Raw genomic sequence first — 144,179 nt, forward strand, 5'->3', positions numbered from 1 at the left:
CTTTAAGATGCCAAAGTAACAAAAATGCAACAATCAGACCGATTGGATCAGTGTTACTTTAATCATCAAGTGTTGTGTGTTTACAGTAATGTTTAGACATAAACAAATAACGGGTAAGGGCTAACATGATTTTGAAAATCGACGAGAATAAAAATGTTTGACTGCAAAGTGCAATGGCGGTTTTATTTATATGAAATATACACCTTACGAATTATATCTGCCAAATTGTAGCTTTCTACAACGTTTATAACATATATTGTTAAGCATTTGAACATAAATGTAACTCAATACTCAAAATGGTTTTTCCGCACAAAATTTTAAAGGAACAGACTGTCACTATTCTTGAAATTTAAGCACAAAGGCATGCTTTATTAAACGCAGTTGCTTTGTAAGTTTCATTTTTGACTTTAATTGCTCCTGTTCGGAGCAATTAAATTCAAAAATGAAACTGTTAGAACTCTAAGATTTAAGCTAACGTCTGTAGAGACAGCGTGGACTTAAAAGATCGACTTCAAAGTTTTAAACCAGCCAGTGTTCAATATGCATCTATTTCACTGCTTTTGCTTGCTTATGAGCATGTTTGTAGCCATAAGGGTTCTTATAAAGTTAACATTTTTTTGTCAATCTTACAACTTTAAGATGCCAAAGTAACAAAAATGCAACAATCAGACCGATTGGATCAGTGTTACTTTAATCATCAAGTGTTGTGTGTTTACAGTAATGTTTAGACATAAACAAATAACGGGTAAGGGCTAACATGATTTTGAAAATCGACGAGAATAAAAATGTTTGACTGCAAAGTGCAATGGCGGTTTTATTTATATGAAATATACACCTTACGAATTATATCTGCCAAATTGTAGCTTTCTACAACGTTTATAACATATATTGTTAAGCATTTGAACATAAATGTAACTCAATACTCAAAATGGTTTTTCCGCACAAAATTTTAAAGGAACAGACTGTCACTATTCTTGAAATTTAAGCACAAAGGCATGCTTTATTAAACGCAGTTGCTTTGTAAGTTTCATTTTTGACTTTAATTGCTCCTGTTCGGAGCAATTAAATTCAAAAATGAAACTGTTAGAACTGTAAGATTTAAGCTAACGTCTGTAGAGACAGCGTGGACTTAAAAGATCGACTTCAAAGTTTTAAACCAGCCAGTGTTCAATATGCATCTATTTCACTGCTTTTGCTTGCTTATGAGCATGTTTGTAGCCATAAGGGTTCTTATAAAGTTAACATTTTTTTGTCAATCTTACAACTTTAAGATGCCAAAGTAACAAAAATGCAACAATCAGACCGATTGGATCAGTGTTACTTTAATCATCAAGTGTTGTGTGTTTACAGTAATGTTTAGACATAAACAAATAACGGGTAAGGGCTAACATGATTTTGAAAATCGACGAGAATAAAAATGTTTGACTGCAAAGTGCAATGGCGGTTTTATTTATATGAAATATACACCTTACGAATTATATCTGCCAAATTGTAGCTTTCTACAACGTTTATAACATATATTGTTAAGCATTTGAACATAAATGTAACTCAATACTCAAAATGGTTTTTCCGCACAAAATTTTAAAGGAACAGACTGTCACTATTCTTGAAATTTAAGCACAAAGGCATGCTTTATTAAACGCAGTTGCTTTGTAAGTTTCATTTTTGACTTTAATTGCTCCTGTTCGGAGCAATTAAATTCAAAAATGAAACTGTTAGAACTCTAAGATTTAAGCTAACGTCTGTAGAGACAGCGTGGACTTAAAAGATCGACTTCAAAGTTTTAAACCAGCCAGTGTTCAATATGCATCTATTTCACTGCTTTTGCTTGCTTATGAGCATGTTTGTAGCCATAAGGGTTCTTATAAAGTTAACATTTTTTTGTCAATCTTACAACTTTAAGATGCCAAAGTAACAAAAATGCAACAATCAGACCGATTGGATCAGTGTTACTTTAATCATCAAGTGTTGTGTGTTTACAGTAATGTTTAGACATAAACAAATAACGGGTAAGGGCTAACATGATTTTGAAAATCGACGAGAATAAAAATGTTTGACTGCAAAGTGCAATGGCGGTTTTATTTATATGAAATATACACCTTACGAATTATATCTGCCAAATTGTAGCTTTCTACAACGTTTATAACATATATTGTTAAGCATTTGAACATAAATGTAACTCAATACTCAAAATGGTTTTTCCGCACAAAATTTTAAAGGAACAGACTGTCACTATTCTTGAAATTTAAGCACAAAGGCATGCTTTATTAAACGCAGTTGCTTTGTAAGTTTCATTTTTGACTTTAATTGCTCCTGTTCGGAGCAATTAAATTCAAAAATGAAACTGTTAGAACTCTAAGATTTAAGCTAACGTCTGTAGAGACAGCGTGGACTTAAAAGATCGACTTCAAAGTTTTAAACCAGCCAGTGTTCAATATGCATCTATTTCACTGCTTTTGCTTGCTTATGAGCATGTTTGTAGCCATAAGGGTTCTTATAAAGTTAACATTTTTTTGTCAATCTTACAACTTTAAGATGCCAAAGTAACAAAAATGCAACAATCAGACCGATTGGATCAGTGTTACTTTAATCATCAAGTGTTGTGTGTTTACAGTAATGTTTAGACATAAACAAATAACGGGTAAGGGCTAACATGATTTTGAAAATCGACGAGAATAAAAATGTTTGACTGCAAAGTGCAATGGCGGTTTTATTTATATGAAATATACACCTTACGAATTATATCTGCCAAATTGTAGCTTTCTACAACGTTTATAACATATATTGTTAAGCATTTGAACATAAATGTAACTCAATACTCAAAATGGTTTTTCCGCACAAAATTTTAAAGGAACAGACTGTCACTATTCTTGAAATTTAAGCACAAAGGCATGCTTTATTAAACGCAGTTGCTTTGTAAGTTTCATTTTTGACTTTAATTGCTCCTGTTCGGAGCAATTAAATTCAAAAATGAAACTGTTAGAACTGTAAGATTTAAGCTAACGTCTGTAGAGACAGCGTGGACTTAAAAGATCGACTTCAAAGTTTTAAACCAGCCAGTGTTCAATATGCATCTATTTCACTGCTTTTGCTTGCTTATGAGCATGTTTGTAGCCATAAGGGTTCTTATAAAGTTAACATTTTTTTGTCAATCTTACAACTTTAAGATGCCAAAGTAACAAAAATGCAACAATCAGACCGATTGGATCAGTGTTACTTTAATCATCAAGTGTTGTGTGTTTACAGTAATGTTTAGACATAAACAAATAACGGGTAAGGGCTAACATGATTTTGAAAATCGACGAGAATAAAAATGTTTGACTGCAAAGTGCAATGGCGGTTTTATTTATATGAAATATACACCTTACGAATTATATCTGCCAAATTGTAGCTTTCTACAACGTTTATAACATATATTGTTAAGCATTTGAACATAAATGTAACTCAATACTCAAAATGGTTTTTCCGCACAAAATTTTAAAGGAACAGACTGTCACTATTCTTGAAATTTAAGCACAAAGGCATGCTTTATTAAACGCAGTTGCTTTGTAAGTTTCATTTTTGACTTTAATTGCTCCTGTTCGGAGCAATTAAATTCAAAAATGAAACTGTTAGAACTCTAAGATTTAAGCTAACGTCTGTAGAGACAGCGTGGACTTAAAAGATCGACTTCAAAGTTTTAAACCAGCCAGTGTTCAATATGCATCTATTTCACTGCTTTTGCTTGCTTATGAGCATGTTTGTAGCCATAAGGGTTCTTATAAAGTTAACATTTTTTTGTCAATCTTACAACTTTAAGATGCCAAAGTAACAAAAATGCAACAATCAGACCGATTGGATCAGTGTTACTTTAATCATCAAGTGTTGTGTGTTTACAGTAATGTTTAGACATAAACAAATAACGGGTAAGGGCTAACATGATTTTGAAAATCGACGAGAATAAAAATGTTTGACTGCAAAGTGCAATGGCGGTTTTATTTATATGAAATATACACCTTACGAATTATATCTGCCAAATTGTAGCTTTCTACAACGTTTATAACATATATTGTTAAGCATTTGAACATAAATGTAACTCAATACTCAAAATGGTTTTTCCGCACAAAATTTTAAAGGAACAGACTGTCACTATTCTTGAAATTTAAGCACAAAGGCATGCTTTATTAAACGCAGTTGCTTTGTAAGTTTCATTTTTGACTTTAATTGCTCCTGTTCGGAGCAATTAAATTCAAAAATGAAACTGTTAGAACTCTAAGATTTAAGCTAACGTCTGTAGAGACAGCGTGGACTTAAAAGATCGACTTCAAAGTTTTAAACCAGCCAGTGTTCAATATGCATCTATTTCACTGCTTTTGCTTGCTTATGAGCATGTTTGTAGCCATAAGGGTTCTTATAAAGTTAACATTTTTTTGTCAATCTTACAACTTTAAGATGCCAAAGTAACAAAAATGCAACAATCAGACCGATTGGATCAGTGTTACTTTAATCATCAAGTGTTGTGTGTTTACAGTAATGTTTAGACATAAACAAATAACGGGTAAGGGCTAACATGATTTTGAAAATCGACGAGAATAAAAATGTTTGACTGCAAAGTGCAATGGCGGTTTTATTTACATGAAATATACACCTTACGAATTATATCTGCCAAATTGTAGCTTTCTACAACGTTTATAACATATATTGTTAAGCATTTGAACATAAATGTAACTCAATACTCAAAATGGTTTTTCCGCACAAAATTTTAAAGGAACAGACTGTCACTATTCTTGAAATTTAAGCACAAAGGCATGCTTTATTAAACGCAGTTGCTTTGTAAGTTTCATTTTTGACTTTAATTGCTCCTGTTCGGAGCAATTAAATTCAAAAATGAAACTGTTAGAACTGTAAGATTTAAGCTAACGTCTGTAGAGACAGCGTGGACTTAAAAGATCGACTTCAAAGTTTTAAACCAGCCAGTGTTCAATATGCATCTATTTCACTGCTTTTGCTTGCTTATGAGCATGTTTGTAGCCATAAGGGTTCTTATAAAGTTAACATTTTTTTGTCAATCTTACAACTTTAAGATGCCAAAGTAACAAAAATGCAACAATCAGACCGATTGGATCAGTGTTACTTTAATCATCAAGTGTTGTGTGTTTACAGTAATGTTTAGACATAAACAAATAACGGGTAAGGGCTAACATGATTTTGAAAATCGACGAGAATAAAAATGTTTGACTGCAAAGTGCAATGGCGGTTTTATTTATATGAAATATACACCTTACGAATTATATCTGCCAAATTGTAGCTTTCTACAACGTTTATAACATATATTGTTAAGCATTTGAACATAAATGTAACTCAATACTCAAAATGGTTTTTCCGCACAAAATTTTAAAGGAACAGACTGTCACTATTCTTGAAATTTAAGCACAAAGGCATGCTTTATTAAACGCAGTTGCTTTGTAAGTTTCATTTTTGACTTTAATTGCTCCTGTTCGGAGCAATTAAATTCAAAAATGAAACTGTTAGAACTCTAAGATTTAAGCTAACGTCTGTAGAGACAGCGTGGACTTAAAAGATCGACTTCAAAGTTTTAAACCAGCCAGTGTTCAATATGCATCTATTTCACTGCTTTTGCTTGCTTATGAGCATGTTTGTAGCCATAAGGGTTCTTATAAAGTTAACATTTTTTTGTCAATCTTACAACTTTAAGATGCCAAAGTAACAAAAATGCAACAATCAGACCGATTGGATCAGTGTTACTTTAATCATCAAGTGTTGTGTGTTTACAGTAATGTTTAGACATAAACAAATAACGGGTAAGGGCTAACATGATTTTGAAAATCGACGAGAATAAAAATGTTTGACTGCAAAGTGCAATGGCGGTTTTATTTATATGAAATATACACCTTACGAATTATATCTGCCAAATTGTAGCTTTCTACAACGTTTATAACATATATTGTTAAGCATTTGAACATAAATGTAACTCAATACTCAAAATGGTTTTTCCGCACAAAATTTTAAAGGAACAGACTGTCACTATTCTTGAAATTTAAGCACAAAGGCATGCTTTATTAAACGCAGTTGCTTTGTAAGTTTCATTTTTGACTTTAATTGCTCCTGTTCGGAGCAATTAAATTCAAAAATGAAACTGTTAGAACTCTAAGATTTAAGCTAACGTCTGTAGAGACAGCGTGGACTTAAAAGATCGACTTCAAAGTTTTAAACCAGCCAGTGTTCAATATGCATCTATTTCACTGCTTTTGCTTGCTTATGAGCATGTTTGTAGCCATAAGGGTTCTTATAAAGTTAACATTTTTTTGTCAATCTTACAACTTTAAGATGCCAAAGTAACAAAAATGCAACAATCAGACCGATTGGATCAGTGTTACTTTAATCATCAAGTGTTGTGTGTTTACAGTAATGTTTAGACATAAACAAATAACGGGTAAGGGCTAACATGATTTTGAAAATCGACGAGAATAAAAATGTTTGACTGCAAAGTGCAATGGCGGTTTTATTTATATGAAATATACACCTTACGAATTATATCTGCCAAATTGTAGCTTTCTACAACGTTTATAACATATATTGTTAAGCATTTGAACATAAATGTAACTCAATACTCAAAATGGTTTTTCCGCACAAAATTTTAAAGGAACAGACTGTCACTATTCTTGAAATTTAAGCACAAAGGCATGCTTTATTAAACGCAGTTGCTTTGTAAGTTTCATTTTTGACTTTAATTGCTCCGAACAGGAGCAATTAAAGTCAAAAATGAAACTGTTGGAACTCTAAGATTTAAGCTAACGTCTGTAGAGACAGCGTGGACTTAAAAGATCGACTTCAAAGTTTTAAACCAGCCAGTGTTCAATATGCATCTATTTCACTGCTTTTGCTTGCTTATAAGCATGTTTGTAGCCATAAGGGTTCTTATAAAGTTAACATTTTTTTGTCAATCTTACAACTTTAAGATGCCAAAGTAACAAAAATGCAACAATCAGACCGACTGGATCAGTGTTACTTTAATCATCAAGTGTTGTGTGTTTACAGTAATGTTTAGACATAAACAAATAACGGGTAAGGGCTAACATGATTTTGAAAATCGACGAGAATAAAAATGTTTGACTGCAAAGTGCAATGGCGGTTTTATTTATATGAAATATACACCTTACGAATTATATCTGCCAAATTGTAGCTTTCTACAACGTTTATAACATATATTGTTAAGCATTTGAACATAAATGTAACTCAATACTCAAAATGGTTTTTCCGCACAAAATTTTAAAGGAACAGACTGTCACTATTCTTGAAATTTAAGCACAAAGGCATGCTTTATTAAACGCAGTTGCTTTGTAAGTTTCATTTTTGACTTTAATTGCTCCTGTTCGGAGCAATTAAATTCAAAAATGAAACTGTTAGAACTCTAAGATTTAAGCTAACGTCTGTAGAGACAGCGTGGACTTAAAAGATCGACTTCAAAGTTTTAAACCAGCCAGTGTTCAATATGCATCTATTTCACTGCTTTTGCTTGCTTATGAGCATGTTTGTAGCCATAAGGGTTCTTATAAAGTTAACATTTTTTTGTCAATCTTACAACTTTAAGATGCCAAAGTAACAAAAATGCAACAATCAGACCGATTGGATCAGTGTTACTTTAATCATCAAGTGTTGTGTGTTTACAGTAATGTTTAGACATAAACAAATAACGGGTAAGGGCTAACATGATTTTGAAAATCGACGAGAATAAAAATGTTTGACTGCAAAGTGCAATGGCGGTTTTATTTATATGAAATATACACCTTACGAATTATATCTGCCAAATTGTAGCTTTCTACAACGTTTATAACATATATTGTTAAGCATTTGAACATAAATGTAACTCAATACTCAAAATGGTTTTTCCGCACAAAATTTTAAAGGAACAGACTGTCACTATTCTTGAAATTTAAGCACAAAAGCATGCTTTATTAAACGCAGTTGCTTTGTAAGTTTCATTTTTGACTTTAATTGCTCCTGTTCGGAGCAATTAAATTCAAAAATGAAACTGTTAGAACTCTAAGATTTAAGCTAACGTCTGTAGAGACAGCGTGGACTTAAAAGATCGACTTCAAAGTTTTAAACCAGCCAGTGTTCAATATGCATCTATTTCACTGCTTTTGCTTGCTTATGAGCATGTTTGTAGCCATAAGGGTTCTTATAAAGTTAACATTTTTTTGTCAATCTTACAACTTAAAGATGCCAAAGTAACAAAAATGCAACAATCAGACCGATTGGATCAGTGTTACTTTAATCATCAAGTGTTGTGTGTTTACAGTAATGTTTAGACATAAACAAATAACGGGTAAGGGCTAACATGATTTTGAAAATCGACGAGAATAAAAATGTTTGACTGCAAAGTGCAATGGCGGTTTTATTTATATGAAATATACACCTTACGAATTATATCTGCCAAATTGTAGCTTTCTACAACGTTTATAACATATATTGTTAAGCATTTGAACATAAATGTAACTCAATACTCAAAATGGTTTTTCCGCACAAAATTTTAAAGGAACAGACTGTCACTATTCTTGAAATTTAAGCACAAAGGCATGCTTTATTAAACGCAGTTGCTTTGTAAGTTTCATTTTTGACTTTAATTGCTCCTGTTCGGAGCAATTAAATTCAAAAATGAAACTGTTAGAACTCTAAGATTTAAGCTAACGTCTGTAGAGACAGCGTGGACTTAAAAGATCGACTTCAAAGTTTTAAACCAGCCAGTGTTCAATATGCATCTATTTCACTGCTTTTGCTTGCTTATGAGCATGTTTGTAGCCATAAGGGTTCTTATAAAGTTAACATTTTTTTGTCAATCTTACAACTTTAAGATGCCAAAGTAACAAAAATGCAACAATCAGACCGATTGGATCAGTGTTACTTTAATCATCAAGTGTTGTGTGTTTACAGTAATGTTTAGACATAAACAAATAACGGGTAAGGGCTAACATGATTTTGAAAATCGACGAGAATAAAAATGTTTGACTGCAAAGTGCAATGGCGGTTTTATTTATATGAAATATACACCTTACGAATTATATCTGCCAAATTGTAGCTTTCTACAACGTTTATAACATATATTGTTAAGCATTTGAACATAAATGTAACTCAATACTCAAAATGGTTTTTCCGCACAAAATTTTAAAGGAACAGACTGTCACTATTCTTGAAATTTAAGCACAAAGGCATGCTTTATTAAACGCAGTTGCTTTGTAAGTTTCATTTTTGACTTTAATTGCTCCTGTTCGGAGCAATTAAATTCAAAAATGAAACTGTTAGAACTCTAAGATTTAAGCTAACGTCTGTAGAGACAGCGTGGACTTAAAAGATCGACTTCAAAGTTTTAAACCAGCCAGTGTTCAATATGCATCTATTTCACTGCTTTTGCTTGCTTATGAGCATGTTTGTAGCCATAAGGGTTCTTATAAAGTTAACATTTTTTTGTCAATCTTACAACTTTAAGATGCCAAAGTAACAAAAATGCAACAATCAGACCGATTGGATCAGTGTTACTTTAATCATCAAGTGTTGTGTGTTTACAGTAATGTTTAGACATAAACAAATAACGGGTAAGGGCTAACATGATTTTGAAAATCGACGAGAATAAAAATGTTTGACTGCAAAGTGCAATGGCGGTTTTATTTATATGAAATATACACCTTACGAATTATATCTGCCAAATTGTAGCTTTCTACAACGTTTATAACATATATTGTTAAGCATTTGAACATAAATGTAACTCAATACTCAAAATGGTTTTTCCGCACAAAATTTTAAAGGAACAGACTGTCACTATTCTTGAAATTTAAGCACAAAGGCATGCTTTATTAAACGCAGTTGCTTTGTAAGTTTCATTTTTGACTTTAATTGCTCCTGTTCGGAGCAATTAAATTCAAAAATGAAACTGTTAGAACTCTAAGATTTAAGCTAACGTCTGTAGAGACAGCGTGGACTTAAAAGATCGACTTCAAAGTTTTAAACCAGCCAGTGTTCAATATGCATCTATTTCACTGCTGCTTTTGCTTGCTTATGAGCATGTTTGTAGCCATAAGGGTTCTTATAAAGTTAACATTTTTTGTCAATCTTACAACTTTAAGATGCCAAAGTAACAAAAATGCAACAATCAGACCGATTGGATCAGTGTTACTTTAATCATCAAGTGTTGCTTTGTAAGTTTCATTTTTGACTTTAATTGCTCCTGTTCGGAGCAATTAAATTCAAAAATGAAACTGTTAGAACTCTAAGATTTAAGCTAACGTCTGTAGAGACAGCGTGGACTTAAAAGATCGACTTCAAAGTTTTAAACCAGCCAGTGTTCAATATGCATCTATTTCACTGCTTTTGCTTGCTTATGAGCATGTTTGTAGCCATAAGGGTTCTTATAAAGTTAACATTTTTTTGTCAATCTTACAACTTTAAGATGCCAAAGTAACAAAAATGCAACAATCAGACCGATTGGATCAGTGTTACTTTAATCATCAAGTGTTGTGTGTTTACAGTAATGTTTAGACATAAACAAATAACGGGTAAGGGCTAACATGATTTTGAAAATCGACGAGAATAAAAATGTTTGACTGCAAAGTGCAATGGCGGTTTTATTTATATGAAATATACACCTTACGAATTATATCTGCCAAATTGTAGCTTTCTACAACGTTTATAACATATATTGTTAAGCATTTGAACATAAATGTAACTCAATACTCAAAATGGTTTTTCCGCACAAAATTTTAAAGGAACAGACTGTCACTATTCTTGAAATTTAAGCACAAAGGCATGCTTTATTAAACGCAGTTGCTTTGTAAGTTTCATTTTTGACTTTAATTGCTCCTGTTCGGAGCAATTAAATTCAAAAATGAAACTGTTAGAACTCTAAGATTTAAGCTAACGTCTGTAGAGACAGCGTGGACTTAAAAGATCGACTTCAAAGTTTTAAACCAGCCAGTGTTCAATATGCATCTATTTCACTGCTTTTGCTTGCTTATGAGCATGTTTGTAGCCATAAGGGTTCTTATAAAGTTAACATTTTTTTGTCAATCTTACAACTTTAAGATGCCAAAGTAACAAAAATGCAACAATCAGACCGATTGGATCAGTGTTACTTTAATCATCAAGTGTTGTGTGTTTACAGTAATGTTTAGACATAAACAAATAACGGGTAAGGGCTAAGATGATTTTGAAAATCGACGAGAATAAAAATGTTTGACTGCAAAGTGCAATGGCGGTTTTATTTATATGAAATATACACCTTACGAATTATATCTGCCAAATTGTAGCTTTCTACAACGTTTATAACATATATTGTTAAGCATTTGAACATAAATGTAACTCAATACTCAAAATGGTTTTTCCGCACAAAATTTTAAAGGAACAGACTGTCACTATTCTTGAAATTTAAGCACAAAGGCATGCTTTATTAAACGCAGTTGCTTTGTAAGTTTCATTTTTGACTTTAATTGCTCCTGTTCGGAGCAATTAAATTCAAAAATGAAACTGTTAGAACTCTAAGATTTAAGCTAACGTCTGTAGAGACAGCGTGGACTTAAAAGATCGACTTCAAAGTTTTAAACCAGCCAGTGTTCAATATGCATCTATTTCACTGCTTTTGCTTGCTTATGAGCATGTTTGTAGCCATAAGGGTTCTTATAAAGTTAACATTTTTTTGTCAATCTTACAACTTTAAGATGCCAAAGTAGCAAAAATGCAACAATCAGACCGATTGGATCAGTGTTACTTTAATCATCAAGTGTTGTGTGTTTACAGTGATGTTTAGACATAAACAAATAACGGGTAAGGGCTAACATGATTTTGAAAATCGACGAGAATAAAAATGTTTGACTGCAAAGTGCAATGGCGGTTTTATTTATATGAAATATACACCTTACGAATTATATCTGCCAAATTGTAGCTTTCTACAACGTTTATAACATATATTGTTAAGCATTTGAACATAAATGTAACTCAATACTCAAAATGGTTTTTCCGCACAAAATTTTAAAGGAACAGACTGTCACTATTCTTGAAATTTAAGCACAAAGGCATGCTTTATTAAACGCAGTTGCTTTGTAAGTTTCATTTTTGACTTTAATTGCTCCTGTTCGGAGCAATTAAATTCAAAAATGAAACTGTTAGAACTCTAAGATTTAAGCTAACGTCTGTAGAGACAGCGTGGACTTAAAAGATCGACTTCAAAGTTTTAAACCAGCCAGTGTTCAATATGCATCTATTTCACTGCTTTTGCTTGCTTATGAGCATGTTTGTAGCCATAAGGGTTCTTATAAAGTTAACATTTTTTTGTCAATCTTACAACTTTAAGATGCCAAAGTAACAAAAATGCAACAATCAGACCGATTGGATCAGTGTTACTTTAATCATCAAGTGTTGTGTGTTTACAGTAATGTTTAGACATAAACAAATAACGGGTAAGGGCTAACATGATTTTGAAAATCGACGAGAATAAAAATGTTTGACTGCAAAGTGCAATGGCGGTTTTATTTATATGAAATATACACCTTACGAATTATATCTGCCAAATTGTAGCTTTCTACAACGTTTATAACATATATTGTTAAGCATTTGAACATAAATGTAACTCAATACTCAAAATGGTTTTTCCGCACAAAATTTTAAAGGAACAGACTGTCACTATTCTTGAAATTTAAGCACAAAGGCATGCTTTATTAAACGCAGTTGCTTTGTAAGTTTCATTTTTGACTTTAATTGCTCCTGTTCGGAGCAATTAAATTCAAAAATGAAACTGTTAGAACTCTAAGATTTAAGCTAACGTCTGTAGAGACAGCGTGGACTTAAAAGATCGACTTCAAAGTTTTAAACCAGCCAGTGTTCAATATGCATCTATTTCACTGCTTTTGCTTGCTTATGAGCATGTTTGTAGCCATAAGGGTTCTTATAAAGTTAACATTTTTTTGTCAATCTTACAACTTTAAGATGCCAAAGTAGCAAAAATGCAACAATCAGACCGATTGGATCAGTGTTACTTTAATCATCAAGTGTTGTGTGTTTACAGTGATGTTTAGACATAAACAAATAACGGGTAAGGGCTAACATGATTTTGAAAATCGACGAGAATAAAAATGTTTGACTGCAAAGTGCAATGGCGGTTTTATTTATATGAAATATACACCTTACGAATTATATCTGCCAAATTGTAGCTTTCTACAACGTTTATAACATATATTGTTAAGCATTTGAACATAAATGTAACTCAATACTCAAAATGGTTTTTCCGCACAAAATTTTAAAGGAACAGACTGTCACTATTCTTGAAATTTAAGCACAAAGGCATGCTTTATTAAACGCAGTTGCTTTGTAAGTTTCATTTTTGACTTTAATTGCTCCTGTTCGGAGCAATTAAATTCAAAAATGAAACTGTTAGAACTCTAAGATTTAAGCTAACGTCTGTAGAGACAGCGTGGACTTAAAAGATCGACTTCAAAGTTTTAAACCAGCCAGTGTTCAATATGCATCTATTTCACTGCTTTTGCTTGCTTATGAGCATGTTTGTAGCCATAAGGGTTCTTATAAAGTTAACATTTTTTTGTCAATCTTACAACTTTAAGATGCCAAAGTAACAAAAATGCAACAATCAGACCGATTGGATCAGTGTTACTTTAATCATCAAGTGTTGTGTGTTTACAGTAATGTTTAGACATAAACAAATAACGGGTAAGGGCTAACATGATTTTGAAAATCGACGAGAATAAAAATGTTTGACTGCAAAGTGCAATGGCGGTTTTATTTATATGAAATATACACCTTACGAATTATATCTGCCAAATTGTAGCTTTCTACAACGTTTATAACATATATTGTTAAGCATTTGAACATAAATGTAACTCAATACTCAAAATGGTTTTTCCGCACAAAATTTTAAAGGAACAGACTGTCACTATTCTTGAAATTTAAGCACAAAGGCATGCTTTATTAAACGCAGTTGCTTTGTAAGTTTCATTTTTGACTTTAATTGCTCCTGTTCGGAGCAATTAAATTCAAAAATGAAACTGTTAGAACTCTAAGATTTAAGCTAACGTCTGTAGAGACAGCGTGGACTTAAAAGATCGACTTCAAAGTTTTAAACCAGCCAGTGTTCAATATGCATCTATTTCACTGCTTTTGCTTGCTTATGAGCATGTTTGTAGCCATAAGGGTTCTTATAAAGTTAACATTTTTTTGTCAATCTTACAACTTTAAGATGCCAAAGTAACAAAAATGCAACAATCAGACCGATTGGATCAGTGTTACTTTAATCATCAAGTGTTGTGTGTTTACAGTAATGTTTAGACATAAACAAATAACGGGTAAGGGCTAACATGATTTTGAAAATCGACGAGAATAAAAATGTTTGACTGCAAAGTGCAATGGCGGTTTTATTTATATGAAATATACACCTTACGAATTATATCTGCCAAATTGTAGCTTTCTACAACGTTTATAACATATATTGTTAAGCATTTGAATATAAATGTAACTCAATACTCAAAATGGTTTTTCCGCACAAAATTTTAAAGGAACAGACTGTCACTATTCTTGAAATTTAAGCACAAAGGCATGCTTTATTAAACGCAGTTGCTTTGTAAGTTTCATTTTTGACTTTAATTGCTCCTGTTCGGAGCAATTAAATTCAAAAATGAAACTGTTAGAACTCTAAGATTTAAGCTAACGTCTGTAGAGACAGCGTGGACTTAAAAGATCGACTTCAAAGTTTTAAACCAGCCAGTGTTCAATATGCATCTATTTCACTGCTTTTGCTTGCTTATGAGCATGTTTGTAGCCATAAGGGTTCTTATAAAGTTAACATTTTTCTGTCAATCTTACAACTTTAAGATGCCAAAGTAACAAAAATGCAACAATCAGACCGATTGGATCAGTGTTACTTTAATCATCAAGTGTTGTGTGTTTACAGTAATGTTTAGACATAAACAAATAACGGGTAAGGGCTAACATGATTTTGAAAATCGACGAGAATAAAAATGTTTGACTGCAAAGTGCAATGGCGGTTTTATTTATATGAAATATACACCTTACGAATTATATCTGCCAAATTGTAGCTTTCTACAACGTTTATAACATATATTGTTAAGCATTTGAACATAAATGTAACTCAATACTCAAAATGGTTTTTCCGCACAAAATTTTAAAGGAACAGACTGTCACTATTCTTGAAATTTAAGCACAAAGGCATGCTTTATTAAACGCAGTTGCTTTGTAAGTTTCATTTTTGACTTTAATTGCTCCTGTTCGGAGCAATTAAATTCAAAAATGAAACTGTTAGAACTCTAAGATTTAAGCTAACGTCTGTAGAGACAGCGTGGACTTAAAAGATCGACTTCAAAGTTTTAAACCAGCCAGTGTTCAATATGCATCTATTTCACTGCTTTTGCTTGCTTATGAGCATGTTTGTAGCCATAAGGGTTCTTATAAAGTTAACATTTTTTTGTCAATCTTACAACTTTAAGATGCCAAAGTAACAAAAATGCAACAATCAGACCGATTGGATCAGTGTTACTTTAATCATCAAGTGTTGTGTGTTTACAGTAATGTTTAGACATAAACAAATAACGGGTAAGGGCTAACATGATTTTGAAAATCGACGAGAATAAAAATGTTTGACTGCAAAGTGCAATGGCGGTTTTATTTATATGAAATATACACCTTACGAATTATATCTGCCAAATTGTAGCTTTCTACAACGTTTATAACATATATTGTTAAGCATTTGAACATAAATGTAACTCAATACTCAAAATGGTTTTTCCGCACAAAATTTTAAAGGAACAGACTGTCACTATTCTTGAAATTTAAGCACAAAGGCATGCTTTATTAAACGCAGTTGCTTTGTAAGTTTCATTTTTGACTTTAATTGCTCCTGTTCGGAGCAATTAAATTCAAAAATGAAACTGTTAGAACTCTAAGATTTAAGCTAACGTCTGTAGAGACAGCGTGGACTTAAAAGATCGACTTCAAAGTTTTAAACCAGCCAGTGTTCAATATGCATCTATTTCACTGCTTTTGCTTGCTTATGAGCATGTTTGTAGCCATAAGGGTTCTTATAAAGTTAACATTTTTTTGTCAATCTTACAACTTTAAGATGCCAAAGTAACAAAAATGCAACAATCAGACCGATTGGATCAGTGTTACTTTAATCATCAAGTGTTGTGTGTTTACAGTAATGTTTAGACATAAACAAATAACGGGTAAGGGCTAACATGATTTTGAAAATCGACGAGAATAAAAATGTTTGACTGCAAAGTGCAATGGCGGTTTTATTTATATGAAATATACACCTTACGAATTATATCTGCCAAATTGTAGCTTTCTACAACGTTTATAACATATATTGTTAAGCATTTGAACATAAATGTAACTCAATACTCAAAATGGTTTTTCCGCACAAAATTTTAAAGGAACAGACTGTCACTATTCTTGAAATTTAAGCACAAAGGCATGCTTTATTAAACGCAGTTGCTTTGTAAGTTTCATTTTTGACTTTAATTGCTCCTGTTCGGAGCAATTAAATTCAAAAATGAAACTGTTAGAACTCTAAGATTTAAGCTAACGTCTGTAGAGACAGCGTGGACTTAAAAGATCGACTTCAAAGTTTTAAACCAGCCAGTGTTCAATATGCATCTATTTCACTGCTTTTGCTTGCTTATGAGCATGTTTGTAGCCATAAGGGTTCTTATAAAGTTAACATTTTTTTGTCAATCTTACAACTTTAAGATGCCAAAGTAACAAAAATGCAACAATCAGACCGATTGGATCAGTGTTACTTTAATCATCAAGTGTTGTGTGTTTACAGTAATGTTTAGACATAAACAAATAACGGGTAAGGGCTAACATGATTTTGAAAATCGACGAGAATAAAAATGTTTGACTGCAAAGTGCAATGGCGGTTTTATTTATATGAAATATACACCTTACGAATTATATCTGCCAAATTGTAGCTTTCTACAACGTTTATAACATATATTGTTAAGCATTTGAACATAAATGTAACTCAATACTCAAAATGGTTTTTCCGCACAAAATTTTAAAGGAACAGACTGTCACTATTCTTGAAATTTAAGCACAAAGGCATGCTTTATTAAACGCAGTTGCTTTGTAAGTTTCATTTTTGACTTTAATTGCTCCTGTTCGGAGCAATTAAATTCAAAAATGAAACTGTTAGAACTCTAAGATTTAAGCTAACGTCTGTAGAGACAGCGTGGACTTAAAAGATCGACTTCAAAGTTTTAAACCAGCCAGTGTTCAATATGCATCTATTTCACTGCTTTTGCTTGCTTATGAGCATGTTTGTAGCCATAAGGGTTCTTATAAAGTTAACATTTTTTGTCAATCTTACAACTTTAAGATGCCAAAGTAACAAAAATGCAACAATCAGACCGATTGGATCAGTGTTACTTTAATCATCAAGTGTTGTGTGTTTACAGTAATGTTTAGACATAAACAAATAACGGGTAAGGGCTAACATGATTTTGAAAATCGACGAGAATAAAAATGTTTGACTGCAAAGTGCAATGGCGGTTTTATTTATATGAAATATACACCTTACGAATTATATCTGCCAAATTGTAGCTTTCTACAACGTTTATAACATATATTGTTAAGCATTTGAACATAAATGTAACTCAATACTCAAAATGGTTTTTCCGCACAAAATTTTAAAGGAACAGACTGTCACTATTCTTGAAATTTAAGCACAAAGGCATGCTTTATTAAACGCAGTTGCTTTGTAAGTTTCATTTTTGACTTTAATTGCTCCTGTTCGGAGCAATTAAATTCAAAAATGAAACTGTTAGAACTCTAAGATTTAAGCTAACGTCTGTAGAGACAGCGTGGACTTAAAAGATCGACTTCAAAGTTTTAAACCAGCCAGTGTTCAATATGCATCTATTTCACTGCTTTTGCTTGCTTATGAGCATGTTTGTAGCCATAAGGGTTCTTATAAAGTTAACATTTTTTTGTCAATCTTACAACTTTAAGATGCCAAAGTAACAAAAATGCAACAATCAGACCGATTGGATCAGTGTTACTTTAATCATCAAGTGTTGTGTGTTTACAGTAATGTTTAGACATAAACAAATAACGGGTAAGGGCTAACATGATTTTGAAAATCGACGAGAATAAAAATGTTTGACTGCAAAGTGCAATGGCGGTTTTATTTATATGAAATATACACCTTACGAATTATATCTGCCAAATTGTAGCTTTCTACAACGTTTATAACATATATTGTTAAGCATTTGAACATAAATGTAACTCAATACTCAAAATGGTTTTTCCGCACAAAATTTTAAAGGAACAGACTGTCACTATTCTTGAAATTTAAGCACAAAGGCATGCTTTATTAAACGCAGTTGCTTTGTAAGTTTCATTTTTGACTTTAATTGCTCCTGTTCGGAGCAATTAAATTCAAAAATGAAACTGTTAGAACTCTAAGATTTAAGCTAACGTCTGTAGAGACAGCGTGGACTTAAAAGATCGACTTCAAAGTTTTAAACCAGCCAGTGTTCAATATGCATCTATTTCACTGCTTTTGCTTGCTTATGAGCATGTTTGTAGCCATAAGGGTTCTTATAAAGTTAACATTTTTTTGTCAATCTTACAACTTTAAGATGCCAAAGTAACAAAAATGCAACAATCAGACCGATTGGATCAGTGTTACTTTAATCATCAAGTGTTGTGTGTTTACAGTAATGTTTAAACATAAACAAATAACGGGTAAGGGCTAACATGATTTTGAAAATCGACGAGAATAAAAATGTTTGACTGCAAAGTGCAATGGCGGTTTTATTTATATGAAATATACACCTTACGAATTATATCTGCCAAATTGTAGCTTTCTACAACGTTTATAACATATATTGTTAAGCATTTGAACATAAATGTAACTCAATACTCAAAATGGTTTTTCCGCACAAAATTTTAAAGGAACAGACTGTCACTATTCTTGAAATTTAAGCACAAAGGCATGCTTTATTAAACGCAGTTGCTTTGTAAGTTTCATTTTTGACTTTAATTGCTCCTGTTCGGAGCAATTAAATTCAAAAATGAAACTGTTAGAACTCTAAGATTTAAGCTAACGTCTGTAGAGACAGCGTGGACTTAAAAGATCGACTTCAAAGTTTTAAACCAGCCAGTGTTCAATATGCATCTATTTCACTGCTTTTGCTTGCTTATGAGCATGTTTGTAGCCATAAGGGTTCTTATAAAGTTAACATTTTTTTGTCAATCTTACAACTTTAAGATGCCAAAGTAACAAAAATGCAACAATCAGACCGATTGGATCAGTGTTACTTTAATCATCAAGTGTTGTGTGTTTACAGTAATGTTTAGACATAAACAAATAACGGGTAAGGGCTAACATGATTTTGAAAATCGACGAGAATAAAAATGTTTGACTGCAAAGTGCAATGGCGGTTTTATTTATATGAAATATACACCTTACGAATTATATCTGCCAAATTGTAGCTTTCTACAACGTTTATAACATATATTGTTAAGCATTTGAACATAAATGTAACTCAATACTCAAAATGGTTTTTCCGCACAAAATTTTAAAGGAACAGACTGTCACTATTCTTGAAATTTAAGCACAAAGGCATGCTTTATTAAACGCAGTTGCTTTGTAAGTTTCATTTTTGACTTTAATTGCTCCTGTTCGGAGCAATTAAATTCAAAAATGAAACTGTTAGAACTCTAAGATTTAAGCTAACGTCTGTAGAGACAGCGTGGACTTAAAAGATCGACTTCAAAGTTTTAAACCAGCCAGTGTTCAATATGCATCTATTTCACTGCTTTTGCTTGCTTATGAGCATGTTTGTAGCCATAAGGGTTCTTATAAAGTTAACATTTTTTTGTCAATCTTACAACTTTAAGATGCCAAAGTAACAAAAATGCAACAATCAGACCGATTGGATCAGTGTTACTTTAATCATCAAGTGTTGTGTGTTTACAGTAATGTTTAGACATAAACAAATAACGGGTAAGGGCTAACATGATTTTGAAAATCGACGAGAATAAAAATGTTTGACTGCAAAGTGCAATGGCGGTTTTATTTATATGAAATATACACCTTACGAATTATATCTGCCAAATTGTAGCTTTCTACAACGTTTATAACATATATTGTTAAGCATTTGAACATAAATGTAACTCAATACTCAAAATGGTTTTTCCGCACAAAATTTTAAAGGAACAGACTGTCACTATTCTTGAAATTTAAGCACAAAGGCATGCTTTATTAAACGCAGTTGCTTTGTAAGTTTCATTTTTGACTTTAATTGCTCCTGTTCGGAGCAATTAAAGTCAAAAATGAAACTGTTAGAACTCTAAGATTTAAGCTAACGTCTGTAGAGACAGCGTGGACTTAAAAGATCGACTTCAAAGTTTTAAACCAGCCAGTGTTCAATATGCATCTATTTCACTGCTTTTGCTTGCTTATGAGCATGTTTGTAGCCATAAGGGTTCTTATAAAGTTAACATTTTTTTGTCAATCTTACAACTTTAAGATGCCAAAGTAACAAAAATGCAACAATCAGACCGATTGGATCAGTGTTACTTTAATCATCAAGTGTTGTGTGTTTACAGTAATGTTTAGACATAAACAAATAACGGGTAAGGGCTAACATGATTTTGAAAATCGACGAGAATAAAAATGTTTGACTGCAAAGTGCAATGGCGGTTTTATTTATATGAAATATACACCTTACGAATTATATCTGCCAAATTGTAGCTTTCTACAACGTTTATAACATATATTGTTAAGCATTTGAACATAAATGTAACTCAATACTCAAAATGGTTTTTCCGCACAAAATTTTAAAGGAACAGACTGTCACTATTCTTGAAATTTAAGCACAAAGGCATGCTTTATTAAACGCAGTTGCTTTGTAAGTTTCATTTTTGACTTTAATTGCTCCTGTTCGGAGCAATTAAATTCAAAAATGAAACTGTTAGAACTCTAAGATTTAAGCTAACGTCTGTAGAGACAGCGTGGACTTAAAAGATCGACTTCAAAGTTTTACACCAGCCAGTGTTCAATATGCATCTATTTCACTGCTTTTGCTTGCTTATGAGCATGTTTGTAGCCATAAGGGTTCTTATAAAGTTAACATTTTTTTGTCAATCTTACAACTTTAAGATGCCAAAGTAACAAAAATGCAACAATCAGACCGATTGGATCAGTGTTACTTTAATCATCAAGTGTTGTGTGTTTACAGTAATGTTTAGACATAAACAAATAACGGGTAAGGGCTAACATGATTTTGAAAATCGACGAGAATAAAAATGTTTGACTGCAAAGTGCAATGGCGGTTTTATTTATATGAAATATACACCTTACGAATTATATCTGCCAAATTGTAGCTTTCTACAACGTTTATAACATATATTGTTAAGCATTTGAACATAAATGTAACTCAATACTCAAAATGGTTTTTCCGCACAAAATTTTAAAGGAACAGACTGTCACTATTCTTGAAATTTAAGCACAAAGGCATGCTTTATTAAACGCAGTTGCTTTGTAAGTTTCATTTTTGACTTTAATTGCTCCTGTTCGGAGCAATTAAATTCAAAAATGAAACTGTTAGAACTCTAAGATTTAAGCTAACGTCTGTAGAGACAGCGTGGACTTAAAAGATCGACTTCAAAGTTTTAAACCAGCCAGTGTTCAATATGCATCTATTTCACTGCTTTTGCTTGCTTATGAGCATGTTTGTAGCCATAAGGGTTCTTATAAAGGTAACATTTTTTTGTCAATCTTACAACTTTAAGATGCCAAAGTAACAAACATGCAACAATCAGACCGATTGGATCAGTGTTACTTTAATCATCAAGTGTTGTGTGTTTACAGTAATGTTTAGACATAAACAAATAACGGGTAAGGGCTAACATGATTTTGAAAATCGACGAGAATAAAAATGTTTGACTGCAAAGTGCAATGGCGGTTTTATTTATATGAAATATACACCTTACGAATTATATCTGCCAAATTGTAGCTTTCTACAACGTTTATAACATATATTGTTAAGCATTTGAACATAAATGTAACTCAAGACTCAAAATGGTTTTTCCGCACAAAATTTTAAAGGAACAGACTGTCACTATTCTTGAAATTTAAGCACAAAGGCATGCTTTATTAAACGCAGTTGCTTTGTAAGTTTCATTTTTGACTTTAATTGCTCCTGTTCGGAGCAATTAAATTCAAAAATGAAACTGTTAGAACTCTAAGATTTAAGCTAACGTCTGTAGAGACAGCGTGGACTTAAAAGATCGACTTCAAAGTTTTAAACCAGCCAGTGTTCAATATGCATCTATTTCACTGCTTTTGCTTGCTTATGAGCATGTTTGTAGCCATAAGGGTTCTTATAAAGTTAACATTTTTTTGTCAATCTTACAACTTTAAGATGCCAAAGTAACAAAAATGCAACAATCAGACCGATTGGATCAGTGTTACTTTAATCATCAAGTGTTGTGTGTTTACAGTAATGTTTAGACATAAACAAATAACGGGTAAGGGCTAACATGATTTTGAAAATCGACGAGAATAAAAATGTTTGACTGCAAAGTGCAATGGCGGTTTTATTTATATGAAATATACACCTTACGAATTATATCTGCCAAATTGTAGCTTTCTACAACGTTTATAACATATATTGTTAAGCATTTGAACATAAATGCAACTCAATACTCAAAATGGTTTTTCCGCACAAAATTTTAAAGGAACAGACTGTCACTATTCTTGAAATTTAAGCACAAAGGCATGCTTTATTAAACGCAGTTGCTTTGTAAGTTTCATTTTTGACTTTAATTGCTCCTGTTCGGAGCAATTAAATTCAAAAATGAAACTGTTAGAACTCTAAGATTTAAGCTAACGTCTGTAGAGACAGCGTGGACTTAAAAGATCGACTTCAAAGTTTTAAACCAGCCAGTGTTCAATATGCATCTATTTCACTGCTTTTGCTTGCTTATGAGCATGTTTGTAGCCATAAGGGTTCTTATAAAGTTAACATTTTTTTGTCAATCTTACAACTTTAAGATGCCAAAGTAACAAAAATGCAACAATCAGACCGATTGGATCAGTGTTACTTTAATCATCAAGTGTTGTGTGTTTACAGTAATGTTTAGACATAAACAAATAACGGGTAAGGGCTAACATGATTTTGAAAATCGACGAGAATAAAAATGTTTGACTGCAAAGTGCAATGGCGGTTTTATTTATATGAAATATACACCTTACGAATTATATCTGCCAAATTGTAGCTTTCTACAACGTTTATAACATATATTGTTAAGCATTTGAACATAAATGTAACTCAATACTCAAAATGGTTTTTCCGCACAAAATTTTAAAGGAACAGACTGTCACTATTCTTGAAATTTAAGCACAAAGGCATGCTTTATTAAACGCAGTTGCTTTGTAAGTTTCATTTTTGACTTTAATTGCTCCTGTTCGGAGCAATTAAATTCAAAAATGAAACTGTTAGAACTCTAAGATTTAAGCTAACGTCTGTAGAGACAGCGTGGACTTAAAAGATCGACTTCAAAGTTTTAAACCAGCCAGTGTTCAATATGCATCTATTTCACTGCTTTTGCTTGCTTATGAGCATGTTTGTAGCCATAAGGGTTCTTATAAAGTTAACATTGTTTTGTCAATCTTACAACTTTAAGATGCCAAAGTAACAAAAATGCAACAATCAGACCGATTGGATCAGTGTTACTTTAATCATCAAGTGTTGTGTGTTTACAGTAATGTTTAGACATAAACAAATAACGGGTAAGGGCTAACATGATTTTGAAAATCGACGAGAATAAAAATGTTTGACTGCAAAGTGCAATGGCGGTTTTATTTATATGAAATATACACCTTACGAATTATATCTGCCAAATTGTAGCTTTCTACAACGTTTATAACATATATTGTTAAGCATTTGAACATAAATGCAACTCAATACTCAAAATGGTTTTTCCGCACAAAATTTTAAAGGAACAGACTGTCACTATTCTTGAAATTTAAGCACAAAGGCATGCTTTATTAAACGCAGTTGCTTTGTAAGTTTCATTTTTGACTTTAATTGCTCCTGTTCGGAGCAATTAAATTCAAAAATGAAACTGTTAGAACTCTAAGATTTAAGCTAACGTCTGTAGAGACAGCGTGGACTTAAAAGATCGACTTCAAAGTTTTAAACCAGCCAGTGTTCAATATGCATCTATTTCACTGCTTTTGCTTGCTTATGAGCATGTTTGTAGCCATAAGGGTTCTTATAAAGTTAACATTTTTTTGTCAATCTTACAACTTTAAGATGCCAAAGTAACAAAAATGCAACAATCAGACCGATTGGATCAGTGTTACTTTAATCATCAAGTGTTGTGTGTTTACAGTAATGTTTAGACATAAACAAATAACGGGTAAGGGCTAACATGATTTTGAAAATCGACGAGAATAAAAATGTTTGACTGCAAAGTGCAATGGCGGTTTTATTTATATGAAATATACACCTTACGAATTATATCTGCCAAATTGTAGCTTTCTACAACGTTTATAACATATATTGTTAAGCATTTGAACATAAATGTAACTCAATACTCAAAATGGTTTTTCCGCACAAAATTTTAAAGGAACAGACTGTCACTATTCTTGAAATTTAAGCACAAAGGCATGCTTTATTAAACGCAGTTGCTTTGTAAGTTTCATTTTTGACTTTAATTGCTCCTGTTCGGAGCAATTAAATTCAAAAATGAAACTGTTAGAACTCTAAGATTTAAGCTAACGTCTGTAGAGACAGCGTGGACTTAAAAGATCGACTTCAAAGTTTTAAACCAGCCAGTGTTCAATATGCATCTATTTCACTGCTTTTGCTTGCTTATGAGCATGTTTGTAGCCATAAGGGTTCTTATAAAGTTAACATTTTTTTGTCAATCTTACAACTTTAAGATGCCAAAGTAACAAAAATGCAACAATCAGACCGATTGGATCAGTGTTACTTTAATCATCAAGTGTTGTGTGTTTACAGTAATGTTTAGACATAAACAAATAACGGGTAAGGGCTAACATGATTTTGAAAATCGACGAGAATAAAAATGTTTGACTGCAAAGTGCAATGGCGGTTTTATTTATATGAAATATACACCTTACGAATTATATCTGCCAAATTGTAGCTTTCTACAACGTTTATAACATATATTGTTAAGCATTTGAACATAAATGTAACTCAATACTCAAAATGGTTTTTCCGCACAAAATTTTAAAGGAACAGACTGTCACTATTCTTGAAATTTAAGCACAAAGGCATGCTTTATTAAACGCAGTTGCTTTGTAAGTTTCATTTTTGACTTTAATTGCTCCTGTTCGGAGCAATTAAATTCAAAAATGAAACTGTTAGAACTCTAAGATTTAAGCTAACGTCTGTAGAGACAGCGTGGACTTAAAAGATCGACTTCAAAGTTTTAAACCAGCCAGTGTTCAATATGCATCTATTTCACTGCTTTTGCTTGCTTATGAGCATGTTTGTAGCCATAAGGGTTCTTATAAAGTTAACATTTTTTTGTCAATCTTACAACTTTAAGATGCCAAAGTAACAAAAATGCAACAATCAGACCGATTGGATCAGTGTTACTTTAATCATCAAGTGTTGTGTGTTTACAGTAATGTTTAGACATAAACAAATAACGGGTAAGGGCTAACATGATTTTGAAAATCGACGAGAATAAAAATGTTTGACTGCAAAGTGCAATGACGGTTTTATTTATATGAAATATACACCTTACGAATTATATCTGCCAAATTGTAGCTTTCTAAAACGTTTATAACATATATTGTTAAGCATTTGAACATAAATGTAACTCAATACTCAAAATGGTTTTTCCGCACAAAATTTTAAAGGAACAGACTGTCACTATTCTTGAAATTTAAGCACAAAGGCATGCTTTATTAAACGCAGTTGCTTTGTAAGTTTCATTTTTGACTTTAATTGCTCCTGTTCGGAGCAATTAAATTCAAAAATGAAACTGTTAGAACTCTAAGATTTAAGCTAACGTCTGTAGAGACAGCGTGGACTTAAAAGATCGACTTCAAAGTTTTAAACCAGCCAGTGTTCAATATGCATCTATTTCACTGCTTTTGCTTGCTTATGAGCATGTTTGTAGCCATAAGGGTTCTTATAAAGTTAACATTTTTTTGTCAATCTTACAACTTTAAGATGCCAAAGTAACAAAAATGCAACAATCAGACCGATTGGATCAGTGTTACTTTAATCATCAAGTGTTGTGTGTTTACAGTAATGTTTAGACATAAACAAATAACGGGTAAGGGCTAACATGATTTTGAAAATCGACGAGAATAAAAATGTTTGACTGCAAAGTGCAATGGCGGTTTTATTTATATGAAATATACACCTTACGAATTATATCTGCCAAATTGTAGCTTTCTACAACGTTTATAACATATATTGTTAAGCATTTGAACATAAATGTAACTCAATACTCAAAATGGTTTTTCCGCACAAAATTTTAAAGGAACAGACTGTCACTATTCTTGAAATTTAAGCACAAAGGCATGCTTTATTAAACGCAGTTGCTTTGTAAGTTTCATTTTTGACTTTAATTGCTCCTGTTCGGAGCAATTAAATTCAAAAATGAAACTGTTAGAACTCTAAGATTTAAGCTAACGTCTGTAGAGACAGCGTGGACTTAAAAGATCGACTTCAAAGTTTTAAACCAGCCAGTGTTCAATATGCATCTATTTCACTGCTTTTGCTTGCTTATGAGCATGTTTGTAGCCATAAGGGTTCTTATAAAGTTAACATTTTTTTGTCAATCTTACAACTTTAAGATGCCAAAGTAACAAAAATGCAACAATCAGACCGATTGGATCAGTGTTACTTTAATCATCAAGTGTTGTGTGTTTACAGTAATGTTTAGACATAAACAAATAACGGGTAAGGGCTAACATGATTTTGAAAATCGACGAGAATAAAAATGTTTGACTGCAAAGTGCAATGGCGGTTTTATTTATATGAAATATACACCTTACGAATTATATCTGCCAAATTGTAGCTTTCTACAACGTTTATAACATATATTGTTAAGCATTTGAACATAAATGTAACTCAATACTCAAAATGGTTTTTCCGCACAAAATTTTAAAGGAACAGACTGTCACTATTCTTGAAATTTAAGCACAAAGGCATGCTTTATTAAACGCAGTTGCTTTGTAAGTTTCATTTTTGACTTTAATTGCTCCTGTTCGGAGCAATTAAATTCAAAAATGAAACTGTTAGAACTCTAAGATTTAAGCTAACGTCTGTAGAGACAGCGTGGACTTAAAAGATCGACTTCAAAGTTTTAAACCAGCCAGTGTTCAATATGCATCTATTTCACTGCTTTTGCTTGCTTATGAGCATGTTTGTAGCCATAAGGGTTCTTATAAAGTTAACATTTTTTTGTCAATCTTACAACTTTAAGATGCCAAAGTAACAAAAATGCAACAATCAGACCGATTGGATCAGTGTTACTTTAATCATCAAGTGTTGTGTGTTTACAGTAATGTTTAGACATAAACAAATAACGGGTAAGGGCTAACATGATTTTGAAAATCGACGAGAATAAAAATGTTTGACTGCAAAGTGCAATGGCGGTTTTATTTATATGAAATATACACCTTACGAATTATATCTGCCAAATTGTAGCTTTCTACAACGTTTATAACATATATTGTTAAGCATTTGAACATAAATGCAACTCAATACTCAAAATGGTTTTTCCGCACAAAATTTTAAAGGAACAGACTGTCACTATTCTTGAAATTTAAGCACAAAGGCATACTTTATTAAACGCAGTTGCTTTGTAAGTTTCATTTTTGACTTTAATTGCTCCTGTTCGGAGCAATTAAATTCAAAAATGAAACTGTTAGAACTCTAAGATTTAAGCTAACGTCTGTAGAGACAGCGTGGACTTAAAAGATCGACTTCAAAGTTTTAAACCAGCCAGTGTTCAATATGCATCTATTTCACTGCTTTTGCTTGCTTATGAGCATGTTTGTAGCCATAAGGGTTCTTATAAAGTTAACATTTTTTTGTCAATCTTACAACTTTAAGATGCCAAAGTAACAAAAATGCAACAATCAGACCGATTGGATCAGTGTTACTTTAATCATCAAGTGTTGTGTGTTTACAGTAATGTTTAGACATAAACAAATAACGGGTAAGGGCTAACATGATTTTGAAAATCGACGAGAATAAAAATGTTTGACTGCAAAGTGCAATGGCGGTTTTATTTATATGAAATATACACCTTACGAATTATATCTGCCAAATTGTAGCTTTCTACAACGTTTATAACATATATTGTTAAGCATTTGAACATAAATGCAACTCAATACTCAAAATGGTTTTTCCGCACAAAATTTTAAAGGAACAGACTGTCACTATTCTTGAAATTTAAGCACAAAGGCATACTTTATTAAACGCAGTTGCTTTGTAAGTTTCATTTTTGACTTTAATTGCTCCTGTTCGGAGCAATTAAATTCAAAAATGAAACTGTTAGAACTCTAAGATTTAAGCTAACGTCTGTAGAGACAGCGTGGACTTAAAAGATCGACTTCAAAGTTTTAAACCAGCCAGTGTTCAATATGCATCTATTTCACTGCTTTTGCTTGCTTATGAGCATGTTTGTAGCCATAAGGGTTCTTATAAAGTTAACATTTTTTTGTCAATCTTACAACTTTAAGATGCCAAAGTAACAAAAATGCAACAATCAGACCGATTGGATCAGTGTTACTTTAATCATCAAGTGTTGTGTGTTTACAGTAATGTTTAGACATAAACAAATAACGGGTAAGGGCTAACATGATTTTGAAAATCGACGAGAATAAAAATGTTTGACTGCAAAGTGCAATGGCGGTTTTATTTATATGAAATATACACCTTACGAATTATATCTGCCAAATTGTAGCTTTCTACAACGTTTATAACATATATTGTTAAGCATTTGAACATAAATGCAACTCAATACTCAAAATGGTTTTTCCGCACAAAATTTTAAAGGAACAGACTGTTACTATTCTTGAAATTTAAGCACAAAGGCATGCTTTATTAAACGCAGTTGCTTTGTAAGTTTCATTTTTGACTTTAATTGCTCCTGTTCGGAGCAATTAAAGTCAAAAATGAAACTGTTAGAACTGTAAGATTTAAGCTAACGTCTGTAGAGACAGCGTGGACTTAAAAGATCGACTTCAAAGTTTTAAACCAGCCAGTGTTCAATATGCATCTATTTCACTGCTTTTGCTTGCTTATGAGCATGTTTGTAGCCATAAGGGTTCTTATAAAGTTAACATTTTTTTGTCAATCTTACAACTTTAAGATGCCAAAGTAACAAAAATGCAACAATCAGACCGATTGGATCAGTGTTACTTTAATCATCAAGTGTTGTGTGTTTACAGTAATGTTTAGACATAAACAAATAACGGGTAAGGGCTAACATGATTTTGAAAATCGACGAGAATAAAAATGTTTGACTGCAAAGTGCAATGGCGGTTTTATTTATATGAAATATACACCTTACGAATTATATCTGCCAAATTGTAGCTTTCTACAACGTTTATAACATATATTGTTAAGCATTTGAACATAAATGTAACTCAATACTCAAAATGGTTTTTCCGCACAAAATTTTAAAGGAACAGACTGTCACTATTCTTGAAATTTAAGCACAAAGGCATGCTTTATTAAACGCAGTTGCTTTGTAAGTTTCATTTTTGACTTTAATTGCTCCTGTTCGGAGCAATTAAATTCAAAAATGAAACTGTTAGAACTGTAAGATTTAAGCTAACGTCTGTAGAGACAGCGTGGACTTAAAAGATCGACTTCAAAGTTTTAAACCAGCCAGTGTTCAATATGCATCTATTTCACTGCTTTTGCTTGCTTATGAGCATGTTTGTAGCCATAAGGGTTCTTATAAAGTTAACATTTTTTTGTCAATCTTACAACTTTAAGATGCCAAAGTAACAAAAATGCAACAATCAGACCGATTGGATCAGTGTTACTTTAATCATCAAGTGTTGTGTGTTTACAGTAATGTTTAGACATAAACAAATAACGGGTAAGGGCTAACATGATTTTGAAAATCGACGAGAATAAAAATGTTTGACTGCAAAGTGCAATGGCGGTTTTATTTATATGAAATATACACCTTACGAATTATATCTGCCAAATTGTAGCTTTCTACAACGTTTATAACATATATTGTTAAGCATTTGAACATAAATGTAACTCAATACTCAAAATGGTTTTTCCGCACAAAATTTTAAAGGAACAGACTGTCACTATTCTTGAAATTTAAGCACAAAGGCATGCTTTATTAAACGCAGTTGCTTTGTAAGTTTCATTTTTGACTTTAATTGCTCCTGTTCGGAGCAATTAAATTCAAAAATGAAACTGTTAGAACTGTAAGATTTAAGCTAACGTCTGTAGAGACAGCGTGGACTTAAAAGATCGACTTCAAAGTTTTAAACCAGCCAGTGTTCAATATGCATCTATTTCACTGCTTTTGCTTGCTTATGAGCATGTTTGTAGCCATAAGGGTTCTTATAAAGTTAACATTTTTTTGTCAATCTTACAACTTTAAGATGCCAAAGTAACAAAAATGCAACAATCAGACCGATTGGATCAGTGTTACTTTAATCATCAAGTGTTGTGTGTTTACAGTAATGTTTAGACATAAACAAATAACGGGTAAGGGCTAACATGATTTTGAAAATCGACGAGAATAAAAATGTTTGACTGCAAAGTGCAATGGCGGTTTTATTTATATGAAATATACACCTTACGAATTATATCTGCCAAATTGTAGCTTTCTACAACGTTTATAACATATATTGTTAAGCATTTGAACATAAATGTAACTCAATACTCAAAATGGTTTTTCCGCACAAAATTTTAAAGGAACAGACTGTCACTATTCTTGAAATTTAAGCACAAAGGCATGCTTTATTAAACGCAGTTGCTTTGTAAGTTTCATTTTTGACTTTAATTGCTCCTGTTCGGAGCAATTAAATTCAAAAATGAAACTGTTAGAACTCTAAGATTTAAGCTAACGTCTGTAGAGACAGCGTGGACTTAAAAGATCGACTTCAAAGTTTTAAACCAGCCAGTGTTCAATATGCATCTATTTCACTGCTTTTGCTTGCTTATGAGCATGTTTGTAGCCATAAGGGTTCTTATAAAGTTAACATTTTTTTGTCAATCTTACAACTTTAAGATGCCAAAGTAACAAAAATGCAACAATCAGACCGATTGGATCAGTGTTACTTTAATCATCAAGTGTTGTGTGTTTACAGTAATGTTTAGACATAAACAAATAACGGGTAAGGGCTAACATGATTTTGAAAATCGACGAGAATAAAAATGTTTGACTGCAAAGTGCAATGGCGGTTTTATTTATATGAAATATACACCTTACGAATTATATCTGCCAAATTGTAGCTTTCTACAACGTTTATAACATATATTGTTAAGCATTTGAACATAAATGTAACTCAATACTCAAAATGGTTTTTCCGCACAAAATTTTAAAGGAACAGACTGTCACTATTCTTGAAATTTAAGCACAAAGGCATGCTTTATTAAACGCAGTTGCTTTGTAAGTTTCATTTTTGACTTTAATTGCTCCTGTTCGGAGCAATTAAATTCAAAAATGAAACTGTTAGAACTCTAAGATTTAAGCTAACGTCTGTAGAGACAGCGTGGACTTAAAAGATCGACTTCAAAGTTTTAAACCAGCCAGTGTTCAATATGCATCTATTTCACTGCTTTTGCTTGCTTATGAGCATGTTTGTAGCCATAAGGGTTCTTATAAAGTTAACATTTTTTTGTCAATCTTACAACTTTAAGATGCCAAAGTAACAAAAATGCAACAATCAGACCGATTGGATCAGTGTTACTTTAATCATCAAGTGTTGTGTGTTTACAGTAATGTTTAGACATAAACAAATAACGGGTAAGGGCTAACATGATTTTGAAAATCGACGAGAATAAAAATGTTTGACTGCAAAGTGCAATGGCGGTTTTATTTATATGAAATATACACCTTACGAATTATATCTGCCAAATTGTAGCTTTCTACAACGTTTATAACATATATTGTTAAGCATTTGAACATAAATGTAACTCAATACTCAAAATGGTTTTTCCGCACAAAATTTTAAAGGAACAGACTGTCACTATTCTTGAAATTTAAGCACAAAGGCATGCTTTATTAAACGCAGTTGCTTTGTAAGTTTCATTTTTGACTTTAATTGCTCCTGTTCGGAGCAATTAAATTCAAAAATGAAACTGTTAGAACTCTAAGATTTAAGCTAACGTCTGTAGAGACAGCGTGGACTTAAAAGATCGACTTCAAAGTTTTAAACCAGCCAGTGTTCAATATGCATCTATTTCACTGCTTTTGCTTGCTTATGAGCATGTTTGTAGCCATAAGGGTTCTTATAAAGTTAACATTTTTTTGTCAATCTTACAACTTTAAGATGCCAAAGTAACAAAAATGCAACAATCAGACCGATTGGATCAGTGTTACTTTAATCATCAAGTGTTGTGTGTTTACAGTAATGTTTAGACATAAACAAATAACGGGTAAGGGCTAACATGATTTTGAAAATCGACGAGAATAAAAATGTTTGACTGCAAAGTGCAATGGCGGTTTTATTTATATGAAATATACACCTTACGAATTATATCTGCCAAATTGTAGCTTTCTACAACGTTTATAACATATATTGTTAAGCATTTGAACATAAATGTAACTCAATACTCAAAATGGTTTTTCCGCACAAAATTTTAAAGGAACAGACTGTCACTATTCTTGAAATTTAAGCACAAAGGCATGCTTTATTAAACGCAGTTGCTTTGTAAGTTTCATTTTTGACTTTAATTGCTCCTGTTCGGAGCAATTAAATTCAAAAATGAAACTGTTAGAACTCTAAGATTTAAGCTAACGTCTGTAGAGACAGCGTGGACTTAAAAGATCGACTTCAAAGTTTTAAACCAGCCAGTGTTCAATATGCATCTATTTCACTGCTTTTGCTTGCTTATGAGCATGTTTGTAGCCATAAGGGTTCTTATAAAGTTAACATTTTTTTGTCAATCTTACAACTTTAAGATGCCAAAGTAACAAAAATGCAACAATCAGACCGATTGGATCAGTGTTACTTTAATCATCAAGTGTTGTGTGTTTACAGTAATGTTTAGACATAAACAAATAACGGGTAAGGGCTAACATGATTTTGAAAATCGACGAGAATAAAAATGTTTGACTGCAAAGTGCAATGGCGGTTTTATTTATATGAAATATACACCTTACGAATTATATCTGCCAAATTGTAGCTTTCTACAACGTTTATAACATATATTGTTAAGCATTTGAACATAAATGTAACTCAATACTCAAAATGGTTTTTCCGCACAAAATTTTAAAGGAACAGACTGTCACTATTCTTGAAATTTAAGCACAAAGGCATGCTTTATTAAACGCAGTTGCTTTGTAAGTTTCATTTTTGACTTTAATTGCTCCTGTTCGGAGCAATTAAAGTCAAAAATGAAACTGTTAGAACTCTAAGATTTAAGCTAACGTCTGTAGAGACAGCGTGGACTTAAAAGATCGACTTCAAAGTTTTAAACCAGCCAGTGTTCAATATGCATCTATTTCACTGCTTTTGCTTGCTTATGAGCATGTTTGTAGCCATAAGGGTTCTTATAAAGTTAACATTTTTTTGTCAATCTTACAACTTTAAGATGCCAAAGTAACAAAAATGCAACAATCAGACCGATTGGATCAGTGTTACTTTAATCATCAAGTGTTGTGTGTTTACAGTAATGTTTAGACATAAACAAATAACGGGTAAGGGCTAACATGATTTTGAAAATCGACGAGAATAAAAATGTTTGACTGCAAAGTGCAATGGCGGTTTTATTTATATGAAATATACACCTTACGAATTATATCTGCCAAATTGTAGCTTTCTACAACGTTTATAACATATATTGTTAAGCATTTGAACATAAATGTAACTCAATACTCAAAATGGTTTTTCCGCACAAAATTTTAAAGGAACAGACTGTCACTATTCTTGAAATTTAAGCACAAAGGCATGCTTTATTAAACGCAGTTGCTTTGTAAGTTTCATTTTTGACTTTAATTGCTCCTGTTCGGAGCAATTAAATTCAAAAATGAAACTGTTAGAACTCTAAGATTTAAGCTAACGTCTGTAGAGACAGCGTGGACTTAAAAGATCGACTTCAAAGTTTTAAACCAGCCAGTGTTCAATATGCATCTATTTCACTGCTTTTGCTTGCTTATGAGCATGTTTGTAGCCATAAGGGTTCTTATAAAGTTAACATTTTTTTGTCAATCTTACAACTTTAAGATGCCAAAGTAACAAAAATGCAACAATCAGACCGATTGGATCAGTGTTACTTTAATCATCAAGTGTTGTGTGTTTACAGTAATGTTTAGACATAAACAAATAACGGGTAAGGGCTAACATGATTTTGAAAATCGACGAGAATAAAAATGTTTGACTGCAAAGTGCAATGGCGGTTTTATTTATATGAAATATACACCTTACGAATTATATCTGCCAAATTGTAGCTTTCTACAACGTTTATAACATATATTGTTAAGCATTTGAACATAAATGTAACTCAATACTCAAAATGGTTTTTCCGCACAAAATTTTAAAGGAACAGACTGTCACTATTCTTGAAATTTAAGCACAAAGGCATGCTTTATTAAACGCAGTTGCTTTGTAAGTTTCATTTTTGACTTTAATTGCTCCTGTTCGGAGCAATTAAATTCAAAAATGAAACTGTTAGAACTCTAAGATTTAAGCTAACGTCTGTAGAGACAGCGTGGACTTAAAAGATCGACTTCAAAGTTTTAAACCAGCCAGTGTTCAATATGCATCTATTTCACTGCTTTTGCTTGCTTATGAGCATGTTTGTAGCCATAAGGGTTCTTATAAAGTTAACATTTTTTTGTCAATCTTACAACTTTAAGATGCCAAAGTAACAAAAATGCAACAATCAGACCGATTGGATCAGTGTTACTTTAATCATCAAGTGTTGTGTGTTTACAGTAATGTTTAGACATAAACAAATAACGGGTAAGGGCTAACATGATTTTGAAAATCGACGAGAATAAAAATGTTTGACTGCAAAGTGCAATGGCGGTTTTATTTATATGAAATATACACCTTACGAATTATATCTGCCAAATTGTAGCTTTCTACAACGTTTATAACATATATTGTTAAGCATTTGAACATAAATGTAACTCAATACTCAAAATGGTTTTTCCGCACAAAATTTTAAAGGAACAGACTGTCACTATTCTTGAAATTTAAGCACAAAGGCATGCTTTATTAAACGCAGTTGCTTTCCTGTTCGGAGCAATTAAATTCAAAAATGAAACTGTTAGAACTCTAAGATTTAAGCTAACGTCTGTAGAGACAGCGTGGACTTAAAAGATCGACTTCAAAGTTTTAAACCAGCCAGTGTTCAATATGCATCTACTTCACTGCTTTTGCTTGCTTATGAGCATGTTTGTAGCCATAAGGGTTCTTATAAAGTTAACATTTTTTTGTCAATCTTACAACTTTAAGATGCCAAAGTAACAAAAATGCAACAATCAGACCGATTGGATCAGTGTTACTTTAATCATCAAGTGTTGTGTGTTTACAGTAATGTTTAGACATAAACAAATAACGGGTAAGGGCTAACATGATTTTGAAAATCGACGAGAATAAAAATGTTTGACTGCAAAGTGCAATGGCGGTTTTATTTATATGAAATATACACCTTACGAATTATATCTGCCAAATTGTAGCTTTCTACAACGTTTATAACATATATTGTTAAGCATTTGAACATAAATGTAACTCAATACTCAAAATGGTTTTTCCGCACAAAATTTTAAAGGAACAGACTGTCACTATTCTTGAAATTTAAGCACAAAGGCATGCTTTATTAAACGCAGTTGCTTTGTAAGTTTCATTTTTGACTTTAATTGCTCCTGTTCGGAGCAATTAAATTCAAAAATGAAACTGTTAGAACTCTAAGATATAAGCTAACGTCTGTAGAGACAGCGTGGACTTAAAAGATCGACTTCAAAGTTTTAAACCAGCCAGTGTTCAATATGCATCTATTTCACTGCTTTTGCTTGCTTATGAGCATGTTTGTAGCCATAAGGGTTCTTATAAAGTTAACATTTTTTTGTCAATCTTACAACTTTAAGATGCCAAAGTAACAAAAATGCAACAATCAGACCGATTGGATCAGTGTTACTTTAATCATCAAGTGTTGTGTGTTTACAGTAATGTTTAGACATAAACAAATAACGGGTAAGGGCTAACATGATTTTGAAAATCGACGAGAATAAAAATGTTTGACTGCAAAGTGCAATGGCGGTTTTATTTATATGAAATATACACCTTACGAATTATATCTGCCAAATTGTAGCTTTCTACAACGTTTATAACATATATTGTTAAGCATTTGAACATAAATGTAACTCAATACTCAAAATGGTTTTTCCGCACAAAATTTTAAAGGAACAGACTGTCACTATTCTTGAAATTTAAGCACAAAGGCATGCTTTATTAAACGCAGTTGCTTTGTAAGTTTCATTTTTGACTTTAATTGCTCCTGTTCGGAGCAATTAAATTCAAAAATGAATCTGTTATAACTATAAGATTTAAGATAACGTATGTAGTGACAGCGTGGAATTAAAAGATCGACTTCAAAGTTTTAAACCAGCCAGTGTTCAATATGCATCTATTTCACTGCTTTTGCTTGCTTATGAGCATGTTTGTAGCCATAAGGGTTCTTATAAAGTTAACATTTTTTTGTCAATCTTACAACTTTAAGATGCCAAAGTAACAAAAATGCAACAATCAGACCGATTGGATCAGTGTTACTTTAATCATCAAGTGTTGTGTGTTTACAGTAATGTTTAGACATAAACAAATAACGGGTAAGGGCTAACATGATTTTGAAAATCGACGAGAATAAAAATGTTTGACTGCAAAGTGCAATGGCGGTTTTATTTATATGAAATATACACCTTACGAATTATATCTGCCAAATTGTAGCTTTCTACAACGTTTATAACATATATTGTTAAGCATTTGAACATAAATGTAACTCAATACTCAAAATGGTTTTTCCGCACAAAATTTTAAAGGAACATACTGTCACTATTCTTGAAATTTAAGCACAAAGGCATGCTTTATTAAACGCAGTTGCTTTGTAAGTTTCATTTTCGACTTTAATTGCTCCTGTTCGGAGCAATTAAATTCAAAAATGAAACTGTTAGAACTCTAAGATTTAAGCTAACGTCTGTAGAGACAGCGTGGACTTAAAAGATCGACTTCAAAGTTTTAAACCAGCCAGTGTTCAATATGCATCTATTTCACTGCTTTTGCTTGCTTATGAGCATGTTTGTAGCCATAAGGGTTCTTATAAAGTTAACATTTTTTTGTCAATCTTACAACTTTAAGATGCCAAAGTAACAAAAATGCAACAATCAGACCGATTGGATCAGTGTTACTTTAATCATCAAGTGTTGTGTGTTTACAGTAATGTTTAGACATAAACAAATAACGGGTAAGGGCTAACATGATTTTGAAAATCGACGAGAATAAAAATGTTTGACTGCAAAGTGCAATGGCGGTTTTATTTATATGAAATATACACCTTACGAATTATATCTGCCAAATTGTAGCTTTCTACAACGTTTATAACATATATTGTTAAGCATTTGAACATAAATGTAACTCAATACTCAAAATGGTTTTTCCGCACAAAATTTTAAAGGAACAGACTGTCACTATTCTTGAAATTTAAGCACAAAGGCATGCTTTATTAAACGCAGTTGCTTTGTAAGTTTCATTTTTGACTTTAATTGCTCCTGTTCGGAGCAATTAAATTCAAAAATGAAACTGTTAGAACTCTAAGATTTAAGCTAACGTCTGTAGAGACAGCGTGGACTTAAAAGATCGACTTCAAAGTTTTAAACCAGCCAGTGTTCAATATGCATCTATTTCACTGCTTTTGCTTGCTTATGAGCATGTTTGTAGCCATAAGGGTTCTTATAAAGTTAACATTTTTTTTGTCAATCTTACAACTTTAAGATGCCAAAGTAACAAAAATGCAACAATCAGACCGATTGGATCAGTGTTACTTTAATCATCAAGTGTTGTGTGTTTACAGTAATGTTTAGACATAAACAAATAACGGGTAAGGGCTAACATGATTTTGAAAATCGACGAGAATAAAAATGTTTGACTGCAAAGTGCAATGGCGGTTTTATTTATATGAAATATACACCTTACGAATTATATCTGCCAAATTGTAGCTTTCTACAACGTTTATAACATATATTGTTAAGCATTTGAACATAAATGTAACTCAATACTCAAAATGGTTTTTCCGCACAAAATTTTAAAGGAACAGACTGTCACTATTCTTGAAATTTAAGCACAAAGGCATGCTTTATTAAACGCAGTTGCTTTGTAAGTTTCATTTTTGACTTTAATTGCTCCTGTTTGGAGCAATTAAATTCAAAAATGAAACTGTTAGAACTCTAAGATTTAAGCTAACGTCTGTAGAGACAGCGTGGACTTAAAAGATCGACTTCAAAGTTTTAAACCAGCCAGTGTTCAATATGCATCTATTTCACTGCTTTTGCTTGCTTATGAGCATGTTTGTAGCCATAAGGGTTCTTATAAAGTTAACATTTTTTTGTCAATCTTACAACTTTAAGATGCCAAAGTAACAAAAATGCAACAATCAGACCGATTGGATCAGTGTTACTTTAATCATCAAGTGTTGTGTGTTTACAGTAATGTTTAGACATAAACAAATAACGGGTAAGGGCTAACATGATTTTGAAAATCGACGAGAATAAAAATGTTTGACTGCAAAGTGCAATGGCGGTTTTATTTATATGAAATATACACCTTACGAATTATATCTGCCAAATTGTAGCTTTCTACAACGTTTATAACATATATTGTTAAGCATTTGAACATAAATGTAACTCAATACTCAAAATGGTTTTTCCGCACAAAATTTTAAAGGAACAGACTGTCACTATTCTTGAAATTTAAGCACAAAGGCATGCTTTATTAAACGCAGTTGCTTTGTAAGTTTCATTTTTGACTTTAATTGCTCCTGTTCGGAGCAATTAAATTCAAAAATGAAACTGTTAGAACTCTAAGATTTAAGCTAACGTCTGTAGAGACAGCGTGGACTTAAAAGATCGACTTCAAAGTTTTAAACCAGCCAGTGTTCAATATGCATCTATTTCACTGCTTTTGCTTGCTTATGAGCATGTTTGTAGCCATAAGGGTTCTTATAAAGTTAACATTTTTTTGTCAATCTTACAACTTTAAGATGCCAAAGTAACAAAAATGCAACAATCAGACCGATTGGATCAGTGTTACTTTAATCATCAAGTGTTGTGTGTTTACAGTAATGTTTAGACATAAACAAATAACGGGTAAGGGCTAACATGATTTTGAAAATCGACGAGAATAAAAATGTTTGACTGCAAAGTGCAATGGCGGTTTTATTTATATGAAATATACACCTTACGAATTATATCTGCCAAATTGTAGCTTTCTACAACGTTTATAACATATATTGTTAAGCATTTGAACATAAATGTAACTCAATACTCAAAATGGTTTTTCCGCACAAAATTTTAAAGGAACAGACTGTCACTATTCTTGAAATTTAAGCACAAAGGCATGCTTTATTCAACGCAGTTGCTTTCTAAGTTTCATTTTTGACTTTAATTGCTCCTGTTCGGAGCAATTAAATTCAAAAATGAAACTGTTAGAACTCTAAGATTTAAGCTAACGTCTGTAGAGACAGCGTGGACTTAAAAGATCGACTTCAAAGTTTTAAACCAGCCAGTGTTCAATATGCATCTATTTCACTGCTTTTGCTTGCTTATGAGCATGTTTGTAGCCATAAGGGTTCTTATAAAGTTAACATTTTTTTGTCAATCTTACAACTTTAAGATGCCAAAGTAACAAAAATGCAACAATCAGACCGATTGGATCAGTGTTACTTTAATCATCAAGTGTTGTGTGTTTACAGTAATGTTTAGACATAAACAAATAACGGGTAAGGGCTAACATGATTTTGAAAATCGACGAGAATAAAAATGTTTGACTGCAAAGTGCAATGGCGGTTTTATTTATATGAAATATACACCTTACGAATTATATCTGCCAAATTGTAGCTTTCTACAACGTTGATAACATATATTGTTAAGCATTTGAACATAAATGTAACTCAATACTCAAAATGGTTTTTCCGCACAAAATTTTAAAGGAACAGACTGTCACTATTCTTGAAATTTAAGCACAAAGGCATGCTTTATTAAACGCAGTTGCTTTGTAAGTTTCATTTTTGACTTTAATTGCTCCTGTTCGGAGCAATTAAATTCAAAAATGAAACTGTTAGAACTCTAAGATTTAAGCTAACGTCTGTAGAGACAGCGTGGACTTAAAAGATCGACTTCAAAGTTTTAAACCAGCCAGTGTTCAATATGCATCTATTTCACTGCTTTTGCTTGCTTATGAGCATGTTTGTAGCCATAAGGGTTCTTATAAAGTTAACATTTTTTTGTCAATCTTACAACTTTAAGATGCCAAAGTAACAAAAATGCAACAATCAGACCGATTGGATCAGTGTTACTTTAATCATCAAGTGTTGTGTGTTTACAGTAATGTTTAGACATAAACAAATAACGGGTAAGGGCTAACATGATTTTGAAAATCGACGAGAATAAAAATGTTTGACTGCAAAGTGCAATGGCGGTTTTATTTATATGAAATATACACCTTACGAATTATATCTGCCAAATTGTAGCTTTCTACAACGTTTATAACATATATTGTTAAGCATTTGAACATAAATGTAACTCAATACTCAAAATGGTTTTTCCGCACAAAATTTTAAAGGAACAGACTGTCACTATTCTTGAAATTTAAGCACAAAGGCATGCTTTATTAAACGCAGTTGCTTTGTAAGTTTCATTTTTGACTTTAATTGCTCCTGTTCGGAGCAATTAAATTCAAAAATGAAACTGTTAGAACTCTAAGATTTAAGCTAACGTCTGTAGAGACAGCGTGGACTTAAAAGATCGACTTCAAAGTTTTAAACCAGCCAGTGTTCAATATGCATCTATTTCACTGCTTTTGCTTGCTTATGAGCATGTTTGTAGCCATAAGGGTTCTTATAAAGTTAACATTTTTTTGTCAATCTTACAACTTTAAGATGCCAAAGTAACAAAAATGCAACAATCAGACCGATTGGATCAGTGTTACTTTAATCATCAAGTGTTGTGTGTTTACAGTAATGTTTAGACATAAACAAATAACGGGTAAGGGCTAACATGATTTTGAAAATCGACGAGAATAAAAATGTTTGACTGCAAAGTGCAATGGCGGTTTTATTTATATGAAATATACACCTTACGAATTATATCTGCCAAATTGTAGCTTTCTACAACGTTTATAACATATATTGTTAAGCATTTGAACATAAATGTAACTCAATACTCAAAATGGTTTTTCCGCACAAAATTTTAAAGGAACAGACTGTCACTATTCTTGAAATTTAAGCACAAAGGCATGCTTTATTAAACGCAGTTGCTTTGTAAGTTTCATTTTTGACTTTAATTGCTCCTGTTCGGAGCAATTAAATTCAAAAATGAAACTGTTAGAACTCTAAGATTTAAGCTAACGTCTGTAGAGACAGCGTGGACTTAAAAGATCGACTTCAAAGTTTTAAACCAGCCAGTGTCAATATGCATCTATTTCACTGCTTTCGCTTGCTTATGAGCATGTTTGTAGCCATAAGGGTTCTTATAAAGTTAACATTTTTTTGTCAATCTTACAACTTTAAGATGCCAAAGTAACAAAAATGCAACAATCAGACCGATTGGATCAGTGTTACTTTAATCATCAAGTGTTGTGTGTTTACAGTAATGTTTAGACATAAACAAATAACGGGTAAGGGCTAACATGATTTTGAAAATCGACGAGAATAAAAATGTTTGACTGCAAAGTGCAATGGCGGTTTTATTTATATGAAATATACACCTTACGAATTATATCTGCCAAATTGTAGCTTTCTACAACGTTTATAACATATATTGTTAAGCATTTGAACATAAATGTAACTCAATACTCAAAATGGTTTTTCCGCACAAAATTTTAAAGGAACAGACTGTCACTATTCTTGAAATTTAAGCACAAAGGCATGCTTAATTACACGCAGTTGCTTTGTAAGTTTCATAATTGACTTTAATTGCTCCTGTTCGGAGCAATAACATTCAAAAATGAAACAGTTAGAACTCTAAGATTTAAGCTAACGTCGGTAGAGACAGCGTGGACTTAAAAGATCGACTTCAAAGTTTTAAACCAGCCAGTGTTCAATATGCATCTATTTCACTGCTTTTGCTTGCTTATGAGCATGTTTGTAGCCATAAGGGTTCTTATAAAGTTAACATTTTTTTGTCAATCTTACAACTTTAAGATGCCAAAGTAACAAAAATGCAACAATCAGACCGATTGGATCAGTGTTACTTTAATCATCAAGTGTTGTGTGTTTACAGTAATGTTTAGACATAAACAAATAACGGGTAAGGGCTAACATGATTTTGAAAATCGACGAGAATAAAAATGTTTGACTGCAAAGTGCAATGGCGGTTTTATTTATATGAAATATACACCTTACGAATTATATCTGCCAAATTGTAGCTTTCTACAACGTTTATAACATATATTGTTAAGCATTTGAACATAAATGTAACTCAATACTCAAAATGGTTTTTCCGCACAAAATTTTAAAGGAACAGACTGTCACTATTCTTGAAATTTAAGCACAAAGGCATGCTTTATTAAACGCAGTTGCTTTGTAAGTTTCATTTTTGACTTTAATTGCTCCTGTTCGGAGCAATTAAATTCAAAAATGAAACTGTTAGAACTCTAAGATTTAAGCTAACGTCTGTAGAGACAGCGTGGACTTAAAAGATCGACTTCAAAGTTTTAAACCAGCCAGTGTTCAATATGCATCTATTTCACTGCTTTTGCTTGCTTATGAGCATGTTTGTAGCCATAAGGGTTCTTATAAAGTTAACATTTTTTTTGTCAATCTTACAACTTTAAGATGCCAAAGTAACAAAAATGCAACAATCAGACCGATTGGATCAGTGTTACTTTAATCATCAAGTGTTGTGTGTTTACAGTAATGTTTAAACATAAACAAATAACGGGTAAGGGCTAACATGATTTTGAAAATCGACGAGAATAAAAATGTTTGACTGCAAAGTGCAATGGCGGTTTTATTTATATGAAATATACACCTTACGAATTATATCTGCCAAATTGTAGCTTTCTACAACGTTTATAACATATATTGTTAAGCATTTGAACATAAATGTAACTCAATACTCAAAATGGTTTTTCCGCACAAAATTTTAAAGGAACAGACTGTCACTATTCTTGAAATTTAAGCACAAAGGCATGCTTTATTAAACGCAGTTGCTTTGTAAGTTTCATTTTTGACTTTAATTGCTCCTGTTTGGAGCAATTAAATTCAAAAATGAAACTGTTAGAACTCTAAGATTTAAGCTAACGTCTGTAGAGACAGCGTGGACTTAAAAGATCGACTTCAAAGTTTTAAACCAGCCAGTGTTCAATATGCATCTATTTCACTGCTTTTGCTTGCTTATGAGCATGTTTGTAGCCATAAGGGTTCTTATAAAGTTAACATTTTTTTGTCAATCTTACAACTTTAAGATGCCAAAGTAACAAAAATGCAACAATCAGACCGATTGGATCAGTGTTACTTTAATCATCAAGTGTTGTGTGTTTACAGTAATGTTTAGACATAAACAAATAACGGGTAAGGGCTAACATGATTTTGAAAATCGACGAGAATAAAAATGTTTGACTGCAAAGTGCAATGGCGGTTTTATTTATATGAAATATACACCTTACGAATTATATCTGCCAAATTGTAGCTTTCTACAACGTTTATAACATATATTGTTAAGCATTTGAACATAAATGTAACTCAATACTCAAAATGGTTTTTCCGCACAAAATTTTAAAGGAACAGACTGTCACTATTCTTGAAATTTAAGCACAAAGGCATGCTTTATTAAACGCAGTTGCTTTGTAAGTTTCATTTTTGACTTTAATTGCTCCTGTTCGGAGCAATTAAATTCAAAAATGAAACTGTTAGAACTCTAAGATTTAAGCTAACGTCTGTAGAGACAGCGTGGACTTAAAAGATCGACTTCAAAGTTTTAAACCAGCCAGTGTTCAATATGCATCTATTTCACTGCTTTTGCTTGCTTATGAGCATGTTTGTAGCCATAAGGGTTCTTATAAAGTTAACATTTTTTTGTCAATCTTACAACTTTAAGATGCCAAAGTAACAAAAATGCAACAATCAGACCGATTGGATCAGTGTTACTTTAATCATCAAGTGTTGTGTGTTTACAGTAATGTTTAGACATAAACAAATAACGGGTAAGGGCTAACATGATTTTGAAAATCGACGAGAATAAAAATGTTTGACTGCAAAGTGCAATGGCGGTTTTATTTATATGAAATATACACCTTACGAATTATATCTGCCAAATTGTAGCTTTCTACAACGTTTATAACATATATTGTTAAGCATTTGAACATAAATGTAACTCAATACTCAAAATGGTTTTTCCGCACAAAATTTTAAAGGAACAGACTGTCACTATTCTTGAAATTTAAGCACAAAGGCATGCTTTATTCAACGCAGTTGCTTTCTAAGTTTCATTTTTGACTTTAATTGCTCCTGTTCGGAGCAATTAAATTCAAAAATGAAACTGTTAGAACTCTAAGATTTAAGCTAACGTCTGTAGAGACAGCGTGGACTTAAAAGATCGACTTCAAAGTTTTAAACCAGCCAGTGTTCAATATGCATCTATTTCACTGCTTTTGCTTGCTTATGAGCATGTTTGTAGCCATAAGGGTTCTTATAAAGTTAACATTTTTTTGTCAATCTTACAACTTTAAGATGCCAAAGTAACAAAAATGCAACAATCAGACCGATTGGATCAGTGTTACTTTAATCATCAAGTGTTGTGTGTTTACAGTAATGTTTAGACATAAACAAATAACGGGTAAGGGCTAACATGATTTTGAAAATCGACGAGAATAAAAATGTTTGACTGCAAAGTGCAATGGCGGTTTTATTTATATGAAATATACACCTTACGAATTATATCTGCCAAATTGTAGCTTTCTACAACGTTGATAACATATATTGTTAAGCATTTGAACATAAATGTAACTCAATACTCAAAATGGTTTTTCCGCACAAAATTTTAAAGGAACAGACTGTCACTATTCTTGAAATTTAAGCACAAAGGCATGCTTTATTAAACGCAGTTGCTTTGTAAGTTTCATTTTTGACTTTAATTGCTCCTGTTCGGAGCAATTAAATTCAAAAATGAAACTGTTAGAACTCTAAGATTTAAGCTAACGTCTGTAGAGACAGCGTGGACTTAAAAGATCGACTTCAAAGTTTTAAACCAGCCAGTGTTCAATATGCATCTATTTCACTGCTTTTGCTTGCTTATGAGCATGTTTGTAGCCATAAGGATTCTTATAAAGTTAACATTTTTTTGTCAATCTTACAACTTTAAGATGCCAAAGTAACAAAAATGCAACAATCAGACCGATTGGATCAGTGTTACTTTAATCATCAAGTGTTGTGTGTTTACAGTAATGTTTAGACATAAACAAATAACGGGTAAGGGCTAACATGATTTTGAAAATCGACGAGAATAAAAATGTTTGACTGCAAAGTGCAATGGCGGTTTTATTTATATGAAATATACACCTTACGAATTATATCTGCCAAATTGTAGCTTTCTACAACGTTTATAACATATATTGTTAAGCATTTGAACATAAATGTAACTCAATACTCAAAATGGTTTTTCCGCACAAAATTTTAAAGGAACAGACTGTCACTATTCTTGAAATTTAAGCACAAAGGCATGCTTTATTAAACGCAGTTGCTTTGTAAGTTTCATTTTTGACTTTAATTGCTCCTGTTCGGAGCAATTAAATTCAAAAATGAAACTGTTAGAACTCTAAGATTTAAGCTAACGTCTGTAGAGACAGCGTGGACTTAAAAGATCGACTTCAAAGTTTTAAACCAGCCAGTGTTCAATATGCATCTATTTCACTGCTTTTGCTTGCTTATGAGCATGTTTGTAGCCATAAGGGTTCTTATAAAGTTAACATTTTTTTGTCAATCTTACAACTTTAAGATGCCAAAGTAACAAAAATGCAACAATCAGACCGATTGGATCAGTGTTACTTTAATCATCAAGTGTTGTGTGTTTACAGTAATGTTTAGACATAAACAAATAACGGGTAAGGGCTAACATGATTTTGAAAATCGACGAGAATAAAAATGTTTGACTGCAAAGTGCAATGGCGGTTTTATTTATATGAAATATACACCTTACGAATTATATCTGCCAAATTGTAGCTTTCTACAACGTTTATAACATATATTGTTAAGCATTTGAACATAAATGTAACTCAATACTCAAAATGGTTTTTCCGCACAAAATTTTAAAGGAACAGACTGTCACTATTCTTGAAATTTAAGCACAAAGGCATGCTTTATTAAACGCAGTTGCTTTGTAAGTTTCATTTTTGACTTTAATTGCTCCTGTTCGGAGCAATTAAATTCAAAAATGAAACTGTTAGAACTCTAAGATTTAAGCTAACGTCTGTAGAGACAGCGTGGACTTAAAAGATCGACTTCAAAGTTTTAAACCAGCCAGTGTTCAATATGCATCTATTTCACTGCTTTTGCTTGCTTATGAGCATGTTTGTAGCCATAAGGGTTCTTATAAAGTTAACATTTTTTTGTCAATCTTACAACTTTAAGATGCCAAAGTAACAAAAATGCAACAATCAGACCGATTGGATCAGTGTTACTTTAATCATCAAGTGTTGTGTGTTTACAGTAATGTTTAGACATAAACAAATAACGGCTAAGGGCTAACATGATTTTGAAAATCGACGAGAATAAAAATGTTTGACTGCAAAGTGCAATGGCGGTTTTATTTATATGAAATATACACCTTACGAATTATATCTGCCAAATTGTAGCTTTCTACAACGTTTATAACATATATTGTTAAGCATTTGAACATAAATGTAACTCAATACTCAAAATGGTTTTTCCGCACAAAATTTTAAAGGAACAGACTGTCACTATTCTTGAAATTTAAGCACAAAGGCATGCTTTATTAAACGCAGTTGCTTTGTAAGTTTCATTTTTGACTTTAATTTGCTCCTGTTCGGAGCAATTAAAGTCAAAAATGAAACTGTTAGAACTCTAAGATTTAAGCTAACGTTTGTAGAGACAGCGTGGACTTAAAAGATCGACTTCAAAGTTTTAAACCAGCCAGTGTTCAATATGCATCTATTTCACTGCTTTTGCTTGCTTATGAGCATGTTTGTAGCCATAAGGGTTCTTATAAAGTTAACATTTTTTTGTCAATCTTACAACTTTAAGATGCCAAAGTAACAAAAATGCAACAATCAGACCGATTGGATCAGTGTTACTTTAATCATCAAGTGTTGTGTGGTTACAGTAATGTTTAGACATAAACAAATAACGGGTAAGGGCTAACATGATTTTGAAAATCGACGAGAATAAAAATGTTTGACTGCAAAGTGCAATGGCGGTTTTATTTATATGAAATATACACCTTACGAATTATATCTGCCAAATTGTAGCTTTCTACAACGTTTATAACATATATTGTTAAGCATTTGAACATAAATGTAACTCAATACTCAAAATGGTTTTTCCGCACAAAATTTTAAAGGAACAGACTGTCACTATTCTTGAAATTTAAGCACAAAGGCATGCTTTATTAAACGCAGTTGCTTTGTAAGTTTCATTTTTGACTTTAATTGCTCCTGTTCGGAGCAATTAAATTCAAAAATGAAACTGTTAGAACTCTAAGATTTAAGCTAACGTCTGTAGAGACAGCGTGGACTTAAAAGATCGACTTCAAAGTTTTAAACCAGCCAGTGTTCAATATGCATCTATTTCACTGCTTTTGCTTGCTTATGAGCATGTTTGTAGCCATAAGGGTTCTTATAAAGTTAACATTTTTTTGTCAATCTTACAACTTTAAGATGCCAAAGTAACAAAAATGCAACAATCAGACCGATTGGATCAGTGTTACTTTAATCATCAAGTGTTGTGTGTTTACAGTAATGTTTAGACATAAACAAATAACGGGTAAGGGCTAACATGATTTTGAAAATCGACGAGAATAAAAATGTTTGACTGCAAAGTGCAATGGCGGTTTTATTTATATGAAATATACACCTTACGAATTATATCTGCCAAATTGTAGCTTTCTACAACGTTTATAACATATATTGTTAAGCATTTGAACATAAATGTAACTCAATACTCAAAATGGTTTTTCCGCACAAAATTTTAAAGGAACAGACTGTCACTATTCTTGAAATTTAAGCACAAAGGCATGCTTTATTAAACGCAGTTGCTTTGTAAGTTTCATTTTTGACTTTAATTGCTCCTGTTCGGAGCAATTAAATTCAAAAATGAAACTGTTAGAACTCTAAGATTTAAGCTAACGTCTGTAGAGACAGCGTGGACTTAAAAGATCGACTTCAAAGTTTTAAACCAGCCAGTGTTCAATATGCATCTATTTCACTGCTTTTGCTTGCTTATGAGCATGTTTGTAGCCATAAGGGTTCTCATAAAGTTAACATTTTTTTGTCAATCTTACAACTTTAAGATGCCAAAGTAACAAAAATGCAACAATCAGACCGATTGGATCAGTGTTACTTTAATCATCAAGTGTTGTGTGTTTACAGTAATGTTTAGACATAAACAAATAACGGGTAAGGGCTAACATGATTTTGAAAATCGACGAGAATAAAAATGTTTGACTGCAAAGTGCAATGGCGGTTTTATTTATATAAAATATACACCTTACGAATTATATCTGCCAAATTATAGCTTTCTACAACGTTTATAACATATATTGTTAAGCATTTGAACATAAATGTAACTCAATACTCAAAATGGTTTTTCCGCACAAAATTTTAAAGGAACAGACTGTCACTATTCTTGAAATTTAAGCACAAAGGCATGCTTTATTAAACGCAGTTGCTTTGTAAGTTTCATTTTTGACTTTAATTGCTCCTGTTCGGAGCAATTAAATTCAAAAATGAAACTGTTAGAACTCTAAGATTTAAGCTAACGTCTGTAGAGACAGCGTGGACTTAAAAGATCGACTTCAAAGTTTTAAACCAGCCAGTGTTCAATATGCATCTATTTCACTGCTTTTGCTTGCTTATGAGCATGTTTGTAGCCATAAGGGTTCTTATAAAGTTAACATTTTTTTGTCAATCTTACAACTTTAAGATGCCAAAGTAACAAAAATGCAACAATCAGACCGATTGGATCAGTGTTACTTTAATCATCAAGTGTTGTGTGTTTACAGTAATGTTTAGACATAAACAAATAACGGGTAAGGGTTAACATGATTTTGAAAATCGACGAGAATAAAAATGTTTGACTGCAAAGTGCAATGGCGGTTTTATTTATATGAAATATACACCTTACGAATTATATCTGCCAAATTGTAGCTTTCTACAACGTTTATAACATATATTGTTAAGCATTTGAACATAAATGTAACTCAATACTCAAAATGGTTTTTCCGCACAAAATTTTAAAGGAACAGACTGTCACTATTCTTGAAATTTAAGCACAAAGGCATGCTTTATTAAACGCAGTTGCTTTGTAAGTTTCATTTTTGACTTTAATTGCTCCTGTTCGGAGCAATTAAAGTCAAAAATGAAACTGTTAGAACTCTAAGATTTAAACTAACGTCTGTAGAGACAGCGTGGACTTAAAAGATCGACTTCAAAGTTTTAAACCAGCCAGTGTTCAATATGCATCTATTTCACTGCTTTTGCTTGCTTATGAGCATGTTTGTAGCCATAAGGGTTCTTATAAAGTTAACATTTTTTTGTCAATCTTACAACTTTAAGATGCCAAAGTAACAAAAATGCAACAATCAGACCGATTGGATCAGTGTTACTTTAATCATCAAGTGTTGTGTGTTTACAGTAATGTTTAGACATAAACAAATAACGGGTAAGGGCTAACATGATTTTGAAAATCGACGAGAATAAAAATGTTTGACTGCAAAGTGCAATGGCGGTTTTATTTATATGAAATATACACCTTACGAATTATATCTGCCAAATTGTAGCTTTCTACAACGTTTATAACATATATTGTTAAGCATTTGAACATAAATGTAACTCAATACTCAAAATGGTTTTTCCGCACAAAATTTTAAAGGAACAGACTGTCACTATTCTTGAAATTTAAGCACAAAGGCATGCTTTATTAAACGCAGTTGCTTTGTAAGTTTCATTTTTGACTTTAATTGCTCCTGTTCGGAGCAATTAAATTCAAAAATGAAACTGTTAGAACTCTAAGATTTAAGCTAACGTCTGTAGAGACAGCGTGGACTTAAAAGATCGACTTCAAAGTTTTAAACCAGCCAGTGTTCAATATGCATCTATTTCACTGCTTTTGCTTGCTTATGAGCATGTTTGTAGCCATAAGGGTTCTTATAAAGTTAACATTTTTTTGTCAATCTTACAACTTTAAGATGCCAAAGTAACAAAAATGCAACAATCAGACCGATTGGATCAGTGTTACTTTAATCATCAAGTGTTGTGTGTTTACAGTAATGTTTAGACATAAACAAATAACGGGTAAGGGCTAACATGATTTTGAAAATCGACGAGAATAAAAATGTTTGACTGCAAAGTGCAATGGCGGTTTTATTTATATGAAATATACACCTTACGAATTATATCTGCCAAATTGTAGCTTTCTACAACGTTTATAACATATATTGTTAAGCATTTGAACATAAATGTAACTCAATACTCAAAATGGTTTTTCCGCACAAAATTTTAAAGGAACAGACTGTCACTATTCTTGAAATTTAAGCACAAAGGCATGCTTTATTAAACGCAGTTGCTTTGTAAAAAATGAAACTGTTAGAACTCTAAGATTTAAGCTAACGTCTGTAGAGACAGCGTGGACTTAAAAGATCGACTTCAAAGTTTTAAACCAGCCAGTGTTCAATATGCATCTATTTCACTGCTTTTGCTTGCTTATGAGCATGTTTGTAGCCATAAGGGTTCTTATAAAGTTAACATTTTTTTGTCAATCTTACAACTTTAAGATGCCAAAGTAACAAAAATGCAACAATCAGACCGATTGGATCAGTGTTACTTTAATCATCAAGTGTTGTGTGTTTACAGTAATGTTTAGACATAAACAAATAACGGGTAAGGGCTAACATGATTTTGAAAATCGACGAGAATAAAAATGTTTGACTGCAAAGTGCAATGGCGGTTTTATTTATATGAAATATACACCTTACGAATTATATCTGCCAAATTGTAGCTTTCTACAACGTTTATAACATATATTGTTAAGCATTTGAACATAAATGTAACTCAATACTCAAAATGGTTTTTCCGCACAAAATTTTAAAGGAACAGACTGTCACTATTCTTGAAATTTAAGCACAAAGGCATGCTTTATTAAACGCAGTTGCTTTGTAAGTTTCATTTTTGACTTTAATTGCTCCTGTTCGGAGCAATTAAATTCAAAAATGAAACTGTTAGAACTCTAAGATTTAAGCTAACGTCTGTAGAGACAGCGTGGACTTAAAAGATCGACTTCAAAGTTTTAAACCAGCCAGTGTTCAATATGCATCTATTTCACTGCTTTTGCTTGCTTATGAGCATGTTTGTAGCCATAAGGGTTCTTATAAAGTTAACATTTTTTTGTCAATCTTACAACTTTAAGATGCCAAAGTAACAAAAATGCAACAATCAGACCGATTGGATCAGTGTTACTTTAATCATCAAGTGTTGTGTGTTTACAGTAATGTTTAGACATAAACAAATAACGGGTAAGGGCTAACATGATTTTGAAAATCGACGAGAATAAAAATGTTTGACTGCAAAGTGCAATGGCGGTTTTATTTATATGAAATATACACCTTACGAATTATATCTGCCAAATTATAGCTTTCTACAACGTTTATAACATATATTGTTAAGCATTTGAACATAAATGTAACTCAATACTCAAAATGGTTTTTCTGCACAAAATTTTAAAGGAACAGACTGTCACTATTCTTGAAATTTAAGCACAAAGGCATGCTTTATTAAACGCAGTTGCTTTGTAAGTTTCATTTTTGACTTTAATTGCTCCTGTTCGGAGCAATTAAATTCAAAAATGAAACTGTTAGAACTCTAAGATTTAAGCTAACGTCTGTAGAGACAGCGTGGACTTAAAAGATCGACTTCAAAGTTTTAAACCAGCCAGTGTTCAATATGCATCTATTTCACTGCTTTTGCTTGCTTATGAGCATGTTTGTAGCCATAAGGGTTCTTATAAAGTTAACATTTTTTTGTCAATCTTACAACTTTAAGATGCCAAAGTAACAAAAATGCAACAATCAGACCGATTGGATCAGTGTTACTTTAATCATCAAGTGTTGTGTGTTTACAGTAATGTTTAGACATAAACAAATAACGGGTAAGGGCTAACATGATTTTGAAAATCGACGAGAATAAAAATGTTTGACTGCAAAGTGCAATGGCGGTTTTATTTATATGAAATATACACCTTACGAATTATATCTGCCAAATTGTAGCTTTCTACAACGTTTATAACATATATTGTTAAGCATTTGAACATAAATGTAACTCAATACTCAAAATGGTTTTTCCGCACAAAATTTTAAAGGAACAGACTGTCACTATTCTTGAAATTTAAGCACAAAGGCATGCTTTATTAAACGCAGTTGCTTTGTAAGTTTCATTTTTGACTTTAATTGCTCCTGTTCGGAGCAATTAAATTCAAAAATGAAACTGTTAGAACTCTAAGATTTAAGCTAACGTCTGTAGAGACAGCGTGGACTTAAAAGATCGACTTCAAAGTTTTAAACCAGCCAGTGTTCAATATGCATCTATTTCACTGCTTTTGCTTGCTTATGAGCATGTTTGTAGCCATAAGGGTTCTTATAAAGTTAACATTTTTTTGTCAATCTTACAACTTTAAGATGCCAAAGTAACAAAAATGCAACAATCAGACCGATTGGATCAGTGTTACTTTAATCATCAAGTGTTGTGTGTTTACAGTAATGTTTAGACATAAACAAATAACGGGTAAGGGCTAACATGATTTTGAAAATCGACGAGAATAAAAATGTTTGACTGCAAAGTGCAATGGCGGTTTTATTTATATGAAATATACACCTTACGAATTATATCTGCCAAATTGTAGCTTTCTACAACGTTTATAACATATATTGTTAAGCATTTGAACATAAATGTAACTCAATACTCAAAATGGTTTTTCCGCACAAAATTTTAAAGGAACAGACTGTCACTATTCTTGAAATTTAAGCACAAAGGCATGCTTTATTAAACGCAGTTGCTTTGTAAAAAATGAAACTGTTAGAACTCTAAGATTTAAGCTAACGTCTGTAGAGACAGCGTGGACTTAAAAGATCGACTTCAAAGTTTTAAACCAGCCAGTGTTCAATATGCATCTATTTCACTGCTTTTGCTTGCTTATGAGCATGTTTGTAGCCATAAGGGTTCTTATAAAGTTAACATTTTTTTGTCAATCTTACAACTTTAAGATGCCAAAGTAACAAAAATGCAACAATCAGACCGATTGGATCAGTGTTACTTTAATCATCAAGTGTTGTGTGTTTACAGTAATGTTTAGACATAAACAAATAACGGGTAAGGGCTAACATGATTTTGAAAATCGACGAGAATAAAAATGTTTGACTGCAAAGTGCAATGGCGGTTTTATTTATATGAAATATACACCTTACGAATTATATCTGCCAAATTGTAGCTTTCTACAACGTTTATAACATATATTGTTAAGCATTTGAACATAAATGTAACTCAATACTCAAAATGGTTTTTCCGCACAAAATTTTAAAGGAACAGACTGTCACTATTCTTGAAATTTAAGCACAAAGGCATGCTTTATTAAACGCAGTTGCTTTGTAAGTTTCATTTTTGACTTTAATTGCTCCTGTTCGGAGCAATTAAATTCAAAAATGAAACTGTTAGAACTCTAAGATTTAAGCTAACGTCTGTAGAGACAGCGTGGACTTAAAAGATCGACTTCAAAGTTTTAAACCAGCCAGTGTTCAATATGCATCTATTTCACTGCTTTTGCTTGCTTATGAGCATGTTTGTAGCCATAAGGGTTCTTATAAAGTTAACATTTTTTTGTCAATCTTACAACTTTAAGATGCCAAAGTAACAAAAATGCAACAATCAGACCGATTGGATCAGTGTTACTTTAATCATCAAGTGTTGTGTGTTTACAGTAATGTTTAGACATAAACAAATAACGGGTAAGGGCTAACATGATTTTGAAAATCGACGAGAATAAAAATGTTTGACTGCAAAGTGCAATGGCGGTTTTATTTATATGAAATATACACCTTACGAATTATATCTGCCAAATTATAGCTTTCTACAACGTTTATAACATATATTGTTAAGCATTTGAACATAAATGTAACTCAATACTCAAAATGGTTTTTCTGCACAAAATTTTAAAGGAACAGACTGTCACTATTCTTGAAATTTAAGCACAAAGGCATGCTTTATTAAACGCAGTTGCTTTGTAAGTTTCATTTTTGACTTTAATTGCTCCTGTTCGGAGCAATTAAATTCAAAAATGAAACTGTTAGAACTCTAAGATTTAAGCTAACGTCTGTAGAGACAGCGTGGACTTAAAAGATCGACTTCAAAGTTTTAAACCAGCCAGTGTTCAATATGCATCTATTTCACTGCTTTTGCTTGCTTATGAGCATGTTTGTAGCCATAAGGGTTCTTATAAAGTTAACATTTTTTTGTCAATCTTACAACTTTAAGATGCCAAAGTAACAAAAATGCAACAATCAGACCGATTGGATCAGTGTTACTTTAATCATCAAGTGTTGTGTGTTTACAGTAATGTTTAGACATAAACAAATAACGGGTAAGGGCTAACATGATTTTGAAAATCGACGAGAATAAAAATGTTTGACTGCAAAGTGCAATGGCGGTTTTATTTATATGAAATATACACCTTACGAATTATATCTGCCAAATTGTAGCTTTCTACAACGTTTATAACATATATTGTTAAGCATTTGAACATAAATGTAACTCAATACTCAAAATGGTTTTTCCGCACAAAATTTTAAAGGAACAGACTGTCACTATTCTTGAAATTTAAGCACAAAGGCATGCTTTATTAAACGCAGTTGCTTTGTAAGTTTCATTTTTGACTTTAATTGCTCCTGTTCGGAGCAATTAAATTCAAAAATGAAACTGTTAGAACTCTAAGATTTAAGCTAACGTCTGTAGAGACAGCGTGGACTTAAAAGATCGACTTCAAAGTTTTAAACCAGCCAGTGTTCAATATGCATCTATTTCACTGCTTTTGCTTGCTTATGAGCATGTTTGTAGCCATAAGGGTTCTCATAAAGTTAACATTTTTTTGTCAATCTTACAACTTTAAGATGCCAAAGTAACAAAAATGCAACAATCAGACCGATTGGATCAGTGTTACTTTAATCATCAAGTGTTGTGTGTTTACAGTAATGTTTAGACATAAACAAATAACGGGTAAGGGCTAACATGATTTTGAAAATCGACGAGAATAAAAATGTTTGACTGCAAAGTGCAATGGCGGTTTTATTTATATAAAATATACACCTTACGAATTATATCTGCCAAATTATAGCTTTCTACAACGTTTATAACATATATTGTTAAGCATTTGAACATAAATGTAACTCAATACTCAAAATGGTTTTTCCGCACAAAATTTTAAAGGAACAGACTGTCACTATTCTTGAAATTTAAGCACAAAGGCATGCTTTATTAAACGCAGTTGCTTTGTAAGTTTCATTTTTGACTTTAATTGCTCCTGTTCGGAGCAATTAAATTCAAAAATGAAACTGTTAGAACTCTAAGATTTAAGCTAACGTCTGTAGAGACAGCGTGGACTTAAAAGATCGACTTCAAAGTTTTAAACCAGCCAGTGTTCAATATGCATCTATTTCACTGCTTTTGCTTGCTTATGAGCATGTTTGTAGCCATAAGGGTTCTTATAAAGTTAACATTTTTTTGTCAATCTTACAACTTTAAGATGCCAAAGTAACAAAAACGCAACAATCAGACCGATTGGATCAGTGTTACTTTAATCATCAAGTGTTGTGTGTTTACAGTAATGTTTAGACATAAACAAATAACGGGTAAGGGCTAACATGATTTTGAAAATCGACGAGAATAAAAATGTTTGACTGCAAAGTGCAATGGCGGTTTTATTTATATGAAATATACACCTTACGAATTATATCTGCCAAATTGTAGCTTTCTACAACGTTTATAACATATATTGTTAAGCATTTGAACATAAATGTAACTCAATACTCAAAATGGTTTTTCCGCACAAAATTTTAAAGGAACAGACTGTCACTATTCTTGAAATTTAAGCACAAAGGCATGCTTTATTAAACGCAGTTGCTTTGTAAGTTTCATTTTTGACTTTAATTGCTCCTGTTCGGAGCAATTAAATTCAAAAATGAAACTGTTAGAACTCTAAGATTTAAGCTAACGTCTGTAGAGACAGCGTGGACTTAAAAGATCGACTTCAAAGTTTTAAACCAGCCAGTGTTCAATATGCATCTATTTCACTGCTTTTGCTTGCTTATGAGCATGTTTGTAGCCATAAGGGTTCTTATAAAGTTAACATTTTTTTGTCAATCTTACAACTTTAAGATGCCAAAGTAACAAAAATGCAACAATCAGACCGATTGGATCAGTGTTACTTTAATCATCAAGTGTTGTGTGTTTACAGTAATGTTTAGACATAAACAAATAACGGGTAAGGGCTAACATGATTTTGAAAATCGACGAGAATAAAAATGTTTGACTGCAAAGTGCAATGGCGGTTTTATTTATATGAAATATACACCTTACGAATTATATCTGCCAAATTGTAGCTTTCTACAACGTTTATAACATATATTGTTAAGCATTTGAACATAAATGTAACTCAATACTCAAAATGGTTTTTCCGCACAAAATTTTAAAGGAACAGACTGTCACTATTCTTGAAATTTAAGCACAAAGGCATGCTTTATTAAACGCAGTTGCTTTGTAAGTTTCATTTTTGACTTTAATTGCTCCTGTTCGGAGCAATTAAATTCAAAAATGAAACTGTTAGAACTCTAAGATTTAAGCTAACGTCTGTAGAGACAGCGTGGACTTAAAAGATCGACTTCAAAGTTTTAAACCAGCCAGTGTTCAATATGCATCTATTTCACTGCTTTTGCTTGCTTATGAGCATGTTTGTAGCCATAAGGGTTCTTATAAAGTTAACATTTTTTTGTCAATCTTACAACTTTAAGATGCCAAAGTAACAAAAATGCAACAATCAGACCGATTGGATCAGTGTTACTTTAATCATCAAGTGTTGTGTGTTTACAGTAATGTTTAGACATAAACAAATAACGGGTAAGGGCTAACATGATTTTGAAAATCGACGAGAATAAAAATGTTTGACTGCAAAGTGCAATGGCGGTTTTATTTATATGAAATATACACCTTACGAATTATATCTGCCAAATTGTAGCTTTCTACAACGTTTATAACATATATTGTTAAGCATTTGAACATAAATGTAACTCAATACTCAAAATGGTTTTTCCGCACAAAATTTTAAAGGAACAGACTGTCACTATTCTTGAAATTTAAGCACAAAGGCATGCTTTATTAAACGCAGTTGCTTTGTAAGTTTCATTTTTGACTTTAATTGCTCCTGTTCGGAGCAATTAAAGTCAAAAATGAAACTGTTAGAACTCTAAGATTTAAGCTAACGTCTGTAGAGACAGCGTGGACTTAAAAGATCGACTTCAAAGTTTTAAACCAGCCAGTGTTCAATATGCATCTATTTCACTGCTTTTGCTTGCTTATGAGCATGTTTGTAGCCATAAGGGTTCTTATAAAGTTAACATTTTTTTGTCAATCTTACAACTTTAAGATGCCAAAGTAACAAAAATGCAACAATCAGACCGATTGGATCAGTGTTACTTTAATCATCAAGTGTTGTGTGTTTACAGTAATGTTTAGACATAAACAAATAACGGGTAAGGGCTAACATGATTTTGAAAATCGACGAGAATAAAAATGTTTGACTGCAAAGTGCAATGGCGGTTTTATTTATATGAAATATACACCTTACGAATTATATCTGCCAAATTGTAGCTTTCTACAACGTTTATAACATATATTGTTAAGCATTTGAACATAAATGTAACTCAATACTCAAAATGGTTTTTCCGCACAAAATTTTAAAGGAACAGACTGTCACTATTCTTGAAATTTAAGCACAAAGGCATGCTTTATTAAACGCAGTTGCTTTGTAAGTTTCATTTTTGACTTTAATTGCTCCTGTTCGGAGCAATTAAATTCAAAAATGAAACTGTTAGAACTCTAAGATTTAAGCTAACGTCTGTAGAGACAGCGTGGACTTAAAAGATCGACTTCAAAGTTTTAAACCTGCCAGTGTTCAATATGCATCTATTTCACTGCTTTTGCTTGCTTATGAGCATGTTTGTAGCCATAAGGGTTCTTATAAAGTTAACATTTTTTTGTCAATCTTACAACTTTAAGATGCCAAAGTAACAAAAATGCAACAATCAGACCGATTGGATCAGTGTTACTTTAATCATCAAGTGTTGTGTGTTTACAGTAATGTTTAGACATAAACAAATAACGGGTAAGGGCTAACATGATTTTGAAAATCGACGAGAATAAAAATGTTTGACTGCAAAGTGCAATGGCGGTTTTATTTATATGAAATATACACCTTACGAATTATATCTGCCAAATTGTAGCTTTCTACAACGTTTATAACATATATTGTTAAGCATTTGAACATAAATGTAACTCAATACTCAAAATGGTTTTTCCGCACAAAATTTTAAAGGAACAGACTGTCACTATTCTTGAAATTTAAGCACAAAGGCATGCTTTGTTAAACGCAGTTGCTTTGTAACTTTCATTTTTGACTTTAATTGCTCCTGTTCGGAGCAATTAAATTCAAAAATGAAACTGTTAGAACTCTAAGATTTAAGCTAACGTCTGTAGAGACAGCGTGGACTTAAAAGATCGACTTCAAAGTTTTAAACCAGCCAGTGTTCAATATGCATCTATTTCACTGCTTTTGCTTGCTTATGAGCATGTTTGTAGCCATAAGGGTTCTTATAAAGTTAACATTTTTTTGTCAATCTTACAACTTTAAGATGCCAAAGTAACAAAAATGCAACAATCAGACCGATTGGATCAGTGTTACTTTAATCATCAAGTGTTGTGTGTTTACAGTAATGTTTAGACATAAACAAATAACGGGTAAGGGCTAACATGATTTTGAAAATCGACGAGAATAAAAATGTTTGACTGCAAAGTGCAATGGCGGTTTTATTTATATGAAATATACACCTTACAAATTATATCTGCCAAATTGTAGCTTTCTACAACGTTTATAACATATATTGTTAAGCATTTGAACATAAATGTAACTCAATACTCAAAATGGTTTTTCCGCACAAAATTTTAAAGGAACAGACTGTCACTATTCTTGAAATTTAAGCACAAAGGCATGCTTTATTAAACGCAGTTGCTTTGTAAGTTTCATTTTTGACTTTAATTGCACCTGTTCGGAGCAATTAAAGTAAAAAATGAAACTGTTAGAACTCTAAGATTTAAGCTAACGTCTGTAGAGACAGCGTGGACTTAAAAGATCGACTTCAAAGTTTTAAACCAGCCAGTGTTCAATATGCATCTATTTCACTGCTTTTGCTTGCTTATGAGCATGTTTGTAGCCATAAGGGTTCTTATAAAGTTAACATTTTTTTGTCAATCTTACAACTTTAAGATGCCAAAGTAACAAAAATGCAACAATCAGACCGATTGGATCAGTGTTACTTTAATCATCAAGTGTTGTGTGTTTACAGTAATGTTTAGACATAAACAAATAACGGGTAAGGGCTAACATGATTTTGAAAATCGACGAGAATAAAAATGTTTGACTGCAAAGTGCAATGGCGGTTTTATTTATATGAAATATACACCTTACGAATTATATCTGCCAAATTGTAGCTTTCTACAACGTTTATAACATATATTGTTAAGCATTTGAACATAAATGTAACTCAATACTCAAAATTGTTTTTCCGCACAAAATTTTAAAGGAACAGACTGTCACTATTCTTGAAATTTAAGCACAAAGGCATGCTTTATTAAACGCAGTTGCTTTGTAAGTTTCATTTTTGACTTTAATTGCTCCTGTTCGGAGCAATTAAATTCAAAAATGAAACTGTTAGAACTCTAAGATTTAAGCTAACGTCTGTAGAGACAGCGTGGACTTAAAAGATCGACTTCAAAGTTTTAAACCAGCCAGTGTTCAATATGCATCTATTTCACTGCTTTTGCTTGCTTATGAGCATGTTTGTAGCCATAAGGGTTCTTATAAAGTTAACATTTTTTTGTCAATCTTACAACTTTAAGATGCCAAAGTAACAAAAATGCAACAATCAGACCGATTGGATCAGTGTTACTTTAATCATCAAGTGTTGTGTGTTTACAGTAATGTTTAGACATAAACAAATAACGGGTAAGGGCTAACATGATTTTGAAAATCGACGAGAATAAAAATGTTTGACTGCAAAGTGCAATGGCGGTTTTATTTATATGAAATATACACCTTACGAATTATATCTGCCAAATTGTAGCTTTCTACAACGTTTATAACATGTATTGTTAAGCATTTGAACATAAATGTAACTCAATACTCAAAATGGTTTTTCCGCACAAAATTTTAAAGGAACAGACTGTCACTATTCTTGAAATTTAAGCACAAAGGCATGCTTTATTAAACGCAGTTGCTTTGTAAGTTTCATTTTTGACTTTAATTGCTCCTGTTCGGAGCAATTAAATTCAAAAATGAAACTGTTAGAACTCTAAGATTTAAGCTAACGTCTGTAGAGACAGCGTGGACTTAAAAGATCGACTTCAAAGTTTTAAACCAGCCAGTGTTCAATATGCATCTATTTCACTGCTTTTGCTTGCTTATGAGCATGTTTGTAGCCATAAGGGTTCTTATAAAGTTAACATTTTTTTGTCAATCTTACAACTTTAAGATGCCAAAGTAACAAAAATGCAACAATCAGACCGATTGGATCAGTGTTACTTTAATCATCAAGTGTTGTGTGTTTACAGTAATGTTTAGACATAAACAAATAACGGGTAAGGGCTAACATGATTTTGAAAATCGACGAGAATAAAAATGTTTGACTGCAAAGTGCAATGGCGGTTTTATTTATATGAAATATACACCTTACGAATTATATCTGCCAAATTGTAGCTTTCTACAACGTTTATAACATATATTGTTAAGCATTTGAACATAAATGTAACTCAATACTCAAAATGGTTTTTCCGCACAAAATTTTAAAGGAACAGACTGTCACTATTCTTGAAATTTAAGCACAAAGGCATGCTTTGTTAAACGCAGTTGCTTTGTAACTTTCATTTTTGACTTTAATTGCTCCTGTTCGGAGCAATTAAATTCAAAAATGAAACTGTTAGAACTCTAAGATTTAAGCTAACGTCTGTAGAGACAGCGTGGACTTAAAAGATCGACTTCAAAGTTTTAAACCAGCCAGTGTTCAATATGCATCTATTTCACTGCTTTTGCTTGCTTATGAGCATGTTTGTAGCCATAAGGGTTCTTATAAAGTTAACATTTTTTTGTCAATCTTACAACTTTAAGATGCCAAAGTAACAAAAATGCAACAATCAGACCGATTGGATCAGTGTTACTTTAATCATCAAGTGTTGTGTGTTTACAGTAATGTTTAGACATAAACAAATAACGGGTAAGGGCTAACATGATTTTGAAAATCGACGAGAATAAAAATGTTTGACTGCAAAGTGCAATGGCGGTTTTATTTATATAAAATATACACCTTACAAATTATATCTGCCAAATTGTAGCTTTCTACAACGTTTATAACATATATTGTTAAGCATTTGAACATAAATGTAACTCAATACTCAAAATGGTTTTTCCGCACAAAATTTTAAAGGAACAGACTGTCACTATTCTTGAAATTTAAGCACAAAGGCATGCTTTATTAAACGCAGTTGCTTTGTAAGTTTCATTTTTGACTTTAATTGCACCTGTTCGGAGCAATTAAAGTAAAAAATGAAACTGTTAGAACTCTAAGATTTAAGCTAACGTCTGTAGAGACAGCGTGGACTTAAAAGATCGACTTCAAAGTTTTAAACCAGCCAGTGTTCAATATGCATCTATTTCACTGCTTTTGCTTGCTTATGAGCATGTTTGTAGCCATAAGGGTTCTTATAAAGTTAACATTTTTTTGTCAATCTTACAACTTTAAGATGCCAAAGTAACAAAAATGCAACAATCAGACCGATTGGATCAGTGTTACTTTAATCATCAAGTGTTGTGTGTTTACAGTAATGTTTAGACATAAACAAATAACGGGTAAGGGCTAACATGATTTTGAAAATCGACGAGAATAAAAATGTTTGACTGCAAAGTGCAATGGCGGTTTTATTTATATGAAATATACACCTTACGAATTATATCTGCCAAATTGTAGCTTTCTACAACGTTTATAACATATATTGTTAAGCATTTGAACATAAATGTAACTCAATACTCAAAATGGTTTTTCCGCACAAAATTTTAAAGGAACAGACTGTCACTATTCTTGAAATTTAAGCACAAAGGCATGCTTTATTAAACGCAGTTGCTTTGTAAGTTTCATTTTTGACTTTAATTGCTCCTGTTCGGAGCAATTAAATTCAAAAATGAAACTGTTAGAACTCTAAGATTTAAGCTAACGTCTGTAGAGACAGCGTGGACTTAAAAGATCGACTTCAAAGTTTTAAACCAGCCAGTGTTCAATATGCATCTATTTCACTGCTTTTGCTTGCTTATGAGCATGTTTGTAGCCATAAGGGTTCTTATAAAGTTAACATTTTTTTGTCAATCTTACAACTTTAAGATGCCAAAGTAACAAAAATGCAACAATCAGACCGATTGGATCAGTGTTACTTTAATCATCAAGTGTTGTGTGTTTACAGTAATGTTTAGACATAAACAAATAACGGGTAAGGGCTAACATGATTTTGAAAATCGACGAGAATAAAAATGTTTGACTGCAAAGTGCAATGGCGGTTTTATTTATATGAAATATACACCTTACGAATTATATCTGCCAAATTGTAGCTTTCTACAACGTTTATAACATATATTGTTAAGCATTTGAACATAAATGTAACTCAATACTCAAAATGGTTTTTCCGCACAAAATTTTAAAGGAACAGACTGTCACTATTCTTGAAATTTAAGCACAAAGGCATGCTTTATTAAACGCAGTTGCTTTGTAAGTTTCATTTTTGACTTTAATTGCTCCTGTTCGGAGCAATTAAATTCAAAAATGAAACTGTTAGAACTCTAAGATTTAAGCTAACGTCTGTAGAGACAGCGTGGACTTAAAAGATCGACTTCAAAGTTTTAAACCAGCCAGTGTTCAATATGCATCTATTTCACTGCTTTTGCTTGCTTATGAGCATGTTTGTAGCCATAAGGGTTCTTATAAAGTTAACATTTTTTTGTCAATCTTACAACTTTAAGATGCCAAAGTAACAAAAATGCAACAATCAGACCGATTGGATCAGTGTTACTTTAATCATCAAGTGTTGTGTGTTTACAGTAATGTTTAGACATAAACAAATAACGGGTAAGGGCTAACATGATTTTGAAAATCGACGAGAATAAAAATGTTTGACTGCAAAGTGCAATGGCGGTTTTATTTATATGAAATATACACCTTACGAATTATATCTGCCAAATTGTAGCTTTCTACAACGTTTATAACATATATTGTTAAGCATTTGAACATAAATGTAACTCAATACTCAAAATGGTTTTTCCGCACAAAATTTTAAAGGAACAGACTGTCACTATTCTTGAAATTTAAGCACAAAGGCATGCTTTATTAAACGCAGTTGCTTTGTAAGTTTCATTTTTGACTTTAATTGCTCCTGTTCGGAGCAATTAAATTCAAAAATGAAACTGTTAGAACTCTAAGATTTAAGCTAACGTCTGTAGAGACAGCGTGGACTTAAAAGATCGACTTCAAAGTTTTAAACCAGCCAGTGTTCAATATGCATCTATTTCACTGCTTTTGCTTGCTTATGAGCATGTTTGTAGCCATAAAGGTTCTTATAAAGTTAACATTTTTTTGTCAATCTTACAACTTTAAGATGCCAAAGTAACAAAAATGCAACAATCAGACCGATTGGATCAGTGTTACTTTAATCATCAAGTGTTGTGTGTTTACAGTAATGTTTAGACATAAACAAATAACGGGTAAGGGCTAACATGATTTTGAAAATCGACGAGAATAAAAATGTTTGACTGCAAAGTGCAATGGCGGTTTTATTTATATGAAATATACACCTTACGAATTATATCTGCCAAATTGTAGCTTTCTACAACGTTTATAACATATATTGTTAAGCATTTGAACATAAATGTAACTCAATACTCAAAATGGTTTTTCCGCACAAAATTTTAAAGGAACAGACTGTCACTATTCTTGAAATTTAAGCACAAAGGCATGCTTTATTAAACGCAGTTGCTTTGTAAGTTTCATTTTTGACTTTAATTGCTCCTGTTCGGAGCAATTAAATTCAAAAATGAAACTGTTAGAACTCTAAGATTTAAGCTAACGTCTGTAGAGACAGCGTGGACTTAAAAGATCAACTTCAAAGTTTTAAACCAACCAGTGTTCAATATGCATCTATTTCACTGCTTTTGCTTGCTTATGAGCATGTTTGTAGCCATAAGGGTTCTTATAAAGTTAACATTTTTTTGTCAATCTTACAACTTTAAGATGCCAAAGTAACAAAAATGCAACAATCAGACCGATTGGATCAGTGTTACTTTAATCATCAAGTGTTGTGTGTTTACAGTAATGTTTAGACATAAACAAATAACGGGTAAGGGCTAACATGATTTTGAAAATCGACGAGAATAAAAATGTTTGACTGCAAAGTGCAATGGCGGTTTTATTTATATGAAATACACACCTTACGAATTATATCTGCCAAATTGTAGCTTTCTACAACGTTTATAACATATATTGTTAAGCATTTGAACATAAATGTAACTCAATACTCAAAATGGTTTTTCCGCACAAAATTTTAAAGGAACAGACTGTCACTATTCTTGAAATTTAAGCACAAAGGCATGCTTTATTAAACGCAGTTGCTTTGTAAGTTTCATTTTTGACTTTAATTGCTCCTGTTCGGAGCAATTAAATTCAAAAATGAAACTGTTAGAACTCTAAGATTTAAGCTAACGTCTGTAGAGACAGCGTGGACTTAAAAGATCGACTTCAAAGTTTTAAACCAGCCAGTGTTCAATATGCATCTATTTCACTGCTTTTGCTTGCTTATGAGCATGTTTGTAGCCATAAGGGTTCTGATAAAGTTAACATTTTTTTGTCAATCTTACAACTTTAAGATGCCAAAGTAACAAAAATGCAACAATCAGACCGATTGGATCAGTGTTACTTTAATCATCAAGTGTTGTGTGTTTACAGTAATGTTTAGACATAAACAAATAACGGGTAAGGGCTAACATGATTTTGAAAATCGACGAGAATAAAAATGTTTGACTGCAAAGTGCAATGGCGGTTTTATTTATATGAAATATACACCTTACGAATTATATCTGCCAAATTGTAGCTTTCTACAACGTTTATAACATATATTGTTAAGCATTTGAACATAAATGTAACTCAATACTCAAAATGGTTTTTCCGCACAAAATTTTAAAGGAACAGACTGTCACTATTCTTGAAATTTAAGCACAAAGGCATGCTTTATTAAACGCAGTTGCTTTGTAAGTTTCATTTTTGACTTTAATTGCTCCTGTTCGGAGCAATTAAATTCAAAAATGAAACTGTTAGAACTCTAAGATTTAAGCTAACGTCTGTAGAGACAGCGTGGACTTAAAAGATCGACTTCAAAGTTTTAAACCAGCCAGTGTTCAATATGCATCTATTTCACTGCTTTTGCTTGCTTATGAGCATGTTTGTAGCCATAAGGGTTCTTATAAAGTTAACATTTTTTTGTCAATCTTACAACTTTAAGATGCCAAAGTAACAAAAATGCAACAATCAGACCGATTGGATCAGTGTTACTTTAATCATCAAGTGTTGTGTGTTTACAGTAATGTTTAGACATAAACAAATAACGGGTAAGGGCTAACATGATTTTGAAAATCGACGAGAATAAAAATGTTTGACTGCAAAGTGCAATGGCGGTTTTATTTATATGAAATATACACCTTACGAATTATATCTGCCAAATTGTAGCTTTCTACAACGTTTATAACATATATTGTTAAGCATTTGAACATAAATGTAACTCAATACTCAAAATGGTTTTTCCGCACAAAATTTTAAAGGAACAGACTGTCACTATTCTTGAAATTTAAGCACAAAGGCATGCTTTATTAAACGCAGTTGCTTTGTAAGTTTCATTTTTGACTTTAATTGCTCCTGTTCGGAGCAATTAAATTCAAAAATGAAACTGTTAGAACTCTAAGATTTAAGCTAACGTCTGTAGAGACAGCGTGGACTTAAAAGATCGACTTCAAAGTTTTAAACCAGCCAGTGTTCAATATGCATCTATTTCACTGCTTTTGCTTGCTTATGAGCATGTTTGTAGCCATAAGGGTTCTGATAAAGTTAACATTTTTTTGTCAATCTTACAACTTTAAGATGCCAAAGTAACAAAAATGCAACAATCAGACCGATTGGATCAGTGTTACTTTAATCATCAAGTGTTGTGTGTTTACAGTAATGTTTAGACATAAACAAATAACGGGTAAGGGCTAACATGATTTTGAAAATCGACGAGAATAAAAATGTTTGACTGCAAAGTGCAATGGCGGTTTTATTTATATGAAATATACACCTTACGAATTATATCTGCCAAATTGTAGCTTTCTACAACGTTTATAACATATATTGTTAAGCATTTGAACATAAATGTAACTCAATACTCAAAATGGTTTTTCCGCACAAAATTTTAAAGGAACAGACTGTCACTATTCTTGAAATTTAAGCACAAAGGCATGCTTTATTAAACGCAGTTGCTTTGTAAGTTTCATTTTTGACTTTAATTGCTCCTGTTCGGAGCAATTAAATTCAAAAATGAAACTGTTAGAACTCTAAGATTTAAGCTAACGTCTGTAGAGACAGCGTGGACTTAAAAGATCGACTTCAAAGTTTTAAACCAGCCAGTGTTCAATATGCATCTATTTCACTGCTTTTGCTTGCTTATGAGCATGTTTGTAGCCATAAGGGTTCTTATAAAGTTAACATTTTTTTGTCAATCTTACAACTTTAAGATGCCAAAGTAACAAAAATGCAACAATCAGACCGATTGGATCAGTGTTACTTTAATCATCAAGTGTTGTGTGTTTACAGTAATGTTTAGACATAAACAAATAACGGGTAAGGGCTAACATGATTTTGAAAATCGACGAGAATAAAAATGTTTGACTGCAAAGTGCAATGGCGGTTTTATTTATATGAAATATACACCTTACGAATTATATCTGCCAAATTGTAGCTTTCTACAACGTTTATAACATATATTGTTAAGCATTTGAACATAAATGTAACTCAATACTCAAAATGGTTTTTCCGCACAAAATTTTAAAGGAACAGACTGTCACTATTCTTGAAATTTAAGCACAAAGGCATGCTTTATTAAACGCAGTTGCTTTGTAAGTTTCATTTTTGACTTTAATTGCTCCTGTTCGGAGCAATTAAATTCAAAAATGAAACTGTTAGAACTCTAAGATTTAAGCTAACGTCTGTAGAGACAGCGTGGACTTAAAAGATCGACTTCAAAGTTTTAAACCAGCCAGTGTTCAATATGCATCTATTTCACTGCTTTTGCTTGCTTATGAGCATGTTTGTAGCCATAAGGGTTCTTATAAAGTTAACATTTTTTTGTCAATCTTACAACTTTAAGATGCCAAAGTAACAAAAATGCAACAATCAGACCGATTGGATCAGTGTTACTTTAATCATCAAGTGTTGAGTGTTTACAGTAATGTTTAGACATAAACAAATAACGGGTAAGGGCTAACATGATTTTGAAAATCGACGAGAATAAAAATGTTTGACTGCAAAGTGCAATGGCGGTTTTATTTATATGAAATATACACCTTACGAATTATATCTGCCAAATTGTAGCTTTCTACAACGTTTATAACATATATTGTTAAGCATTTGAACATAAATGTAACTCAATACTCAAAATGGTTTTTCCGCACAAAATTTTAAAGGAACAGACTGTCACTATTCTTGAAATTTAAGCACAAAGGCATGCTTTATTAAACGCAGTTGCTTTGTAAGTTTCATTTTTGACTTTAATTGCTCCTGTTCGGAGCAATTAAATTCAAAAATGAAACTGTTAGAACTCTAAGATTTAAGCTAACGTCTGTAGAGACAGCGTGGACTTAAAAGATCGACTTCAAAGTTTTAAACCAGCCAGTGTTCAATATGCATCTATTTCACTGCTTTTGCTTGCTTATGAGCATGTTTGTAGCCATAAGGGTTCTTATAAAGTTAACATTTTTTTGTCAATCTTACAACTTTAAGATGCCAAAGTAACAAAAATGCAACAATCAGACCGATTGGATCAGTGTTACTTTAATCATCAAGTGTTGTGTGTTTACAGTAATGTTTAGACATAAACAAATAACGGGTAAGGGCTAACATGATTTTGAAAATCGACGAGAATAAAAATGTTTGACTGCAAAGTGCAATGGCGGTTTTATTTATATGAAATATACACCTTACGAATTATATCTGCCAAATTGTAGCTTTCTACAACGTTTATAACATATATTGTTAAGCATTTGAACATAAATGTAACTCAATACTCAAAATGGTTTTTCCGCACAAAATTTTAAAGGAACAGACTGTCACTATTCTTGAAATTTAAGCACAAAGGCATGCTTTATTAAACGCAGTTGCTTTGTAAGTTTCATTTTTGACTTTAATTGCTCCTGTTCGGAGCAATTAAATTCAAAAATGAAACTGTTAGAACTCTAAGATTTAAGCTAACGTCTGTAGAGACAGCGTGGACTTAAAAGATCGACTTCAAAGTTTTAAACCAGCCAGTGTTCAATATGCATCTATTTCACTGCTTTTGCTTGCTTATGAGCATGTTTGTAGCCATAAGGGTTCTGATAAAGTTAACATTTTTTTGTCAATCTTACAACTTTAAGATGCCAAAGTAACAAAAATGCAACAATCAGACCGATTGGATCAGTGTTACTTTAATCATCAAGTGTTGTGTGTTTACAGTAATGTTTAGACATAAACAAATAACGGGTAAGGGCTAACATGATTTTGAAAATCGACGAGAATAAAAATGTTTGACTGCAAAGTGCAATGGCGGTTTTATTTATATGAAATATACACCTTACGAATTATATCTGCCAAATTGTAGCTTTCTACAACGTTTATAACATATATTGTTAAGCATTTGAACATAAATGTAACTCAATACTCAAAATGGTTTTTCCGCACAAAATTTTAAAGGAACAGACTGTCACTATTCTTGAAATTTAAGCACAAAGGCATGCTTTATTAAACGCAGTTGCTTTGTAAGTTTCATTTTTAGAACTGTTAGAACTCTAAGATTTAAGCTAACGTCTGTAGAGACAGCGTGGACTTAAAAGATCGACTTCAAAGTTTTAAACCAGCCAGTGTTCAATATGCATCTATTTCACTGCTTTTGCTTGCTTATGAGCATGTTTGTAGCCATAAGGGTTCTTATAAAGTTAACATTTTTTTGTCAATCTTACAACTTTAAGATGCCAAAGTAACAAAAATGCAACAATCAGACCGATTGGATCAGTGTTACTTTAATCATCAAGTGTTGTGTGTTTACAGTAATGTTTAGACATAAACAAATAACGGGTAAGGGCTAACATGATTTTGAAAATCGACGAGAATAAAAATGTTTGACTGCAAAGTGCAATGGCGGTTTTATTTATATGAAATATACACCTTACGAATTATATCTGCCAAATTGCAGCTTTCTACAACGTTTATAACATATATTGTTAAGCATTTGAACATAAATGTAACTCAATACTCAAAATGGTTTTTCCGCACAAAATTTTAAAGGAACAGACTGTCACTATTCTTGAAATTTAAGCACAAAGGCATGCTTTATTAAACGCAGTTGCTTTGTAAGTTTCATTTTTGACTTTAATTGCTCCTGTTCGGAGCAATTAAATTCAAAAATGAAACTGTTAGAACTCTAAGATTTAAGCTAACGTCTGTAGAGACAGCGTGGACTTAAAAGATCGACTTCAAAGTTTAAAACCAGCCAGTGTTCAATATGCATCTATTTCACTGCTTTTGCTTGCTTATGAGCATGTTTGTAGCCATAAGGGTTCTTATAAAGTTAACATTTTTTTGTCAATCTTACAACTTTAAGATGCCAAAGTAACAAAAATGCAACAATCAGACCGATTGGATCAGTGTTACTTTAATCATCAAGTGTTGTGTGTTTACAGTAATGTTTAGACATAAACAAATAACGGGTAAGGGCTAACATGATTTTGAAAATCGACGAGAATAAAAATGTTTGACTGCAAAGTGCAATGGCGGTTTTATTTATATGAAATATACACCTTACGAATTATATCTGCCAAATTGTAGCTTTCTACAACGTTTATAACATATATTGTTAAGCATTTGAACATAAATGTAACTCAATACTCAAAATGGTTTTTCCGCACAAAATTTTAAAGGAACAGACTGTCACTATTCTTGAAATTTAAGCACAAAGGCATGCTTTATTAAACGCAGTTGCTTTGTAAGTTTCATTTTTGACTTTAATTGCTCCTGTTCGGAGCAATTAAATTCAAAAATGAAACTGTTAGAACTCTAAGATTTAAGCTAACGTCTGTAGAGACAGCGTGGACTTAAAAGATCGACTTCAAAGTTTTAAACCAGCCAGTGTTCAATATGCATCTATTTCACTGCTTTTGCTTGCTTATGAGCATGTTTGTAGTCATAAGGGTTCTTATAAAGTTAACATTTTTTTGTCAATCTTACAACTTTAAGATGCCAAAGTAACAAAAATGCAACAATCAGACCGATTGGATCAGTGTTACTTTAATCATCAAGTGTTGTGTGTTTACAGTAATGTTTAGACATAAACAAATAACGGGTAAGGGCTAACATGATTTTGAAAATCGACGAGAATAAAAATGTTTGACTGCAAAGTGCAATGGCGGTTTTATTTATATGAAATATACACCTTACGAATTATATCTGCCAAATTGTAGCTTTCTACAACGTTTATAACATATATTGTTAAGCATTTGAACATAAATGTAACTCAATACTCAAAATGGTTTTTCCGCACAAAATTTTAAAGGAACAGACTGTCACTATTCTTGAAATTTAAGCACAAAGGCATGCTTTATTAAACGCAGTTGCTTTGTAAGAACTCTAAGATTTAAGCTAACGTCTGTAGAGACAGCGTGGACTTAAAAGATCGACTTCAAAGTTTTAAACCAGCCAGTGTTCAATATGCATCTATTTCACTGCTTTTGCTTGCTTATGAGCATGTTTGTAGCCATAAGGGTTCTTATAATGTTAACATTTTTTTGTCAATCTTACAACTTTAAGATGCCAAAGTAACAAAAATGCAACAATCAGACCGATTGGATCAGTGTTACTTTAATCATCAAGTGTTGTGTGTTTACAGTAATGTTTAGACATAAACAAATAACGGGTAAGGGCTAACATGATTTTGAAAATCGACGAGAATAAAAATGTTTGACTGCAAAGTGCAATGGCGGTTTTATTTATATGAAATATACACCTTACGAATTATATCTGCCAAATTGTAGCTTTCTACAACGTTTATAACATATATTGTTAAGCATTTGAACATAAATGTAACTCAATACTCAAAATGGTTTTTCCGCACAAAATTTTAAAGGAACAGACTGTCACTATTCTTGAAATTTAAGCACAAAGGCATGCTTTATTAAACGCAGTTGCTTTGTAAGTTTCATTTTTGACTTTAATTGCTCCTGTTCGGAGCAATTAAATTCAAAAATGAAACTGTTAGAACTCTAAGATTTAAGCTAACGTCTGTAGAGACAGCGTGGACTTAAAAGATCGACTTCAAAGTTTTAAACCAGCCAGTGTTCAATATGCATCTATTTCACTGCTTTTGCTTGCTTATGAGCATGTTTGTAGCCATAAGGGTTCTTATAAAGTTAACATTTTTTTGTCAATCTTACAACTTTAAGATGCCAAAGTAACAAAAATGCAACAATCAGACCGATTGGATCAGTGTTACTTTAATCATCAAGTGTTGTGTGTTTACAGTAATGTTTAGACATAAACAAATAACGGGTAAGGGCTAACATGATTTTGAAAATCGACGAGAATAAAAATGTTTGACTGCAAAGTGCAATGGCGGTTTTATTTATATGAAATATACACCTTACGAATTATATCTGCCAAATTGTAGCTTTCTACAACGTTTATAACATATATTGTTAAGCATTTGAACATAAATGTAACTCAATACTCAAAATGGTTTTTCCGCACAAAATTTTAAAGGAACAGACTGTCACTATTCTTGAAATTTAAGCACAAAGGCATGCTTTATTAAACGCAGTTGCTTTGTAAGAACTCTAAGATTTAAGCTAACGTCTGTAGAGACAGCGTGGACTTAAAAGATCGACTTCAAAGTTTTAAACCAGCCAGTGTTCAATATGCATCTATTTCACTGCTTTTGCTTGCTTATGAGCATGTTTGTAGCCATAAGGGTTCTTATAATGTTAACATTTTTTTGTCAATCTTACAACTTTAAGATGCCAAAGTAACAAAAATGCAACAATCAGACCGATTGGATCAGTGTTACTTTAATCATCAAGTGTTGTGTGTTTACAGTAATGTTTAGACATAAACAAATAACGGGTAAGGGCTAACATGATTTTGAAAATCGACGAGAATAAAAATGTTTGACTGCAAAGTGCAATGGCGGTTTTATTTATATGAAATATACACCTTACGAATTATATCTGCCAAATTGTAGCTTTCTACAACGTTTATAACATATATTGTTAAGCATTTGAACATAAATGTAACTCAATACTCAAAATGGTTTTTCCGCACAAAATTTTAAAGGAACAGACTGTCACTATTCTTGAAATTTAAGCACAAAGGCATGCTTTATTAAACGCAGTTGCTTTGTAAGTTTCATTTTTGACTTTAATTGCTCCTGTTCGGAGCAATTAAATTCAAAAATGAAACTGTTAGAACTCTAAGATTTAAGCTAACGTCTGTAGAGACAGCGTGGACTTAAAAGATCGACTTCAAAGTTTTAAACCAGCCAGTGTTCAATATGCATCTATTTCACTGCTTTTGCTTGCTTATGAGCATGTTTGTAGCCATAAGGGTTCTTATAAAGTTAACATTTTTTTGTCAATCTTACAACTTTAAGATGCCAAAGTAACAAAAATGCAACAATCAGACCGATTGGATCAGTGTTACTTTAATCATCAAGTGTTGTGTGTTTACAGTAATGTTTAGACATAAACAAATAACGGGTAAGGGCTAACATGATTTTGAAAATCGACGAGAATAAAAATGTTTGACTGCAAAGTGCAATGGCGGTTTTATTTATATGAAATATACACCTTACGAATTATATCTGCCAAATTGTAGCTTTCTACAACGTTTATAACATATATTGTTAAGCATTTGAACATAAATGTAACTCAATACTCAAAATGGTTTTTCCGCACAAAATTTTAAAGGAACAGACTGTCACTATTCTTGAAATTTAAGCACAAAGGCATGCTTTATTAAACGCAGTTGCTTTGTAAGTTTCATTTTTGACTTTAATTGCTCCTGTTCGGAGCAATTAAATTCAAACATGAAACTGTTAGAACTCTAAGATTTAAGCTAACGTCTGTAGAGGCAGCGTGGACTTAAAAGATCGACTTCAAAGTTTTAAACCAGCCAGTGTTCAATATGCATCTATTTCACTGCTTTTGCTTGCTTATGAGCATGTTTGTAGCCATAAGGGTTCTTATAAAGTTAACATTTTTTTGTCAATCTTACAACTTTAAGATGCCAAAGTAACAAAAATGCAACAATCAGACCGATTGGATCAGTGTTACTTTAATCATCAAGTGTTGTGTGTTTACAGTAATGTTTAGACATAAACAAATAACGGGTAAGGGCTAACATGATTTTGAAAATCGACGAGAATAAAAATGTTTGACAGCAAAGTGCAATGGCGGTTTTATTTATATGAAATATACACCTTACGAATTATATCTGCCAAATTGCAGCTTTCTACAACGTTTATAACATATATTGTTAAGCATTTGAACATAAATGTAACTCAATACTCAAAATGGTTTTTCCGCACAAAATTTTAAAGGAACAGACTGTCACTATTCTTGAAATTTAAGCACAAAGGCATGCTTTATTAAACGCAGTTGCTTTGTAAGAACTCTAAGATTTAAGCTAACGTCTGTAGAGACAGCGTGGACTTAAAAGATCGACTTCAAAGTTTTAAACCAGCCAGTGTTCAATATGCATCTATTTCACTGCTTTTGCTTGCTTATGAGCATGTTTGTAGCCATAAGGGTTCTTATAATGTTAACATTTTTTTGTCAATCTTACAACTTTAAGATGCCAAAGTAACAAAAATGCAACAATCAGACCGATTGGATCAGTGTTACTTTAATCATCAAGTGTTGTGTGTTTACAGTAATGTTTAGACATAAACAAATAACGGGTAAGGGCTAACATGATTTTGAAAATCGACGAGAATAAAAATGTTTGACTGCAAAGTGCAATGGCGGTTTTATTTATATGAAATATACACCTTACGAATTATATCTGCCAAATTGTAGCTTTCTACAACGTTTATAACATATATTGTTAAGCATTTGAACATAAATGTAACTCAATACTCAAAATGGTTTTTCCGCACAAAATTTTAAAGGAACAGACTGTCACTATTCTTGAAATTTAAGCACAAAGGCATGCTTTATTAAACGCAGTTGCTTTGTAAGTTTCATTTTTGACTTTGATTGCTCCTGTTCGGAGCAATTAAATTCAAAAATGAAACTGTTAGAACTCTAAGATTTAAGCTAACGTCTGTAGAGACAGCGTGGACTTAAAAGATCGACTTCAAAGTTTTAAACCAGCCAGTGTTCAATATGCATCTATTTCACTGCTTTTGCTTGCTTATGAGCATGTTTGTAGCCATAAGGGTTCTTATAAAGTTAACATTTTTTTGTCAATCTTACAACTTTAAGATGCCAAAGTAACAAAAATGCAACAATCAGACCGATTGGATCAGTGTTACTTTAATCATCAAGTGTTGTGTGTTTACAGTAATGTTTAGACATAAACAAATAACGGGTAAGGGCTAACATGATTTTGAAAATCGACGAGAATAAAAATGTTTGACTGCAAAGTGCAATGGCGGTTTTATTTATATGAAATATACACCTTACGAATTATATCTGCCAAATTGTAGCTTTCTACAACGTTTATAACATATATTGTTAAGCATTTGAACATAAATGTAACTCAATACTCAAAATGGTTTTTCCGCACAAAATTTTAAAGGAACAGACTGTCACTATTCTTGAAATTTAAGCACAAAGGCATGCTTTATTAAACGCAGTTGCTTTGTAAGTTTCATTTTTGACTTTAATTGCTCCTGTTCGGAGCAATTAAATTCAAAAATGAAACTGTTAGAACTCTAAGATTTAAGCTAACGTCTGTAGAGACAGCGTGGACTTAAAAGATCGACTTCAAAGTTTTAAACCAGCCAGTGTTCAATATGCATCTATTTCACTGCTTTTGCTTGCTTATGAGCATGTTTGTAGCCATAAGGGTTCTTATAAAGTTAACATTTTTTTGTCAATCTTACAACTTTAAGATGCCAAAGTAACAAAAATGCAACAATCAGACCGATTGGATCAGTGTTACTTTAATCATCAAGTGTTGTGTGTTTACAGTAATGTTTAGACATAAACAAATAACGGGTAAGGGCTAACATGATTTTGAAAATCGACGAGAATAAAAATGTTTGACTGCAAAGTGCAATGGCGGTTTTATTTATATGAAATATACACCTTACGAATTATATCTGCCAAATTGTAGCTTTCTACAACGTTTATAACATGTATTGTTAAGCATTTGAACATAAATGTAACTCAATACTCAAAATGGTTTTTCCGCACAAAATTTTAAAGGAACAGACTGTCACTATTCTTGAAATTTAAGCACAAAGGCATGCTTTATTAAACGCAGTTGCTTTGTAAGTTTCATTTTTGACTTTAATTGCTCCTGTTCGGAGCAATTAAATTCAAAAATGAAACTGTTAGAACTCTAAGATTTAAGCTAACGTCTGTAGAGACAGCGTGGACTTAAAAGATCGACTTCAAAGTTTTAAACCAGCCAGTGTTCAATATGCATCTATTTCACTGCTTTTGCTTGCTTATGAGCATGTTTGTAGCCATAAGGGTTCTTATAATGTTAACATTTTTTTGTCAATCTTACAACTTTAAGATGCCAAAGTAACAAAAATGCAACAATCAGACCGATTGGATCAGTGTTACTTTAATCATCAAGTGTTGTGTGTTTACAGTAATGTTTAGACATAAACAAATAACGGGTAAGGGCTAACATGATTTTGAAAATCGACGAGAATAAAAATGTTTGACTGCAAAGTGCAATGGCGGTTTTATTTATATGAAATATACACCTTACGAATTATATCTGCCAAATTGTAGCTTTCTACAACGTTTATAACATATATTGTTAAGCATTTGAACATAAATGTAACTCAATACTCAAAATGGTTTTTCCGCACAAAATTTTAAAGGAACAGACTGCCACTATTCTTGAAATTTAAGCACAAAGGCATGCTTTATTAAACGCAGTTGCTTTGTAAGTTTCATTTTTGACTTTAATTGCTCCTGTTCGGAGCAATTAAATTCAAAAATGAAACTGTTAGAACTCTAAGATTTAAGCTAACGTCTGTAGAGACAGCGTGGACTTAAAAGATCGACTTCAAAGTTTTAAACCAGCCAGTGTTCAATATGCATCTATTTCACTGCTTTTGCTTGCTTATGAGCATGTTTGTAGCCATAAGGGTTCTTATAAAGTTAACATTTTTTTGTCAATCTTACAACTTTAAGATGCCAAAGTAACAAAAATGCAACAATCAGACCGATTGGATCAGTGTTACTTTAATCATCAAGTGTTGTGTGTTTACAGTAATGTTTAGACATAAACAAATAACGGGTAAGGGCTAACATGATTTTGAAAATCGACGAGAATAAAAATGTTTGACTGCAAAGTGCAATGGCGGTTTTATTTATATGAAATATACACCTTACGAATTATATCTGCCAAATTGTAGCTTTCTACAACGTTTATAACATATATTGTTAAGCATTTGAACATAAATGTAACTCAATACTCAAAATGGTTTTTCCTCACAAAATTTTAAAGGAACAGACTGTCACTATTCTTGAAATTTAAGCACAAAGGCATGCTTTATTAAACGCAGTTGCTTTGTAAGTTTCATTTTTGACTTTAATTGCTCCTGTTCGGAGCAATTAAATTCAAAAATGAAACTGTTAGAACTCTAAGATTTAAGCTAACGTCTGTAGAGACAGCGTGGACTTAAAAGATCGACTTCAAAGTTTTAAACCAGCCAGTGTTCAATATGCATCTATTTCACTGCTTTTGCTTGCTTATGAGCATGTTTGTAGCCATAAGGGTTCTTATAAAGTTAACATTTTTTTGTCAATCTTACAACTTTAAGATGCCAAAGTAACAAAAATGCAACAATCAGACCGATTGGATCAGTGTTACTTTAATCATCAAGTGTTGTGTGTTTACAGTAATGTTTAGACATAAACAAATAACGGGTAAGGGCTAACATGATTTTGAAAATCGACGAGAATAAAAATGTTTGACTGCAAAGTGCAATGGCGGTTTTATTTATATGAAATATACACCTTACGAATTATATCTGCCAAATTGTAGCTTTCTACAACGTTTATAACATATATTGTTAAGCATTTGAACATAAATGTAACTCAATACTCAAAATGGTTTTTCCGCACAAAATTTTAAAGGAACAGACTGTCACTATTCTTGAAATTTAAGCACAAAGGCATGCTTTATTAAACGCAGTTGCTTTGTAAGTTTCATTTTTGCTCCTGTTCGGAGCAATTAAATTCAAAAATGAAACTGTTAGAACTCTAAGATTTAAGCTAACGTCTGTAGAGACAGCGTGGACTTAAAAGATCGACTTCAAAGTTTTAAACCAGCCAGTGTTCAATATGCATCTATTTCACTGCTTTTGCTTGCTTATGAGCATGTTTGTAGCCATAAGGGTTCTTATAAAGTTAACATTTTTTTGTCAATCTTACAACTTTAAGATGCCAAAGTAACAAAAATGCAACAATCAGACCGATTGGATCAGTGTTACTTTAATCATCAAGTGTTGTGTGTTTACAGTAATGTTTAGACATAAACAAATAACGGGTAAGGGCTAACATGATTTTGAAAATCGACGAGAATAAAAATGTTTGACTGCAAAGTGCAATGGCGGTTTTATTTATATGAAATATACACCTTACGAATTATATCTGCCAAATTGTAGCTTTCTACAACGTTTATAACATATATTGTTAAGCATTTGAACATAAATGTAACTCAATACTCAAAATGGTTTTTCCGCACAAAATTTTAAAGGAACAGACTGTCACTATTCTTGAAATTTAAGCACAAAGGCATGCTTTATTAAACGCAGTTGCTTTGTAAGTTTCATTTTTGACTTTAATTTCTCCTGTTCGGAGCAATTAAATTCAAAAATGAAACTGTTAGAACTCTAAGATTTAAGCTAACGTCTGTAGAGACAGCGTGGACTTAAAAGATCGACTTCAAAGTTTTAAACCAGCCAGTGTTCAATATGCATCTATTTCACTGCTTTTGCTTGCTTATGAGCATGTTTGTAGCCATAAGGGTTCTTATAAAGTTAACATTTTTTTGTCAATCTTACAACTTTAAGATGCCAAAGTAACAAAAATGCAACAATCAGACCGATTGGATCAGTGTTACTTTAATCATCAAGTGTTGTGTGTTTACAGTAATGTTTAGACATAAACAAATAACGGGTAAGGGCTAACATGATTTTGAAAATCGACGAGAATAAAAAAAATGTTTGACTGCAAAGTGCAATGGCGGTTTTATTTATATGAAATATACACCTTACGAATTATATCTGCCAAATTGTAGCTTTCTACAACGTTTATAACATATATTGTTAAGCATTTGAACATAAATGTAACTCAATACTCAAAATGGTTTTTCCGCACAAAATTTTAAAGGAACAGACTGTCACTATTCTTGAAATTTAAGCACAAAGGCATGCTTTATTAAACGCAGTTGCTTTGTAAGTTTCATTTTTGACTTTAATTGCTCCTGTTTGGAGCAATTAAATTCAAAAATGAAACTGTTAGAACTCTAAGATTTAAGCTAACGTCTGTAGAGACAGCGTGGACTTAAAAGATCGACTTCAAAGTTTTAAACCAGCCAGTGTTCAATATGCATCTATTTCACTGCTTTTGCTTGCTTATGAGCATGTTTGTAGCCATAAGGGTTCTTATAAAGTTAACATTTTTTTGTCAATCTTACAACTTTAAGATGCCAAAGTAACAAAAATGCAACAATCAGACCGATTGGATCAGTGTTACTTTAATCATCAAGTGTTGTGTGTTTACAGTAATGTTTAGACATAAACAAATAACGGGTAAGGGCTAACATGATTTTGAAAATCGACGAGAATAAAAATGTTTGACTGCAAAGTGCAATGGCGGTTTTATTTATATGAAATATACACCTTACGAATTATATCTGCCAAATTGTAGCTTTCTACAACGTTTATAACATATATTGTTAAGCATTTGAACATAAATGTAACTCAATACTCAAAATGGTTTTTCCGCACAAAATTTTAAAGGAACAGACTGTCACTATTATTGAAATTTAAGCACAAAGGCATGCTTTATTAAACGCAGTTGCTTTGTAAGTTTCATTTTTGACTTTAATTGCTCCTGTTCGGAGCAATTAAATTCAAAAATGAAACTGTTAGAACTCTAAGATTTAAGCTAACGTCTGTAGAGACAGCGTGGACTTAAAAGATCGACTTCAAAGTTTTAAACCAGCCAGTGTTCAATATGCATCTATTTCACTGCTTTTGCTTGCTTATGAGCATGTTTGTAGCCATAAGGGTTCTTATAAAGTTAACATTTTTTTGTCAATCTTACAACTTTAAGATGCCAAAGTAACAAAAATGCAACAATCAGACCGATTGGATCAGTGTTACTTTAATCATCAAGTGTTGTGTGTTTACAGTAATGTTTAGACATAAACAAATAACGGGTAAGGGCTAACATGATTTTGAAAATCGACGAGAATAAAAATGTTTGACTGCAAAGTGCAATGGCGGTTTTATTTATATGAAATATACACCTTACGAATTATATCTGCCAAATTGTAGCTTTCTACAACGTTTATAACATATATTGTTAAGCATTTGAACATAAATGTAACTCAATACTCAAAATGGTTTTTCCGCACAAAATTTTAAAGGAACAGACTGTCACTATTCTTGAAATTTAAGCACAAAGGCATGCTTTATTAAACGCAGTTGCTTTGTAAGTTTCATTTTTGACTTTAATTGCTCCTGTTCGGAGCAATTAAATTCAAAAATGAAACTGTTAGAACTCTAAGATTTAAGCTAACGTCTGTAGAGACAGCGTGGACTTAAAAGATCGACTTCAAAGTGTTAAACCAGCCAGTGTTCAATATGCATCTATTTCACTGCTATTGCTTGCTTATGAGCATGTTTGTAGCCATAAGGGTTCTTATAAAGTTAACATTTTTTTGTCAATCTTACAACTTTAAGATGCCAAAGTAACAAAAATGCAACAATCAGACCGATTGGATCAGTGTTACTTTAATCATCAAGTGTTGTGTGTTTACAGTAATGTTTAGACATAAACAAATAACGGGTAAGGGCTAACATGATTTTGAAAATCGACGAGAATAAAAATGTTTGACTGCAAAGTGCAATGGCGGTTTTATTTATATGAAATATACACCTTACGAATTATATCTGCCAAATTGTAGCTTTCTACAACGTTTATAACATATATTGTTAAGCATTTGAACATAAATGTAACTCAATACTCAAAATGGTTTTTCTGCACAAAATTTTAAAGGAACAGACTGTCACTATTCTTGAAATTTAAGCACAAAGGCATGCTTTATTAAACGCAGTTGCTTTGTAAGTTTCATTTTTGACTTTAATTGCTCCTGTTCGGAGCAATTAAATTCAAAAATGAAACTGTTAGAACTCTAAGATTTAAGCTAACGTCTGTAGAGACAGCGTGGACTTAAAAGATCGACTTCAAAGTTTTAAACCAGCCAGTGTTCAATATGCATCTATTTCACTGCTTTTGCTTGCTTATGAGCATGTTTGTAGCCATAAGGGTTCTTATAAAGTTAACATTTTTTTGTCAATCTTACAACTTTAAGATGCCAAAGTAACAAAAATGCAACAATCAGACCGATTGGATCAGTGTTACTTTAATCATCAAGTGTTGTGTGTTTACAGTAATGTTTAGACATAAACAAATAACGGGTAAGGGCTAACATGATTTTGAAAATCGACGAGAATAAAAATGTTTGACTGCAAAGTGCAATGGCGGTTTTATTTATATGAAATATACACCTTACGAATTATATCTGCCAAATTGTAGCTTTCTGCAACGTTTATAACATATATTGTTAAGCATTTGAACATAAATGTAACTCAATACTCAAAATGGTTTTTCCGCATAAAATTTTAAAGGAACAGACTGTCACTATTCTTTAAATTTAAGCACAAAGGCATGCTTTATTAAACGCAGTTGCTTTGTAAGTTTCATTTTTGACTTTAATTGCTCCTGTTCGGAGCAATTAAATTCAAAAATGAAACTGTTAGAACTCTAAGATTTAAGCTAACGTCTGTAGAGACAGCGTGGACTTAAAAGATCGACTTCAAAGTTTTAAACCAGCCAGTGTTCAATATGCATCTATTTCACTGCTTTTGCTTGCTTATGAGCATGTTTGTAGCCATAAGGGTTCTTATAAAGTTAACATTTTTTTGTCAATCTTACAACTTTAAGATGCCAAAGTAACAAAATTGCAACAATCAGACCGATTGGATCAGTGTTACTTTAATCATCAAGTGTTGTGTGTTTACAGTAATGTTTAGACATAAACAAATAACGGGTAAGGGCTAACATGATTTTGAAAATCGACGAGAATAAAAATGTTTGACTGCAAAGTGCAATGGCGGTTTTATTTATATGAAATATACACCTTACGAATTATATCTGCCAAATTGTAGCTTTCTGCAACGTTTATAACATATATTGTTAAGCATTTGAACATAAATGTAACTCAATACTCAAAATGGTTTTTCCGCACAAAATTTTAAAGGAACAGACTGTCACTATTCTTGAAATTTAAGCACAAAGGCATGCTTTATTAAACGCAGTTGCTTTGTAAGTTTCATTTTTGACTTTAATTGCTCCTGTTCGGAGCAATTAAATTCAAAAATGAAACTGTTAGAACTCTAAGATTTAAGCTAACGTCTGTAGAGACAGCGTGGACTTAAAAGATCGACTTCAAAGTTTTAAACCAGCCAGTGTTCAATATGCATCTATTTCACTGCTTTTGCTTGCTTATGAGCATGTTTGTAGCCATAAGGGTTCTTATAAAGTTAACATTTTTTTGTCAATCTTACAACTTTAAGATGCCAAAGTAACAAAAATGCAACAATCAGACCGATTGGATCAGTGTTACTTTAATCATCAAGTGTTGTGTGTTTACAGTAATGTTTAGACATAAACAAATAACGGGTAAGGGCTAACATGATTTTGAAAATCGACGAGAATAAAAATGTTTGACTGCAAAGTGCAATGGCGGTTTTATTTATATGAAATATACACCTTACGAATTATATCTGCCAAATTGTAGCTTTCTACAACGTTTATAACATATATTGTTAAGCATTTGAACATAAATGTAACTCAATACTCAAAATGGTTTTTCCGCACAAAATTTTAAAGGAACAGATTGTCACTATTCTTGAAATTTAAGCACAAAGGCATGCTTTATTAAACGCAGTTGCTTTGTAAGTTTCATTTTTGACTTTAATTGCTCCTGTTCGGAGCAATTAAATTCAAAAATGAAACTGTTAGAACTCTAAGATTTAAGCTAACGTCTGTAGAGACAGCGTGGACTTAAAAGATCGACTTCAAAGTTTTAAACCAGCCAGTGTTCAATATGCATCTATTTCACTGCTTTTGCTTGCTTATGAGCATGTTTGTAGCCATAAGGGTTCTTATAAAGTTAACATTTTTTTGTCAATCTTACAACTTTAAGATGCCAAAGTAACAAAAATGCAACAATCAGACCGATTGGATCAGTGTTACTTTAATCATCAAGTGTTGTGTGTTTACAGTAATGTTTAGACATAAACAAATAACGGGTAAGGGCTAACATGATTTTGAAAATCGACGAGAATAAAAATGTTTGACTGCAAAGTGCAATGGCGGTTTTATTTATATGAAATATACACCTTACGAATTATATCTGCCAAATTGTAGCTTTCTACAACGTTTATAACATATATTGTTAAGCATTTGAACATAAATGTAACTCAATACTCAAAATGGTTTTTCCGCACAAAATTTTAAAGGAACAGACTGTCACTATTCTTGAAATTTAAGCACAAAGGCATGCTTTATTAAACGCAGTTGCTTTGTAAGTTTCATTTTTGACTTTAATTGCTCCTATTCGGAGCAATTGAATTCAAAAATGAAACTGTTAGAACTCTAAGATTTAAGCTAACGTCTGTAGAGACAGCGTGGACTTAAAAGATCGACTTCAAAGTTTTAAACCAGCCAGTGTTCAATATGCATCTATTTCACTGCTTTTGCTTGCTTATGAGCATGTTTGTAGCCATAAGGGTTCTTATAAAGTTAACATTTTTTTGTCAATCTTACAACTTTAAGATGCCAAAGTAACAAAATTGCAACAATCAGACCGATTGGATCAGTGTTACTTTAATCATCAAGTGTTGTGTGTTTACAGTAATGTTTAGACATAAACAAATAACGGGTAAGGGCTAACATGATTTTGAAAATCGACGAGAATAAAAATGTTTGACTGCAAAGTGCAATGGCGGTTTTATTTATATGAAATATACACCTTACGAATTATATCTGCCAAATTGTAGCTTTCTGCAACGTTTATAACATATATTGTTAAGCATTTGAACATAAATGTAACTCAATACTCAAAATGGTTTTTCCGCACAAAATTTTAAAGGAACAGACTGTCACTATTCTTGAAATTTAAGCACAAAGGCATGCTTTATTAAACGCAGTTGCTTTGTAAGTTTCATTTTTGACTTTAATTGCTCCTGTTCGGAGCAATTAAAGTCAAAAATGAAACTGTTAGAACTCTAAGATTTAAGCTAACGTCTGTAGAGACAGCGTGGACTTAAAAGATCGACTTCAAAGTTTTAAACCAGCCAGTGTTCAATATGCATCTATTTCACTGCTTTTGCTTGCTTATGAGCATGTTTGTAGCCATAAGGGTTCTTATAAAGTTAACATTTTTTTGTCAATCTTACAACTTTAAGATGCCAAAGTAACAAAAATGCAACAATCAGACCGATTGGATCAGTGTTACTTTAATCATCAAGTGTTGTGTGTTTACAGTAATGTTTAGACATAAACAAATAACGGGTAAGGGCTAACATGATTTTGAAAATCGACGAGAATAAAAATGTTTGACTGCAAAGTGCAATGGCGGTTTTATTTATATGAAATATACACCTTACGAATTATATCTGCCAAATTGTAGCTTTCTACAACGTTTATAACATATATTGTTAAGCATTTGAACATAAATGTAACTCAATACTCAAAATGGTTTTTCCGCACAAAATTTTAAAGGAACAGACTGTCACTATTCTTGAAATTTAAGCACAAAGGCATGCTTTATTAAACGCAGTTGCTTTGTAAGTTTCATTTTTGACTTTAATTGCTCCTGTTCGGAGCAATTAAATTCAAAAATGAAACTGTTAGAACTCTAAGATTTAAGCTAACGTCTGTAGAGACTGCGTGGACTTAAAAGATCGACTTCAAAGTTTTAAACCAGCCAGTGTTCAATATGCATCTATTTCACTGCTTTTGCTTGCTTATGAGCATGTTTGTAGCCATAAGGGTTCTTATAAAGTTAACATTTTTTTGTCAATCTTACAACTTTAAGATGCCAAAGTAACAAAAATGCAACAATCAGACCGATTGGATCAGTGTTACTTTAATCATCAAGTGTTGTGTGTTTACAGTAATGTTTAGACATAAACAAATAACGGGTAAGGGCTAACATGATTTTGAAAATCGACGAGAATAAAAATGTTTGACTGCAAAGTGCAATGGCGGTTTTATTTATATGAAATATACACCTTACGAATTATATCTGCCAAATTGTAGCTTTCTGCAACGTTTATAACATATATTGTTAAGCATTTGAACATAAATGTAACTCAATACTCAAAATGGTTTTTCCGCACAAAATTTTAAAGGAACAGACTGTCACTATTCTTGAAATTTAAGCACAAAGGCATGCTTTATTAAACGCAGTTGCTTTGTAAGTTTCATTTTTGACTTTAATTGCTCCTGTTCGGAGCAATTAAATTCAAAAATGAAACTGTTAGAACTCTAAGATTTAAGCTAACGTCTGTAGAGACAGCGTGGACTTAAAAGATCGACTTCAAAGTTTTAAACCAGCCAGTGTTCAATATGCATCTATTTCACTGCTTTTGCTTGCTTATGAGCATGTTTGTAGCCATAAGGGTTCTTATAAAGTTAACATTTTTTTGTCAATCTTACAACTTTAAGATGCCAAAGTAACAAAAATGCAACAATCAGACCGATTGGATCAGTGTTACTTTAATCATCAAGTGTTGTGTGTTTACAGTAATGTTTAGACATAAACAAATAACGGGTAAGGGCTAACATGATTTTGAAAATCGACGAGAATAAAAATGTTTGACTGCAAAGTGCAATGGCGGTTTTATTTATATGAAATATACACCTTACGAATTATATCTGCCAAATTGTAGCTTTCTACAACGTTTATAACATATATTGTTAAGCATTTGAACATAAATGTAACTCAATACTCAAAATGGTTTTTCCGCACAAAATTTTAAAGGAACAGACTGTCACTATTCTTGAAATTTAAGCACAAAGGCATGCTTTATTAAACGCAGTTGCTTTGTAAGTTTCATTTTTGACTTTAATTGCTCCTGTTCGGAGCAATTAAATTCAAAAATGAAACTGTTAGAACTCTAAGATTTAAGCTAACGTCTGTAGAGACAGCGTGGACTTAAAAGATCGACTTCAAAGTTTTAAACCAGCCAGTGTTCAATATGCATCTATTTCACTGCTTTTGCTTGCTTATGAGCATGTTTGTAGCCATAAGGGTTCTTATAAAGTTAACATTTTTTTGTCAATCTTACAACTTTAAGATGCCAAAGTAACAAAAATGCAACAATCAGACCGATTGGATCAGTGTTACTTTAATCATCAAGTGTTGTGTGTTTACAGTAATGTTTAGACATAAACAAATAACGGGTAAGGGCTAACATGATTTTGAAAATCGACGAGAATAAAAATGTTTGACTGCAAAGTGCAATGGCGGTTTTATTTATATGAAATATACACCTTACGAATTATATCTGCCAAATTGTAGCTTTCTACAACGTTTATAACATATATTGTTAAGCATTTGAACATAAATGTAACTCAATACTCAAAATGGTTTTTCCGCACAAAATTTTAAAGGAACAGACTGTCACTATTCTTGAAATTTAAGCACAAAGGCATGCTTTATTAAACGCAGTTGCTTTGTAAGTTTCATTTTTGACTTTAATTGCTCCTGTTCGGAGCAATTAAATTCAAAAATGAAACTGTTAGAACTCTAAGATTTAAGCTAACGTCTGTAGAGACAGCGTGGACTTAAAAGATCGACTTCAAAGTTTTAAACCAGCCAGTGTTCAATATGCATCTATTTCACTGCTTTTGCTTGCTTATGAGCATGTTTGTAGCCATAAGGGTTCTTATAAAGTTAACATTTTTTTGTCAATCTTACAACTTTAAGATGCCAAAGTAACAAAAATGCAACAATCAGACCGATTGGATCAGTGTTACTTTAATCATCAAGTGTTGTGTGTTTACAGTAATGTTTAGACATAAACAAATAACGGGTAAGGGCTAACATGATTTTGAAAATCGACGAGAATAAAAATGTTTGACTGCAAAGTGCAATGGCGGTTTTATTTATATGAAATATACACCTTACGAATTATATCTGCCAAATTGTAGCTTTCTACAACGTTTATAACATATATTGTTAAGCATTTGAACATAAATGTAACTCAATACTCAAAATGGTTTTTCCGCACAAAATTTTAAAGGAACAGACTGTCACTATTCTTGAAATTTAAGCACAAAGGCATGCTTTATTAAACGCAGTTGCTTTGTAAGTTTCATTTTTGACTTTAATTGCTCCTGTTCGGAGCAATTAAATTCAAAAATGAAACTGTTAGAACTCTAAGATTTAAGCTAACGTCTGTAGAGACAGCGTGGACTTAAAAGATCGACTTCAAAGTTTTAAACCAGCCAGTGTTCAATATGCATCTATTTCACTGCTTTTGCTTGCTTATGAGCATGTTTGTAGCCATAAGGGTTCTTATAAAGTTAACATTTTTTTGTCAATCTTACAACTTTAAGATGCCAAAGTAACAAAAATGCAACAATCAGACCGATTGGATCAGTGTTACTTTAATCATCAAGTGTTGTGTGTTTACAGTAATGTTTAGACATAAACAAATAACGGGTAAGGGCTAACATGATTTTGAAAATCGACGAGAATAAAAATGTTTGACTGCAAAGTGCAATGGCGGTTTTATTTATATGAAATATACACCTTACGAATTATATCTGCCAAATTGTAGCTTTCTACAACGTTTATAACATATATTGTTAAGCATTTGAACATAAATGTAACTCAATACTCAAAATGGTTTTTCCGCACAAAATTTTAAAGGAACAGACTGTCACTATTCTTGAAATTTAAGCACAAAGGCATGCTTTATTAAACGCAGTTGCTTTGTAAGTTTCATTTTTGACTTTAATTGCTCCTGTTCGGAGCAATTAAATTCAAAAATGAAACTGTTAGAACTCTAAGATTTAAGCTAACGTCTGTAGAGACAGCGTGGACTTAAAAGATCGACTTCAAAGTTTTAAACCAGCCAGTGTTCAATATGCATCTATTTCACTGCTTTTGCTTGCTTATGAGCATGTTTGTAGCCATAAGGGTTCTTATAAAGTTAACATTTTTTTGTCAATCTTACAACTTTAAGATGCCAAAGTAACAAAAATGCAACAATCAGACCGATTGGATCAGTGTTACTTTAATCATCAAGTGTTGTGTGTTTACAGTAATGTTTAGACATAAACAAATAACGGGTAAGGGCTAACATGATTTTGAAAATCGACGAGAATAAAAATGTTTGACTGCAAAGTGCAATGGCGGTTTTATTTATATGAAATATACACCTTACGAATTATATCTGCCAAATTGTAGCTTTCTACAACGTTTATAACATATATTGTTAAGCATTTGAACATAAATGTAACTCAATACTCAAAATGGTTTTTCCGCACAAAATTTTAAAGGAACAGACTGTCACTATTCTTGAAATTTAAGCACAAAGGCATGCTTTATTAAACGCAGTTGCTTTGTAAGTTTCATTTTTGACTTTAATTGCTCCTGTTCGGAGCAATTAAATTCAAAAATGAAACTGTTAGAACTCTAAGATTTAAGCTAACGTCTGTAGAGACAGCGTGGACTTAAAAGATCGACTTCAAAGTTTTAAACCAGCCAGTGTTCAATATGCATCTATTTCACTGCTTTTGCTTGCTTATGAGCATGTTTGTAGCCATAAGGGTTCTTATAAAGTTAACATTTTTTTGTCAATCTTACAACTTTAAGATGCCAAAGTAACAAAAATGCAACAATCAGACCGATTGGATCAGTGTTACTTTAATCATCAAGTGTTGTGTGTTTACAGTAATGTTTAGACATAAACAAATAACGGGTAAGGGCTAACATGATTTTGAAAATCGACGAGAATAAAAATGTTTGACTGCAAAGTGCAATGGCGGTTTTATTTATATGAAATATACACCTTACGAATTATATCTGCCAAATTGTAGCTTTCTACAACGTTTATAACATATATTGTTAAGCATTTGAACATAAATGTAACTCAATACTCAAAATGGTTTTTCCGCACAAAATTTTAAAGGAACAGACTGTCACTATTCTTGAAATTTAAGCACAAAGGCATGCTTTATTAAACGCAGTTGCTTTGTAAGTTTCATTTTTGACTTTAATTGCTCCTGTTCGGAGCAATTAAAGTCAAAAATGAAACTGTTAGAACTCTAAGATTTAAGCTAACGTCTGTAGAGACAGCGTGGACTTAAAAGATCGACTTCAAAGTTTTAAACCAGCCAGTGTTCAATATGCATCTATTTCACTGCTTTTGCTTGCTTATGAGCATGTTTGTAGCCATAAGGGTTCTTATAAAGTTAACATTTTTTTGTCAATATTACAACTTTAAGATGCCAAAGTAACAAAAATGCAACAATCAGACCGATTGGATCAGTGTTACTTTAATCATCAAGTGTTGTGTGTTTACAGTAATGTTTAGACATAAACAAATAACGGGTAAGGGCTAACATGATTTTGAAAATCGACGAGAATAAAAATGTTTGACTGCAAAGTGCAATGGCGGTTTTATTTATATGAAATATACACCTTACGAATTATATCTGCCAAATTGTAGCTTTCTACAACGTTTATAACATATATTGTTAAGCATTTGAACATAAATGTAACTCAATACTCAAAATGGTTTTTCCGCACAAAATTTTAAAGGAACAGACTGTCACTATTCTTGAAATTTAAGCACAAAGGCATGCTTTATTAAACGCAGTTGCTTTGTAAGTTTCATTTTTGACTTTAATTGCTCCTGTTCGGAGCAATTAAATTCAAAAATGAAACTGTTAGAACTCTAAGATTTAAGCTAACGTCTGTAGAGACAGCGTGGACTTAAAAGATCGACTTCAAAGTTTTAAACCAGCCAGTGTTCAATATGCATCTATTTCACTGCTTTTGCTTGCTTATGAGCATGTTTGTAGCCATAAGGGTTCTTATAAAGTTAACATTTTTTTGTCAATCTTACAACTTTAAGATGCCAAAGTAACAAAAATGCAACAATCAGACCGATTGGATCAGTGTTACTTTAATCATCAAGTGTTGTGTGTTTACAGTAATGTTTAGACATAAACAAATAACGGGTAAGGGCTAACATGATTTTGAAAATCGACGAGAATAAAAATGTTTGACTGCAAAGTGCAATGGCGGTTTTATTTATATGAAATATACACCTTACGAATTATATCTGCCAAATTGTAGCTTTCTACAACGTTTATAACATATATTGTTAAGCATTTGAACATAAATGTAACTCAATACTCAAAATGGTTTTTCCGCACAAAATTTTAAAGGAACAGACTGTCACTATTCTTGAAATTTAAGCACAAAGGCATGCTTTATTAAACGCAGTTGCTTTGTAAGTTTCATTTTTGACTTTAATTGCTCCTGTTCGGAGCAATTAAATTCAAAAATGAAACTGTTAGAACTCTAAGATTTAAGCTAACGTCTGTAGAGACAGCGTGGACTTAAAAGATCGACTTCAAAGTTTTAAACCAGCCAGTGTTCAATATGCATCTATTTCACTGCTTTTGCTTGCTTATGAGCATGTTTGTAGCCATAAGGGTTCTTATAAAGTTAACATTTTTTTGTCAATATTACAACTTTAAGATGCCAAAGTAACAAAAATGCAACAATCAGACCGATTGGATCAGTGTTACTTTAATCATCAAGTGTTGTGTGTTTACAGTAATGTTTAGACATAAACAAATAACGGGTAAGGGCTAACATGATTTTGAAAATCGACGAGAATAAAAATGTTTGACTGCAAAGTGCAATGGCGGTTTTATTTATATGAAATATACACCTTACGAATTATATCTGCCAAATTGTAGCTTTCTACAACGTTTATAACATATATTGTTAAGCATTTGAACATAAATGTAACTCAATACTCAAAATGGTTTTTCCGCACAAAATTTTAAAGGAACAGACTGTCACTATTCTTGAAATTTAAGCACAAAGGCATGCTTTATTAAACGCAGTTGCTTTGTAAGTTTCATTTTTGACTTTAATTGCTCCTGTTCGGAGGAATTAAATTCAAAAATGAAACTGTTAGAACTCTAAGATTTAAGCTAACGTCTGTAGAGACAGCGTGGACTTAAAAGATCGACTTCAAAGTTTTAAACCAGCCAGTGTTCAATATGCATCTATTTCACTGCTTTTGCTTGCTTATGAGCATGTTTGTAGCCATAAGGGTTCTTATAAAGTTAACATTTTTTTGTCAATCTTACAACTTTAAGATGCCAAAGTAACAAAAATGCAACAATCAGACCGATTGGATCAGTGTTACTTTAATCATCAAGTGTTGTGTGTTTACAGTAATGTTTAGACATAAACAAATAACGGGTAAGGGCTAACATGATTTTGAAAATCGACGAGAATAAAAATGTTTGACTGCAAAGTGCAATGGCGGTTTTATTTATATGAAATATACACCTTACGAATTATATCTGCCAAATTGTAGCTTTCTACAACGTTTATAACATATATTGTTAAGCATTTGAACATAAATGTAACTCAATACTCAAAATGGTTTTTCCGCACAAAATTTTAAAGGAACAGACTGTCACTATTCTTGAAATTTAAGCACAAAGGCATGCTTTATTAAACGCAGTTGCTTTGTAAGTTTCATTTTTGACTTTAATTGCTCCTGTTCGGAGCAATTAAATTCAAAAATGAAACTGTTAGAACTCTAAGATTTAAGCTAACGTCTGTAGAGACAGCGTGGACTTAAAAGATCGACTTCAAAGTTTTAAACCAGCCAGTGTTCAATATGCATCTATTTCACTGCTTTTGCTTGCTTATGAGCATGTTTGTAGCCATAAGGGTTCTTATAAAGTTAACATTTTTTTGTCAATCTTACAACTTTAAGATGCCAAAGTAACAAAAATGCAACAATCAGACCGATTGGATCAGTGTTACTTTAATCATCAAGTGTTGTGTGTTTACAGTAATGTTTAGACATAAACAAATAACGGGTAAGGGCTAACATGATTTTGAAAATCGACGAGAATAAAAATGTTTGACTGCAAAGTGCAATGGCGGTTTTATTTATATGAAATATACACCTTACGAATTATATCTGCCAAATTGTAGCTTTCTACAACGTTTATAACATATATTGTTAAGCATTTGAACATAAATGTAACTCAATACTCAAAATGGTTTTTCCGCACAAAATTTTAAAGGAACAGACTGTCACTATTCTTGAAATTTAAGCACAAAGGCATGCTTTATTAAACGCAGTTGCTTTGTAAGTTTCATTTTTGACTTTAATTGCTCCTGTTCGGAGCAATTAAATTCAAAAATGAAACTGTTAGAACTCTAAGATTTAAGCTAACGTCTGTAGAGACAGCGTGGACTTAAAAGATCGACTTCAAAGTTTTAAACCAGCCAGTGTTCAATATGCATCTATTTCACTGCTTTTGCTTGCTTATGAGCATGTTTGTAGCCATAAGGGTTCTTATAAAGTTAACATTTTTTTGTCAATCTTACAACTTTAAGATGCCAAAGTAACAAAAATGCAACAATCAGACCGATTGGATCAGTGTTACTTTAATCATCAAGTGTTGTGTGTTTACAGTAATGTTTAGACATAAACAAATAACGGGTAAGGGCTAACATGATTTTGAAAATCGACGAGAATAAAAATGTTTGACTGCAAAGTGCAATGGCGGTTTTATTTATATGAAATATACACCTTACGAATTATATCTGCCAAATTGTAGCTTTCTACAACGTTTATAACATATATTGTTAAGCATTTGAACATAAATGTAACTCAATACTCAAAATGGTTTTTCCGCACAAAATTTTAAAGGAACAGACTGTCACTATTCTTGAAATTTAAGCACAAAGGCATGCTTTATTAAACGCAGTTGCTTTGTAAGTTTCATTTTTGACTTTAATTGCTCCTGTTCGGAGCAATTAAATTCAAAAATGAAACTGTTAGAACTCTAAGATTTAAGCTAACGTCTGTAGAGACAGCGTGGACTTAAAAGATCGACTTCAAAGTTTTAAACCAGCCAGTGTTCAACATGCATCTATTTCACTGCTTTTGCTTGCTTATGAGCATGTTTGTAGCCATAAGGGTTCTTATAAAGTTAACATTTTTTTGTCAATCTTACAACTTTAAGATGCCAAAGTAACAAAAATGCAACAATCAGACCGATTGGATCAGTGTTACTTTAATCATCAAGTGTTGTGTGTTTACAGTAATGTTTAGACATAAACAAATAACGGGTAAGGGCTAACATGATTTTGAAAATCGACGAGAATAAAAATGTTTGACTGCAAAGTGCAATGGCGGTTTTATTTATATGAAATATACACCTTACGAATTATATCTGCCAAATTGTAGCTTTCTACAACGTTTATAACATATATTGTTAAGCATTTGAACATAAATGTAACTCAATACTCAAAATGGTTTTTCCGCACAAAATTTTAAAGGAACAGACTGTCACTATTCTTGAAATTTAAGCACAAAGGCATGCTTTATTAAACGCAGTTGCTTTGTAAGTTTCATTTTTGACTTTAATTGCTCCTGTTCGGAGCAATTAAATTCAAAAATGAAACTGTTAGAACTCTAAGATTTAAGCTAACGTCTGTAGAGACAGCGTGGACTTAAAAGATCGACTTCAAAGTTTTAAACCAGCCAGTGTTCAATATGCATCTATTTCACTGCTTTTGCTTGCTTATGAGCATGTTTGTAGCTATAAGGGTTCTTATAAAGTTAACATTTTTTTGTCAATCTTACAACTTTAAGATGCCAAAGTAACAAAAATGCAACAATCAGACCGATTGGATCAGTGTTACTTTAATCATCAAGTGTTGTGTGTTTACAGTAATGTTTAGACATAAACAAATAACGGGTAAGGGCTAACATGATTTTGAAAATCGACGAGAATAAAAATGTTTGACTGCAAAGTGCAATGGCGGTTTTATTTATATGAAATATACACCTTACGAATTATATCTGCCAAATTGTAGCTTTCTACAACGTTTATAACATATATTGTTAAGCATTTGAACATAAATGTAACTCAATACTCAAAATGGTTTTTCCGCACAAAATTTTAAAGGAACAGACTGTCACTATTCTTGAAATTTAAGCACAAAGGCATGCTTTATTAAACGCAGTTGCTTTGTAAGTTTCATTTTTGACTTTAATTGCTCCTGTTCGGAGCAATTAAATTCAAAAATGAAACTGTTAGAACTCTAAGATTTAAGCTAACGTCTGTAGAGACAGCGTGGACTTAAAAGATCGACTTCAAAGTTTTAAACCAGCCAGTGTTCAATATGCATCTATTTCACTGCTTTTGCTTGCTTATGAGCATGTTTGTAGCCATAAGGGTTCTTATAAAGTTAACATTTTTTTGTCAATCTTACAACTTTAAGATGCCAAAGTAACAAAAATGCAACAATCAGACCGATTGGATCAGTGTTATTTTAATCATCAAGTGTTGTGTGTTTACAGTAATGTTTAGACATAAACAAATAACGGGTAAGGGCTAACATGATTTTGAAAATCGACGAGAATAAAAATGTTTGACTGCAAAGTGCAATGGCGGTTTTATTTATATGAAATATACATCTTACGAATTATATCTGCCAAATTGTAGCTTTCTACAACGTTTATAACATATATTGTTAAGCATTTGAACATAAATGTAACTCAATACTCAAAATGGTTTTTCCGCACAAAATTTTAAAGGAACAGACTGTCACTATTCTTGAAATTTAAGCACAAAGGCATGCTTTATTAAACGCAGTTGCTTTGTAAGTTTCATTTTTGACTTTAATTGCTCCTGTTCGGAGCAATTAAATTCAAAAATGAAACTGTTAGAACTCTAAGATTTAAGCTAACGTCTGTAGAGACAGCGTGGACTTAAAAGATCGACTTCAAAGTTTTAAACCAGCCAGTGTTCAATATGCATCTATTTCACTGCTTTTGCTTGCTTATGAGCATGTTTGTAGCCATAAGGGTTCTTATAAAGTTAACATTTTTTTGTCAATCTTACAACTTTAAGATGCCAAAGTAACAAAAATGCAACAATCAGACCGATTGGATCAGTGTTACTTTAATCATCAAGTGTTGTGTGTTTACAGTAATGTTTAGACATAAACAAATAACGGGTAAGGGCTAACATGATTTTGAAAATCGACGAGAATAAAAATGTTTGACTGCAAAGTGCAATGGCGGTTTTATTTATATGAAATATACACCTTACGAATTATATCTGCCAAATTGTAGCTTTCTACAACGTTTATAACATATATTGTTAAGCATTTGAACATAAATGTAACTCAATACTCAAAATGGTTTTTCCGCACAAAATTTTAAAGGAACAGACTGTCACTATTCTTGAAATTTAAGCACAAAGGCATGCTTTATTAAACGCAGTTGCTTTGTAAGTTTCATTTTTGACTTTAATTGCTCCTGTTCGGAGCAATTAAATTCAAAAATGAAACTGTTAGAACTCTAAGATTTAAGCTAACGTCTGTAGAGACAGCGTGGACTTAAAAGATCGACTTCAAAGTTTTAAACCAGCCAGTGTTCAATATGCATCTATTTCACTGCTTTTGCTTGCTTATGAGCATGTTTGTAGCCATAAGGGTTCTTATAAAGTTAACATTTTTTTGTCAATCTTACAACTTTAAGATGCCAAAGTAACAAAAATGCAACAATCAGACCGATTGGATCAGTGTTACTTTAATCATCAAGTGTTGTGTGTTTACAGTAATGTTTAGACATAAACAAATAACGGGTAAGGGCTAACATGATTTTGAAAATCGACGAGAATAAAAATGTTTGACTGCAAAGTGCAATGGCGGTTTTATTTATATGAAATATACACCTTACGAATTATATCTGCCAAATTGTAGCTTTCTACAACGTTTATAACATATATTGTTAAGCATTTGAACATAAATGTAACTCAATACTCAAAATGGTTTTTCCGCACAAAATTTTAAAGGAACAGACTGTCACTATTCTTGAAATTTAAGCACAAAGGCATGCTTTATTAAACGCAGTTGCTTTGTAAGTTTCATTTTTGACTTTAATTGCTCCTGTTCGGAGCAATTAAATTCAAAAATGAAACTGTTAGAACTCTAAGATTTAAGCTAACGTCTGTAGAGACAGCGTGGACTTAAAAGATCGACTTCAAAGTTTTAAACCAGCCAGTGTTCAATATGCATCTATTTCACTGCTTTTGCTTGCTTATGAGCATGTTTGTAGCCATAAGGGTTCTTATAAAGTTAACATTTTTTTGTCAATCTTACAACTTTAAGATGCCAAAGTAACAAAAATGCAACAATCAGACCGATTGGATCAGTGTTACTTTAATCATCAAGTGTTGTGTGTTTACAGTAATGTTTAGACATAAACAAATAACGGGTAAGGGCTAACATGATTTTGAAAATCGACGAGAATAAAAATGTTTGACTGCAAAGTGCAATGGCGGTTTTATTTATATGAAATATACACCTTACGAATTATATCTGCCAAATTGTAGCTTTCTACAACGTTTATAACATATATTGTTAAGCATTTGAACATAAATGTAACTCAATACTCAAAATGGTTTTTCCGCACAAAATTTTAAAGGAACAGACTGTCACTATTCTTGAAATTTAAGCACAAAGGCATGCTTTATTAAACGCAGTTGCTTTGTAAGTTTCATTTTTGACTTTAATTGCTCCTGTTCGGAGCAATTAAATTCAAAAATGAAACTGTTAGAACTCTAAGATTTAAGCTAACGTCTGTAGAGACAGCGTGGACTTAAAAGATCGACTTCAAAGTTTTAAACCAGCCAGTGTTCAATATGCATCTATTTCACTGCTTTTGCTTGCTTATGAGCATGTTTGTAGCCATAAGGGTTCTTATAAAGTTAACATTTTTTTGTCAATCTTACAACTTTAAGATGCCAAAGTAACAAAAATGCAACAATCAGACCGATTGGATCAGTGTTACTTTAATCATCAAGTGTTGTGTGTTTACAGTAATGTTTAGACATAAACAAATAACGGGTAAGGGCTAACATGATTTTGAAAATCGACGAGAATAAAAATGTTTGACTGCAAAGTGCAATGGCGGTTTTATTTATATGAAATATACACCTTACGAATTATATCTGCCAAGTTGTAGCTTTCTACAACGTTTATAACATATATTGTTAAGCATTTGAACATAAATGTAACTCAATACTCAAAATGGTTTTTCCGCACAAAATTTTAAAGGAACAGACTGTCACTATTCTTGAAATTTAAGCACAAAGGCATGCTTTATTAAACGCAGTTGCTTTGTAAGTTTCATTTTTGACTTTAATTGCTCCTGTTCGGAGCAATTAAATTCAAAAATGAAACTGTTAGAACTCTAAGATTTAAGCTAACGTCTGTAGAGACAGCGTGGACTTAAAAGATCGACTTCAAAGTTTTAAACCAGCCAGTGTTCAATATGCATCTATTTCACTGCTTTTGCTTGCTTATGAGCATGTTTGTAGCCATAAGGGTTCTTATAAAGTTAACATTTTTTTGTCAATCTTACAACTTTAAGATGCCAAAGTAACAAAAATGCAACAATCAGACCGATTGGATCAGTGTTACTTTAATCATCAAGTGTTGTGTGTTTACAGTAATGTTTAGACATAAACAAATAACGGGTAAGGGCTAACATGATTTTGAAAATCGACGAGAATAAAAATGTTTGACTGCAAAGTGCAATGGCGGTTTTATTTATATGAAATATACACCTTACGAATTATATCTGCCAAATTGTAGCTTTCTACAACGTTTATAACATATATTGTTAAGCATTTGAACATAAATGTAACTCAATACTCAAAATGGTTTTTCCGCACAAAATTTTAAAGGAACAGACTGTCACTATTCTTGAAATTTAAGCACAAAGGCATGCTTTATTAAACGCAGTTGCTTTGTAAGTTTCATTTTTGACTTTAATTGCTCCTGTTCGGAGCAATTAAATTCAAAAATGAAACTGTTAGAACTCTAAGATTTAAGCTAACGTCTGTAGAGACAGCGTGGACTTAAAAGATCGACTTCAAAGTTTTAAACCAGCCAGTGTTCAATATGCATCTATTTCACTGCTTTTGCTTGCTTATGAGCATGTTTGTAGCCATAAGGGTTCTTATAAAGTTAACATTTTTTTGTCAATCTTACAACTTTAAGATGCCAAAGTAACAAAAATGCAACAATCAGACCGATTGGATCAGTGTTACTTTAATCATCAAGTGTTGTGTGTTTACAGTAATGTTTAGACATAAACAAATAACGGGTAAGGGCTAACATGATTTTGAAAATCGACGAGAATAAAAATGTTTGACTGCAAAGTGCAATGGCGGTTTTATTTATATGAAATATACACCTTACGAATTATATCTGCCAAATTGTAGCTTTCTACAACGTTTATAACATATATTGTTAAGCATTTGAACATAAATGTAACTCAATACTCAAAATGGTTTTTCCGCACAAAATTTTAAAGGAACAGACTGTCACTATTCTTGAAATTTAAGCACAAAGGCATGCTTTATTAAACGCAGTTGCTTTGTAAGTTTCATTTTTGACTTTAATTGCTCCTGTTCGGAGCAATTAAATTCAAAAATGAAACTGTTAGAACTCTAAGATTTAAGCTAACGTCTGTAGAGACAGCGTGGACTTAAAAGATCGACTTCAAAGTTTTAAACCAGCCAGTGTTCAATATGCATCTATTTCACTGCTTTTGCTTGCTTATGAGCATGTTTGTAGCCATAAGGGTTCTTATAAAGTTAACATTTTTTTGTCAATCTTACAACTTTAAGATGCCAAAGTAACAAAAATGCAACAATCAGACCGATTGGATCAGTGTTACTTTAATCATCAAGTGTTGTGTGTTTACAGTAATGTTTAGACATAAACAAATAACGGGTAAGGGCTAACATGATTTTGAAAATCGACGAGAATAAAAATGTTTGACTGCAAAGTGCAATGGCGGTTTTATTTATATGAAATATACACCTTACGAATTATATCTGCCAAATTGTAGCTTTCTACAACGTTTATAACATATATTGTTAAGCATTTGAACATAAATGTAACTCAATACTCAAAATGGTTTTTCCGCACAAAATTTTAAAGGAACAGACTGTCACTATTCTTGAAATTTAAGCACAAAGGCATGCTTTATTAAACGCAGTTGCTTTGTAAGTTTCATTTTTGACTTTAATTGCTCCTGTTCGGAGCAATTAAATTCAAAAATGAAACTGTTAGAACTCTAAGATTTAAGCTAACGTCTGTAGAGACAGCGTGGACTTAAAAGATCGACTTCAAAGTTTTAAACCAGCCAGTGTTCAATATGCATCTATTTCACTGCTTTTGCTTGCTTATGAGCATGTTTGTAGCCATAAGGGTTCTTATAAAGTTAACATTTTTTTGTCAATCTTACAACTTTAAGATGCCAAAGTAACAAAAATGCAACAATCAGACCGATTGGATCAGTGTTACTTTAATCATCAAGTGTTGTGTGTTTACAGTAATGTTTAGACATAAACAAATAACGGGTAAGGGCTAACATGATTTTGAAAATCGACGAGAATAAAAATGTTTGACTGCAAAGTGCAATGGCGGTTTTATTTATATGAAATATACACCTTACGAATTATATCTGCCAAATTGTAGCTTTCTACAACGTTTATAACATATATTGTTAAGCATTTGAACATAAATGTAACTCAATACTCAAAATGGTTTTTCCGCACAAAATTTTAAAGGAACAGACTGTCACTATTCTTGAAATTTAAGCACAAAGGCATGCTTTATTAAACGCAGTTGCTTTGTAAGTTTCATTTTTGACTTTAATTGCTCCTGTTCGGAGCAATTAAATTCAAAAATGAAACTGTTAGAACTCTAAGATTTAAGCTAACGTCTGTAGAGACAGCGTGGACTTAAAAGATCGACTTCAAAGTTTTAAACCAGCCAGTGTTCAATATGCATCTATTTCACTGCTTTTGCTTGCTTATGAGCATGTTTGTAGCCATAAGGGTTCTTATAAAGTTAACATTTTTTTGTCAATCTTACAACTTTAAGATGCCAAAGTAACAAAAATGCAACAATCAGACCGATTGGATCAGTGTTACTTTAATCATCAAGTGTTGTGTGTTTACAGTAATGTTTAGACATAAACAAATAACGGGTAAGGGCTAACATGATTTTGAAAATCGACGAGAATAAAAATGTTTGACTGCAAAGTGCAATGGCGGTTTTATTTATATGAAATATACACCTTACGAATTATATCTGCCAAGTTGTAGCTTTCTACAACGTTTATAACATATATTGTTAAGCATTTGAACATAAATGTAACTCAATACTCAAAATGGTTTTTCCGCACAAAATTTTAAAGGAACAGACTGTCACTATTCTTGAAATTTAAGCACAAAGGCATGCTTTATTAAACGCAGTTGCTTTGTAAGTTTCATTTTTGACTTTAATTGCTCCTGTTCGGAGCAATTAAATTCAAAAATGAAACTGTTAGAACTCTAAGATTTAAGCTAACGTCTGTAGAGACAGCGTGGACTTAAAAGATCGACTTCAAAGTTTTAAACCAGCCAGTGTTCAATATGCATCTATTTCACTGCTTTTGCTTGCTTATGAGCATGTTTGTAGCCATAAGGGTTCTTATAAAGTTAACATTTTTTTGTCAATCTTACAACTTTAAGATGCCAAAGTAACAAAAATGCAACAATCAGACCGATTGGATCAGTGTTACTTTAATCATCAAGTGTTGTGTGTTTACAGTAATGTTTAGACATAAACAAATAACGGGTAAGGGCTAACATGATTTTGAAAATCGACGAGAATAAAAATGTTTGACTGCAAAGTGCAATGGCGGTTTTATTTATATGAAATATACACCTTACGAATTATATCTGCCAAATTGTAGCTTTCTACAACGTTTATAACATATATTGTTAAGCATTTGAACATAAATGTAACTCAATACTCAAAATGGTTTTTCCGCACAAAATTTTAAAGGAACAGACTGTCACTATTCTTGAAATTTAAGCACAAAGGCATGCTTTATTAAACGCAGTTGCTTTGTAAGTTTCATTTTTGACTTTAATTGCTCCTGTTCGGAGCAATTAAATTCAAAAATGAAACTGTTAGAACTCTAAGATTTAAGCTAACGTCTGTAGAGACAGCGTGGACTTAAAAGATCGACTTCAAAGTTTTAAACCAGCCAGTGTTCAATATGCATCTATTTCACTGCTTTTGCTTGCTTATGAGCATGTTTGTAGCCATAAGGGTTCTTATAAAGTTAACATTTTTTTGTCAATCTTACAACTTTAAGATGCCAAAGTAACAAAAATGCAACAATCAGACCGATTGGATCAGTGTTACTTTAATCATCAAGTGTTGTGTGTTTACAGTAATGTTTAGACATAAACAAATAACGGGTAAGGGCTAACATGATTTTGAAAATCGACGAGAATAAAAATGTTTGACTGCAAAGTGCAATGGCGGTTTTATTTATATGAAATATACACCTTACGAATTATATCTGCCAAATTGTAGCTTTCTACAACGTTTATAACATATATTGTTAAGCATTTGAACATAAATGTAACTCAATACTCAAAATGGTTTTTCCGCACAAAATTTTAAAGGAACAGACTGTCACTATTCTTGAAATTTAAGCACAAAGGCATGCTTTATTAAACGCAGTTGCTTTGTAAGTTTCATTTTTGACTTTAATTGCTCCTGTTCGGAGCAATTAAATTCAAAAATGAAACTGTTAGAACTCTAAGATTTAAGCTAACGTCTGTAGAGACAGCGTGGACTTAAAAGATCGACTTCAAAGTTTTAAACCAGCCAGTGTTCAATATGCATCTATTTCACTTCTTTTGCTTGCTTATGAGCATGTTTGTAGCCATAAGGGTTCTTATAAAGTTAACATTTTTTTGTCAATCTTACAACTTTAAGATGCCAAAGTAACAAAAATGCAACAATCAGACCGATTGGATCAGTGTTACTTTAATCATCAAGTGTTGTGTGTTTACAGTAATGTTTAGACATAAACAAATAACGGGTAAGGGCTAACATGATTTTGAAAATCGACGAGAATAAAAATGTTTGACTGCAAAGTGCAATGGCGGTTTTATTTATATGAAATATACACCTTACGAATTATATCTGCCAAATTGTAGCTTTCTACAACGTTTATAACATATATTGTTAAGCATTTGAACATAAATGTAACTCAATACTCAAAATGGTTTTTCCGCACAAAATTTTAAAGGAACAGACTGTCACTATTCTTGAAATTTAAGCACAAAGGCATGCTTTATTAAACGCAGTTGCTTTGTAAGTTTCATTTTTGACTTTAATTGCTCCTGTTCGGAGCAATTAAATTCAAAAATGAAACTGTTAGAACTCTAAGATTTAAGCTAACGTCTGTAGAGACAGCGTGGACTTAAAAGATCGACTTCAAAGTTTTAAACCAGCCAGTGTTCAATATGCATCTATTTCACTGCTTTTGCTTGCTTATGAGCATGTTTGTAGCCATAAGGGTTCTTATAAAGTTAACATTTTTTTGTCAATCTTACAACTTTAAGATGCCAAAGTAACAAAAATGCAACAATCAGACCGATTGGATCAGTGTTACTTTAATCATCAAGTGTTGTGTGTTTACAGTAATGTTTAGACATAAACAAATAACGGGTAAGGGCTAACATGATTTTGAAAATCGACGAGAATAAAAATGTTTGACTGCAAAGTGCAATGGCGGTTTTATTTATATGAAATATACACCTTACGAATTATATCTGCCAAATTGTAGCTTTCTACAACGTTTATAACATATATTGTTAAGCATTTGAACATAAATGTAACTCAATACTCAAAATGGTTTTTCCGCACAAAATTTTAAAGGAACAGACTGTCACTATTCTTGAAATTTAAGCACAAAGGCATGCTTTATTAAACGCAGTTGCTTTGTAAGTTTCATTTTTGACTTTAATTGCTCCTGTTCGGAGCAATTAAATTCAAAAATGAAACTGTTAGAACTCTAAGATTTAAGCTAACGTCTGTAGAGACAGCGTGGACTTAAAAGATCGACTTCAAAGTTTTAAACCAGCTAGTGTTCAATATGCATCTATTTCACTGCTTTTGCTTGCTTATGAGCATGTTTGTAGCCATAAGGGTTCTTATAAAGTTAACATTTTTTTGTCAATCTTACAACTTTAAGATGCCAAAGTAACAAAAATGCAACAATCAGACCGATTGGATCAGTGTTACTTTAATCATCAAGTGTTGTGTGTTTACAGTAATGTTTAGACATAAACAAATAACGGGTAAGGGCTAACATGATTTTGAAAATCGACGAGAATAAAAATGTTTGACTGCAAAGTGCAATGGCGGTTTTATTTATATGAAATATACACCTTACGAATTATATCTGCCAAATTGTAGCTTTCTACAACGTTTATAACATATATTGTTAAGCATTTGAACATAAATGTAACTCAATACTCAAAATGGTTTTTCCGCACAAAATTTTAAAGGAACAGACTGTCACTATTCTTGAAATTTAAGCACAAAGGCATGCTTTATTAAACGCAGTTGCTTTGTAAGTTTCATTTTTGACTTTAATTGCTCCTGTTCGGAGCAATTAAATTCAAAAATGAAACTGTTAGAACTCTAAGATTTAAGCTAACGTCTGTAGAGACAGCGTGGACTTAAAAGATCGACTTCAAAGTTTTAAACCAGCCAGTGTTCAATATGCATCTATTTCACTGCTTTTGCTTGCTTATGAGCATGTTTGTAGCCATAAGGGTTCTTATAAAGTTAACATTTTTTTGTCAATCTTACAACTTTAAGATGCCAAAGTAACAAAAATGCAACAATCAGACCGATTGGATCAGTGTTACTTTAATCATCAAGTGTTGTGTGTTTACAGTAATGTTTAGACATAAACAAATAACGGGTAAGGGCTAACATGATTTTGAAAATCGACGAGAATAAAAATGTTTGACTGCAAAGTGCAATGGCGGTTTTATTTATATGAAATATACACCTTACGAATTATATCTGCCAAATTGTAGCTTTCTACAACGTTTATAACATATATTGTTAAGCATTTGAACATAAATGTAACTCAATACTCAAAATGGTTTTTCCGCATAAAATTTTAAAGGAACAGACTGTCACTATTCTTGAAATTTAAGCACAAAGGCATGCTTTATTAAACGCAGTTGCTTTGTAAGTTTCATTTTTGACTTTAATTGCTCCTGTTCGGAGCAATTAAATTCAAAAATGAAACTGTTAGAACTCTAAGATTTAAGCTAACGTCTGTAGAGACAGCGTGGACTTAAAAGATCGACTTCAAAGTTTTAAACCAGCCAGTGTTCAATATGCATCTATTTCACTGCTTTTGCTTGCTTATGAGCATGTTTGTAGCCATAAGGGTTCTTATAAAGTTAACATTTTTTTGTCAATCTTACAACTTTAAGATGCCAAAGTAACAAAAATGCAACAATCAGACCGATTGGATCAGTGTTACTTTAATCATCAAGTGTTGTGTGTTTACAGTAATGTTTAGACATAAACAAATAACGGGTAAGGGCTAACATGATTTTGAAAATCGACGAGAATAAAAATGTTTGACTGCAAAGTGCAATGGCGGTTTTATTTATATGAAATATACACCTTACGAATTATATCTGCCAAATTGTAGCTTTCTACAACGTTTATAACATATATTGTTAAGCATTTGAACATAAATGTAACTCAATACTCAAAATGGTTTTTCCGCACAAAATTTTAAAGGAACAGACTGTCACTATTCTTGAAATTTAAGCACAAAGGCATGCTTTATTAAACGCAGTTGCTTTGTAAGTTTCATTTTTGACTTTAATTGCTCCTGTTCGGAGCAATTAAATTCAAAAATGAAACTGTTAGAACTCTAAGATTTAAGCTAACGTCTGTAGAGACAGCGTGGACTTAAAAGATCGACTTCAAAGTTTTAAACCAGCCAGTGTTCAATATGCATCTATTTCACTGCTTTTGCTTGCGTATGAGCATGTTTGTAGCCATAAGGGTTCTTATAAAGTTAACATTTTTTTGTCAATCTTACAACTTTAAGATGCCAAAGTAACAAAAATGCAACAATCAGACCGATTGGATCAGTGTTACTTTAATCATCAAGTGTTGTGTGTTTACAGTAATGTTTAGACATAAACAAATAACGGGTAAGGGCTAACATGATTTTGAAAATCGACGAGAATAAAAATGTTTGACTGCAAAGTGCAATGGCGGTTTTATTTATATGAAATATACACCTTACGAATTATATCTGCCAAATTGTAGCTTTCTACAACGTTTATAACATATATTGTTAAGCATTTGAACATAAATGTAACTCAATACTCAAAATGGTTTTTCCGCACAAAATTTTAAAGGAACAGACTGTCACTATTCTTGAAATTTAAGCACAAAGGCATGCTTTATTAAACGCAGTTGCTTTGTAAGTTTCATTTTTGACTTTAATTGCTCCTGTTCGGAGCAATTAAATTCAAAAATGAAACTGTTAGAACTCTAAGATTTAAGCTAACGTCTGTAGAGACAGCGTGGACTTAAAAGATCGACTTCAAAGTTTTAAACCAGCCAGTGTTCAATATGCATCTATTTCACTGCTTTTGCTTGCTTATGAGCATGTTTGTAGCCATAAGGGTTCTTATAAAGTTAACATTTTTTTGTCAATCTTACAACTTTAAGATGCCAAAGTAACAAAAATGCAACAATCAGACCGATTGGATCAGTGTTACTTTAATCATCAAGTGTTGTGTGTTTACAGTAATGTTTAGACATAAACAAATAACGGGTAAGGGCTAACATGATTTTGAAAATCGACGAGAATAAAAATGTTTGACTGCAAAGTGCAATGGCGGTTTTATTTATATGAAATATACACCTTACGAATTATATCTGCCAAATTGTAGCTTTCTACAACGTTTATAACATATATTGTTAAGCATTTGAACATAAATGTAACTCAATACTCAAAATGGTTTTTCCGCACAAAATTTTAAAGGAACAGACTGTCACTATTCTTGAAATTTAAGCACAAAGGCATGCTTTATTAAACGCAGTTGCTTTGTAAGTTTCATTTTTGACTTTAATTGCTCCTGTTCGGAGCAATTAAATTCAAAAATGAAACTGTTAGAACTCTAAGATTTAAGCTAACGTCTGTAGAGACAGCGTGGACTTAAAAGATCGACTTCAAAGTTTTAAACCAGCCAGTGTTCAATATGCATCTATTTCACTGCTTTTGCTTGCTTATGAGCATGTTTGTAGCCATAAGGGTTCTTATAAAGTTAACATTGTTTTGTCAATCTTACAACTTTAAGATGCCAAAGTAACAAAAATGCAACAATCAGACCGATTGGATCAGTGTTACTTTAATCATCAAGTGTTGTGTGTTTACAGTAATGTTTAGACATAAACAAATAACGGGTAAGGGCTAACATGATTTTGAAAATCGACGAGAATAAAAATGTTTGACTGCAAAGTGCAATGGCGGTTTTATTTATATGAAATATACACCTTACGAATTATATCTGCCAAATTGTAGCTTTCTACAACGTTTATAACATATATTGTTAAGCATTTGAACATAAATGTAACTCAATACTCAAAATGGTTTTTCCGCACAAAATTTTAAAGGAACAGACTGTCACTATTCTTGAAATTTAAGCACAAAGGCATGCTTTATTAAACGCAGTTGCTTTGTAAGTTTCATTTTTGACTTTAATTGCTCCTGTTCGGAGCAATTAAATTCAAAAATGAAACTGTTAGAACACTAAGAATTAAGCTAACGTCTGTAGAGACAGCGTGGACTTAAAAGATCGACTTCAAAGTTTTAAACCAGCCAGTGTTCAATATGCATCTATTTCACTGCTTTTGCTTGCTTATGAGCATGTTTGTAGCCATAAGGGTTCTTATGAAGTTAACATTTTTTTGTCAATCTTACAACTTTAAGATGCCAAAGTAACAAAAATGCAACAATCAGACCGATTGGATCAGTGTTACTTTAATCATCAAGTGTTGTGTGTTTACAGTAATGTTTAGACATAAACAAATAACGGGTAAGGGCTAACATGATTTTGAAAATCGACGAGAATAAAAATGTTTGACTGCAAAGTGCAATGGCGGTTTTATTTATATGAAATATACACCTTACGAATTATATCTGCCAAATTGTAGCTTTCTACAACGTTTATAACATATATTGTTAAGCATTTGAACATAAATGTAACTCAATACTCAAAATGGTTTTTCCGCACAAAATTTTAAAGGAACAGACTGTCACTATTCTTGAAATTTAAGCACAAAGGCATGCTTTATTAAACGCAGTTGCTTTGTAAGTTTCATTTTTGACTTTAATTGCTCCTGTTCGGAGCAATTAAATTCAAAAATGAAACTGTTAGAACTGTAAGATTTAAGCTAACGTCTGTAGAGACAGCGTGGACTTAAAAGATCGACTTCAAAGTTTTAAACCAGCCAGTGTTCAATATGCATCTATTTCACTGCTTTTGCTTGCGTATGAGCATGTTTGTAGCCATAAGGGTTCTTATAAAGTTAACATTTTTTTGTCAATCTTACAACTTTAAGATGCCAAAGTAACAAAAATGCAACAATCAGACCGATTGGATCAGTGTTACTTTAATCATCAAGTGTTGTGTGTTTACAGTAATGTTTAGACATAAACAAATAACGGGTAAGGGCTAACATGATTTTGAAAATCGACGAGAATAAAAATGTTTGACTGCAAAGTGCAATGGCGGTTTTATTTATATGCAATATACACCTTACGAATTATATCTGCCAAATTGTAGCTTTCTACAACGTTTATAACATATATTGTTAAGCATTTGAACATAAATGTAACTCAATACTCAAAATGGTTTTTCCGCACAAAATTTTAAAGGAACAGACTGTCACTATTCTTGAAATTTAAGCACAAAGGCATGCTTTATTAAACGCAGTTGCTTTGTAAGTTTCATTTTTGACTTTAATTGCTCCTGTTCGGAGCAATTAAATTCAAAAATGAAACTGTTAGAACTCTAAGATTTAAGCTAACGTCTGTAGAGACAGCGTGGACTTAAAAGATCGACTTCAAAGTTTTAAACCAGCCAGTGTTCAATATGCATCTATTTCACTGCTTTTGCTTGCTTATGAGCATGTTTGTAGCCATAAGGGTTCTTATAAAGTTAACATTTTTTTGTCAATCTTACAACTTTAAGATGCCAAAGTAACAAAAATGCAACAATCAGACCGATTGGATCAGTGTTACTTTAATCATCAAGTGTTGTGTGTTTACAGTAATGTTTAGACATAAACAAATAACGGGTAAGGGCTAACATGATTTTGAAAATCGACGAGAATAAAAATGTTTGACTGCAAAGTGCAATGGCGGTTTTATTTATATGAAATATACACCTTACGAATTATATCTGCCAAATTGTAGCTTTCTACAACGTTTATAACATATATTGTTAAGCATTTGAACATAAATGTAACTCAATACTCAAAATGGTTTTTCCGCACAAAATTTTAAAGGAACAGACTGTCACTATTCTTGAAATTTAAGCACAAAGGCATGCTTTATTAAACGCAGTTGCTTTGTAAGTTTCATTTTTGACTTTAATTGCTCCTGTTCGGAGCAATTAAATTCAAAAATGAAACTGTTAGAACTCTAAGATTTAAGCTAACGTCTGTAGAGACAGCGTGGACTTAAAAGATCGACTTCAAAGTTTTAAACCAGCCAGTGTTCAATATGCATCTATTTCACTGCTTTTGCTTGCTTATGAGCATGTTTGTAGCCATAAGGGTTCTTATAAAGTTAACATTTTTTTGTCAATCTTACAACTTTAAGATGCCAAAGTAACAAAAATGCAACAATCAGACCGATTGGATCAGTGTTACTTTAATCATCAAGTGTTGTGTGTTTACAGTAATGTTTAGACATAAACAAATAACGGGTAAGGGCTAACATGATTTTGAAAATCGACGAGAATAAAAATGTTTGACTGCAAAGTGCAATGGCGGTTTTATTTATATGAAATATACACCTTACGAATTATATCTGCCAAATTGTAGCTTTCTACAACGTTTATAACATATATTGTTAAGCATTTGAACATAAATGTAACTCAATACTCAAAATGGCTTTTCCGCACAAAATTTTAAAGGAACAGACTGTCACTATTCTTGAAATTTAAGCACAAAGGCATGCTTTATTAAACGCAGTTGCTTTGTAAGTTTCATTTTTGACTTTAATTGCTCCTGTTCGGAGCAATTAAATTCAAAAATGAAACTGTTAGAACTCTAAGATTTAAGCTAACGTCTGTAGAGACAGCGTGGACTTAAAAGATCGACTTCAAAGTTTTAAACCAGCCAGTGTTCAATATGCATCTATTTCACTGCTTTTGCTTGCTTATGAGCATGTTTGTAGCCATAAGGGTTCTTATAAAGTTAACATTTTTTTGTCAATCTTACAACTTTAAGATGCCAAAGTAACAAAAATGCAACAATCAGACCGATTGGATCAGTGTTACTTTAATCATCAAGTGTTGTGTGTTTACAGTAATGTTTAGACATAAACAAATAACGGGTAAGGGCTAACATGATTTTGAAAATCGACGAGAATAAAAATGTTTGACTGCAAAGTGCAATGGCGGTTTTATTTATATGAAATATACACCTTACGAATTATATCTGCCAAATTGTAGCTTTCTACAACGTTTATAACATATATTGTTAAGCATTTGAACATAAATGTAACTCAATACTCAAAATGGTTTTTCCGCACAAAATTTTAAAGGAACAGACTGTCACTATTCTTGAAATTTAAGCACAAAGGCATGCTTTATTAAACGCAGTTGCTTTGTAAGTTTCATTTTTGACTTTAATTGCTCCTGTTCGGAGCAATTAAATTCAAAAATGAAACTGTTAGAACTGTAAGATTTAAGCTAACGTCTGTAGAGACAGCGTGGACTTAAAAGATCGACTTCAAAGTTTTAAACCAGCCAGTGTTCAATATGCATCTATTTCACTGCTTTTGCTTGCTTATGAGCATGTTTGTAGCCATAAGGGTTCTTATAAAGTTAACATTTTTTTGTCAATCTTACAACTTTAAGATGCCAAAGTAACAAAAATGCAACAATCAGACCGATTGGATCAGTGTTACTTTAATCATCAAGTGTTGTGTGTTTACAGTAATGTTTAGACATAAACAAATAACGGGTAAGGGCTAACATGATTTTGAAAATCGACGAGAATAAAAATGTTTGACTGCAAAGTGCAATGGCGGTTTTATTTATATGAAATATACACCTTACGAATTATATCTGCCAAATTGTAGCTTTCTACAACGTTTATAACATATATTGTTAAGCATTTGAACATAAATGTAACTCAATACTCAAAATGGTTTTTCCGCACAAAATTTTAAAGGAACAGACTGTCACTATTCTTGAAATTTAAGCACAAAGGCATGCTTTATTAAACGCAGTTGCTTTGTAAGTTTCATTTTTGACTTTAATTGCTCCTGTTCGGAGCAATTAAATTCAAAAATGAAACTGTTAGAACTGTAAGATTTAAGCTAACGTCTGTAGAGACAGCGTGGACTTAAAAGATCGACTTCAAAGTTTTAAACCAGCCAGTGTTCAATATGCATCTATTTCACTGCTTTTGCTTGCTTATGAGCATGTTTGTAGCCATAAGGGTTCTTATAAAGTTAACATTTTTTTGTCAATCTTACAACTTTAAGATGCCAAAGTAACAAAAATGCAACAATCAGACCGATTGGATCAGTGTTACTTTAATCATCAAGTGTTGTGTGTTTACAGTAATGTTTAGACATAAACAAATAACGGGTAAGGGCTAACATGATTTTGAAAATCGACGAGAATAAAAATGTTTGACTGCAAAGTGCAATGGCGGTTTTATTTATATGAAATATACACCTTACGAATTATATCTGCCAAATTGTAGCTTTCTACAACGTTTATAACATATATTGTTAAGCATTTGAACATAAATGTAACTCAATACTCAAAATGGTTTTTCCGCACAAAATTTTAAAGGAACAGACTGTCACTATTCTTGAAATTTAAGCACAAAGGCATGCTTTATTAAACGCAGTTGCTTTGTAAGTTTCATTTTTGAATTTAATTGCTCCGAACAGGAACTGTTAGAACTCTAAGATTTAAGCTAACGTCTGTAGAGACAGCGTGGACTTAAAAGATCGACTTCAAAGTTTTAAACCAGCCAGTGTTCAATATGCATCTATTTCACTGCTTTTGCTTGCTTATGAGCATGTTTGTAGCCATAAGGGTTCTTATAAAGTTAACATTTTTTTGTCAATCTTACAACTTGAAGATGCCAAAGTAACAAAAATGCAACAATCAGACCGATTGGATCAGTGTTACTTTAATCATCAAGTGTTGTGTGTTTACAGTAATGTTTAGACATAAACAAATAACGGGTAAGGGCTAACATGATTTTGAAAATCGACGAGAATAAAAATGTTTGACTGCAAAGTGCAATGGCGGTTTTATTTATATGAAATATACACCTTACGAATTATATCTGCCAAATTGTAGCTTTCTACAACGTTTATAACATATATTGTTAAGCATTTGAACATAAATGTAACTCAATACTCAAAATGGTTTTTCCGCACAAAATTTTAAAGGAACAGACTGTCACTATTCTTGAAATTTAAGCACAAAGGCATGCTTTATTAAACGCAGTTGCTTTGTAAGTTTCATTTTTGACTTTAATTGCTCCTGTTCGGAGCGATTAAATTCAAAAATGAAACTGTTAGAACTCTAAGATTTAAGCTAACGTCTGTAGAGACAGCGTGGACTTAAAAGATCGACTTCAAAGTTTTAAACCAGCCAGTGTTCAATATGCATCTATTTCACTGCTTTTGCTTGCTTATGAGCATGTTTGTAGCCATAAGGGTTCTTATAAAGTTAACATTTTTTTGTCAATCTTACAACTTTAAGATGCCAAAGTAACAAAAATGCAACAATCAGACCGATTGGATCAGTGTTACTTTAATCATCAAGTGTTGTGTGTTTACAGTAATTTTTAGACATAAACAAATAACGGGTAAGGGCTAACATGACTTTGAAAATCGACGAGAATACAAATGGTTGACTGCAAAATGCAATGGCGGTTTTATTTATATGAAAAATACACCTTACGAATTATATCTGCCAAATTGTAGTTTTTTACAACGTTTATAACATATATTGCTAAGCATTTGAACATAAATGTAACTCAACACTCAAAATGTTATTTTTCCGCACAAAATGTTAGCGGAACAGACTGTCTCTATTCTTGAAATTTAAGCATAAAGGCATCCTTTATTAAACGCAGTTGCTTTGTCAGTTTCATTTTTGACTTTAATTGCTCCTGTTCGGAGGAAATAAATTCAAAAATGAAACTGTTAGAACTCTAAGATTTAAGCTAACGTCTGTAGAGACAGCGTGGACTTAAAAGATCGACTTCAAAGTTTTAAACCAACCAGTGTTCAATATGCATCTATTTCACTGCTTTTGCTTGCTTATGAGCATGTTTGTAGCCATAAGGGTTCTTATAAAGTTAACATTTTTTTGTCAATCTTACAACTTTAAGATGCCAAAGTAACAAAAATGCAACAATCAGACCGATTGGATCAGTGTTACTTTAATCATCAAGTGTTGTGTGTTTACAGTAATGTTTAGACATAAACAAATAACGGGTAAGGGCTAACATGATTTTGAAAATCGACGAGAATAAAAATGTTTGACTGCAAAGTGCAATGGCGGTTTTATTTATATGAAATATACACCTTACGAATTATATCTGCCAAATTGTAGCTTTCTACAACGTTTATAACATATATTGTTAAGCATTTGAACATAAATGTAACTCAATACTCAAAATGGTTTTTCCGCACAAAATTTTACAGGAACAGACTGTCACTATTCTTGAAATTTAAGCACAAAGGCATGCTTTATTAAACGCAGTTGCTTTGTAAGTTTCATTTTTGACTTTAATTGCTCCTGTTCGGAGCAATTAAATTCAAAAATGAAACTGTTAGAACTCTAAGATTTAAGCTAACGTCTGTAGAGACAGCGTGGACTTAAAAGATCGACTTCAAAGTTTTAAACCAGCCAGTGTTCAACATGCATCTATTTCACTGCTTTTGCTTGCTTATGAGCATGTTTGTAGCCATAAGGGTTCTTATAAAGTTAACATTTTTTTGTCAATCTTACAACTTTAAGATGCCAAAGTAACAAAAATGCAACAATCAGACCGATTGGATCAGTGTTACTTTAATCATCAAGTGTTGTGTGTTTACAGTAATGTTTAGACATAAACAAATAACGGGTAAGGGCTAACATGATTTTGAAAATCGACGAGAATAAAAATGTTTGACTGCAAAGTGCAATGGCGGTTTTATTTATATGAAATATACACCTTACGAATTATATCTGCCAAATTGTAGCTTTCTACAACGTTTATAACATATATTGTTAAGCATTTGAACATAAATGTAACTCAATACTCAAAATGGTTTTTCCGCACAAAATTTTAAAGGAACAGACTGTCACTATTCTTGAAATTTAAGCACAAAGGCATGCTTTATTAAACGCAGTTGCTTTGTAAGTTTCATTTTTGACTTTAATTGCTCCTGTTCGGAGCAATTAAATTCAAAAATGAAACTGTTAGAACTCTAAGATTTAAGCTCAAGTCTGTAGAGACAGCGTGGACTTAAAAGATCGACTTCAAAGTTTTAAACCAGCCAGTGTTCAATATGCATCTATTTCACTGCTTTTGCTTGCTTATGAGCATGTTTGTAGCCATAAGGGTTCTTATAAAGTTAACATTTTTTTGTCAATCTTACAACTTTAAGATGCCAAAGTAACAAAAATGCAACAATCAGACCGATTGGATCAGTGTTACTTTAATCATCAAGTGTTGTGTGTTTACAGTAATGTTTAGACATAAACAAATAACGGGTAAGGGCTAACATGATTTTGAAAATCGACGAGAATAAAAATGTTTGACTGCAAAGTGCAATGGCGGTTTTATTTATATGAAATATACACCTTACGAATTATATCTGCCAAATTGTAGCTTTCTACAACGTTTATAACATATATTGTTAAGCATTTGAACATAAATGTAACTCAATACTCAAAATGGTTTTTCCGCACAAAATTTTAAAGGAACAGACTGTCACTATTCTTGAAATTTAAGCACAAAGGCATGCTTTATTAAACGCAGTTGCTTTGTAAGAACTCTAAGATTTAAGCTAACGTCTGTAGAGACAGCGTAGACTTAAAAGATCGACTTCAAAGTTTTAAACCAGCCAGTGTTCAATATGCATCTATTTCACTGCTTTTGCTTGCTTATGAGCATGTTTGTAGCCATAAGGGTTCTTATAAAGTTAACATTTTTTTGTCAATCTTACAACTTTAAGATGCCAAAGTAACAAAAATGCAACAATCAGACCGATTGGATCAGTGTTACTTTAATCATCAAGTGTTGTGTGTTTACAGTAATGTTTAGACATAAACAAATAACGGGTAAGGGCTAACATGATTTTGAAAATCGACGAGAATAAAAATGTTTGACTGCAAAGTGCAATGGCGGTTTTATTTATATGAAATATACACCTTACGAATTATATCTGCCAAATTGTAGCTTTCTACAACGTTTATAACATATATTGTTAAGCATTTGAACATAAATGTAACTCAATACTCAAAATGGTTTTTCCGCACAAAATTTTAAAGGAACAGACTGTCACTATTCTTGAAATTTAAGCACAAAGGCATGCTTTATTAAACGCAGTTGCTTTGTAAGTTTCATTTTTGACTTTAATTGCTCCTGTTCGGAGCAATTAAATTCAAAAATGAAACTGTTAGAACTCTAAGATTTAAGCTAACGTCTGTAGAGACAGCGTGGACTTAAAAGATCGACTTCAAAGTTTTAAACCAGCCAGTGTTCAATATGCATCTATTTCACTGCTTTTGCTTGCTTATGAGCATGTTTGTAGCCATAAGGGTTCTTATAAAGTTAACATTTTTTTGTCAATCTTACAACTTTAAGATGCCAAAGTAACAAAAATGCAACAATCAGACCGATTGGATCAGTGTTACTTTAATCATCAAGTGTTGTGTGTTTACAGTAATGTTTAGACATAAACAAATAACGGGTAAGGGCTAACATGATTTTGAAAATCGACGAGAATAAAAATGTTTGACTGCAAAGTGCAATGGCGGTTTTATTTATATGAAATATACACCTTACGAATTATATCTGCCAAATTGTAGCTTTCTACAACGTTTATAACATATATTGTTAAGCATTTGAACATAAATGTAACTCAATACTCAAAATGGTTTTTCCGCACAAAATTTTAAAGGAACAGACTGTCACTATTCTTGAAATTTAAGCACAAAGGCATGCTTTATTAAACGCAGTTGCTTTGTAAGTTTCATTTTTGACTTTAATTGCTCCTGTTCGGAGCAATTAAATTCAAAAATGAAACTGTTAGAACTCTAAGATTTAAGCTAACGTCTGTAGAGACAGCGTGGACTTAAAAGATCGACTTCAAAGTTTTAAACCAGCCAGTGTTCAATATGCATCTATTTCACTGCTTTTGCTTGCTTATGAGCATGTTTGTAGCCATAAGGGTTCTTATAAAGTTAACATTTTTTTGTCAATCTTACAACTTGAAGATGCCAAAGTAACAAAAATGCAACAATCAGACCGATTGGATCAGTGTTACTTTAATCATCAAGTGTTGTGTGTTTACAGTAATGTTTAGACATAAACAAATAACGGGTAAGGGCTAACATGATTTTGAAAATCGACGAGAATAAAAATGTTTGACTGCAAAGTGCAATGGCGGTTTTATTTATATGAAATATACACCTTACGAATTATATCTGCCAAATTGTAGCTTTCTACAACGTTTATAACATATATTGTTAAGCATTTGAACATAAATGTAACTCAATACTCAAAATGGTTTTTCCGCACAAAATTTTAAAGGAACAGACTGTCACTATTCTTGAAATTTAAGCACAAAGGCATGCTTTATTAAACGCAGTTGCTTTGTAAGTTTCATTTTTGACTTTAATTGCTCCTGTTCGGAGCAATTAAATTCAAAAATGAAACTGTTAGAACTCTAAGATTTAAGCTAACGTCTGTAGAGACAGCGTGGACTTAAAAGATCGACTTCAAAGTTTTAAACCAGCCAGTGTTCAATATGCATCTATTTCACTGCTTTTGCTTGCTTATGAGCATGTTTGTAGCCATAAGGGTTCTTATAAAGTTAACATTTTTTTGTCAATCTTACAACTTTAAGATGCCAAAGTAACAAAAATGCAACAATCAGACCGATTGGATCAGTGTTACTTTAATCATCAAGTGTTGTGTGTTTACAGTAATGTTTAGACATAAACAAATAACGGGTAAGGGCTAACATGATTTTGAAAATCGACGAGAATAAAAATGTTTGACTGCAAAGTGCAATGGCGGTTTTATTTATATGAAATATACACCTTACGAATTATATCTGCCAAATTGTAGCTTTCTACAACGTTTATAACATATATTGTTAAGCATTTGAACATAAATGTAACTCAATACTCAAAATGGTTTTTCCGCACAAAATTTTAAAGGAACAGACTGTCACTATTCTTGAAATTTAAGCACAAAGGCATGCTTTATTAAACGCAGTTGCTTTGTAAGAACTGTAAGATTTAAGCTAACGTCTGTAGAGACAGCGTGGACTTAAAAGATCGACTTCAAAGTTTTAAACCAGCCAGTGTTCAATATGCATCTATTTCACTGCTTTTGCTTGCTTATGAGCATGTTTGTAGCCATAAGGGTTCTTATAAAGTTAACATTTTTTTGTCAATCTTACAACTTGAAGATGCCAAAGTAACAAAAATGCAACAATCAGACCGATTGGATCAGTGTTACTTTAATCATCAAGTGTTGTGTGTTTACAGTAATGTTTAGACATAAACAAATAACGGGTAAGGGCTAACATGATTTTGAAAATCGACGAGAATAAAAATGTTTGACTGCAAAGTGCAATGGCGGTTTTATTTATATGAAATATACACCTTACGAATTATATCTGCCAAATTGTAGCTTTCTACAACGTTTATAACATATATTGTTAAGCATTTGAACATAAATGTAACTCAATACTCAAAATGGTTTTTCCGCACAAAATTTTAAAGGAACAGACTGTCACTATTCTTGAAATTTAAGCACAAAGGCATGCTTTATTAAACGCAGTTGCTTTGTAAGTTTCATTTTTGACTTTAATTGCTCCTGTTCGGAGCAATTAAATTCAAAAATGAAACTGTTAGAACTCTAAGATTTAAGCTAACGTCTGTAGAGACAGCGTGGACTTAAAAGATCGACTTCAAAGTTTTAAACCAGCCAGTGTTCAATATGCATCTATTTCACTGCTTTTGCTTGCTTATGAGCATGTTTGTAGCCATAAGGGTTCTTATAAAGTTAACATTTTTTTGTCAATCTTACAACTTTAAGATGCCAAAGTAACAAAAATGCAACAATCAGACCGATTGGATCAGTGTTACTTTAATCATCAAGTGTTGTGTGTTTACAGTAATGTTTAGACATAAACAAATAACGGGTAAGGGCTAACATGATTTTGAAAATCGACGAGAATAAAAATGTTTGACTGCAAAGTGCAATGGCGGTTTTATTTATATGAAATATACACCTTACGAATTATATCTGCCAAATTGTAGCTTTCTACAACGTTTATAACATATATTGTTAAGCATTTGAACATAAATGTAACTCAATACTCAAAATGGTTTTTCCGCACAAAATTTTAAAGGAACAGACTGTCACTATTCTTGAAATTTAAGCACAAAGGCATGCTTTATTAAACGCAGTTGCTTTGTAAGAACTGTAAGATTTAAGCTAACGTCTGTAGAGACAGCGTGGACTTAAAAGATCGACTTCAAAGTTTTAAACCAGCCAGTGTTCAATATGCATCTATTTCACTGCTTTTGCTTGCTTATGAGCATGTTTGTAGCCATAAGGGTTCTTATAAAGTTAACATTTTTTTGTCAATCTTACAACCTTAAGATGCCAAAGTAACAAAAATGCAACAATCAGACCGATTGGATCAGTGTTACTTTAATCATCAAGTGTTGTGTGTTTACAGTAATGTTTAGACATAAACAAATAACGGGTAAGGGCTAACATGATTTTGAAAATCGACGAGAATAAAAATGTTTGACTGCAAAGTGCAATGGCGGTTTTATTTATATGAAATATACACCTTACGAATTATATCTGCCAAATTGTAGCTTTCTACAACGTTTATAACATATATTGTTAAGCATTTGAACATAAATGTAACTCAATACTCAAAATGGTTTTTCCGCACAAAATTTTAAAGGAACAGACTGTCACTATTCTTGAAATTTAAGCACAAAGGCATGCTTTATTAAACGCAGTTGCTTTGTAAGTTTCATTTTTGACTTTAATTGCTCCTGTTCGGAGCAATTAAATTCAAAAATGAAACTGTTAGAACTCTAAGATTTAAGCTAACGTCTGTAGAGACAGCGTGGACTTAAAAGATCGACTTCAAAGTTTTAAACCAGCCAGTGTTCAATATGCATCTATTTCACTGCTTTTGCTTGCGTATGAGCATGTTTGTAGCCATAAGGGTTCTTATAAAGTTAACATTTTTTTGTCAATCTTACAACTTTAAGATGCCAAAGTAACAAAAATGCAACAATCAGACCGATTGGATCAGTGTTACTTTAATCATCAAGTGTTGTGTGTTTACAGTAATGTTTAGACATAAACAAATAACGGGTAAGGGCTAACATGATTTTGAAAATCGACGAGAATAAAAATGTTTGACTGCAAAGTGCAATGGCGGTTTTATTTATATGAAATATACACCTTACGAATTATATCTGCCAAATTGTAGCTTTCTACAACGTTTATAACATATATTGTTAAGCATTTGAACATAAATGTAACTCAATACTCAAAATGGTTTTTCCGCACAAAATTTTAAAGGAACAGACTGTCACTATTCTTGAAATTTAAGCACAAAGGCATGCTTTATTAAACGCAGTTGCTTTGTAAGTTTCATTTTTGACTTTAATTGCTCCTGTTCGGAGCAATTAAATTCAAAAATGAAACTGTTAGAACTCTAAGATTTAAGCTAACGTCTGTAGAGACAGCGTGGACTTAAAAGATCGACTTCAAAGTTTTAAACCAGCCAGTGTTCAATATGCATCTATTTCACTGCTTTTGCTTGCTTATGAGCATGTTTGTAGCCATAAGGGTTCTTATAAAGTTAACATTTTTTTGTCAATCTTACAACTTTAAGATGCCAAAGTAACAAAAATGCAACAATCAGACCGATTGGATCAGTGTTACTTTAATCATCAAGTGTTGTGTGTTTACAGTAATGTTTAGACATAAACAAATAACGGGTAAGGGCTAACATGATTTTGAAAATCGACGAGAATAAAAATGTTTGACTGCAAAGTGCAATGGCGGTTTTATTTATATGAAATATACACCTTACGAATTATATCTGCCAAATTGTAGCTTTCTACAACGTTTATAACATATATTGTTAAGCATTTGAACATAAATGTAACTCAATACTCAAAATGGTTTTTCCGCACAAAATTTTAAAGGAACAGACTGTCACTATTCTTGAAATTTAAGCACAAAGGCATGCTTTATTAAACGCAGTTGCTTTGTAAGTTTCATTTTTGACTTTAATTGCTCCTGTTCGGAGCAATTAAATTCAAAAATGAAACTGTTAGAACTCTAAGATTTAAGCTAACGTCTGTAGAGACAGCGTGGACTTAAAAGATCGACTTCAAAGTTTTAAACCAGCCAGTGTTCAATATGCATCTATTTCACTGCTTTTGCTTGCGTATGAGCATGTTTGTAGCCATAAGGGTTCTTATAAAGTTAACATTTTTTTGTCAATCTTACAACTTTAAGATGCCAAAGTAACAAAAATGCAACAATCAGACCGATTGGATCAGTGTTACTTTAATCATCAAGTGTTGTGTGTTTACAGTAATGTTTAGACATAAACAAATAACGGGTAAGGGCTAACATGATTTTGAAAATCGACGAGAATAAAAATGTTTGACTGCAAAGTGCAATGGCGGTTTTATTTATATGAAATATACACCTTACGAATTATATCTGCCAAATTGTAGCTTTCTACAACGTTTATAACATATATTGTTAAGCATTTGAACATAAATGTAACTCAATACTCAAAATGGTTTTTCCGCACAAAATTTTAAAGGAACAGACTGTCACTATTCTTGAAATTTAAGCACAAAGGCATGCTTTATTAAACGCAGTTGCTTTGTAAGTTTCATTTTTGACTTTAATTGCTCCTGTTCGGAGCAATTAAAGTCAAAAATGAAACTGTTAGAACTCTAAGATTTAAGCTAACGTCTGTAGAGACAGCGTGGACTTAAAAGATCGACTTTAAAGTTTTAAACCAGCCAGTGTTCAATATGCATCTATTTCACTGCTTTTGCTTGCTTATGAGCATGTTTGTAGCCATAAGGGTTCTTATAAAGTTAACATTTTTTTGTCAATCTTACAACTTTAAGATGCCAAAGTAACAAAAATGCAACAATCAGACCGATTGGATCAGTGTTACTTTAATCATCAAGTGTTGTGTGTTTACAGTAATGTTTAGACATAAACAAATAACGGGTAAGGGCTAACATGATTTTGAAAATCGACGAGAATAAAAATGTTTGACTGCAAAGTGCAATGGCGGTTTTATTTATATGAAATATACACCTTACGAATTATATCTGCCAAATTGTAGCTTTCTACAACGTTTATAACATATATTGTTAAGCATTTGAACATAAATGTAACTCAATACTCAAAATGGTTTTTCCGCACAAAATTTTAAAGGAACAGACTGTCACTATTCTTGAAATTTAAGCACAAAGGCATGCTTTATTAAACGCAGTTGCTTTGTAAGTTTCATTTTTGACTTTAATTGCTCCTGTTCGGAGCAATTAAATTCAAAAATGAAACTGTTAGAACTCTAAGATTTAAGCTAACGTCTGTAGAGACAGCGTGGACTTAAAAGATCGACTTCAAAGTTTTAAACCAGCCAGTGTTCAATATGCATCTATTTCACTGCTTTTGCTTGCGTATGAGCATGTTTGTAGCCATAAGGGTTCTTATAAAGTTAACATTTTTTTGTCAATCTTACAACTTTAAGATGCCAAAGTAACAAAAATGCAACAATCAGACCGATTGGATCAGTGTTACTTTAATCATCAAGTGTTGTGTGTTTACAGTAATGTTTAGACATAAACAAATAACGGGTAAGGGCTAACATGATTTTGAAAATCGACGAGAATAAAAATGTTTGACTGCAAAGTGCAATGGCGGTTTTATTTATATGAAATATACACCTTACGAATTATATCTGCCAAATTGTAGCTTTCTACAACGTTTATAACATATATTGTTAAGCATTTGAACATAAATGTAACTCAATACTCAAAATGGTTTTTCCGCACAAAATTTTAAAGGAACAGACTGTCACTATTCTTGAAATTTAAGCACAAAGGCATGCTTTATTAAACGCAGTTGCTTTGTAAGTTTCATTTTTGACTTTAATTGCTCCTGTTCGGAGCAATTAAATTCAAAAATGAAACTGTTAGAACTCTAAGATTTAAGCTAACGTCTGTAGAGACAGCGTGGACTTAAAAGATCGACTTCAAAGTTTTAAACCAGCCAGTGTTCAATATGCATCTATTTCACTGCTTTTGCTTGCTTATGAGCATGTTTGTAGCCATAAGGGTTCTTATAAAGTTAACATTTTTTTGTCAATCTTACAACTTTAAGATGCCAAAGTAACAAAAATGCAACAATCAGACCGATTGGATCAGTGTTACTTTAATCATCAAGTGTTGTGTGTTTACAGTAATGTTTAGACATAAACAAATAACGGGTAAGGGCTAACATGATTTTGAAAATCGACGAGAATAAAAATGTTTGACTGCAAAGTGCAATGGCGGTTTTATTTATATGAAATATACACCTTACGAATTATATCTGCCAAATTGTAGCTTTCTACAACGTTTATAACATATATTGTTAAGCATTTGAACATAAATGTAACTCAATACTCAAAATGGTTTTTCCGCACAAAATTTTAAAGGAACAGACTGTCACTATTCTTGAAATTTAAGCACAAAGGCATGCTTTATTAAACGCAGTTGCTTTGTAAGTTTCATTTTTGACTTTAATTGCTCCTGTTCGGAGCAATTAAATTCAAAAATGAAACTGTTAGAACTCTAAGATTTAAGCTAACGTCTGTAGAGACAGCGTGGACTTAAAAGATCGACTTCAAAGTTTTAAACCAGCCAGTGTTCAATATGCATCTATTTCACTGCTTTTGCTTGCTTATGAGCATGTTTGTAGCCATAAGGGTTCTTATAAAGTTAACATTTTTTTGTCAATCTTACAACTTTAAGATGCCAAAGTAACAAAAATGCAACAATCAGACCGATTGGATCAGTGTTACTTTAATCATCAAGTGTTGTGTGTTTACAGTAATGTTTAGACATAAACAAATAACGGGTAAGGGCTAACATGATTTTGAAAATCGACGAGAATAAAAATGTTTGACTGCAAAGTGCAATGGCGGTTTTATTTATATGAAATATACACCTTACGAATTATATCTGCCAAATTGTAGCTTTCTACAACGTTTATAACATATATTGTTAAGCATTTGAACATAAATGTAACTCAATACTCAAAATGGTTTTTCCGCACAAAATTTTAAAGGAACAGACTGTCACTATTCTTGAAATTTAAGCACAAAGGCATGCTTTATTAAACGCAGTTGCTTTGTAAGAACTCTAAGATTTAAGCTAACGTCTGTAGAGACAGCGTGGACTTAAAAGATCGACTTCAAAGTTTTAAACCAGCCAGTGTTCAATATGCATCTATTTCACTGCTTTTGCTTGCTTATGAGCATGTTTGTAGCCATAAGGGTTCTTATAAAGTTAACATTTTTTTGTCAATCTTACAACTTTAAGATGCCAAAGTAACAAAAATGCAACAATCAGACCGATTGGATCAGTGTTACTTTAATCATCAAGTGTTGTGTGTTTACAGTAATGTTTAGACATAAACAAATAACGGGTAAGGGCTAACATGATTTTGAAAATCGACGAGAATAAAAATGTTTGACTGCAAAGTGCAATGGCGGTTTTATTTATATGAAATATACACCTTACGAATTATATCTGCCAAATTGTAGCTTTCTACAACGTTTATAACATATATTGTTAAGCATTTGAACATAAATGTAACTCAATACTCAAAATGGTTTTTCCGCACAAAATTTTAAAGGAACAGACTGTCACTATTCTTGAAATTTAAGCACAAAGGCATGCTTTATTAAACGCAGTTGCTTTGTAAGTTTCATTTTTGACTTTAATTGCTCCTGTTCGGAGCAATTAAATTCAAAAATGAAACTGTTAGAACTCTAAGATTTAAGCTAACGTCTGTAGAGACAGCGTGGACTTAAAAGATCGACTTCAAAGTTTTAAACCAGCCAGTGTTCAATATGCATCTATTTCACTGCTTTTGCTTGCTTATGAGCATGTTTGTAGCCATAAGGGTTCTTATAAAGTTAACATTTTTTTGTCAATCTTACAACTTTAAGATGCCAAAGTAACAAAAATGCAACAATCAGACCGATTGGATCAGTGTTACTTTAATCATCAAGTGTTGTGTGTTTACAGTAATGTTTAGACATAAACAAATAACGGGTAAGGGCTAACATGATTTTGAAAATCGACGAGAATAAAAATGTTTGACTGCAAAGTGCAATGGCGGTTTTATTTATATGAAATATACACCTTACGAATTATATCTGCCAAATTGTAGCTTTCTACAACGTTTATAACATATATTGTTAAGCATTTGAACATAAATGTAACTCAATACTCAAAATGGTTTTTCCGCACAAAATTTTAAAGGAACAGACTGTCACTATTCTTGAAATTTAAGCACAAAGGCATGCTTTATTAAACGCAGTTGCTTTGTAAGTTTCATTTTTGACTTTAATTGCTCCTGTTCGGAGCAATTAAATTCAAAAATGAAACTGTTAGAACTCTAAGATTTAAGCTAACGTCTGTAGAGACAGCGTGGACTTAAAAGATCGACTTCAAAGTTTTAAACCAGCCAGTGTTCAATATGCATCTATTTCACTGCTTTTGCTTGCGTATGAGCATGTTTGTAGCCATAAGGGTTCTTATAAAGTTAACATTTTTTTGTCAATCTTACAACTTTAAGATGCCAAAGTAACAAAAATGCAACAATCAGACCGATTGGATCAGTGTTACTTTAATCATCAAGTGTTGTGTGTTTACAGTAATGTTTAGACATAAACAAATAACGGGTAAGGGCTAACATGATTTTGAAAATCGACGAGAATAAAAATGTTTGACTGCAAAGTGCAATGGCGGTTTTATTTATATGAAATATACACCTTACGAATTATATCTGCCAAATTGTAGCTTTCTACAACGTTTATAACATATATTGTTAAGCATTTGAACATAAATGTAACTCAATACTCAAAATGGTTTTTCCGCACAAAATTTTAAAGGAACAGACTGTCACTATTCTTGAAATTTAAGCACAATGGCATGCTTTATTAAACGCAGTTGCTTTGTAAGTTTCATTTTTGACTTTAATTGCTCCTGTTCGGAGCAATTAAATTCAAAAATGAAACTGTTAGAACTCTAAGATTTAAGCTAACGTCTGTAGAGACAGCGTGGACTTAAAAGATCGACTTTAAAGTTTTAAACCAGCCAGTGTTCAATATGCATCTATTTCACTGCTTTTGCTTGCTTATGAGCATGTTTGTAGCCATAAGGGTTCTTATAAAGTTAACATTTTTTTGTCAATCTTACAACTTTAAGATGCCAAAGTAACAAAAATGCAACAATCAGACCGATTGGATCAGTGTTACTTTAATCATCAAGTGTTGTGTGTTTACAGTAATGTTTAGACATAAACAAATGACGGGTAAGGGCTAACATGATTTTGAAAATCGACGAGAATAAAAATGTTTGACTGCAAAGTGCAATGGCGGTTTTATTTATATGAAATATACACCTTACGAATTATATCTGCCAAATTGTAGCTTTCTACAACGTTTATAACATATATTGTTAAGCATTTGAACATAAATGTAACTCAATACTCAAAATGGTTTTTCCGCACAAAATTTTAAAGGAACAGACTGTCACTATTCTTGAAATTTAAGCACAAAGGCATGCTTTATTAAACGCAGTTGCTTTGTAAGTTTCATTTTTGACTTTAATTGCTCCTGTTCGGAGCAATTAAATTCAAAAATGAAACTGTTAGAACTCTAAGATTTAAGCTAACGTCTGTAGAGACAGCGTGGACTTAAAAGATCGACTTCAAAGTTTTAAACCAGCCAGTGTTCAATATGCATCTATTTCACTGCTTTTGCTTGCGTATGAGCATGTTTGTAGCCATAAGGGTTCTTATAAAGTTAACATTTTTTTGTCAATCTTACAACTTTAAGATGCCAAAGTAACAAAAATGCAACAATCAGACCGATTGGATCAGTGTTACTTTAATCATCAAGTGTTGTGTGTTTACAGTAATGTTTAGACATAAACAAATAACGGGTAAGGGCTAACATGATTTTGAAAATCGACGAGAATAAAAATGTTTGACTGCAAAGTGCAATGGCGGTTTTATTTATATGAAATATACACCTTACGAATTATATCTGCCAAATTGTAGCTTTCTACAACGTTTATAACATATATTGTTAAGCATTTGAACATAAATGTAACTCAATACTCAAAATGGTTTTTCCGCACAAAATTTTAAAGGAACAGACTGTCACTATTCTTGAAATTTAAGCACAAAGGCATGCTTTATTAAACGCAGTTGCTTTGTAAGTTTCATTTTTGACTTTAATTGCTCCTGTTCGGAGCAATTAAATTCAAAAATGAAACTGTTAGAACTCTAAGATTTAAGCTAACGTCTGTAGAGACAGCGTGGACTTAAAAGATCGACTTTAAAGTTTTAAACCAGCCAGTGTTCAATATGCATCTATTTCACTGCTTTTGCTTGCTTATGAGCATGTTTGTAGCCATAAGGGTTCTTATAAAGTTAACATTTTTTTGTCAATCTTACAACTTTAAGATGCCAAAGTAACAAAAATGCAACAATCAGACCGATTGGATCAGTGTTACTTTAATCATCAAGTGTTGTGTGTTTACAGTAATGTTTAGACATAAACAAATAACGGGTAAGGGCTAACATGATTTTGAAAATCGACGAGAATAAAAATGTTTGACTGCAAAGTGCAATGGCGGTTTTATTTATATGAAATATACACCTTACGAATTATATCTGCCAAATTGTAGCTTTCTACAACGTTTATAACATATATTGTTAAGCATTTGAACATAAATGTAACTCAATACTCAAAATGGTTTTTCCGCACAAAATTTTAAAGGAACAGACTGTCACTATTCTTGAAATTTAAGCACAAAGGCATGCTTTATTAAACGCAGTTGCTTTGTAAGTTTCATTTTTGACTTTAATTGCTCCTGTTCGGAGCAATTAAATTCAAGAATGAAACTGTTAGAACTCTAAGATTTAAGCTAACGTCTGTAGAGACAGCGTGGACTTAAAAGATCGACTTCAAAGTTTTAAACCAGCCAGTGTTCAATATGCATCTATTTCACTGCTTTTGCTTGCTTATGAGCATGTTTGTAGCCATAAGGGTTCTTATAAAGTTAACATTTTTTTGTCAATCTTACAACTTTAAGATGCCAAAGTAACAAAAATGCAACAATCAGACCGATTGGATCAGTGTTACTTTAATCATCAAGTGTTGTGTGTTTACAGTAATGTTTAGACATAAACAAATAACGGGTAAGGGCTAACATGATTTTGAAAATCGACGAGAATAAAAATGTTTGACTGCAAAGTGCAATGGCGGTTTTATTTATATGAAATATACACCTTACGAATTATATCTGCCAAATTGTAGCTTTCTACAACGTTTATAACATATATTGTTAAGCATTTGAACATAAATGTAACTCAATACTCAAAATGGTTTTTCCGCACAAAATTTTAAAGGAACAGACTGTCACTATTCTTGAAATTTAAGCACAAAGGCATGCTTTATTAAACGCAGTTGCTTTGTAAGTTTCATTTTTGACTTTAATTGCTCCTGTTCGGAGCAATTAAATTCAAAAATGAAACTGTTAGAACTCTAAGATTTAAGCTAACGTCTGTAGAGACAGCGTGGACTTAAAAGATCGACTTCAAAGTTTTAAACCAGCCAGTGTTCAATATGCATCTATTTCACTGCTTTTGCTTGCTTATGAGCATGTTTGTAGCCATAAGGGTTCTTATAAAGTTAACATTTTTTTGTCAATCTTACAACTTTAAGATGCCAAAGTAACAAAAATGCAACAATCAGACCGATTGGATCAGTGTTACTTTAATCATCAAGTGTTGTGTGTTTACAGTAATGTTTAGACATAAACAAATAACGGGTAAGGGCTAACATGATTTTGAAAATCGACGAGAATAAAAATGTTTGACTGCAAAGTGCAATGGCGGTTTTATTTATATGAAATATACACCTTACGAATTATATCTGCCAAATTGTAGCTTTCTACAACGTTTATAACATATATTGTTAAGCATTTGAACATAAATGTAACTCAATACTCAAAATGGTTTTTCCGCACAAAATTTTAAAGGAACAGACTGTCACTATTCTTGAAATTTAAGCACAAAGGCATGCTTTATTAAACGCAGTTGCTTTGTAAGTTTCATTTTTGACTTTAATTGCTCCTGTTCGGAGCAATTAAATTCAAAAATGAAACTGTTAGAACTCTAAGATTTAAGCTAACGTCTGTAGAGACAGCGTGGACTTAAAAGATCGACTTCAAAGTTTTAAACCAGCCAGTGTTCAATATGTATCTATTTCACTGCTTTTGCTTGCTTATGAGCATGTTTGTAGCCATAAGGGTTCTTATAAAGTTAACATTTTTTTGTCAATCTTACAACTTTAAGATGCCAAAGTAACAAAAATGCAACAATCAGACCGATTGGATCAGTGTTACTTTAATCATCAAGTGTTGTGTGTTTACAGTAATGTTTAGACATAAACAAATAACGGGTAAGGGCTAACATGATTTTGAAAATCGACGAGAATAAAAATGTTTGACTGCAAAGTGCAATGGCGGTTTTATTTATATGAAATATACACCTTACGAATTATATCTGCCAAATTGTAGCTTTCTACAACGTTTATAACATATATTGTTAAGCATTTGAACATAAATGTAACTCAATACTCAAAATGGTTTTTCCGCACAAAATTTTAAAGGAACAGACTGTCACTATTCTTGAAATTTAAGCACAAAGGCATGCTTTATTAAACGCAGTTGCTTTGTAAGTTTCATTTTTGACTTTAATTGCTCCTGTTCGGAGCAATTAAAATCAAAAATGAAACTGTTAGAACTCTAAGATTTAAGCTAACGTCTGTAGAGACAGCGTGGACTTAAAAGATCGACTTCAAAGTTTTAAACCAGCCAGTGTTCAATATGCATCTATTTCACTGATTTTGCTTGCTTATGAGCATGTTTGTAGCCATAAGGGTTCTTATAAAGTTAACATTTTTTTGTCAATCTTACAACTTTAAGATGCCAAAGTAACAAAAATGCAACAATCAGACCGATTGGATCAGTGTTACTTTAATCATCAAGTGTTGTGTGTTTACAGTAATGTTTAGACATAAACAAATAACGGGTAAGGGCTAACATGATTTTGAAAATCGACGAGAATAAAAATGTTTGACTGCAAAGTGCAATGGCGGTTTTATTTATATGAAATATACACCTTACGAATTATATCTGCCAAATTGTAGCTTTCTACAACGTTTATAACATATATTGTTAAACATTTGAACATAAATGTAACTCAATACTCAAAATGGTTTTTCCGCACAAAATTTTAAAGGAACAGACTGTCACTATTCTTGAAATTTAAGCACAAAGGCATGCTTTATTAAACGCAGTTGCTTTGTAAGTTTCATTTTTGACTTTAATTGCTCCTGTTCGGAGCAATTAAATTCAAAAATGAAACTGTTAGAACTCTAAGATTTAAGCTAACGTCTGTAGAGACAGCGTGGACTTAAAAGATCGACTTCAAAGTTTTAAACCAGCCAGTGTTCAACATGCATCTATTTCACTGCTTTTGCTTGCTTATGAGCATGTTTGTAGCCATAAGGGTTCTTATAAAGTTAACATTTTTTTGTCAATCTTACAACTTTAAGATGCCAAAGTAACAAAAATGCAACAATCAGACCGATTGGATCAGTGTTACTTTAATCATCAAGTGTTGTGTGTTTACAGTAATGTTTAGACATAAACAAATAACGGGTAAGGGCTAACATGATTTTGAAAATCGACGAGAATAAAAATGTTTGACTGCAAAGTGCAATGGCGGTTTTATTTATATGAAATATACACCTTACGAATTATATCTGCCAAATTGTAGCTTTCTACAACGTTTATAACATATATTGTTAAGCATTTGAACATAAATGTAACTCAATACTCAAAATGGTTTTTCCGCACAAAATTTTAAAGGAACAGACTGTCACTATTCTTGAAATTTAAGCACAAAGGCATGCTTTATTAAACGCAGTTGCTTTGTAAGTTTCTGTTAGAACTCTAAGATTTAAGCTAACGTCTGTAGAGACAGCGTGGACTTAAAAGATCGACTTCAAAGTTTTAAACCAGCCAGTGTTCAATATGCATCTATTTCACTGCTTTTGCTTGCTTATGAGCATGTTTGTAGCCATAAGGGTTCTTATAAAGTTAACATTTTTTTGTCAATCTTACAACTTTAAGATGCCAAAGTAACAAAAATGCAACAATCAGACCGATTGGATCAGTGTTACTTTAATCATCAAGTGTTGTGTGTTTACAGTAATGTTTAGACATAAACAAATAACGGGTAAGGGCTAACATGATTTTGAAAATCGACGAGAATAAAAATGTTTGACTGCAAAGTGCAATGGCGGTTTTATTTATATGAAATATACACCTTATGAATTATATCTGCCAAATTGTAGCTTTCTACAACGTTTATAACATATATTGTTAAGCATTTGAACATAAATGTAACTCAATACTCAAAATGGTTTTTCCGCACAAAATTTTAAAGGAACAGACTGTCACTATTCTTGAAATTTAAGCACAAAGGCATGCTTTATTAAACGCAGTTGCTTTGTAAGTTTCATTTTTGACTTTAATTGCTCCTGTTCGGAGCAATTAAATTCAAAAATGAAACTGTTAGAACTGTAAGATTTAAGCTAACGTCTGTAGAGACAGCGTGGACTTAAAAGATCGACTTCAAAGTTTTAAACCAGCCAGTGTTCAATATGCATCTATTTCACTGCTTTTGCTTGCTTATGAGCATGTTTGTAGCCATAAGGGTTCTTATAAAGTTAACATTTTTTTGTCAATCTTACAACTTTAAGATGCCAAAGTAACAAAAATGCAACAATCAGACCGATTGGATCAGTGTTACTTTAATCATCAAGTGTTGTGTGTTTACAGTAATGTTTAGACATAAACAAATAACGGGTAAGGGCTAACATGATTTTGAAAATCGACGAGAATAAAAATGTTTGACTGCAAAGTGCAATGGCGGTTTTATTTATATGAAATATACACCTTACGAATTATATCTGCCAAATTGTAGCTTTCTACAACGTTTATAACATATATTGTTAAACATTTGAACATAAATGTAACTCAATACTCAAAATGGTTTTTCCGCACAAAATTTTAAAGGAACAGACTGTCACTATTCTTGAAATTTAAGCACAAAGGCATGCTTTATTAAACGCAGTTGCTTTGTAAGTTTCATTTTTGACTTTAATTGCTCCTGTTCGGAGCAATTAAATTCAAAAATGAAACTGTTAGAACTCTAAGATTTAAGCTAACGTCTGTAGAGACAGCGTGGACTTAAAAGATCGACTTCAAAGTTTTAATTCAGCCAGTGTTCAATGTGCATCTATTTCACTGCTTTTGCTTGCTTATGAGCATGTTTGTAGCCATAAGGGTTCTTATAAAGTTAACATTTTTTTGTCAATCTTACAACTTTAAGATGCCAAAGTAACAAAAATGCAACAATCAGACCGATTGGATCAGTGTTACTTTAATCATCAAGTGTTGTGTGTTTACAGTAATGTTTAGACATAAACAAATAACGGGTAAGGGCTAACATGATTTTGAAAATCGACGAGAATAAAAATGTTTGACTGCAAAGTGCAATGGCGGTTTTATTTATATGAAATATACACCTTACGAATTATATCTGCCAAATTGTAGCTTTCTACAACGTTTATAACATATATTGTTAAGCATTTGAACATAAATGTAACTCAATACTCAAAATGGTTTTTCCGCACAAAATTTTAAAGGAACAGACTGTCACTATTCTTGAAATTTAAGCACAAAGGCATGCTTTATTAAACGCAGTTGCTTTGTAAGTTTCATTTTTGACTTTAATTGCTCCTGTTCGGAGCAATTAAATTCAAAAATGAAACTGTTAGAACTCTAAGATTTAAGCTAACGTCTGTAGAGACAGCGTGGACTTAAAAGATCGACTTCAAAGTTTTAAACCAGCCAGTGTTCAATATGCATCTATTTCACTGCTTTTGCTTGCTTATGAGCATGTTTGTAGCCATAAGGGTTCTTATAAAGTTAACATTTTTTTGTCAATCTTACAACTTTAAGATGCCAAAGTAACAAAAATGCAACAATCAGACCGATTGGATCAGTGTTACTTTAATCATCAAGTGTTGTGTGTTTACAGTAATGTTTAGACATAAACAAATAACGGGTAAGGGCTAACATGATTTTGAAAATCGACGAGAATAAAAATGTTTGACTGCAAAGTGCAATGGCGGTTTTATTTATATGAAATATACACCTTACGAATTATATCTGCCAAATTGTAGCTTTCTACAACGTTTATAACATATATTGTTAAGCATTTGAACATAAATGTAACTCAATACTCAAAATGGTTTTTCCGCACAAAATTTTAAAGGAACAGACTGTCACTATTCTTGAAATTTAAGCACAAAGGCATGCTTTATTAAAAGCAGTTGCTTTGTAAGTTTCATTTTTGACTTTAATTGCTCCTGTTCGGAGCAATTAAATTCAAAAATGAAACTGTTAGAACTCTAAGATTTAAGCTAACGTCTGTAGAGACAGCGTGGACTTAAAAGATCGACTTCAAAGTTTTAAACCAGCCAGTGTTCAATATGCATCTATTTCACTGCTTTTGCTTGCTTATGAGCATGTTTGTAGCCATAAGGGTTCTTATAAAGTTAACATTTTTTTGTCAATCTTACAACTTTAAGATGCCAAAGTAACAAAAATGCAACAATCAGACCGATTGGATCAGTGTTACTTTAATCATCAAGTGTTGTGTGTTTACAGTAATGTTTAGACATAAACAAATAACGGGTAAGGGCTAACATGATTTTGAAAATCGACGAGAATAAAAATGTTTGACTGCAAAGTGCAATGGCGGTTTTATTTATATGAAATATACACCTTACGAATTATATCTGCCAAATTGTAGCTTTCTACAACGTTTATAACATATATTGTTAAGCATTTGAACATAAATGTAACTCAATACTCAAAATGGTTTTTCCGCACAACATTTTAAAGGAACAGACTGTCACTATTCTTGAAATTTAAGCACAAAGGCATGCTTTATTAAACGCAGTTGCTTTGTAAGTTTCATTTTTGACTTTAATTGCTCCTGTTCGGAGCAATTAAATTCAAAAATGAAACTGTTAGAACTCTAAGATTTAAGCTAACGTCTGTAGAGACAGCGTGGACTTAAAAGATCGACTTCAAAGTTTTAAACCAGCCAGTGTTCAATATGCATCTATTTCACTGCTTTTGCTTGCTTATGAGCATGTTTGTAGCCATAAGGGTTCTTATAAAGTTAACATTTTTTTGTCAATCTTACAACTTTAAGATGCCAAAGTAACAAAAATGCAACAATCAGACCGATTGGATCAGTGTTACTTTAATCATCAAGTGTTGTGTGTTTACAGTAATGTTTAGACATAAACAAATAACGGGTAAGGGCTAACATGATTTTGAAAATCGACGAGAATAAAAATGTTTGACTGCAAAGTGCAATGGCGGTTTTATTTATATGAAATATACACCTTACGAATTATATCTGCCAAATTGTAGCTTTCTACAACGTTTATAACATATATTGTTAAGCATTTGAACATAAATGTAACTCAATACTCAAAATGGTTTTTCCGCACAAAATTTTAAAGGAACAGACTGTCACTATTCTTGAAATTTAAGCACAAAGGCATGCTTTATTAAACGCAGTTGCTTTGTAAGTTTCATTTTTGACTTTAATTGCTCCTGTTCGGAGCAATTAAATTCAAAAATGAAACTGTTAGAACTCTAAGATTTAAGCTAACGTCTGTAGAGACAGCGTGGACTTAAAAGATCGACTTCAAAGTTTTAAACCAGCCAGTGTTCAATATGCATCTATTTCACTGCTTTTGCTTGCTTATGAGCATGTTTGTAGCCATAAGGGTTCTTATAAAGTTAACATTTTTTTGTCAATCTTACAACTTTAAGATGCCAAAGTAACAAAAATGCAACAATCAGACCGATTGGATCAGTGTTACTTTAATCATCAAGTGTTGTGTGTTTACAGTAATGTTTAGACATAAACAAATAACGGGTAAGGGCTAACATGATTTTGAAAATCGACGAGAATAAAAATGTTTGACTGCAAAGTGCAATGGCGGTTTTATTTATATGAAATATACACCTTACGAATTATATCTGCCAAATTGTAGCTTTCTACAACGTTTATAACATATATTGTTAAGCATTTGAACATAAATGTAACTCAATACTCAAAATGGTTTTTCCGCACAAAATTTTAAAGGAACAGACTGTCACTATTCTTGAAATTTAAGCACAAAGGCATGCTTTATTAAACGCAGTTGCTTTGTAAGTTTCATTTTTGACTTTAATTGCTCCTGTTCGGAGCAATTAAATTCAAAAATGAAACTGTTAGAACTCTAAGATTTAAGCTAACGTCTGTAGAGACAGCGTGGACTTAAAAGATCGACTTCAAAGTTTTAAACCAGCCAGTGTTCAATATGCATCTATTTCACTGCTTTTGCTTGCTTATGAGCATGTTTGTAGCCATAAGGGTTCTTATAAAGTTAACATTTTTTTGTCAATCTTACAACTTTAAGATGCCAAAGTAACAAAAATGCAACAATCAGACCGATTGGATCAGTGTTACTTTAATCATCAAGTGTTGTGTGTTTACAGTAATGTTTAGACATAAACAAATAACGGGTAAGGGCTAACATGATTTTGAAAATCGACGAGAATAAAAATGTTTGACTGCAAAGTGCAATGGCAGTTTTATTTATATGAAATATACACCTTACGAATTATATCTGCCAAATTGTAGCTTTCTACAACGTTTATAACATATATTGTTAAGCATTTGAACATAAATGTAACTCAATACTCAAAATGGTTTTTCCGCACAAAATTTTAAAGGAACAGACTGTCACTATTCTTGAAATTTAAGCACAAAGGCATGCTTTATTAAACGCAGTTGCTTTGTAAGTTTCATTTTTGACTTTAATTGCTCCTGTTCGGAGCAATTAAATTCAAAAATGAAACTGTTAGAACTCTAAGATTTAAGCTAACGTCTGTAGAGACAGCGTGGACTTAAAAGATCGACTTCAAAGTTTTAAACCAGCCAGTGTTCAATATGCATCTATTTCACTGCTTTTGCTTGCGTATGAGCATGTTTGTAGCCATAAGGGTTCTTATAAAGTTAACATTTTTTGTCAATCTTACAACTTTAAGATGCCAAAGTAACAAAAATGCAACAATCAGACCGATTGGATCAGTGTTACTTTAATCATCAAGTGTTGTGTGTTTACAGTAATGTTTAGACATAAACAAATAACGGGTAAGGGCTAACATGATTTTGAAAATCGACGAGAATAAAAATGTTTGACTGCAAAGTGCAATGGCGGTTTTATTTATATGAAATATACACCTTACGAATTATATCTGCCAAATTGTAGCTTTCTACAACGTTTATAACATATATTGTTAAGCATTTGAACATAAATGTAACTCAATACTCAAAATGGTTTTTCCGCACAAAATTTTAAAGGAACAGACTGTCACTATTCTTGAAATTTAAGCACAAAGGCATGCTTTATTAAACGCAGTTGCTTTGTACGTTTCATTTTTGACTTTAATTGCTCCTGTTCGGAGCAATTAAATTCAAAAATGAAACTGTTAGAACTCTAAGATTTAAGCTAACGTCTGTAGAGACAGCGTGGACTTAAAAGATCGACTTCAAAGTTTTAAACCAGCCAGTGTTCAATATGCATCTATTTCACTGCTTTTGCTTGCTTATGAGCATGTTTGTAGCCATAAGGGTTCTTATAAAGTTAACATTTTTTTGTCAATCTTACAACTTTAAGATGCCAAAGTAACAAAAATGCAACAATCAGACCGATTGGATCAGTGTTACTTTAATCATCAAGTGTTGTGTGTTTACAGTAATGTTTAGACATAAACAAATAACGGGTAAGGGCTAACATGATTTTGAAAATCGACGAGAATAAAAATGTTTGACTGCAAAGTGCAATGGCGGTTTTATTTATATGAAATATACACCTTATGAATTATATCTGCCAAATTGTAGCTTTCTACAACGTTTATAACATATATTGTTAAGCATTTGAACATAAATGTAACTCAATACTCAAAATGGTTTTTCCGCACAAAATTTTAAAGGAACAGACTGTCACTATTCTTGAAATTTAAGCACAAAGGCATGCTTTATTAAACGCAGTTGCTTTGTAAGTTTCATTTTTGACTTTAATTGCTCCTGTTCGGAGCAATTAAATTCAAAAATGAAACTGTTAGAACTCTAAGATTTAAGCTAACGTCTGTAGAGACAGCGTGGACTTAAAAGATCGACTTCAAAGTTTTAAACCAGCCAGTGTTCAATATGCATCTATTTCACTGCTTTTGCTTGCTTATGAGCATGTTTGTAGCCATAAGGGTTCTTATAAAGTTAACATTTTTTTGTCAATCTTACAACTTTAAGATGCCAAAGTAACAAAAATGCAACAATCAGACCGATTGGATCAGTGTTACTTTAATCATCAAGTGTTGTGTGTTTACAGTAATGTTTAGACATAAACAAATAACGGGTAAGGGCTAACATGATTTTGAAAATCGACGAGAATAAAAATGTTTGACTGCAAAGTGCAATGGCGGTTTTATTTATATGAAATATACACCTTACGAATTATATCTGCCAAATTGTAGCTTTCTACAACGTTTATAACATATATTGTTAAACATTTGAACATAAATGTAACTCAATACTCAAAATGGTTTTTCCGCACAAAATTTTAAAGGAACAGACTGTCACTATTCTTGAAATTTAAGCACAAAGGCATGCTTTATTAAACGCAGTTGCTTTGTAAGTTTCATTTTTGACTTTAATTGCTCCTGTTCGGAGCAATTAAATTCAAAAATGAAACTGTTAGAACTCTAAGATTTAAGCTAACGTCTGTAGAGACAGCGTGGACTTAAAAGATCGACTTCAAAGTTTTAATTCAGCCAGTGTTCAATATGCATCTATTTCACTGCTTTTGCTTGCTTATGAGCATGTTTGTAGCCATAAGGGTTCTTATAAAGTTAACATTTTTTTTGTCAATCTTACAACTTTAAGATGCCAAAGTAACAAAAATGCAACAATCAGACCGATTGGATCAGTGTTACTTTAATCATCAAGTGTTGTGTGTTTACAGTAATGTTTAGACATAAACAAATAACGGGTAAGGGCTAACATGATTTTGAAAATCGACGAGAATAAAAATGTTTGACTGCAAAGTGCAATGGCGGTTTTATTTATATGAAATATACACCTTACGAATTATATCTGCCAAATTGTAGCTTTCTACAACGTTTATAACATATATTGTTAAGCATTTGAACATAAATGTAACTCAATACTCAAAATGGTTTTTCCGCACAAAATTTTAAAGGAACAGACTGTCACTATTCTTGAAATTTAAGCACAAAGGCATGCTTTATTAAACGCAGTTGCTTTGTAAGTTTCATTTTTGACTTTAATTGCTCCTGTTCGGAGCAATTAAATTCAAAAATGAAACTGTTAGAACTCTAAGATTTAAGCTAACGTCTGTAGAGACAGCGTGGACTTAAAAGATCGACTTCAAAGTTTTAAACCAGCCAGTGTTCAATATGCATCTATTTCACTGCTTTTGCTTGCTTATGAGCATGTTTGTAGCCATAAGGGTTCTTATAAAGTTAACATTTTTTTGTCAATCTTACAACTTTAAGATGCCAAAGTAACAAAAATGCAACAATCAGACCGATTGGATCAGTGTTACTTTAATCATCAAGTGTTGTGTGTTTACAGTAATGTTTAGACATAAACAAATAACGGGTAAGGGCTAACATGATTTTGAAAATCGACGAGAATAAAAATGTTTGACTGCAAAGTGCAATGGCGGTTTTATTTATATGAAATATACACCTTACGAATTATATCTGCCAAATTGTAGCTTTCTACAACGTTTATAACATATATTGTTAAGCATTTGAACATAAATGTAACTCAATACTCAAAATGGTTTTTCCGCACAAAATTTTAAAGGAACAGACTGTCACTATTCTTGAAATTTAAGCACAAAGGCATGCTTTATTAAACACAGTTGCTTTGTAAGTTTCATTTTTGACTTTAATTGCTCCTGTTCGGAGCAATTAAATTCAAAAATGAAACTGTTAGAACTCTAAGATTTAAGCTAACGTCTGTAGAGACAGCGTGGACTTAAAAGATCGACTTCAAAGTTTTAAACCAGCCAGTGTTCAATATGCATCTATTTCACTGCTTTTGCTTGCTTATGAGCATGTTTGTAGCCATAAGGGTTCTTATAAAGTTAACATTTTTTTGTCAATCTTACAACTTTAAGATGCCAAAGTAACAAAAATGCAACAATCAGACCGATTGGATCAGTGTTACTTTAATCATCAAGTGTTGTGTGTTTACAGTAATGTTTAGACATAAACAAATAACGGGTAAGGGCTAACATGATTTTGAAAATCGACGAGAATAAAAATGTTTGACTGCAAAGTGCAATGGCGGTTTTATTTATATGAAATATACACCTTACGAATTATATCTGCCAAATTGTAGCTTTCTACAACGTTTATAACATATATTGTTAAGCATTTGAACATAAATGTAACTCAATACTCAAAATGGTTTTTCCGCACAAAATTTTAAAGGAACAGACTGTCACTATTCTTGAAATTTAAGCACAAAGGCATGCTTTATTAAACGCAGTTGCTTTGTAAGTTTCATTTTTGACTTTAATTGCTCCTGTTCGGAGCAATTAAATTCAAAAAAAAAACTGTTAGAACACTAAGATAAAAGCTAACGTCGGTAGAGACAGTGTGGACTGAAAAGATCGACTTCAAAGTTTTAAACCAGCCAGTGTTCAATAGGCATCTATTTCACTGCTTTTGCTTGCTTATGAGCATGTTTGTAGCCATAAGGGTTCTTATAAAGTTAACATTTTTTTGTCAATCTTACAACTTTAAGATGCCAAAGTAACAAAAATGCAACAATCAGACCGATTGGATCAGTGTTACTTTAATCATCAAGTGTTGTGTGTTTACAGTAATGTTTAGACATAAACAAATAACGGGTAAGGGCTAACATGATTTTGAAAATCGACGAGAATAAAAATGTTTGACTGCAAAGTGCAATGGCGGTTTTATTTATATGAAATATACACCTTACGAATTATATCTGCCAAATTGTAGCTTTCTACAACGTTTATAACATATATTGTTAAGCATTTGAACATAAATGTAACTCAATACTCAAAATGGTTTTTCCGCACAAAATTTTAAAGGAACAGACTGTCACTATTCTTGAAATTTAAGCACAAAGGCATGCTTTATTAAACGCAGTTGCTTTGTAAGTTTCATTTTTGACTTTAATTGCTCCTGTTCGGAGCAATTAAATTCAAAAATGAAACTGTTAGAACTCTAAGATTTAAGCTAACGTCTGTAGAGACAGCGTGGACTTAAAAGATCGACTTCAAAGTTTTAAACCAGCCGGTGTTCAATATGCATCTATTTCACTGCTTTTGCTTGCTTATGAGCATGTTTGTAGCCATAAGGGTTCTTATAAAGTTAACATTTTTTTGTCAATCTTACAACTTTAAGATGCCAAAGTAACAAAAATGCAACAATCAGACCGATTGGATCAGTGTTACTTTAATCATCAAGTGTTGTGTGTTTACAGTAATGTTTAGACATAAACAAATAACGGGTAAGGGCTAACATGATTTTGAAAATCGACGAGAATAAAAATGTTTGACTGCAAAGTGCAATGGCGGTTTTATTTATATGAAATATACACCTTACGAATTATATCTGCCAAATTGTAGCTTTCTACAACGTTTATAACATATATTGTTAAGCATTTGAACATAAATGTAACTCAATACTCAAAATGGTTTTTCCGCACAAAATTTTAAAGGAACAGACTGTCACTATTCTTGAAATTTAAGCACAAAGGCATGCTTTATTAAACGCAGTTGCTTTGTAAGTTTCATTTTTGACTTTAATTGCTCCTGTTCGGAGCAATTAAATTCAAAAATGAAACTGTTAGAACTGTAAGATTTAAGCTAACGTCTGTAGAGACAGCGTGGACTTAAAAGATCGACTTCAAAGTTTTAAACCAGCCAGTGTTCAATATGCATCTATTTCACTGCTTTTGCTTGCTTATGAGCATGTTTGTAGCCATAAGGGTTCTTATAAAGTTAACATTTTTTTGTCAATCTTACAACTTTAAGATGCCAAAGTAACAAAAATGCAACAATCAGACCGATTGGATCAGTGTTACTTTAATCATCAAGTGTTGTGTGTTTACAGTAATGTTTAGACATAAACAAATAACGGGTAAGGGCTAACATGATTTTGAAAATCGACGAGAATAAAAATGTTTGACTGCAAAGTGCAATGGCGGTTTTATTTATATGAAATATACACCTTACGAATTATATCTGCCAAATTGTAGCTTTCTACAACGTTTATAACATATATTGTTAAGCATTTGAACATAAATGTAACTCAATACTCAAAATGGTTTTTCCGCACAAAATTTTAAAGGAACAGACTGTCACTATTCTTGAAATTTAAGCACAAAGGCATGCTTTATTAAACGCAGTTGCTTTGTAAGTTTCATTTTTGACTTTAATTGCTCCTGTTCGGAGCAATTAAATTCAAAAATGAAACTGTTAGAACTCTAAGATTTAAGCTAACGTCTGTAGAGACAGCGTGGACTTAAAAGATCGACTTCAAAGTTTTAAACCAGCCAGTGTTCAATATGCATCTATTTCACTGCTTTTGCTTGCTTATGAGCATGTTTGTAGCCATAAGGGTTCTTATAAAGTTAACATTTTTTTGTCAATCTTACAACTTTAAGATGCCAAAGTAACAAAAATGCAACAATCAGACCGATTGGATCAGTGTTACTTTAATCATCAAGTGTTGTGTGTTTACAGTAATGTTTAGACATAAACAAATAACGGGTAAGGGCTAACATGATTTTGAAAATCGACGAGAATAAAAATGTTTGACTGCAAAGTGCAATGGCGGTTTTATTTATATGAAATATACACCTTACGAATTATATCTGCCAAATTGTAGCTTTCTACAACGTTTATAACATATATTGTTAAGCATTTGAACATAAATGTAACTCAATACTCAAAATGGTTTTTCCGCACAAAATTTTAAAGGAACAGACTGTCACTATTCTTGAAATTTAAGCACAAAGGCATGCTTTATTAAACGCAGTTGCTTTGTAAGTTTCATTTTTGACTTTAATTGCTCCTGTTCGGAGCAATTAAATTCAAAAATGAAACTGTTAGAACTCTAAGATTTAAGCTAACGTCTGTAGAGACAGCGTGGACTTAAAAGATCGACTTCAAAGTTTTAAACCAGCCAGTGTTCAATATGCATCTATTTCACTGCTTTTGCTTGCTTATGAGCATGTTTGTAGCCATAAGGGTTCTTATAAAGTTAACATTTTTTTGTCAATCTTACAACTTTAAGATGCCAAAGTAACAAAAATGCAACAATCAGACCGATTGGATCAGTGTTACTTTAATCATCAAGTGTTGTGTGTTTACAGTAATGTTTAGACATAAACAAATAACGGGTAAGGGCTAACATGATTTTGAAAATCGACGAGAATAAAAATGTTTGACTGCAAAGTGCAATGGCGGTTTTATTTGTATGAAATATACACCTTACGAATTATATCTGCCAAATTGTAGCTTTCTACAACGTTTATAACATATATTGTTAAGCATTTGAACATAAATGTAACTCAATACTCAAAATGGTTTTTCCGCACAAAATTTTAAAGGAACAGACTGTCACTATTCTTGAAATTTAAGCACAAAGGCATGCTTTATTAAACGCAGTTGCTTTGTAAGTTTCATTTTTGACTTTAATTGCTCCTGTTCGGAGCAATTAAATTCAAAAATGAAACTGTTAGAACTCTAAGATTTAAGCTAACGTCTGTAGAGACAGCGTGGACTTAAAAGATCGACTTCAAAGTTTTAAACCAGCCAGTGTTCAATATGCATCTATTTCACTGCTTTTGCTTGCTTATGAGCATGTTTGTAGCCATAAGGGTTCTTATAAAGTTAACATTTTTTTGTCAATCTTACAACTTTAAGATGCCAAAGTAACAAAAATGCAACAATCAGACCGATTGGATCAGTGTTACTTTAATCATCAAGTGTTGTGTGTTTACAGTAATGTTTAGACATAAACAAATAACGGGTAAGGGCTAACATGATTTTGAAAATCGACGAGAATAAAAATGTTTGACTGCAAAGTGCAATGGCGGTTTTATTTATATGAAATATATACCTTACGAATTATATCTGCCAAATTGTAGCTTTCTACAACGTTTATAACATATATTGTTAAGCATTTGAACATAAATGTAACTCAATACTCAAAATGGTTTTTCCGCACAAAATTTTAAAGGAACAGACTGTCACTATTCTTGAAATTTAAGCACAAAGGCATGCTTTATTAAACGCAGTTGCTTTGTAAGTTTCATTTTTGACTTTAATTGCTCCTGTTCGGAGCAATTAAATTCAAAAATGAAACTGTTAGAACTCTAAGATTTAAGCTAACGTCTGTAGAGACAGCGTGGACTTAAAAGATCGACTTCAAAGTTTTAAACCAGCCAGTGTTCAATATGCATCTATTTCACTGCTTTTGCTTGCTTATGAGCATGTTTGTAGCCATAAGGGTTCTTATAAAGTTAACATTTTTTTGTCAATCTTACAACTTTAAGATGCCAAAGTAACAAAAATGCAACAATCAGACCGATTGGATCAGTGTTACTTTAATCATCAAGTGTTGTGTGTTTACAGTAATGTTTAGACATAAACAAATAACGGGTAAGGGCTAACATGATTTTGAAAATCGACGAGAATAAAAATGTTTGACTGCAAAGTGCAATGGCGGTTTTATTTATATGAAATATACACCTTACGAATTATATCTGCCAAATTGTAGCTTTCTACAACGTTTATAACATATATTGTTAAGCATTTGAACATAAATGTAACTCAATACTCAAAATGGTTTTTCCGCACAAAATTTTAAAGGAACAGACTGTCACTATTCTTGAAATTTAAGCACAAAGGCATGCTTTATTAAACGCAGTTGCTTTGTAAGTTTCATTTTTGACTTTAATTGCTCCTGTTCGGAGCAATT

The sequence above is a fragment of the Perna viridis genome, chromosome 8 (genome assembly GCF_037379345.1).
Source record: "Perna viridis isolate PV_CMFRI_1.1 ecotype Kerala chromosome 8, ASM3737934v1, whole genome shotgun sequence".
Lineage (NCBI taxonomy): Eukaryota > Metazoa > Mollusca > Bivalvia > Mytilida > Mytilidae > Perna > Perna viridis.